This window comes from Pezoporus flaviventris, unplaced genomic scaffold, assembly GCF_033815535.1.
Source record: "Pezoporus flaviventris isolate CSIRO_AGI_PZ_B2104156 unplaced genomic scaffold, CSIRO_AGI_Pfla_v1 ptg000007l, whole genome shotgun sequence".
Lineage (NCBI taxonomy): Eukaryota > Metazoa > Chordata > Aves > Psittaciformes > Psittacidae > Pezoporus > Pezoporus flaviventris.
In genome coordinates, this window is record NW_026892555.1 from 96,199,290 (window position 1) to 96,316,826 (window position 117,537).

The 117,537-nt window shown below is 39.0% G+C and overlaps 1 protein-coding gene and 1 long non-coding RNA gene across 3 annotated transcripts; one reads left to right on the forward strand and one right to left on the reverse strand.

The window, feature by feature from the left end:
• The first annotated feature begins 708 nt into the window (after window positions 1-708).
• On the forward strand, window positions 709-104,834 carry CTDP1 (CTD phosphatase subunit 1). 2 transcript variants are annotated; one of them, XM_061449622.1, is made up of 13 exons: window positions 709-1,142; window positions 16,052-16,135; window positions 19,537-19,630; window positions 21,005-21,133; window positions 22,460-22,610; window positions 28,889-28,979; window positions 30,145-30,311; window positions 31,140-32,225; window positions 39,651-39,792; window positions 41,884-42,114; window positions 47,966-48,128; window positions 72,249-72,427; window positions 103,787-104,834. In XM_061449622.1, the coding sequence occupies exons 1-13, from the start codon at window positions 817-819 to the stop codon at window positions 103,926-103,928; spliced, it is 2,985 nt and encodes a 994-aa protein (XP_061305606.1). In that variant the 5' UTR covers window positions 709-816; the 3' UTR covers window positions 103,929-104,834. The 2 variants fall into 2 exon arrangements, with proteins under 2 accessions (XP_061305606.1, XP_061305607.1); XM_061449623.1 differs by lacking the exon at window positions 709-1,142 and adding an exon at window positions 13,832-13,964.
• A 4,240-nt stretch (window positions 104,835-109,074) lies between these two features.
• Window positions 109,075-111,368, reverse strand: LOC133266439 (uncharacterized). The gene is made up of 3 exons (XR_009742411.1): window positions 111,097-111,368; window positions 110,367-111,063; window positions 109,075-109,515 (listed from the first exon to the last, which is right to left on the reverse strand). It is a non-coding gene; the product is annotated as an uncharacterized LOC133266439 (long non-coding RNA).
• Between the last annotated feature and the right edge of the window lie 6,169 nt (window positions 111,369-117,537).

Sequence of the window (117,537 nt, forward strand, 5' to 3'; positions counted from 1 at the left end):
TTCTCCAGGTTGAACAGTCCCAATTCTCTTAGCCCATTTTCGTATATGGAGATAAGCAAGGACAACCCGGTTAGGCTTTGCACGCGTAGGAGTTGGTGTGCTGGGAGCTGCCCGCCTCTGAGCTCAGGTCTGCCGGCCACCCTCTGCTCCTTCTCCCTGCCCGCCCAACGCATCGTGGTGCGGAACCCAGGCACAGGCCTGAGGCCGCGGCCCCGGGTGGGGGAGGCTGTCCCTAGGCCACACAGGGGCGCTCCCATTCTCCGCCTCCCGTTCCTCTCCGGGGCAAGAGCGGAAGTTAGGCCGGAGGTTAGAGCCGAGAGCAGCGAACAGCAACACACAGCTACCACAAGGCTCCGCAGGGGCCGGACCTCAGAGCGCAGCCGCCGCCCGAGCCGCGCCGCACCTTTCCCGCTCCCAGGGTTACGAGGGAGAACTACAGCTCCCAGCGTACCCCGCGCGGCCCGCCCTTCCGGCCGGCCTCTCCCGTGCGCCACGGTGTTTCAGTGAGCGGATCCGGAAACGAGTTTCCAATATGGGAAGCTCACTCCTCCTGTCCCCATCCCCGCCGGGCTAGCTGCCTGCGCTGTACCTTTAAGACCGGCCGGACAGCCGGTGCCCGGCGCCTGCGCAGAGAGGCCGTGACCTCGCCGCCTGTCGGCGCTGCTGGTGGCTATTGGGGCGCTCCTGTGTCCCGTCCCCCCCCCCCCCCCCCCCAGTCCCCCCTGCGACGGCGCCAGACTCCGGCCCCGCAGCCGGGCCAGCGGCAGCGGGCGTCGCCATAGCGACACCACCCCCCCCCTCCCTTCGGCCGGAACGATGGAGGTGACGGCGGACAGGGGCGATGGGCCCTCTGTGGAGGGCTCGGCCGGGATGATCGCGGAGATCCGGGCGCCGGGCCCGCGGCCACTGCGGCTGCTGGAGTGGAAGGTGTCGGTGGGGGCGGCAGTGCAGATCGGGTCGGTACTGGCGCTATGCGCCCCGCTGCCGCCCGCCCCGCGTCCCGCCACCGCCGCCCCGCCGCCTGCCGCCAGCGGCGCCAGCACCCGGCCGCAGCGGGCCGGCCCCGAGCGCAAGCTGAAGGCGGAGCGGCCCGGCGTGGTGAGGGAGCTGTGTGTGCGGCCCGGACAGGTCATCGCGCCCGGGTGAGTGCGGGGCGACGGCGGCAGAGGGGAAAGGCGGCTGGCCCTGGCGGCGGTGGCGGCTAGCAGCACGGGGAGCCTGGCCCAGGACGCGGGTTTCGCGCTGCTGCTCTAGGGGACGGGCCGGTCCTTCAGGTCCGCTTCCACTTCACGGCGCTAGTGTGGATTGTAAACCCGTGCCCGCACTGCTCTATGTTTCGGCCATATAATTGCTGGCAGGGAAAGGCTCTTCCTAGGAAGCTCTGCATAGGGTAACGTGCGGGAAGCAGGCTTGCGAGGAGGAGGATGCCGGAGAGGTGCAGGAGATCGTGCTGTAGTCCCTTGTTTCAGAGCCGAGTCATTCGCTATGAGAGCTGAGCATGCCCTCGCGTGCTTCGGGGCACTGCCCTTATGGGGCAGAACTAAGGGGAAATGCTTTTTTGGGTTGGGCACTTCGCTGTTAGCTTGATGCAGAACTCAGGTAGCAAAGGGATCATTTCTTGTCCCATAGGAGGAACTTTAATGGAAATTAGCGCTGCAGCTAATTTTTTAAAATTACTAGAAATCGTACATATACTGTTGGAAGCCTAAATGCTTTTAATACTGTAGATGTTCTAATGCGTAAGGCTTCACAAATGTAAACAAAAAGGTGTAATTTGAACTTTCAGGAGAGCAAGGGATTAAATGGGTGAGATTTTCCATAGTTTAAAAGTGGTTTTGACTTGGTAAGACTGGGTGTTTGCCGACTTTTAAAGTCTTACATGGCTAATAGATAGGGCCTCTCAGATTTCTAGGTTAAATTGGAGTAATAGCTTGCTACCCTGTACTTCAAGCAGATTGTTTCTCAACAGGAAACCATTGAAACTCTCGACTTCCTCTGTTTTATGACAGCAAGTTATTTTCTTTTATTGCAGTTCTTGATTTTTGGGTGGGTGCTGCCAGACCTAAACTTTCTTGATTGAAAATCATCAGTATATACAAAACATCTGTGTATGGGGGTGCTCTCAAAGGTTTAGGAGAAAATTAGTAATATAAGGTGCTACAGAACAGGTAAAAGCTGTGTTTTGCTACCCAGAGCATTATTCTTTCTGAGTAAGACTGTGGCTTTCCTTTTGTGCTACATCAGCATGCTGCTGTTGCATCTGGTGCAACATGGCCAATCTTTTAATATCAGATTTAGAACAAAGGCACAAGAAATGCTAGGTCAGACTAAAATTTTAGAATACTATATGCATGGTGAAATTAACCTTGATAGTGCTGAGCAGAAGAGGAGATAAAGTTCTGGTGTTGTTGTCTCATTATGTCAGCTAAGCACTTAGGAGGAAAACCAAAACAATATCTTAAATGGTAAATGCAAACAATTTAAAATATGCTGGGTATGATATAGCAGTGTTTTAGGCTTAGCCTTGCTCAGTGTAAATTTAGGACTCGAATGTGCAATTTTTATACAATGCTTTTATTGGATTTGACTAGTCTTAATTCACTTGATTATAATTGGCACATCCTGGCTTTGAGACAATTAGAGAATAAATACTGTTTTTTTGCTGTTGTTCTTGGCTTCTAACCCATTTGTATCTTAGACCACTAAAAGTTAGTTCTTAAGTTATTGACTACTGCTGGATATTATGTTTCTGGAATTCAGACTTTCCAGTGTATATTTTCTGTTGCATCCTGTAATGGTGTTTACTGGGTGAATGTAAAAGTTCAAGCAAAGAGGTAGAAGCATGATCTAAGGGTAGCAGAGCCAGTCACTTAAGGGTTTGTTTTGTTTGTATGAGCATGTAATCTCTTCCCTGTGGCTTCCCATTTTGTAGAATGGAAATAATAGCATTCCATAACTGATCAGCAATATCTAAATATATCTTAAGGTTGTGCAGTATTAAAGTACACAGGTGTGATTAAGATAGGTAACATATCTGGAGATGCTGAATAAATTCCAGATTTTTATTTTTTTTTTATTCAAACTATCCATGCTTCCTTCAAAAAAAAAAGTAGGTTTGGTCAGTTTAGCCCCAAATTCTCTATAAACCAAAGATACATGCAAATATTTCTCAGGCACTTAAACAGGAGAAATACTGTTTCCATTCCAAATGTATTTCCTTTCCACTAGAACTTGAGAACACAAGCTGATTAAACCTTTTTATTTGAGAATACATAATGTGACTGGCTAAGGTTTTTTCCTATGCCAATTTAGTCATTATTTCTGAAAATAATGACGTCTTTTAGCACAAGTTTTCCCCTTTTAAGAATTTTGAGCTTTTGGACATTTTTCTTTTATATCAGGCATGAAATGAAACCTACATTATGTGAAAGTAATTTTCCACATATGTAGCACTTAATTTTCTTGTCGTTTGATTATGCAGTTTTTGGCACTGACAGTAGTGTAAATGGTCCACAGGGGAGAGGGTGGTAGGGGTGGGGGTGACAGCCCAAGGCAGGCAGGAGGTGGCTTTTGCTTGGATTAGCAGAGGTAGGCTTGCATCAAATGTCAAACTAGGATTGAAGAGAGGAAGGTGTTTAACACTGTAAACATCAGGGATGACAGTAAGCAGTTAATTAAAGGTCTTTGTTGTTAATTAAGCATAATTTCTATGGGTGGCAGAAGGAACAAGCATCAAAAACTGCTGCACTGCTCTGTGTATTCTTAATGCCTGTTAACCATCAAGGTTAATCATTCTGAAGCTGCGACAGGTATGTCAGGATTCTGGGTTGAGTCAATGTTTTATTTTAGGGGAATATTAACATAAGCATTTCTAATGTGAAACAGTCATCCCTTGATGGAATATGCTACTGAGAATCTTTTCGTTGTTGTTGTTCACATTAGTAAAGTCTTCCAAAATACGTATTACCTGTACATTTAAACCACGTAACTTTGTATCTTATTATGTAGCTTCGGCAGTTAAAACTTGCATTCTTCAACAGAACATGAAGTATATGAAAGTTGTAATAAAAAATCTTGTTTAAACTTATCTGATTTCTAATGAAGCAAAACTTGTATTTATTCCTTGTATTTTGTGGAATATAGCAGGAAAAGGGTGGGAATGTGTTTTCTAAAACTAGACTTTTGTGTCATTACCTTTTTTTATCATAAACTTGATTGGATAACCAAAGGAAGATACATATTTTAAGATATATAATGTCACAGAGCCTCAGGGTCTAGTTTACCCCCCAAGATGAAGACACTTAACCCTGGACCTCAATACTTTTTGTCTTCCAGTCTTCAAGAGGAATAAAATGCTGATTAATTACTGTTTGTTTTGAAGTGATGACATTTGTAATAAACTACAGGAAAATCAACTTTCTGTTTCATTTAGACGCAAATGTTTTCATAATATCCTGTCAAATATTTAATGAGCTTTACTAGAGTCTAAGAAAAACCCCAAACCCTCATTGGCGAACAGGGTTGTTGAATAACAAATAACAATCACAGCTTAATACATCTCTCTCCTTTTAACCTTTAGATCAGTTCTTTTTTTTATCTTATTGTAAGTTTGGTATGCATCTTTCCAACCCTTTTCCTGTGTACCCTCCCCTGTCATACTACAGAAGCGTGATTTTAATGGGTCTGTCTTGTGTTCAGTCAAATTTGATATTGAAAAAGAGCCAAGTTATAAGAGAGGGTTTTCCCTCCTTCATTGCCTTCTTTTTCTCCTTTATTTCTCTGGCATCTAACAAGTTGGGAGCTTACACTATAGCTAATAGCACTGAACGGCAGAATACAAAGTCTCTTTTCTTTACATGACCATCTGTTTTTGCAAAACTTGTAGGAACTCCCTTACCTAAGAGAATCAATTAACTCTGTTAGGTTTGATTGGAAACAGGCATCATTCTTGGAAGCTGCCAGTTGTGTGGTTGTAGCAGCTTGTGTCTGTAGTTATTTTTGGTGTGGCTTCCTTAGGCCATGGCTTTTTGATTGCTTCAGGCTAATATGAGAGTTTGCTGGAAGAGATGCTCAAGCTTCTGTGTGCCTCTAGTTTACATTAAGGTGGGTGCTGGAAATCATTTAGCTAAAGATGCCTTGGTCTCTTGTCTTCTTCCTCCTTCCCCTAGGAAAAGTTTGAGGGAAGAGAGAGAAAAGACTTTTGCTTTGAATTGTCTTAGAAATTTTATCTTAAGAGGTTTATTTTTTTTCCTTTGAGAAGTCTTGGTAGTACAGCTTACATGTTGGAGCAAGTCCAGAGGAGGGCCATGAGGATGATCAGGGGGCTGGAGTGCCTCCCATATGAAGACAAGCTGAGAAAGTTGGGGCTGTTCAGCCTGGAAAAGAGAAGCCCGCATGGAGACCTCATAGCAGCCTTCCAATATGTGAAGGGGGCCTGGAGCTGTAGTGATAGGACAAGGAGTAATGGGTTTAAACTTAAACAGGGGAAGTTTAGGTTAGATATAACGAAGACTGTACTGTAAGGCTGGTGAGGTACTGGAATACGTTGCCCGAGGAAGTTGTAAATGCTCCATTCCTGGCAGCGTTGAAGGCCGGGTTGGATAGAGTCTTGGGTGACATGGCTTAGTGTGAGGTGTCCCCCCCGCCATGGCAGGGGGGGGTTGGAACTAGATGATCTCAAGGTCCTTTCCAGCCCTAACTGTTCTATGATTCTATGCCTGCCTGGACCTTTCTGATTTGATGACTGCATGTTTAGTGTTAACTCATGGGCTGACCCTAGCAGGGATGCCAGCCATTCAGATAGTCTAAGTCAGTCTTACCCAGTGGAAGACTCCCCTTAGGTAATTTGGTAACCCAACATCACTAAATAAAAATGAACTTAGGGTGATGATATTGCAAATTCTTAAATATTACTAGAAGTATATTAAAATATTTTCAGTTGGGACTTTCTAGCCTGAAGGCTTAGTAAAGTTACCAGCCTCTCATTTCGGGATCTCTTTTTGGGAATGTTAATAGATAATGCATTGCAAGTTGTCACTTTATAAAATATTTTTATGAATATCTGTTTTGTGTAATTAAAGGTTAATCTAAGGTCTTCTAGCACATGTGGATAGTTGAATTTGCAGCAGCTTCCTTTTTAAATATATAGGGAGTATATGTGACTTCCTGGAAAGAAAGGTAGTATTGTTTTACAGGTTACGGTTCAAGGATCTTGATTAAACATTTTGTCTAGGTTTTGTTTTGCTGAACCTAGACCTACGGAATTGGAAATCTTACCCTTAGACCGTAAGAGGCGGGATAGATCCTGTCACTAACAGGAGGGACTTGTCTGTCTTTGAAAGACTTTGGAAGACAGAAAAAGTTCTCCCCTTTTTTTTGTGTGTGGACAGGAAGGTGCTTCCACAAATAATGTATGCTGTGAAACTTGGGTGAGAATTTCTCATTGTGTTTTATAGAATCATGGAATTGGTTTGGATTGAGAAGGACCTTAAGGTCATCTAGTTCCAACCCCCCTGCCATGGGCAGGGACACATCACACTAGACCATGTCACCAGTGCTCAACAAATGTGTGTTTTCCCTCAGAATCTATATCCTGACCCCTAATGATGAAGTGCTGCTTATCTAAAAGAATGAACTATTGTTTCCAGTCAGTAGAAACTACTTCTGTTGCCCTCAGATGAGCCTGTTGAAAAGGAATTAGCCAGAGTGAAATACATACGCCATTTGTCAGAGCACACTTTTCTGACATTTTCCAAAACACTGGGGGGGGGGGGGGGGGGGGGGGGGCACATGAAGAGGAGCCTGTATCAATACCCATTTTCAAAACAAAAGTCAAAAGTTTTGTATTCATTCCAGTGCAATGGGATGGAAATTTTTCTTTAGTCATCTGATGGGACTGAAATTATTTTGATTTGGGGTAACTGGGCTGATGCTGGGTAATTTATATGAGATAGCATTAATCAGAACCACCTTGATCCAGGACCCTTTTATTTTGTGTGTTACTGTGGAAAAGATCACAGTAAACCACGTAGATTACAGTTTATACATCAGGTTTTTTTATAGTATCCCTTTTTTAAGGGAAGCATGGGATACACTAATAATAAATTGCCTTTCTACTATTTTTTTATTATTTTTAGAAAAACTGTAGAATAAGGCAGTGATTTAGACATTTAAAATGAATAGTGCCTGTATGTTTGTGTTGTGATTTGTAGTTTAAAAATTACATGTGAACTGCATAAATCCCCATTCACAGGAGAGATGGTTGAGCATTTCTAGCCAAGGCAGGCATCAGTAAACGAGAACTTAATTAACTTTCCAGGTAACTTCACAGCTATTTATAATACTACCTCTTTATATGCTGAGCATATAAAGCATTCTAATCTGTTGTGCTTTGGTTTTGGAATGTGTTTCTGGGCTCTCGTGATGCTGTTAGGTGTCCTGAGAGTGTATATTGTCATGTGGCTGTTGACAAATGTGAAGCTGCTGTTTCCTGGTTTGAACGCTGCTGCATAATGTATGACAGTCATGTTCCTAAGTGCTTTCAAGGGTGTTAAGAGTTACTACGTTTTCCTTCGTAAGTGTATTCGTTGGCTTAGCAACAACTCCAGAGGAAAATGTATACATAAGGAAGTGTCAAGATAAGTTTACCGCAATATCCAAAAGGAAAAGGAGGGGAAGAAGCTGTGAGACTTGAGGATTCTCAGAAATAACAAAGGGACCATGATTGCTCAAGTTCTAATGGAGAACATAATGAAATGTTTGGAGAAGGTGTAATGTTCTCTCTTAATAGATGGATCTTTCTAAGGCAGAGGAGGAAGGGTCACAAGATCCTCCCAGATTTCATATTCACAGTAAGAAGCAAAAAACGCCTATACCGCTTTGCTGCTACCTCTGTGTATGTCAGACTCTCTCAGTAATCATTCCTTTGGTGTTCTGGTTGTTTGGTGTTCGTCTGTAGACGTTTCTCTAGCTGTAGGCTTGCAGGTGCAGAAGGCAGATCAAATCTATTCAGGTAATCTTGCCTGGGGGTAGGAGGAATGCAATGGTAAATTGGTCTGAGATAAGGGGAAATTATGTGCCTTTTCCTGGAGAAGTGGGGCATTTGAGAAGGTATACACCTGAAAAGAACAAAAAGGAGTCAGAAACGGGATTACTTCAAGACTGTTGTCATCTGGCTTTGCAGCACTTCCGCTGTGACTACTGCTCTTTAGTAGCTGATGTGAAAGTTGAAGTGTGGTTTTAGAAAATTGCGGGTTTATGTTAATTGGCCTTCTGTAGATTAGAAGGATCTATTATCACCTCTCTGCCACTTCATCTTTTGCATAAATGCCAGTTAGGTTGGCAGTATTCATCATACATATGTATATTTATTCCATGGATAGATTTGGATGACTTGGATGTTTGATTTTGCTGTCAGATGACTTGCTGAACTAATGAACTCATCTTGAAGTACGTGTGCTAAAAGTTATACTTAGTGGTTTAGAAAATGGATCCTGGGATAACATAAGCTTTGTAAAAATATTTCATTTGAAAGCAGCAAGTAGATTTTTCTTAGGAGCTGTACCATGCCTCATTTTTCCCTTGCCAGCTTTTCTGTTTTGACTGGTCTCCTTTTTTTAAACCCATATTATTTATTGCTTTTACCCTGTGATTCTTATCCAAGCAGGTGCTGATGGCAGTGGATTCATGAGATACTAAGAGAGGGAAATCATAAAAAAATGAAACACCTTCTTTAGTGTAACAATGAAAATCCTGGGTATTTATATTAAAACCACAGCTATGGTTTTTAAATTTGGACATGTTCTTAAAGCTACTGTGTTTTAGCTATTTCAGAACATCTTTTATACCCTGCATAATTGTTACTTTTCTAAGATATGTGGTAGAAGGAAGCTGATGATGATGTGTTATGTTTCTAGCTGTAATTGGCATTAATCTACACTCGGTCATCATGGTTGCTTTGATGCTTGTGTGTAGAATTTGCAAATAGCCCTTAGAGATGCTGTCAGAAGTTTGACAGCCCATGGGACTTTTCCAGTCAAGTTTCTGTACTTGGTGTAAGGTTCTGATGTTAAGTGTAGTCAAGGGACATGCATTCACTTTGATTTTACTGTTACTGCTTCATGTGAGAGACATCTCTTCAGTTAAGAATATGTAACCCATGTATGAACACAAGGTATTTTCCAGTCTTTCTAGCATTAAGCTGTTATATACAGTGTCTCAGCTCTCAGAGTTGTGATGCAAGTATTTGGGAAGTGGTGTGTGACCGCTAATGCTGCGGTGTGAGACAGCTGGCAGTAGAAACGCAATTACATGAAACAGTAAAGTTAATAATTGACAGTAATGATGGGGGGGATCTGTCTGCAGAACTGCTGCTTCAGTGAGTTACTGAGATGTGACAGCCTATTCTGTTACTGTTAGAAGTTGCACTTAATAGTAAAGAAACAAGTTAGAAAGATGTGAGCTCTTAACTCTGTACTTCTAAATTAATTCTGTGTGAACTTTGAGAGTATTTTATGCAAAAGTATGGAGAAGTGCTTCTTTTTTTTTTTTTTTTTAAGGTACTTTTGAGTTCTCCTGAATAGATTTTAGCTAAAAAATGTTCTAAGCTATTCCAAATAGTACTTGAAAGACTTACTGGATTTTATGCGAAGAAGGCTGTGAAATCTCTTGGAGTTTGTTGGTTTTGGTTGGTTGGTTTGTTTGGGGTTTGTTGGTTTTTTTTGTACCTTTTTATTTTGCAGTATTAATTTCTAATATGTAAGAAGTTATCCATAGATGTGTGCATGGAGGGTTAGAAAGGGTTACCTCCTTCCTTCTAATGCCAAACTCTTCCAGAAAAAAAAGGAAATGCTTCTTAAAGACTTGCCAATCATGGAAGTAGACTTACTTCATGCTTAAGATATCTTTTGGATTATAAATAAAATCCAGAAACTCTGGGCCTAAGTTTTTCTTGGTGCTCATAACCTATGTCTAAACCTGAATGGATATCTTGCCTGGAAAGTAGAATAGAAAACCTGAAAAGTCATTTTTCTCTTCTAAAGTGTTTTGAAGTTCACTTTTTAACTCATAATTATGAACGGTTTGTTCTTAACAGGGAGGGGAAAAAAATAGCAATCTCAAGGCCCATGATTTTCTTATAGGCCTCTGGGACTCCCACGTATTTGAAATACAGACTTCTGCTTGCTTGTCCTTGAGGATAAATCAAGTGGCTTCTTTAAAGAACTGATGAGACAAGTTTCTTGCAGCATCTGGAAGAGGCTATGGGCCGTGTGTTGCCAGTAGGAGCAAGAGCCATGTGTGCTTGTCATCCTTGGTATTTTTAATCCATTATTCAAGGACTCTCTCTGCTTCTTCAAAGATAGTGATGAGGGTTAAATAAATACAACAGTTAAATATCTAAGGAATTACTTACATGGTGATTTCAAGGTGATTAAAGCTTTGAAAAATTCTTGTTACAGACTGGAGTCATACTTAACAGGGGCTGTGGCTTGATGTAGATTGGGCTTGAATGCTCTTTCTAGTGGTTGTAAATGGTTGTAAATGCTGCAGCCACATACCACAAAATGTTGTTCTAGTATAAGCTAGCAAAAATGTTGGTGTTTCACAAATTCGAGTAAATGAAATTGTAGAAGCAGGCTCTAAGTTGAATCAAACTTTATCTGTCTGCCATTGTAGTCTCATGACAGCTAAAATGTACTTTGTTCTCGTTCAGTTCCTTGATTCAGTAATAGTTGATGTTAATAACCATTGATGTGAGATGTGTTCATTTGGTAATTTCACCCCTTGATAATTTGCCAGTAACATTCCCTTCAGCATGCTGCAGGACCAGGGAGAGTGTTTGTTTACCTGTATGCCAGAATCTCATTTTGCTGCACTGAAACAGTTTCATATCTTCTAATGCTAATTGCAAGGTCGGATAGCATCAGATTTACCTGTATGCCAGAATCTCATTTTGCTGCACTGAAACAGTTTCATATCTTCTAATGCTAATTGCAAGGTCGGATAGCATCAGATTGAGGACAGTGGCTTTAAGTGATCACTGTAACAACTTGGGGTATGTGTCATCTGTCTTTACCCCTAACTGATTTGAGGAAACCCAGCAATCTCTTGGCTTTTGACAGATACCTATGGGATGCAAGTGAGTGCAGGGCAGTAGCTTTGTCTTGTAACTTTTGTCTATTTTCTCATTCACACATTTGGAAAATTGCACTGTATTTTCTATGCCAGTGCATGGTTCCTTGAAAAAGACTTTAATAAATAAAACTTAGGTCTTCATGGCAGGGAGATGTTCAAGCTAGCCTTGAACAGATAGGCAAGCTAGTTTTAGCCCTGTATGTAAAAACATTTACACTATTGATCTTTTCCCATCAGTCACCCTTGCTGGACTCTTCTATCGGCTGCTTTGATTCTAAACCTGACAGCAAACCTGGAAAGGGATGGTCAATTATTCTGCCTCCCAAGGTACTGCAGTAGTCCTTTTTGGAAATGCAAAAGGAGCAGGTTGGGCTTTCAGAGGGAGCTCTGGAGGGGATGGGGAGCAGTCCATTGCCATTCTTTGAGTGCAAGCCATTGGAGCAGTTGCCTCTGGAAGTGGAACCAAGCTGTAACAGAAGGCTGTGGTTAACTGAAGTTAGACTAGTTCTGAATAACAGAGATAACATGTTAACATGTTATGCTGGGTACCTTTAAGGTACAGGTCTTCCATGGTTTTCTTCAGTAGAGCTGTCTCATGGCCATTGTATCTGTGTGCTTCGGCTGGCCAATCCCTCACCCCTCCTCACCCCAACCATGATAAGCTAGTTTTTAAGAAGTTATTGTTTCTGTAACTCCTGCACTTGTTGCTGTCATTCTTTGTTGCAGGAAGTGTTGGGTCATGCTGAGGGGAGGAGAGGGGAGACAACAGGGGACCAAAACCCAAACAACCAAAACAACATGAAACCTGTAGGGTATTGCTTTTTGTTTGTAGCAAAGTCATTTCAGTGATTCAATTAACTGGTTGCTACAACTGAAGAGTAGCATAGATACGAGAGCTTTGTGCTGGCTTTCCCACTGCAATTAACCTACCAGGAACCACACCACGGCAGTGCTTGATACAGTTCCTGCATTTGGAGTCAGCACTAATGACCAGGCCTTCGAATTAGCACAGGCATTGACTTCCTCTGTTAATGAAAGCAAAATGTCTGTATTGAATTTCATGAAAGCTTTCCCATTTTATTTTCTTTCCCATGCTGCTGATTGAAAGCAGATATTGTTAAAAGACTTGTTTTAGAAACAGTCAAACTGTGGAAGTGCTGGGAGAACAGCAAAGGGCTTATGGTTGTCTGCATCCTGAGGCCATTATTAAATGTCTGTCCCTATCCATGATCATTGCAACAAAATCATTGGACCTAGTGTCTCTGTTTCTTATTTATAAGCACATCTGGAAAGAATGTGTATAAGATCCTAGAGTGGGTTTCTTTATTTATGTGTTCAAGTTTCATTTAAACCCCAATATATTTTCTTAACTTAAACTGTGTGAGCAGTTTGCTGTCCTCTTGCAGTCCTTTGGCTATGAGGGTGGATCCTGGTATGATCAACTCTTTTTACAGATACACCCCCCCCCCCCCCCGAAAAAAAATGTGCCTTTCACAGCTGTGTGACTCTTCCCCAGTGCCTGGCTTACTTGGCCTGTTGTGACAGTTTGTAAAACTGGGAAAAGAATTTGCATCTCTTGTGGGTGCTGGGGAGAAAAAGTAATATTGTTAATGCTGCCATCAGTAGAAAGTACTGTAATTCTTCAGATTTGGGGATATCTGTTTCTTCTCTCCAGAAATGGAAGTAGGGAGTGGCTCCGTTCTTTAAGCGGGTTTCACTTATGACCCAGAGAACAAGCAGAAACCTGAACCCCTATTTGTATATGCAGCCATTTAAAGATAGACATACACACTTTGATTCGGCTTGCTCTTGTCTGGTAATTGTCTTGGGTCTTGGCCAGTGTATTTTGAAAATCCCTTACTTCAACAGCAAAAGGAGTGTTTCCAGGTCTGAAATTCATGAAAGTAGTTTTACTTCATTTCCATGCCTGTTCTTCCAAGGTATATTTCTTTTATAGTAATTGAAGCATATATGCCATAACTTAACTGAGTAAAACATTAAAGCATGCTTAAGCCTTAGTAGAGTTCAGGCCTTCTTTCTGAAGCATTTAGTATGTGGGTTGTCTTGGCTTTTCCTTCTGAGAAGTCTGCTTAAGATCCTGAGAGTTGAACTTGGAATGTGACCAGCTTGGTTGTACAGTGATCAGAAGTTTGACAGTGCTCTAGAGGTCTTCCTCTGCCCTTTGGGTTAAGGGCATCTAAACATCAGTATAGAGAATGGTATGACAGAGCACTTGATATGCTGTATTATTTACCACCAGCAAGCATCATAAAATGGGTGTTATGGTCCTATTTAAACGTGCAGGGACAGAACTGATATTTAGCAGTGCTGTTTGGCATGTGATAAGGTAAAGAGGTGCTGTTCAGAAGCAACTTCAGAACTCTAGTTCTCTTGTAGGAATCTCTATTGAAATCAGAAGGATGAGATGATGTGTACCTACACATGAATGGAAATTCTTGCATGTCCTAATTTGAATCATACCTGAGCGAGCCCAGGAGTATACCAGCTCCTCCTACTGCATTCGTGGAATGTGAGGTTAACCTCGAATGCAACGTAGAGAATACCTGAAGGTATTTTGGCTTCTAAGCTGGCATCAAAAGACTTTTGTGCCAATTTAATTAGTTTTTGATAGTTCAGGAAAAAATTTGGTCGCTGTAAACTCTTACACACATTTCTGTAACTAATAATGTGAGTTTATTTTTTTTTTTTTTGGCCTTTTAGGTATCTGTAATTTTAGTTTCATACACTGAACACAGGTTGAAGATGAGCAGTTTTGACATGGTCCTTAGCATGAGTTGGTAGCCTAAAAAGGAGCTTAGTGATGAATCAAGGTAAAAGCAAGGCAGACATATTGCCTAAAGGGAGGGGAGAGAAGAAAAGTCAAGTGAAATAATACAAACATGGGGGGTGAGAGGAGAACTAAATAATCAAACAATGAAGTTCCAATAGCGATGGGCCACAGAACCAGCTTGTCTCTCATGCAGTTCCTGTACAAAACCAGGACTGGTGATTTATTATTTGTTTTCTGTGAAATACATACTGTGCTTAAAAGAAGGAGATCCAAAATGCTTACACAGAAAGAAGAGGTATCATTTCCAAGCAGATGATGACTGCTAGTGTGAAGGGAATAGATCTGTACTTTTGCAAGTTGCAATACTGGTAGTATGATGGCTTGTGAAGACTTTTCTTTAAATAAACCTGACCTGAATCTAGTTTTTATTTTCAAAAAGGGAAAAATCCTCAGCATGGGTATCTATCTAACTGCAGTTTTGTTAGTAGGGTTATCAGTCTTCTGGTCATTGAGAAACGGGAGACACACTGGAAGTAAGCAGATGCAGTGACATTTGGAAAGTGGATTTTCTTTTGGAATTCCCAAACGCTTAATAGCCAAATATACAAATGGAAGATTTGAGCATGCAAATCAGTTTACTCCCTGGTGCTGTCTGCTTATTGCAATACAGATTTGAAGCCAAAGAGCAAACATTGCAACCATGTTGTGAAGAGCCTGGATTATTTTATTTGTTTTTATTTAGCTGCTTGGCTTTTTATTTTTCTAAAATATTAGAGAGCTGATGCAGCTCATAGTCACAGAGTTTGAGAAATTTTGCAGTATTTCAGAATTTAGGAATATATGTGGAAATTATAGCCAAGCTATAGTCTCTCATAATGACTGTTCGAGTAATTTAGAGGAAATAAATGATGGTATTTTCAAGACTCAGAATTTCAAGAATGGAAGTTGAACAATGGAATGCTTCAGTTGGATCATTCAACTGAAAAGCAAACTTTGTTTTCTGAGCAGTTTTCAGAAGTAAACGTCACACGTACCTGCTGCACATCAAGGTCTAATTTCTGGTTTGTTTTAGCCATTGTGTGTAAGAAAGAATTAAAGTATCCTTTTGTCTGTCTTTATTTTAAAGTAACTGACAATCCAAGCCGTAAGGATTGGAAATTAAGATACTTTTGTGAAACAACTGAATCGATATATGTTTCTGCCATGACACAAAAAAGTAATAAACAAAGATGAAATCACTATAGATCTTGTCCCCCTGTGCTTGGCACTGGTGAGGTCACACCTTGGATACTGCGTGGGTCCCTCATTACAAGAAAGACATTGAGGTGCTGGAGTGTGTCCAAAGGGCCACAAAGCTAGTGTAGGGTCCAGAGAATAAGTCTTATGAGGGAACTGGGGTTGTTAAGTCTGGAGAAGACTCAGTGGGGACCATACTGCTGTTTACAGCTACTGAAAGGAGGTTATAGTGAGGTGGGGTCAGTCTCCCAACTAACAAGCAATAGGACAAGAGGTAGTGGCTTCAAGCTGCTCTAGGGGAGGTTTAGATTAGATATTAGGAAAAATTTCTTCATTGAAAGGGTTGTCAAGCACTGGAACAGGTGGCTCAGGGAAGTGGTGGAGTCACCATCCCTAGAGGTATTTAAAAGACATGTAGATGTGGTGCTTAGGGACATTGTTTAGTGGTGGGCTTGGTAGCGTTAAGTTTGCAGTTGGACTTGGTGATCTTGATGCCTTTTCCAACCTAAATGATTCTATGAATCTAAAGATTCCATATTTGATTTACATTACTGTGTAGCTCAGTAGCATATTAATGGGGAGTTTTATCTAATTGAATGTAAGCTGTTTCTTGAAAGACAGTGCTTGTTTTGTTAATATATTTAATTTCTTTGCTAAACTAAGGTTAGAAACTGACATTGATAAATGTTTCAGTGACTTTTAAAGGTGTGAAATTAAATAATTTGAATACTTAGTGTCTTTTTCCAAAAACCAGGGCAAAAGTATGTATCTGATGGGACTGGCACTCAAATAATAACCAGAAATTATTCTTTGAACTCTTTCAACATGAAATCATTAATCTGAGTGTGTGAAATCAGCCTGCAATAAGTGTAATGCCTACATCTTTTCCAGAGGTGTCTTGGTGAGACTGGAAGGATGCAGCCATCCTGTTGTTATGAAAGGCTTGTGTGCAGAATGTGGCCAGGACTTGACTCAGTAAGTATTTTCAGCTCTTTTTTTCAGCCTCTCCTAGCTTGTGATTAGAAATCCAAGCTCTTTGTTTTCTAATTTCATAGAATTGTAGAATGTTTGAGTTAGAAGGGACCATAAAGCCCCTCCAGTTCCACCCCCCTGCCATGGGCAGGAGCACATTCCACTAGAGCAGGTTGCTCAAAGCCCCATCCAACTTGGCCTTAAACACTGCCAGGGATGGCACATCCACAGCTTCTCTGGGCAACCTGTGCCAGGGCCTCACCACCCTCACAGGGAAGAGCTTCTTCCTCAGATCTAACCTAAATATCCCCTCTTTTGGTTTAAAGCCGTTCCCTCTTGTCCTTTCCCTACATGCCCTTGTAGAAAGGTCCCTCTCCAGATTTCTTCTAGGCCCCCTTTAGTTACTGGAAAGCTGCTACAAGGCTGCTGTGGTCTTTGCTTCTGTATTCTGAGTCTTAGTAGTTGTGAATCTTGAGGGTAGCTGAAGATGTAGATGCTAGTAGGGAGGAAAAAGGGTATTCAAACTGCCTAACGTAAGTAGGTGCTTAACATACAGAGTGCTCTTATAAGCAAAGTTGAGAGGGAGTTTCCTCTAAAAGTTAAATTTCAGCACAAAGCACTTCTCACATTTGATTAAAAAATCTATTGAGATTGGCTTATAAAATTGTTGATTAAAATTGAGTGGTCTGAATATATTAATTCTTGATCACATTATTAATAGTGTGATCATTTAATAAAGTGTATATCTTTACTGAAAAATTGCTGCTTGTAGGCAAGAATCTGTGTTCGTTTTGGATAAAACCAAGACATGAAGACAGAATAGGCAAGTTCTGTGCCACTGTTACAAATGTGTACCCTTTTTCCCCCCATATATGTCGCTGTAGTCACAGAGGCATTATTTAGAACTATACTTTTTAGTCATTACAGGGATTCATAACTAGAAGTATGGGTGAATAAGATGCCATGTGGATGCTTGAGTTACAATTCATGTTACAAATTTATGACTTAATAACTGCATGCTCTCTTTCTGTAGATGTTGTGGTGTAACTTGCTAACTTAGGTAGAAAATGCGAAGAGCATGCATACAGACTCATTCCCATCACAGTGTATTCTACTTTGCTTTTTATGTGCTCATAACTGAGGTTAAGAGTTGTAAGGCATGTCAGCAGTGACTTAAACCTGGGTATTCTACCTGTAGAGGTATAAATAGTTGTGAAGTAATAGTAGTTTCATCCATGTGATCTTACTTCATTTGTACTGTATCGTAATGAGAGCCAGCTTGTCTGCAGTGCTTCCAATGTAAGGCTTCAAAGCTGGTTTAGATTTTTTTTTTCTTTTTTTTTTTCAAATGTTCTCACATGAAACTAAAGGAATTTAAGCCTTAGGCCAAAAAGAAAGCAAATTCAAAAGATGGTTGTATAAACTCTGTCTTATTGCTAATACAGTCGGTAAAGAGAATTCTGCTTACACATATCAAATTACTAATTCAACAGCTTCTTTCCAGAGTGGGCTGTATAATAGACTGGATTTTAGAAATGAATGTTGTATGCTTATTTGAAGGAAATACTTTGGTTTCATTTTAATTCATAGTCATTATTAAGAACTATTTTGTGAACATTATCCGATAAACCAGCACAAGTGGACTAAATGTTGTGCAATATGTAACCCTGTTAGTGGTTTGGATATGACTTTTCATAAAAAGTTGACTGTTAAGACTGTTAAGTAGTATTTGGTAAAATAAGAAACCTAACTGAAAGTTAGGATAATAGCAAATAGGTTTTTGCCTGCCCTGAATGAATGCTTGTTTTGAGGTTTGAATACTATCACATGTAAATACTGCTATGCTGCTCTTTCATTAAAAATCTAGGTAAATTCAGGATATGCAGTGAAATCTGTTTTCTCAATTAATATTTGTCTACCTCAGCTATCTTCATTTTATACAAAGTAGCTTATACCTATGGAGGAATGTGTTAGGTCTGCTGAGCCTATGTCAGATGGCAGTTCAAAAGCATATGTATTAATTGCCTTCCTTGCCTGAAGTGAGTAAAGCCATTTCACTGCCAGCTTGTTGGGTGTTGTTTAGTGGTACATCCTTTCTGTTAACTAATTCTTATGCTTATTCAACAAATGGTCTGGAAACAGTTCATCTCTTTTAAAGGCTCATTTAAAATACCATTCATTGTTGCATATAAGAGATGTTCTGAACTCTGAAGTAAAGGATGTAACATGGTAGAATGTGCATGTAATCTTAGGACCAAAGGAAGTACCTGTCTTTTGTTTCTTGTGCTTCCAAGCCCTAAGGTACAGCAGAAGCATATCTGACTGTGATTGTGTCTGCTTCAACACAGCTAAGTAATATTTTTTTCCTCAGGTGCTTGCTTGTCATGAAGTGAAAACTGGGTGAAATTTAATTCTGGTTGTAGATCTGATATCAAATTTTGCCTTTTGTAGGACAGGTACTTGTGAGAATTAAGAGATGTGCATGTGACACACAGGACAAAACTTGTGTGATAGTATTTTTAATGTTGGTTAACCATAAATGTCTTTAAAATTAGGTACCACAGTTCCCAAGAAATTGATCTTTGTAAGCTGTAAACTAGTGATACTGATGATAGCAGTGGTGTTACTCGATAAGTTTTCAAGGAATTTCATACTTCTGTGTGTACACACACACTTTATCATAAATATATATACACACAAAAAAATGAGAATATATATACTGTATGTAATAATATTTCTCATTAAAATTAGAAATTACTATTCAGTCTATATATTAATATTAATGATATTTATCTGTATATACATGCATCTGTATGTGATTATATGAATACTAAGACTGTGTGTGGATAAAATTCACATAAAGTACAGGCACACACATGTAGTACTTCACTCTGTGCTAAAGGAAAAAGCATGTATGGGTATTTTTTGGATGTTTTTCTTGAGGCAGCATTCACGTGTAAGTAGCATAAAGAGTAATTTTGCCTGTCCTTTGCTTACATTTATTTTATAGTCTGACTTGGAGAAAAGTGGATAATTGCATGCTGAGAGATTGCAGAAAAAGAAAAAACATTTAAATTTGAGTGGTTGTTATACTTTGTAACTATTTTCTAATGCTAATCAGTACGTAGATGTCTGTTTCATCCTAGTGTCATTTTTAATGAAATAATTATATGGAAGCATAACTAATCATGATGATTTTTGAAAGGTTTTTATGGTGAACTGCTTTGATCTCTATCCATTTATCCATTTGGTTTAGTGACTTACATTAGCAAGAATTTGAAAGAAGAGTATATTAGTCAAAGTAGTTTTTTGGTGGAGACTAGTTTGATACTCCAGATTTTAGTGTTCATTTTTCACTAAGCTATTACTCTCTCTTTTGGTGCTTCTTTTCCCTGCATGATTAGGATACAAAACAAGAATGGAAAACAGAATGTGCCATTATCAACAGCAACTGTGTCTATGGTTCACAGTGTTCCAGAGCTGAAAGTTAGCTCTGAGGTAAGTATCATCATGCTTTCTTGATTCATACCTTTCACTATAGCTCTCCAGTTGAGAAGCTTCATTATCGGAATGTCTTCAATGTTCTGTATACTTCATACAGAAAGTTTGGCTTCCTTCTGAAGAGGAATTTGGTGTTAAGCATCAGTAGCTCAGGGGTTTTGTGTGTTTACCGTAATTCAGATCGGTTATTATCAGGTTTATAGTGTTCTTTTAGAGCTTTGCACTGAAAAGATGACACTTTTGTGACAGCAGCCTGAGAATTACTACTTTGATGTTTTTGTCTCTAAGAATGAGCAGTTTGTGGCAAGTTTTGTTTCCACTAGCTGAAAGGTGTTGGGAGCTGGCAGTGTGTTTAAAACAGCTTTACCCTTCACCTTGAAATTGGTCCCACTAGATACAGAAAAGCTAGTTTGTTACCAATGTACCTGCATGTTAAATATTTTTTTTAACTGTTCAATTCAGCTGAGTCATCAAAATATGCTTGTTCAACCCTCAGTTTCTTTAGAGGCAAAGACATGTTTATTTTGAAGATAAACATTCTATTTATCTTCTTTACCAGCTTGATTATTTTTTTTTCTAAACTCTTTGAAGAGCACCAATAAGAAGAAATGCGAAGATAGAAGCATTAGAAGTGTCCCCATCCAGAGGAGTGTTTCAAAGGGCAGTTTGCATTTGACCCCTGCTTCTTCATAACACTCCACTTAACTTTATCCACAGACAGCTAAACTTAAAAGCAGCTTACTATCAGACGTGGTTAAGGCAAACAGAGCTTCATGTGGTACTTCTAAGGTTTGGAAACATGCAGAAGCGGAGTAAACTTCAACTCAGATTTAACAGAGTATAAAGTCTTTGACAGCAGTGCCCACACGGAACTATGTAATCTAATTATGTATGTCTGAAAGTATTTATTCTTTAATCTTGAATTGTCATTTATTTTAATTTTTGTCATTAGCAGTTTAGTTTTATACTTAGCCTAGCGTTGTCAGCTGTAGTGTACCCAGTTGATACAAAATTGCAAGTTTTCAGACCAGCTGATAAACTTGTCCTTTGTGTACCCCAAAGCTATTACTGTTTCCTCTCAAGGCTCCTGGCCTTGAAGTAATTCAGTGGTTATTTATTAACCTTGAAAGTCCTTGAGTTTATCAATTTTAAGAGTTACTAGTGTCACAAAGATCTGACAGTAGACTATGGGAATTTATTTTTTTTTTTTCTGTGGAATAAATGCTGGCAAGGCTGCCATCACTACAGTTATGTTGAAGCATTGTTTCTAATGCAGTTAGTTTGTATGAGACCTTCTTAATTTTACAGTGCACAAAAGGCAATAAATCTAATTTATTTCTTCTAAGCTTAGTTATGAATGTTTTGTTACAGCAAGCTGAGCAGCTAGGAAGAGAAGATCAACAGCGACTACATCGAAATCGAAAACTGGTGCTCATGGTAGATTTGGATCAGACATTGATCCATACTACAGAGCAGCACTGCCAGCAAATGTCTAATAAGGTAAGTATTTGGTGTTAACTTTCAAACCAAAGTAACAACAGGAATATTTCTAACAGTATTTAAATGATGGTTTCATGATTAGGTAAAATTGTAGTTGAAGACTAACAGAAAATGAGAAATAAGTCCTCTGAAATGTATTCCTTTTTTCTGTGCATTTAAACTGACGGTATGTTTTCTTCCAAACTTTGAGAAGTTTCAGGTAGCTATTTTTAATGTCTGCTTTCCCTCCTCTGCAGTTCACAAGCTGAGTACTCAGTAATGAGACCTTTTTTTTTTCCCCTCCATGTCTGAGGTGGATATAGTGAATTACTGTTTGAAGTCCCTCTTTGGATAAGCCTGTGTGTTACTACATCTGTCATTCCTTGACTATGTCTAGAGATTTTTTTCTTTAATTTTGTTTTTCTGGGGTGAGAGACGAATTCAGGTGTTGCTATTTATATTTAATTCTTCCTGAAACATTCGTCATTGCACTGATGGGGACTATTGGCTTGTAACATTTCCAGCTTGGAAACTTAAAAAAAACTAAAATAATTTTAAAAAAGCATGTTAGAATGTATCTACAGTGTCTTGTAAAGGAGGATGCAAATTCAAACTTGTCATGCAAACTACAGCTGCATGATTGCTCTTTTTTTAACTCTTGGCATTTGCGCATGTCCAGTAAGTTCAACATGCATTAACTCCTGCTAGGAAAAAGCAAGCTGTAAATGTACTTTGTAATTGAGAGGAAAAGGGAGAGTGAATGTTCAGCTTAAAGATCGAAAGAACTTGTCTATTTGAAAGGCTTTGCCTTCATCTATATAAATAAATGGTTTAAACAAAAACATTTTTAAAAGATTGTGAGATTTTTATCTGGGATCTTTATCAGCAAAATTCCTTCCTGGTTTGCTATCTGATGGTGTATTTCCGTAGACATAATGCTTTTTCATCCAACAAAGTCTTTCTCTGAGCCCAGTATGTACTAAAACTAATCTGAGTGAAGTTCACTGAATGATATTGATTGGATTGGGATCCTGAACTTTCTGAGAAATTTCTCAGGTTGCTTTGTTCAGATTGGTTTGCCATAAGATTTGAATGGAAGCTACCTTGATCATAAACTTTTTCAAATGCAGGAAGGTACACTGGAAACTTTTGTGTTGGACTGGCTGGTACAGAGCAAAAACATGCTTTGGATTTTATTCATCCACATAGTCTTTGTGGCTAAAACTTGCTTTAGCCTAGTCAGACCAAATAAAAGTAGTGAAAGTGATGGAAGAGGGAATAGCACTTCTGGAATGCTGACGTTTTTGTTTGTTATCGTGATAATATGAAACATGCTTTTTCTTCTAGGGAATATTTCATTTCCAGTTAGGTCGAGGTGAGCCTATGTTGCATACTCGTTTGCGTCCTCATTGTAAGGAATTCCTGGAAAAAATTGCCAAGCTGTATGAATTACATGTTTTTACTTTTGGCAGCAGACTGTATGCACATACAATTGCAGGTGAGTAGCATGTTACACTTAACAATATTTACGCTATCAGGCTTTATATTTATATAGCTAGTTTTCTTTCTGTGGTTGTTTTCAGGTATTTGTTCTTTGTTTTGTGCAAAAAACACTTCCTAGATATTTCAGTAAACAGGTTTCTGGGTTCACTTACAAGGCAGTGGCTGTATGGCCTGTAATTTTAGAAATAATCCTTTTCTTCCTTTCAGACATGCTTTTTTTGCTTCCCTGATGGTTAGAGAATTAGACTGTGGCATGACAACTAGTGCCTTCCTATTTAATTAAGAAATCACGTTGATGGACTCTAAAAATGATCTGCAAATCACTTGTCTTAAGATCTAAAGTAATTCCATAAAAATCAACAACATGAAATTCTCTCTTCCTGTGGGGATCATACCCGCACGTACATTCACCCACATACACCCTGCTGTTCCCATTCACCAAAGGAAGTTTGGCTGCTAAAAATCTATTTACAGAAGTTCTGTTTGTGTTCTGGAGCTGAGATGTGCTTATTTGAGGAAAAACACAGATCTAGCAATATTTTCACATATTTTTCCTCAAGAACGTAGAATTGTTTTCTCCTAGTAACTGAAAACTTACATTTAAATTATAGCATTAGTAGTCTGTGGTGTGGGTCACTGAGTGAAATGCTTACCTCCTTCCAGCAACTGTAAAAGAAACCTACCCTCTTGTGAAAACATGAGTCAAATTCATGTTAGGAGGGTTACCCTGGGTTTAAACTGTAAAATTTGCTTTCAGTGCCTTGACAGAATAGCATTTTTTGTGTAGACTTTCCTGTATGAAGTCTGTCAGACTAAGACAGTATAACTCACATTGTTTTAGCTTGTGACTTTGTATGTCAGACTGTCCTGGCTGCTATTCTGTGTCTCCTAGCTTTTTTGTCTTTCATACCTGCTTTTTTTGTCAGGTTGCCCCAAGTGTGTTGAGCAATGCTATCCCAGTGATCCCACTTCTTGGCAAGAAAGGAACATTCCAGAGTAGTTAGCTAACTATCCTAGTTAGCACTAGAGCAGTTTAGAAAAGAATTGTGTAAGTAGAGAATTCTTCATGCTTGTTAAACAAGCCACAGAAGATGCTTATAATTACAGAAATCTCAAATCAGGAAGTGATACCTGCTTGTGGTCTCCAGCTGATTTTCCTTGAAAGTTCAGGAAGGCATATCCTGTCCTGCCCATCCAAGTGAACATTTCTACATTACTTACTATTTTTTGACCAAGAAGAAGAATCTTCTTAAAGCTTTGTCAGTCTCACTGTTGGATTATATGTTGTATACAGCTAATGCGTTAACACTTTTGTACCTTGCTTCCTCCTTGGTGTGGTTATTTCTTGTGTAGCAAAAGGGGAATGTTTTTTTTATATGCTAGGTCTAAGTAACTGGTAAAGGAAAGTAGGTGGGCAAGATTCCTTACTTGGATCTGTGTGCCAAAAATCTGCATGTGGCTTAAGGTTAGAAGGTGTATACCCAGTGATGTAAGGAAGACATATAGCAAATAAGCTTCAGAGCCAGGGAGAAGAGTGAGTCACAGATGTAGTTAACTCATGATATGTATGTGCTTCCCGACTGATTGGTCATCTCTCAATGTATGACTTGGTCATGTGCTTACTTTGAGCTAAAATTTTTATTACCCTGTAGTCCCTGTGCTGGCACAGGCTGGTACTTATAATGTGATAAGCCTATTTGTCAGCATCATACTTGCGCTGTTCCATCTGTTCCACAGAGGAAATAGCCGCCAAATGAGCAAACTAGGGTATTACTGCTTCCTGACATCCCCAGACTTTCAGATTTTTGCCTGAAACTGTCTGACTTCATTAAAAGTGTTCAAACTCCAAGTGGATAGTTTCAGCTGAAATATGTTGCTATGGAGAAATGGTCGATACAGCCTTTGGTCCATGTACTTGCCTGTGTAACCTAGATGCACGGAGAAATGTATAGCTAATACATACAGAGAACACTTGATGGCAGTATTGGTTAAATTATCTCTCACAGCTGTCAGTTTGATATTTTACTGTTATCCCTCTGTTATGTAAAGGAAGGACTTGTAATGAATCTTTTCTCATAAGGAAAAAGGGTTTTGTTGTTAGGTCCTCTATATGCATCCTAGATTTCTTTGTGAAATCAGGTTCTCCATATAGGACCTATAGGACTCTGTAGTTCTCCATTTCTTAGTGAAATCTAGACACTGAGCTGCTACTTGCATGTTCTGGAAGGCTTTTTCCTCATTTGCGAATAGATGACAGAGGTCCTTTTCTCTCATCCCAGCAGACTCAGCTGCTAAGTGGCATTACCTGCTATTTGTAAACACCATTTATATCTGCCTGAAGCAGTTTATCCTAAACCCTTTCTTAATTTGACATATTTGCAAAGTGGTATCTTGTAGTACGGTTATGAAGATGAATTTTACATTTTTATCTAGAGCCTCGTGTAGTATTTATCTTATAAATAATTACTTTGACCAATTGATATTTTTTTTTTCCCTACTCTGCATCAGAGAAGTCCAGTGTATTTAATACTGAATTTGGCTTAAATGGTGTTGTAAAAGTCAATGCAGCTGTGAATTTTGAGTTCAAAGGCCACTAGGCAAGGATAATGCAGTATGAAATCACTCCTAAGATTCCTAGTGGATTTTAGGAAGTAGAACTGATTTGAGGACATTCATACATATGGTTTATTACAGCAAGTGTATCAAGAAATAACTGACGAGAGTGTGTGTGTGTGTAATCACCAGTGTCTGAAGGTCTCTAATGCAACTGAAAGATTGACTGAACAGCTCTTTCCAGGTTCTAAAGTAGGACCTGAAGTAGAATTGGAGATGACTTTCAGTTTTAAATTTATTTTTAAAAGGACTTCTTCAAATTCATGTTGGATCCTACTGTTACATCACCCCACTGGGAATTGCTGTTTAACTCTGTAAGATCTGAGACTTCCCCAGTATAATTTATTTACTTTTGAACATTGCATCTTGTGATGTTGTTGGTCTTTTTTACTTAACCTTAGAAGTCTTACAAAGGTTTGCTTTTGTAACAGCCTACATAAGGTCAGGTAACACAGTTAGGTACGCTTGTATGTGCAAAGACCCAGTCTGAGATACTGGAAAACAAACTGGAGAGGAATAGTCTCTGGTAGGTGAGTCAACTGAATAGTCCCTCATAATATGGCTGTCAAAGGATAATGATAGTGACTTCAGTTTGTTCAAAAAACTGCTTAGAGGTGTACTTAGCACATTGTCTAATTCATGGAACTAAATGGAGACTCAGTTTTGATTTGAAACCACAAGTCTGTCTTCAATCATTTTGACTTCTTATAAAGGTTTTTTTTTAAACATGCTTACAAAATGAGAAATTCATCAACGTTTATCCTTTTGCTGGTATGTTACCTGCAAACTGATACTTCTCCATTAAAAAAAAATCTGTTAAGAAAATTTATTACTAACAATCAACAAACAGTGAAAAGTGACTGATCAGATTTCAAGGCATGGTGGTGGAAATGGGTAGAAATAAATAAATGAAACAAGAGTACATGTTGGGAACACTTTCACTGTTGCTGTATACTTAATGAGCATATTAAAAAACACAGATGTTCTTATCCCTCCAAAGTCATAGAAAATGACAACAAAATGCCCCCACAAAAAAACAGCATCATCAAAACAGGTGCCTTTTTTGGTGTATCTGTATGGAATTTTATTAAAGAAAAAGCCACCAGTGCTTTGGAAGGTATCATCGATTTGAAACCTGTGGCTTCATTATTAAAGGTTAATATCCGAACAGTGTGCTATGGTAAATTCTAAGTGTTTTAATATGTAGGTTGTGAAAATATTTTTATTTTGAAGGTAGTAGATTTTTTCATTATGTTTCCCAGTTCTTGTTACTGAAAGCAGCATAATAATGATTTTAATTTTTTAATAAAAGTTTAATCTTAGGCCTTACTTAGTTTTATCTTGGAGGTTATATCTGCATCTACTTATTTTTAATGTAAAGTTTTTATTTCTTCAGGTGTATGTTCTATTTGCAGTCATAAACAAATTAAAACTTAATGTTTTAAGTAACAGTATGTTATGTAGCCACTAGTTGTCTTGCTTGCTCTTGTATAGAGCAAAATCATAGAATAGTTTGGGCTGTAAGGGACCTTCAGAGGCCATCTAGGCCAATCCCCCTGCAATGAGCAGGGACATCTTCAACTAGATCAGATCCTCTGTTTCCAATGATATTCCAGTTATGTCTTCTGGTGTCACTGAATCGCTAAATAGGTTAGTGAATAGCCAATATAGCCTCTTCAAAATTTAAAGATGATATTAACATACTATTGAAGAAAATAAATTATGTATACTAAATGCAATGTTATCTGTCATTACCCTGCCATGTGAATACATCAGGGTTATGTCTGTTGTATTGATTCAGTTGGCCAGGCAACATCCAAGAGAAATCAAAGAGTTTAAGACATGGTCTTTAAATGACCAGTGCTGTTTTCCATATTGTTATTCAAGTAGCTTAGCTTTGAAAGACCCTTCTCTCTTAAGATGAGCTTTTATCTGTGTGGGTACATCTGTTGTGAGCTGTATCATAAGTGCAATTTTAGTGAATTATCAAGGAGGAAAAAAGTGTTTAAATTAGATCTTTACCAAGAATTATTGAAAAGTTCCAGAACATTATCTCGTCTCTAATACTTGGCAGTCAGGGTTTCTGTGCTTGGGCTTTCTTAGTTCAGCTTCACTTTCTTGCAGTTTTAGCTAGACAAGACTGCAAATGAAAGCCTCATTGTGGTTTTACCATCTAATAGTGCACATCTGTCCAATTTGATGTAGAGTGTTCCTGTGTATTCAGATAATAGAATACAGAAGAAGAGAATTTGGTTGGGGAGAGCAGCAACTTATATGACAGCTTATGTAGTTTGTCAAAATATCTGTATGTATGGCAATAAATCTTTGTAGCTAATTCTCTCAATTCATTATGCCTAGGTACTGCAAGGGTCTCACTACAGGGGATGATTCTACGAGTTTGCAGCAATTCTTAAGCATAGCCGGGTGAGTTAAGGTTGAACCTCTGTCCTTAACTCGAAATTTTCTTGCTTTTATGGGTTTTAAGTTACTCCAATTACACATTAACTACATAGAGGATCAACTTTTCAGTTGCTGATTTTTATTCGACTTTTTTATACTCTCTTTTTGAAGACCCAGCTTAAACATACTCATGAGAGCTGGACTTCTAAAAGGAGTTGACCATGTGTTCTGTGCAAATCTCAAAGCTCCTCCTTGAAAGAAAATTGAAGTTGGTCCTTAAAATCTATAGTCACTTTGAACTTTGGTTCTGGCTGTTAAGATGGCCACCATTTAAGGTAAAATAAAAAACCTTTAAAAAGTTGCCCCAGATAAGTATTGACTGCCCTGTATTACTCAGAAAATGAGAAGTTAATGCTAAATTTAACACAAATTCAGTAAACTGAGAAATTCAGGTTAGCATGTAAGATGTCAGTTTCTTTCTGAGCCATTATGTGACTGTGATCTGCTCATGAGGTTGAACTTCATTATTGGATGCTAGGTTCAGAAGCATGTGCATGTGTGTTTGTACACCCAAGTCACCATTTTCCTAAATAATGGCATTTTATTTTAAGATCAGATAGCACAGCTTCTTTTGGTTTGTTTTTGATTTCTTTTTTCCTGAGCGTAGTCAGAACAGTGACTGCAACTAGGTCTAAATATTTCGAGGAATCCCAGGATATATTCATTATGTGTAAATATATTTAAGTAGTTTTTAGAGGTACAACTTAAAACCTACAAATGCAAGAGCTCCGGCTGAAACTGTCCCTTAACTTGCCCATTGTGCTTAAGTATTGCAGCACATTGCCGACTCTTGTGAGACTTCTCCGCAGTCCCTAGGCATAATGAGCTAAGGCGAGCATTTAGCTTTAACGAATCACCTGTAGAGAGATAAATGTAAGTTGCAAGAGTCATGTGTATCTATCATCTGCTGTATCTCTTCCAGCCTGATTTATGTGGCTGTCACAAATTTAGTTCTTTTCATTTCAATTTTGGTGCTATGTTGAAGGAAAATGAGATGGGACTTGTAAAATTAATGCCATTGCATTAGTTACAAATACTTGATCCACTGTGCTTACCTTTTCCCCCATATAATACCTCATACCTTAAAACTGTCTGTTAGTTAAACTGCTGGTGCATAGATTAAAAATAACTGAATTATATAGAATGTAAGCAAGGAACAAACATCTTGAACATTAACTTCTTAATTTCTTCTTTCAAAAGGATTTTTGGACCCCGAAAAGAAGCTGTTTTCCCATCGAATATTATCAAGGGATGAATGTATTGATCCGTTTTCAAAAACTGGGAATCTTAGGTATGTATATGGGTCTTACACATTAAACAAAATAAGACAACAGAATATGCTAAATATAATAAAAATTACTCCCTCTGCACTTAACATGTTTATAGTCCTCCTTTATCTGCTTCTTAAATATCAACATGGTCTCCATAAAACCGAGATGTTGGGTATTGCAGCATTTAATCTAGTTATTGTGTTTTGTGGTAGTATAACAGTAAGAATGTGAAGCAATGGAATCATGTTTTCACTTACACTTTTCTTGTAATAACTTAACCTTGTTTCCATTTTATTATTCCAGGCTTCAGGCTTGTGGTCTTGTATGATGACTTGTATGTTGCATGGGGTTTTGGGTTGGTTTTTGGGGGTATTTTTTTTTTTTTTTTTTCAGTTAAACTAAAGTTCTCAGTTTGAGATTAATACTTATTTCGGTATCTAATATTCTGGCTTTCAAATCTGCTGTATATCTAGCAGCTTCTGTGGTCCAGCGTTTCTTGAAATTAGGCCATCTAGAGCCTTAAATTAATATTGTAGTCTAAATTCAGGTTCTGATGTTTTTCAGGGTATAAAATCAAGGGTGTGGTTTTTTTTTTCATGTAAGGCAAATATATTTAGGATTTTGTAAACCTAGATCAAAAATTATTCCCACCTGACCATAGCAAATGAGAAGTTTGGGTTTTTTTTGGTTGTAGGCTTTTTGTTTTGGTTTTTTTTGAGTTGGGTCATCCTCCCCCCCGCCCCGCTGTTTTCATATGCATGTGTGTATCAAGTGCTGTACCTCTTCCTCCTCAGTGATGTAAGTATTAGTACTTTTTGCTTCCATTGTTCTGGATTGAGTGAGTCAGCTCTTTGAAAAGCTGTTCATGTGTCTTTCCTATTTATATATAGTGTATTGACTATGTATGTCATTGGCTTTGGGGCTCTTTGTTGACCTAAACTGTAAGACTGGCTGAAACGTTGTAATGCAGAGGTTTGTTTCCTCCTGCTTCTAACCTCTGGAATAGAGATATAAAAACAGCTGTTTCTTTTATTTTTTTTTATTGACTTTAAATTAGCAGGTTGATACATATATCATGTCCTGCAAACTTGCTTGTAGCAAACCAGAATGTCAACAGAAACTGCTTTCATTGATAGTATTAATTTCTAAAATTAAATTAATTTTATAAACTGTTTCATCTTTTAGAGATCTCTTCCCATGTGGCGATTCAATGGTTTGCATCATTGATGATAGAGAGGATGTTTGGAAGTTTGCACCCAATTTGATAACTGTGAAGAAATACGTATACTTTCAGGGTATAGGAGATATTAATGCGCCTCCTGGACCAAGAGAAATTCAAATGAAGAAGAAAGGTAATTTATATAATTTTTAAACTACTTTCACAAGTTTTTCCAATTTTCAGATGTGTTTGATAGCTGTTGCAACCCTATATTATTGTAGTTGACTATTGTAGTTACTCCTGCAGCACAAGTGCAAGTAACTTAGTAAAACTGGACTGTTCTTGTTCATAGCTTTCCTTTTGATGGGTAACCACAGCAAAAGTGGAGTACTGGTAGATAACGTTTTGGCTGTTATGGCTGGAGTGCTGGTATGGCGATACAACGAATCATTCAAAAAAACAGAGAGGAAAGCAATTTCTCTCCTCTGTGTAAAATAAGGCACAGAGAAAAATAAATCTTTACTCCTCTCTGTAGGTTTCTTCTCTTCAGTCCCCTTTCCTGCCCCACTTTGGAGGAATAGTTAATAAACTCTGGTCTCAACATACTGCTGAGAATGAATATTTTGTTCCTACTTAACCTCCCTGCCTAAATCATGCTGCAGTAGTTTCATTGTCCTGAGGTGTAATCGTGAAACTCGCGCTAAAAAATAAATCCTTTCATGTTTGCATAGTTAACAAATAGTCACTGATGGCCTGTGTGATTTTTAAAGAAGAAAAAAGAGCTGCTTACACAGCGTCTTTAGAAAAGTAAAGTTTGTTAGGTTTGCCAGTTCTAGTTCTCTCTAGTAATCATTGACACGTAAAGTATCTTAACTTCTGAAAAGCCTGTCACTTGCTAACATAGTGATTGCATATGTAAATTGTGTGTTTAAGGAAAAAAAAATTCACTTCTGATTAAACTAAAAAAAAATAAAAAAAGAAAATATATACAGATTTTATTTCTTTCTTTCTTATGTTTTAGTAAACTACTCTACAAAACCAGAGGCATTGGATTCAGGAGTGACATCAGGAAAAGATGCTGAAGAAACAAAGAGTGTTATATGTGTAGAAGAGCAAAGCAATGGTCTCAAGAAAACTACAAAGGATGCTTGCACTGCAAATGGAGGTACTTCTGTAAGCAGTGAAACATTGGACTGGGATATGAACCCTCGTGATAAAGTCATTGCCCAGGATACCTTAAATGATAGCACTGATCAGAAAGTAGACAGTGAGATCACTCATGATTTGACAAATACAATAGAATCTCAGATTTCTTCAGAACAAGGTGACAGAACAGTGACAGAGAAGCAGCAAACCCAAGACAACACAACAAATGACTTGGACTTTGAACTGTCTAGTGACAGTGAAAGTGATGGTGGATTGGATACCAAAAAGTCATCCACTTCTGTATCAGATAGTGAGAATGAGGAAAAGAGAAGCTGGAAGAAATCCAAACAACCTTTGCAGGATGAAAATTTGCAGAAAGGGAGTTGCATTGATGTGAGTGAAAAAAAAGATGGTCTGGTGAACCATTCTGGGGATGCACAATCTCTGCCAAGTGAAAATATTCATGACAAAACTGATCTTGAAGCGCAAGAAGAAAGTGAACAGGAAAGTCTTTGTGATTTAGGAAATGGGTGTGCAGACAAGAAAGAAGCTGAAACAGAGTCTCAGAATAGTGAACAATCTGGAATTACAATGGGTGAGTCCTTAGATCAGAGTATGGAGGAAGAAGACGAGGAGGATGATACAGATGATGATGACCATTTAATATACCTTGAAGAGATCCTTGTGCGGGTTCACACTGATTATTACACAAAGTATGATAAATACCTGAAAAAAGAGATTGAGGAAATTCCAGATATCAGAAAAATAGTACCAGAACTGAAAAGTAAAGTGCTGGCAGATGTAACCATAATATTTAGCGGACTCTACCCAACAAACTTTCCCATTGAGAAAACACGGGAACACTATCATGCCACAGCACTTGGAGCTAAAATTGTGAAGAATCTAGTACTGAGTGCTGATGATCCTGACAAAGCAACACATCTCATTGCAGCAAGGACAGGTAAGCACATGAGACAAGTTTTCTATCAGCTTTTTTTCCTGTTTCAGCTCATTTATGCCTCGAGTTGTTTTTCTGTAGCCTACAGGCTTAAATATAACTGCGATTAGAATTTAAATTAAAGGAAAGGCTCTTCTTAAAAAAGGTTAGGAGCCTTTTTTTAAAAGGCATTTTGCTGCTTTTTGATCAAGTGTGGCTTTTAATTGTTAAAAAGAGGACCTGCTAAATAACCTCTGATGTAACATGTCTTATTTCTCAATTAAGAGTTGGTGGTACTGAATCTTTTGACTGTTAAAGATGTTGAATATAAACTTTAACATTCATTTCAGAGAAAAGTTTATTGTGGTCTTGCTATGAAGTTACAGCAATACTTGCTTTCTTGGTTTCTCAGATTTCAGCTGTCATGGTTTAGTTTCACTCTGTAAGAAATACAAACAAATTGTCTTGTGACTGGAATCTGGTGATAGCCTGTCACTGCTCCGCATGTAGCCTATATGTGCTTGTCATGGAGAGACAATATAATGTTTTTCCAATTTCAAATCTTAAAACACTTAACTTCAAAGCTCCTTTGTCTAACTTGCACTAGGTGGCTTCTGAATGCGGTTGTACAGAAGATGCAGCTGTTATGTGATGTTGTAAAATTGATAGAATAAATGTAAATGAGACCCTTCCAAACATAAACATTTCTCTGGATGAAAAATGTTGAATAATGTTATGCTAAGGTACATGGCATGTGATAATGAGAAGCAGTTGACACTTCTTTGGGTTTTTTTTTTGCTTGTTTTTAGAATGTACAGTTTGGGGGGGGTGGTATATACTTATATACATATGCACATTCTTGTGTTCTACTTTTATAAGCAAATTCTTCACTACCTGCACATTCTTAGTGAATCATCCACTAATGTAAATCTTAATATGGAAAAGTACTTTAGATTTAGATTGCATTATATTAATGTGCTTTTAAGGTATTTGAATTGAGTTTATTAATATATTTTAAGTTAACTTTGTGTTATTTAGAAAAATATATTGATGTCCGGATGGGTCATATTTTCCAGACTTTTTGTCAATTTAGACTCTTCTTCGAAATAGTAATGTAAAGTTGGTGTTGCACTTCATACTTAAAATATATTCAAATATTGCCTGCTAACTAAGACAAGAAATCACAAGAAGAGTACTATTCCTGAATTGCCGGGGTGAAAAACCTTTGTTGTCAGTATGCAGAAGCTGCCCCCTTCTTTTAGTAAGAAAAGAATTGCACTAATTCGGAAAGAGGAACGTGGCAGTCTTTTCTGCTGATGGAGCAAGACTGCTGTCATCTTTTCACCATCACTTAATAATTATTTCTGTAACACTGGCAGTGAAATAAGGGAAATTAGAGTGGGGAAAAAAAAAATTCTCCAATAAGCCTTTTTTTTTTTTTTTTTTTTGTAAGATTCTTGTGGATTGCTTGTGGATTTGTGATGGCTTTTTGTCTTTTTCAACTGAAGACTATTTTTCTCATGTCTGGTTAAATGGGGGTAGTCATGCTGCATCATCCTAATTTCATGAGGGAAACTGAAGTTTAATCAGATTTTTAAGGTTGCAGATTGTGTCTGGTCACAACCGGTTTCATGATAATTTAGCTGTCAATGTGATATTTATTTTTTTTTATACTGATTAGGGTGTGGGTAGGCAGCAAATTCTGTAAATCTGTATTACTGCTGATAAACTATAAATACTGCATCTGTTGCTCTGTGGCAAACATCTGAAGCACTGCTTGATGACTAGTTGTTGTCACACTTTTGTTTCCCACTTTGATTTTTATCCAGAATCAAATCCTTAGACCAAAGTTGTTCAGCTTTTTCTTTTTTCTCCTCTTAATGTGTTTTTGAAAAGGTCATTTTAAAATGTACCTGTCAGTTCAGTGTTTGTGGGTGATCCCACTAACTGCAGACTCTTCACTCAGACAACAAGCAACTTACATGTTTACTTTGCATTAGCTGGGCAGTAGTAAGTGACATATACTTAATCTGCAGCAGTAGGTACTGTTAGCTTTTGAATTTTTAAGACGGGAAGGATTTGTCAAGAAATAAGAAGGGAAGAAGTCATTGTGAAATGGAGTATCCCATAGGTCTTGGAGGGATGGGTTTTCCCTCTGCAAAGTGACCATGTGGTAGCTTGATGTATGGAATGAACAGCTAACAAATACCATTTTAGGTTGTATTTGCAGCATTCTTGCTAGCCTATTGCAGTAAATAGTTAGATTTCTTTTATTCTTGTCTGTTTCTCTGCAGGTAGGCAGCTTGTTTCTTTGCAGACACAGGTACTCTGAATTCTGAAAATAAATAAATCCTTTCTCTTGGATTAGTAGGATTTTTTTTACATTATTTAGGGAGGAAAATACTATCTACCTGAATTACTGTAAAGCAGTTGGATCTTTGTTTTGTTTAATCAGATTTTCATAAATCTGAGTGACTGAGAAAAGGCTGCTCTGTTGTCCTTTCAGCTTACCTATGGGCTGCATAACTCTTCAGTTTTTGAAACATCTGTGGTTTGCTTTAAGCAACAGTAAACTGCTCTGGATGATTTACTATAGCTGTGTACACACTTAACCAGTTACTACACTTTAAACCTTGTTATGTACCTTCCTGAACAGATGAAAGATACTGTAGTTGATTTTTGTATCGAATTTTTGCTAGTGGGGCAGCTAAAGGTGACCAAGTCACATAAAAATTATTCTAGTAGGAATGGAAATTTGTTAGTTTAAGCCCTGAATTTTTCTTTTCTTTTTCAAAAATATATTTACTTCTGTGTCTTTTCCTATACTTTGAAAACAATATGGAAATAACTTCCTTACTTTTGTCAACTTAACAAAACTTGACATAGGCTTAATATCTTTAAATATCAGGTTGCTTAAAATACCAGTTGTACTATGAACTATGGCTTCTTTTATTCATTCTCATCTACCAACTTAAAAATGCTTACTCTTTAGTCTCTGAGGCACAGAGAGAGCAGAAAGCCACCAGCTGAAGTCTTGTTAGCCTGTCCTATGACTTGGTGTGCCATCTTCACATCAAAGAGCTATGATGTGTCCACAGTCTTGCTCCGAAGAATATTTTCACGGGACATGTCTTTGGAGCAGTGCATAGCTGCTTTTGTTTGTTTGGTTTTTTGTTTGTTTTTAAAAAAAAAAACAACTTGGGCACTGACAGTATAAGCCTGTTGCTTTTGCTGGTAAAGCACAATGCGATGTTAAAGCTGAGCTCTAGACATAGCCTCCATACAGCACATCTGGCACAGTTTTGTTATCATTTAATTCTTGTAGGACAAAATACTGAAGTCTGTATAACTTCTCTTAGGTTAATGCTGGAGAAGAGCTTCAGGATATCATCACAAATCAAGATTTTATACGTAAAGATGGTCCGTATAGAAACTTTTTAATGAACAGATATTTCCAAGCAGTGTTTGGCAACCTGATTACAAACTGCTGTAAGGATATGTTGACTTTAGTCTGTTGGAATCGGGAGACAGTTTTGAGAGTGATTCTGGTGGTCACTCATATTGCCTACTTTAGTTCATCCTGGTGCAGCCTGGAGTACACACGGTGGGCTCCTCATGGGTGATACTGAATTAGAAGGCAGAGTCAGCTGAGCCCTCACAGGCATTTGGCCCATAGGTCTGGACAAAGCTAATCCAGAGCAAAACTCCCTGAAATGCACATGGGGTGGGTATTCTCCTCCAGCACCCTTTTGCCCTGCAGATCTCCACATTGGGCTGCGCTACTTGATATAATGAACGTACCCAAATACGCATATAACATTTCTTTTTAGTCTTTGTAAGTATACAGTTTGTCTCATTTATCTATGTTGCTGAAATGCCTAGTGTGCTCCAAACTTTGGATAAGACAAAATTAACTGTTGTAATGAAACTAAGTGTCTTGGGGAACAGCTCCTGGTGTTTATTGTTACGTGATTGATTTCAGTCACTTTTTGTAGTAGCAAATTGCCAAGATTAATAGGAAGCTTTTTTGTTGTTTTCAACCTTTTTCTTGCAAGTTCAAAAGTAGAACTGATGAGTGCCTTCCCCAGGTTTAAAAATAACCTTTCCCAAAATTACATATTTCAGGCTGTATCCATCAGAGGGTAGAGGTGATTAATTTGGACTCTAGCTGCTTCATGTGAAAAGGCTTGTGTGCCTTTTTAACTTTTTATAACAATTTTAGACTAAAATTTGATGTAGAGAAAGGTGATTAGAAAGGAATAATGGGGGGGGGGGGGGAAGCAGTGCAGAAAAATTGTTTGTTTCAAAGGGATTTTCAGCCTAATTGGATGATTCAGATGTTCCTAACTGTACCAAAGTATTTATTGCTTGGATGGATTAAAATCCTTTCTGCAGTTTCTTCTTCATAAGCATTCTTCCAAAAATTTACACTGAGGAAAGGGGGACTAGAAGGTAAGGATATTAAGTATTGCAGTACTGTTTCTCCTACCCAGTTAAATTTGGCGTTTCACCAAATCTAAGAACATCATATGTGTGAGATCTTGATGTGTGGCCTTCTTATGATGGGGCTATGGAGTTGCTGCATAAGGGAAGTGTGACAGACATCGTCTATGTGGACAAAGCATTTGACACTGTCCCACATGACATCCTTGTCTCTAAGATGGAGAGGCTCAGTGGATAAGGAATTGGCTGCAACTGAGAGTTCCAGTCAATGGCTTAATGGCTGGAGGGAAGGGATGCCACTCAGAGGAATCCTGACAGTCTCTAGAGGTGGGCCAGCGCAAACCTCATCAAGTTTGCACTTTACAAGGACAAGTGGAAGCTCCTGCAGCTGGGTCAGGGCAATCCCAAGCACAAATACCATGAGCAATGAGTGGATGTGGATGGAGAGCAGGCCTGAGGAAAAGGACTCAGAGTTATTGATTGCTGAGAAGCTTCGCATGGATTATCTTTAAGGTCCCTTCCAACTGTAACCGTTCTAGTGTATATCTGGTATGAAACAGATGTGCATGAATGCAGAATGTGTATATGCGTGGAATGGGCAGCAAGGTGAAGCACCTGATAAATCATCAATGCAGAAACATAATTTTTAAAAAATAGTTGAAGGAAGCCATCTCCTCACATAGCTTCCCAAATTTAATATGAGGTGAAGGTGCAGTTTTATGGTTTTGTTCAGGTTTCCTGATAAAGTCCAGAAGGAGCAACAATTTCTTTAGTTGTGTGAATGGATGTACTGCAGTGTCAGATGAGCTTTTCCTCAGGGTATTATAAGCACAGTCAGTCAGTCCAGTAGCACCACTATCTCTGGTTAACTGTTCTGTATGCTTACTAGTGAAATCACACCCTGTTATATGTTGTACTCAGTCAGCTCAAGAGTTATGTGCTGGACAGTATTGCTAGCCATATCTGATATTTGATTCACTATCTAACACAGGGTACAGGTGCCTAAACTTCTACTGGAGTTCTTGCTCTTCATGTCTTCCCCCACCCCCCCGAAACTCCTATGCTTATGAACCTGACTTCAGCATCCTTTTTATGACAGCTTTCTTCCTACCTCTTTGTTCTTATGTCATCTTTGCTTTTCTCCTTTATTCTCAAAAGAAACCATTTTGCAAGTTAAGTCTTTCACTTTTTTTAGTCCTTCCCCCCCCAAGATCTCTGAATCTGATCGTTGTTCAGAACCTTTGCTTTCTTCCCTCTGCAACATATCCTGTTTATAAATTAAACAGTTTTATACTGTTTCTAACTGCAGGTATTTCCACATTTCCTACTGAGGTAATATAAGTACTAATAATGCCTCCCATGGAAACTCCCTCTGGCACTGTAAGCTGGCCCATTTCCAGCAGCTGTTGTGTAAAAGTACTCTGGGTTGCTGATTATGTTTGTAACAGATTAATTGTAAAACACATTTCTTGTCAAAGGATGAATGATCTAGGTGCACTGACTTCCCTTAGTGTTTTGCTTTTTAGCCCGTTAAAACCTCTTGTACTGCAAAGGTGTGCTAGGATGATCACAGATGGGGCTGTTAAATTGTTTTTGTTGAGTTTTGTTCTTTTTTGGTTTTGTTCTTTCTTTGTGGCAGATTTTGAAATATGGCATTTCTAAACAATTTGTGGTCTGGAAAAAGGCTTTATCTTTAAACACTCTGTGTTTATCCTGGATTCTAAAATAAATGCCTTTTTTACTAGTGTGGAGAAAAGCTTTGCATTTACTGTACAGCTCTTATATCCTGAACTGTGGAATTGCTTGCATTTGATGCTGAAAATAGAAGAAATATATTTGTGCACAGAACACTATTTTTATGAATCTAAATGTAAGAAACATATATTTGTATCTAAAGTTACAGGAGTAGGACTACCTTTTCTCTATTTTGTTAGATTTGGGGAAAGAAAAGAGCAGGAAAACAGAAGCTTTCAGCACTTTGTGCAGAATTTATGGGCTTCAGTAGGAGTGAATAGTGTTTGAAGTTACATATACTTGCTTCACCTTCAGTTCTGCTCTTAATCTAGGGAAAAGGGCTAAGTTTTAATTGAACTTCTGCCTTTTCACGTTTTTAAACAAAAAATGTAGTACATTTAAAGTGTATTTAAATGTCTTTGCACCAAGACAGGATATGAACAAGTAATTGGGTTTAAACTGTAAATAAGATGAAATGCTATAGAGATGTGACAAAAGGGAAGAGTAATGACTTTCATTTCTAGCCTTGCCAGTATGTGTGTAAAAATCTGATGTGTGTGTCAAACCTAGATATATCAGGTCAGAATCCTTGGAGTTTTTCTCTATTGCATATATATTTAGTGATTTATTGGCAGATTATACAATTCTTTGTAGTCTCAAAGGTGTCCAGTCCCTCCATAGATCTCTTTGATAAATGCTGAAACAAGTACCACAATTGATGAAATTACTTTTTCCAATCAAATAAATACATTCTTGAAACATTTGGACAGTCAGCTGTTTCTGGGAACTGACTACACTTCAAGGTTAATTTTTGCCTTTATTTGCTTCTTTCTAGTTGCTATAAATCTTTGCCACGAAGCATCAAAAAGAGTAACTGAAGAGTTTCTCTCTTGTTCTGGCTTCTCCAGAGGGAATTTGAGGACACTTGTTACTTGCACACTACATTGTTGATAGTTTCATGTGGATTTTGTGCTAGCTGCCATGTTTTACTTCACTTCTGTTGTTCTACTTTCTGCCCAATACTGGCAAAAGGGGTTGGCTGTTAATTCTAGTGTACTTTGGTGCCAGTGCTTTGGGAAGTTGCAAATAGCTTCATCCAGCTTGAGACTGAGATTCTTGCATCTTATTTAGAGTCTCACTTTTATCACTTGTGATTGTTTTGTTGGACTGAGGAGGAGCAGTTGTTTGATCACAAAATATTCTTAAACCAGTGGGTACTTAAAACTATCTTCTGTGTTTCTGGGAACACTGTAATGTTATGTTTCGTAATAGGCACAGAAAAAGTACGGCAAGCTCAGGACTGCAAGGACCTACACGTTGTAAACCCCGATTGGCTGTGGAGCTGCTTGGAGCGCTGGGACAAGGTTGAGGAACAGCTCTTTCCCTTGAAGGATGATTACATGAAAACACACAGGTAAGTGGGAACTTTGGGGAGTAGGGCCCCTGAAAATAGTTTATTTATACAGTGATGCTCATTTGTTAATGTAGCTTTAAAATTGGTTTCTGATAAATTCACAGTGGTGTGCCGTGCCTAGAGATTTAATGAAAGAACCCTCCATTTTTATCCACTTCTGTGCTGCTAAAACGGAAGACCATTAAAGGATCAGGAGGCAGTTCAGCAGCTAGAAGAATCAGGAGAAACCTGTGATGCCAATAGTTTTTTTAACAGTTGTCCTTGTTAGCTATTTTCGGCTGGAGCAGTTGACCTTGTCAGTTTATCCACAAACTAACATAGGGGAAATGTACACATTTTCACAGCATGGTAATTTTGTAAAGTATGGCAATTTTTTTTCTGAGCGGTGACGTGGAAGGCAGTAACAGAAAAATACAATAGAAAAACCCAAGAGGGGCTGGAAGACATGAAGATAGAAGCAGAAACTAGAAGAAAGAAAATAATAATCAGTGCATTAGGATGATGGCAAATAGAAGGGACAGCCAAGAACTTGTCTGTTAACGCAGAGAAAGTCAGAAGGCTAGTAAGAACAGTCCCCTTCAGGAAAGTTCCATGGCTACAGTAACTCATGACAAGATACTGTAGAGCCAGCTTCTGCTTCTTGACTTGTTGCCTGGTTAGATAGACTGACATTAATATTAATAGTGTCTCGCAAGCCTAACAGAGGACCTTCCCTTCTATGTTCAGGCAGGAAGGGGAATAGCATATTGGACTTTCTGTATCAAATCAATACTGGTGTGGTTAACTGAGTAGGCTAGAGATTTGTGTTCTGCTTTGAAGACACTAGGCATTTGAGGCAGAATGTGCATGTAAGTCCTCATACATACTGAAGACACCAAAAGTAAAAACATCTGAAAGTGAGGTCACTTATGAAATAGGACACTAGATGGAGAGCCAGGATTCAAAAAACTTAGGAGTGCGAGGTAGCCTACTTGTGGCTCGATGAGGTTATTTTGTTTTTTAAAAGTGTTATCAGATCTTTTTTTTAAATCAAACTTTGAAATATTTGTGTGGTATGTTTGTCTCAGAGGCCAGGCACTTAAAGTTCTTAATACAAATCTAGGTAGTGACTTTATTAACCCAACACTGTGCAACTTATCTGGAAAAGATTTTTTTTCTCCCTAGTGGGGCTGCTTAAAATAGTAATTATGGGTCCAAAGCACTTCTGAACTAGGGAAGGGATGAACTCTAGGAAAATATTTGCATATAAAATGAGCTTAAGAATATTAAAAAAAAATCAAGTAAACTTGGAATTAGTTGACCGTAAGTATTGACTCTACAAGACAACTTCAGAAATGTCTGAGAGAGCGTATGGTAAAATCTCCAGTTCTGTAGCACTTCCAGTATTTGTCAAAATGTAATTGTATTTTTTAATATAGAATCAGTTTCATGGTGCATAATATGCTGGTTTGTTTGATATTTTTATTATTATTTTAATTTTTCAATTTACATCATTTTTGGTTTGCGGCACTTCATCATTGTAATTGGATAGTATGCCCTAATTGTGATTCCTGCAGACTGATCTCTAAATGTTCTTGCTGACACTTCTAAAATTATGTTTTAAAATGCAGCAGGGTGATCATAGGCGGCTTAGTATTTTAATAAATGAGTTTGGGTGACTTGCAAATTCATACTGTGTGTTTGTTTTCTCTTGGAGCAAATTTGGAGAGCAAATACAAAGGTCTGATACAATAGCAGGTTTTTCTCTGTGTGCAGATTATCATGATACTCTAGTTGTGCAGTTGTTACTATCGGGAAGCACTGTCAGTAACTTTATATGTTAAGACAACTTTTAAGACACAATTAATAATCTTTTAATCATGTGATTATGACATTGTCTGTCTTTGCATTTTTCTCTTTGTAAATTCAGTGAGACTTTAATGGGGTGGAGGAGAAGAAATGTTTCTTCAGGAATCTCCCAAACCTTTCCTTTCATCCCCCTCCCCCCTCGCTTTCTCCTTTAGGGAAAAAGAAATGCTTATTTTTTCACATTCTTGTTAGATAGCTCATTTAAATTTCTAAAACAATTTTTTTCTGAACTTCTTCCAACAGAGAGAATAGCCCTGCTACATTTCCTGATACACACAGCACATTTCAGACTGCTTTGTTTCACCCAACACCCATCCATCCAAAGTCTCAACCTGGTCCTGAAGTGCGGCTTTATGATCCCAACACTGGAAAGTTAATCAGGAAAGGTGCTCAGACCTGTGGCCAGCCAATGTACATCCAGTCTCCAGCTCCTCCCATCACCTTACCAGTCCATGGCGAATGCTCATCCTTCAGGTACCTAAAGCATAGCTAAAAGTCACTTCAACTATATTTTCAGATGTGTAGTAAATATAACTTGTGTTGTCTTTGCCTTCAATTGAATTGTCAACTTTCCTTTAGTTACTTTATTTGTTTCCTCAAAAGCCAAGGAAATGAGAGAAAGTGAAGGGTCAGCTGAAGTGAAATCAGGATACTAGAATTCCAGATGCCTTTTGTGCCTCACCGAAGAGCGTCTAGAAACCTCAAAACAAATAAATGCAGCATGTAATTTGTGCACTCTGAAGAATGTTAGAATAACTCATTTCTGAGGCAAGGCAGCCTAATGTTTTTTAATGAGTCTTAGAATACTGGATTGGGATTCTTTTTTTGTGTCTATATCTGATAGCATTTGGCTTTTGTTTATAAAATCTTCCTCTTCACCTAATTCCTTCAGGTGGGGCATCAGCTTTGTGTTTTGTTTCGAGAATTATCAGAGAGCGATGTAGCTGAGTGTTATTAAGTAAGGCCAAAAGACTCTACACTAGATCAAACTTGATCTAAGATCACTAAATCAAGACACAAAAGCAGGAGGAGGTGGCCTCCTTTCTGAAGTAGTACAGAGCATCTGGACTTTGTCAAAATTTGTGGGTTTGGTAAAGCAACAGTGACAACACTTGTCTCTTAAGGCTGCGTAAAATAATTTAAATTCATCCCTAGGTATCCACATAAAAGATCTAACTTTCTGGAATGCAAACAAGTTTAGCAAGTCTTGTTGACTCCAATGGTAAAGAAGTATCTAGTTGAAGGCAAAGCTTTTATATGTCTAAATGTGATCAAAATTCCTTTGTACAGTGTGATCAGAGTGTAGCAGTTGTTACAAAGCAGTATATAACAACTACAAAAATACAAAGCACAATTACAAATGTACTGTTTTCTACCTTTCTTCTCCCTCTCCCACCACTTTTGTAGTGTATCACTTGTAAAGGCTTTGTATATTAGTGTATCTTATGTTTCCACTCTTACTGTTGCTAAATTATTTCAAGCTATTTTTTTTTCAGTTGACATCTTTTTGTAGGCTTTTTTTTTTTTTTGCATTTCAGCTTCTTTGCTTCTGTCAACACAGATTTGGTTTTTGTCTCTCTTGTTTATGAAGACATGTTGTTTTCAGTTCCTTTTTAACTGTGTCTCTTAAAGTCTGTATTTTGCTTTACAACACGTTAAATAGACAGGAAGACCTTAAATAATCAAGATGCAGCATGTATCCAGAGAGGAGCTGAACAGCTTTTGATTTTGTTAGTTATGGTGGAAGGGCATTTGTCTAGAAATAGAGCTGGGAAGGTTGTATGTGTATATATGACACTTCTATGATGCTTCAATACAATGGTTTATGTTAATATTAATGTGTTACTCAACGCTTTAAAAAGAATAGGTTTTGATATGTGTTCTGCCTTTGTTAACAACTTATGTAGAGTTTTATCCACACTAAAGCCTTTCTTTTTCTTTTTTTTCTTTTTTATCACTTAAGCTGCTTTTCTTTACTGTAAATGCTCAGGGTTGAAATGCCTTAATCTAAGTGAATCCAATTACTTAGTGCTGCAACTTCACCCCATAACTGAGCAGCTGTAATAAGATATTAATATAAGATATATGCTGGGAAATAGTATTTTTATCATCATTTCGTGTTGATTCGGTTCTAGTGGTAACATTAGTGACCTGTAAACACTGATCTCTTAATTGGAGCATGTCTGTATTCATCGAAGTAGTTCTTCTGTCTCCAGTTAAGTTGGTGAGGAGTGTCTTGTCAAAGTCTAGGAGGAAAGAAGCAGCGATCAAATCCCACTTTCAGTAGTTTTAATGGATAGGAAGTATAGTGCAGGCAGAGCATGAGGGCTGTAGTAAGTAACAAAGCTGAATAGCAACAGCTTTGCTGTGCTTTGAGCAAGAACTGAGGCAGAAGTACTGTAATGTTGCCTTGCTTTGTCTTAATGCATAGATCAATTATATTAATTCAAAAAACCACACACAACAAACTTTTAGAAAAGAAGAACCTTCACATCCAATTTAAAAACTGATGTGATACTTGACTTTAGAGAAAATTACCTTAGTGCAGCAGTTTCTTGATAGAGAATAGATACAATATATTTTGTGTCCTGAGAGACTTCATGTGCTTATATGTTCACCCTCTTACAAAAGATGAGAGTATCTGTAACTAAGCATTGAATTTAAGCAAAGCTAGATAAAGCTGTTAACACGCACAGCTGTTCCTGTTGTGGGTGGATGTAATCAAAGCCTCCAATAATCTCCTTTGATAGTTTCTAAAAACTTCATCTGCTGCTGAATTACAGACAGCAGGCAAAAAAATTGCACTGCTGCAAGAGGAAACCCTTGGGGAGATGGTAGCTGCATGTGGCATAGCAATGATACTTGGTCTTGTACAGTAAGAACAGACAGCTTGTTGTGCTTAGAAGATAACCTCTTTCAAGACAGGTTATCGAAAAAGGCTTCAAGATGTCCGAGTACCATTTCCTAAGAACTACTTCAGTTTTCACTTTGTTTCAGGTTCAACATTTTAAGCTCCTTTCTGGAGTTCAACTTGAAACATAATTTAAAATAGGATATGATTAGTTTAAATATCTACATGCAATTTGTCACTAGCGAATTACAGATGGTTCAGTTAATTTTGTTGGCGTTCTGTGTGACAGGCATAGATCTTGCTATTGTGCCTCAGCTCTGTGAGGCTTGAACACTTGTTCTTTGTTCCATGCATGGCTGCTGCAGCTTGCATGTAAAGGTACCAAAGAGTTTGGGTTGTACAGGAAGGGAAGGGAATGCCGTGCTGCTCTGTGGCTGCTAGCAACCAGCAAGAGCTGTTCCCTATCTGAGAACAGGAAGGATTCCACTTTAAATGTAACCCGTGTGTCAGAGCTTTGACACACTGTATGTATCTCAACAGTTTGTATTTTCATATGAGAACAGTATTCTACAGGCATTACAGTAAGTGCTGAAGTTGTAACAAGGTGTGAGATGTGTAACGTAGTGTTGTCCAAAAAAAAAAAAGTTAAGAGTGGTACTCTGGTTTTAAATAATGCTAAGATGCATTAAATGTTTGGTTTGAAAAGATGTGTAAAGCAGAGTTTGGTGGCTGAAGCAATTCTTTAAGATTCATATAAATTAATCTCACATATAAAATTTGTTTCTTAATTTACATGCTCATTGTTACAACTTTTCCTATTTAATGTTCATAGTCTTTGTGAGAACAAAACTACGAAATACCAAATTGAAATAATGAATGGAATTTAAATATTTTTCACTATCATTTTCATTATAATACTGGTTTAGCTTTTGCCCTGATGTTGTCTCAATGAAAGTGTTAAGATGCTTCTTGCTTGCACAAATGTTGAACCCACCCTGTACATGCATGTCCTTGTGCGTGTAAGACCAGTAAGTGCCAACTAACCTGTGCAGGGATGAATATGGTGGGTTTTTTGAAAAAGTACTTACGAGTCTCACCTGATTAGAAATAAATGTAAATTCCTGCATTTGTATGTCTTTAAGTCTTTAAAGTTTAATCAACTTAACAAGCAGCTGAAAATGTAAAGCCAGAAAAATGTCTCTGATAAAATAAAAGTGTTTCTTGCAAAACTTCAAGAAGTCCTTGTTTTATATTGCTTTTTGGAATGATTTGGTGAGAAGTTCCCCATGTGTCATATCTTACAGCAGTTGGAAAAATACTGGAAAATATCTGACACAAGCCTTTAGAAACTAGTCATGCAGTTATTTTACAGTTAATACTTGTGTATAATGGATCTCAGATTTTATTCTGCAAAAGGAGTTCTTTGATGTGTCTTATGGTGATGTGTTCTTAAAAAAATAGCTAGATTTATTTCTAGCCTAAGAAAATCTGCTTGGCTGCCTGCTATGTGTAACTTATGTATAATTCTTGGCATGGTCAAGCTTGTTGTGTTTTTAATGCAGTTGTGTGAGGTGCTGGGACCATTTTGTAGTTCTGTGTTTTACTAAGGATGTGAATAGCATCACCACCTTTCTCTTGGTTAAAGGGCACCTTTTAAAAAGGTATAGAAATCATATTTTAAAAGAGCCTTTTGAAAAATATGGTGTTTTTTTTCCTCTTTCACCTATGAAAATTATTGTCTGAGAGCAGTTTAATAACAAAAGAAAACATTGTGGTCTTGTAGAGTAGAAGACATGGGGGGGGGGGTGGAGAAGGGAGGGAGGGAAAAACAACCAACGAAACCTTTACTGTGAAGTAAAACTACAGTTTGGTTAGTTCATTTCCATAACAACCAAATCATTGTTTTGGCTTCACAGGAAATTTCACTGTTCAGAAATAAATGAGACTGTGAAAGGGGCACATGTCTGCTGTGGCGCTGAGCTGATATGGGTCTTCTGCAGCAGATAATGCAGTGCTGGATAGCACAGCAATGACTTGGTTCTCTTTCCCCTACACCCCCGATTCAGAAAAATGAATTCACATCTCCTGCATCTATCCATGGGATCTGAGATGAGATGTGTATTTAGGAAATATGAACCCTCAAAATTAACTTGACAGCTTTCTGTGGCTTTCAGTTTTTATCCATTCTGGGATTGAAGTACTGATGTAGAAAAAAGTCTTGATATTTAAATAACCTTTTTTAAGAAGCTGTCAAGTTCATGAGAGGAGAAACGATTTTGTAAAACCTTAGCTATTACTGTATTTATGTAACTTGATGGCTTTCTTGGGTGGGGATGCTGATCTAAACCTATTTCTTGAAAATTCAGGCTTGACAAGAAGCAGCTGTCCTGTGCTGTTGCCACCACTGAGATAGCTTGATGGCATCTCACCTGGTAGTTAAAACTTGAAACAGTTTGTGATTTAAATCACAATCACTTTTATACTTCCTTGTGGTAACCGTTACACACATAATCATATGGCTAGTGTAAGTAATTTGTGACCTGTTAGCTTTATAACCTGAGATATTTGAATCCTGGGTGGTGTTGAGCTGCTGTAATATGTTCATGAAGGTTAATGTGACAGCCCAATATTCATAGTTAAACTTGTATTGTGTAGCAGTTTTAGTTTCTCCCAGTCTTTTGTAGTCGAGCAATATTCACAGAAAAAAATTTACCCCAAAAAACCATAGAAGTCTTCTTATGTTGTTCTAGATGTAGTCTACCTTTTTATTACTATTGTAAAGAAGTACCCATGAAATTATAATTATTTTATCAATTGTTATGAACATTCTGATATTCCTTTTTGTATCTGTGTTGTGTTTCAATACAATAACTAACAAGGTAATAAAAGGCAGACTAAAAGAAAATACTACCATATTTGGATACTCTGGCCAAAAAGAAATATGGTCTGCTTTGCATCTCATCCAGGCTTAGCATCTAGGAAATGTCTGAAGATTGAGGCTGCAGAAAGGGGCTTTTCAATTGCAAACTTTGTCTGTAAGGTTGAGAAGCAGAAAGGTATACTTTGCTGCTCAAGAACACAAGCATAACATAGATACGTTAGAATGTAAGAATTGTTTCCTGAATATGTGTCAAATGACAGATGAACTCCACTTGAGTACAAACCTTGAAATACTTTAAGGGCAATGCATTTGCAGCTACTGAAGCTCTTGCTTCAAGAAAGGTTTGATGGTTACTTACAAGAACAGTCGGAAGGCAGGATAGTATCTTGTCAAAGGTTAGAATAAGAACCTGAGCCATCAGACTGAAACTAAGAGCAATCATTGGGAGACTTCATCTTCTGTTGGTGAACACGGAACCCTATTAAGCAAAGACATGGATATTCAGCAGTCATAAGTTGTTTGTAGGATTTTATTTCTAGACAAGCTGTCAATCAAGTGAATCTTTCTCATGTGGGACCCCTGAAATTTTTCAGAGTTGTTCAGCCACATCAGCAGCAGATGTTTGAAGAAGACCTACCAACAAGTGAAAATGAAGAACAGCCTGGTCCATCTAAGCGAAAACGCCAGCCAAGTATGTCTGAGACAATGCCCCTCTACACCTTATGTAAAGAGGATTTAGAGAGTATGGATAAAGAGGTGAGCTTAACTAATTCTGACAGGTTTCTAACATAATTGCTAGTTATAACATGGTTGCTAGTTATGCATTACAGTTGAACTTACATTTAAATTATGCATGTATGTGAACTGACCTTGCATGCTACTACAGTAGCTTCAAATAAAAGCCACAGGAGAATAAGAGGTACAGTTCAGGCTAAAATGCAGTTACGTCCTGCAAACAAACTTGAATCAGGAATGGGAGTACTCTTGTATGTAAGAAGGCCTTTAAAGTAGAACTTCATTGAGGCGTAGCTTTGTCATGCAAAGCATGTTATCACGTTTGCTGTCTGCTTTGCTTTGTCAAATGTCACTTTAAACTTTTTTTTTTCTTTAAGTAAAGCTTCAAATCTGGACAAAATCAGTGTTGGCATGGGAGAAGAGAGGTCTGTGGATTTAATAGGCACAGGATGTAGAGAAGATCAGAGAGCCGAAGGGGAGCATGGGCCTCATTATCCATGGACATGTTAATTGCAGTGCTGTTAAATCAGCTGTCATAGTTCTGCAGGTGAAAGGAGCTTTCTGTTACAGAGCAAATTCTACTTTTTCACACAAAACATTATTTGAAATTCATTGTGAACCACTAGCAGCTGCTTATTTATTCACTTATCCTTGTGTGCTCTTTTTTCAAATGAGCACCTATATTACATAATATTAAATGATACACAGGGAAAAATACCTGTCTTTGTACACCATGTTGCATGAATTCATTTCATTGTGTTTGACTTTATTATGAAATCTAGTGACTCTGGAGTTTGAATTCATCTTTGAGCTTAGATCATTCACTGGGTTGGAGACAGGGGTGTGTAACTTGTCAGCTTCTGGCAGTAAGCTGGTTCTAGTCATAACAGGCCTCAAGAGTTATCTTGTTATCTTCAGAAAATACATTGAAAGTGTGAGAAGGAAACTGCACATTTCACCAAAGAAAGAGTTTATGTATACAGCATAGTGTAATTTTGAGATGTGCACTTGCTGGAGAGATCCTGGAAAGACTTTGAGCTGTTATTCCAGGGAAAAATCCAGTAACTTTCAATAACTACGATGAGCTACTCTGAATATCATATGAGTTGCAAGCTTTTAAATTTACCTGGTAACTGTCAGAGTCTACAGATTTGGAAGAAAAAGCAAAAGAAGTAAAAAGTAGTTTACTCACTTGATCTCAGACTTTCACGAGAAGTACTGTTTGTTCTTGTCATGATGTCAGTCCCTAAATCCATCTGTCTGTTCCTCCTGTTATCAGCGGTACTTAAAGCAACTTTGTCATTGTGGGTTGTTTTTATGTTTTTGTGTACTAACATTTTTCTAATGGCATGCTTTACGAAAACATTAATGAATTGCTGTTGCAGTGTGTGCACTGTGCGAAAAGAATATGTGCATGTCTTCCAGAATTACTGCATAAAATATTCATTGTTCTGTTTTTAAAGATAGTATTTACGGACCTTGTTAACAATCTGGCACTCTTAATTTTGTGATCTCTGTGCTGCTACAGTTAGACAAAAAAAAAAACAACCACCCAACTTACAAATATAAGCATCTTAAATTGCAATGGTTTGTTTTTAAATTATGCTTTTACTTAAGGTGCATATTATTTTTGGAAGCTAGACTATGTGAACTTCAGAACAAATGAAGCCCAAATTCCAGTGGATATTTTTTTGCATAGTTGACTTAGCGTTGGTTCCAGGAGTATGATTTGAGGTTATACTTGCTGCCAAGAGGTTTCCCTTCCACCAGTCTCTATTCCCACCTCTCTTTATTAAATTTACATTTCTCTGGTCCTTGGGCAGCTGAACTAGTAGGAACTCTTCACTTGGGTTTTTTTTGGGGGGTGTGGGAGGTATATTTTGGATTTGTTTGGTGGGGAGGTGGGGTGGAAGTTTCTGGTACTTCAGCTCACCAACATGGTTTGATCAAGCATCAAACATTAGCACTGAGACACAGAGGAAGCACAAAGGGCATGTATTGTGGAGGCTGAACTGAACATGGTAGTGCCAGTAGGTTATCTTCTGGGAATTGACTATAGAGACAGCCAAGAAAGACTGTTTTTGTCTAGTTTGGACTGCTAGCATAACCTTGGTAAAGGTAAAGGTAGTGTACTCATGTACAAGAAAGGTAAGTAGTAAAATGGGATTTGATGGTGTTGTAAGAGAGTACACTTACAAAATAGGGGGGGGGGGGCAACATGTAGTGATGTCCTGCTCCTATGAACGCTAGTGCCAAGATTGTTGGGGTCAGGAGAACACAGTCCAAGAATCACAAAATCATAGAATAGTTAGAGTTGGAAAGGCCCTTAAGATCATCTAGTTCCAACCCCTCCCCTAGGGTAGGGACACCTCACCCTAGAGGGTAAAAGCAAGTTACAGCGTGACTTCACTGCAGTGTAAGCCAACTGCTGTATTCCTGCCACTGAGCCACTGTTGATAATCATGCGACCATACAGCAAGCCACTTCAGGGAGCTGGCTTGGTCAGAAAAGATCACTTTCCATGTTAATCTTCATCATTACCAGCTTTCTGGAATAACTCGCCGTTGCTGCTGCATGAGTGCTAATGTTGGGAAAAGGCAAAAGACTGGGAGAGGTGCAATGAGCAGTGAAGGCAGAAATGCAGCCTTCTAGCTTTAAAACTGCAACATCAGTATTTTTTTCTGAATTCCCTGGCAAATTCAGATAAGGATTTTTGCTAGATCAAAAGAAGTCTTAATAGCTTTAGGCACTGGGTGTTTGGGTTATTTTTTGTGGGGTTTTCTTTTTCTCTTTTTTTTTATTTAATGAAATAGGAAATGCATGCACTTGTATATACTGTTTCTGTGGACATAAGCAGTAAGTAATTCCTTTGTGCTTAGCATCTAAAGGAAATCTTGCTTTTTCTTTTCAAAAATCTGTGAAGAGGCCACACAGCCCCAGGCAATACTGAATTTTAATGTAGTTTATACATGGGAGAGTTGTGTTATAAGAATCAAGATGGAAGCTAGTAAAGCGACTTTATTATTTATTCCCAAATAAATCTCTTTCCATCCTTAACCTATTTAAACTTCTCTTTGCTGCTTTTTCTAGTAAAAAAAGCAGAACCTGTTCCAGTATTCCATGGGGCAGAACTGCCATGGATAGGTGTGTTGCTAAAATTTGGTATTACATGTATGTTTATCTTTCGTTATTTTAGCCACAGTTGTGCTATGGATACCAAGTAAGTCAAAGGAAATGAATAGCATCCAAGTTTACTGAAGTTTAAGGTCACTTAGCCTTTTGTATTTTTTCAGTGCCAAAGATTTGGGAGACCAGGTTCAATGGTAGTTACTCTTCCCTCTGACATGAGAGACTCCCTTAAACTTTAGAAAGAAGAGTATTCAATACAAGAGTATTCAATGTGATAAGATTGCCATTCATTGGGCAATTGTCAAATTGGGTAAGTGCATAAGAAACAGATCTCTGGCTGGGCAATAGCTGAGAGAACATTTTCCCCTTTCTTTTGTGCCAGCTAAACACAGATGCTTTGCAACTGGTTGCTGTAGTTTACTGACAGAAAACCAGAAGGTGAAATCCAGGCTTCAGGTGACTATTCATTTCCAGAAAAAAGATTTGTTAGCTAAAAGAAGTTGTGCAAAGGAAGGTAATGTCATACAAATCATGTAGGCATACACCTGCCTTCCTATTCATAATTGATGATCTCAACACAGGATGATGTGTAGTTCTCCTTCCCAGGGGTTACTCATGGATCATCTTGCAAGGATCTTTTTTCAGAATTCATTGAGAACTGTTCCTGTAAACTTGTAGCATATTGATTCCTGTTTTCACTGAAACAATTATATGTTTAAAGAAGGCCAGCAAAAATGACCTGTGACCAGTATTTAATAAATTATGTTAGCCTTGCTGATTTAGAAATGTATCTGCTTTATTGAACTTATTGTTAATTCCTTTTTATTAAGGATGGCTTCCTTCTGAATGTGTATTCCTAAATGATATTTGGAGAGAAGCTTATGTAACTGGGCTAGTATCACGTACTGCACCTAGTCAGATTTATCTAACCTTTAGACTGTCATGTCCTATGTGCTATTAGGAAGCTGTGTTTGTTTTTATGTACTAATTGCTTCCTGATAGACTTGACTTTGCTTTTCTGTCAAACTTATTCTTTCTTTGTAGATCTTTTATAGGCCTAGAAGGCAATTTTTAGCCCCATACATTGTGCTAACTTCTTTTTAAAATGTTTAACTGAATCATCTTTATATAGTCTTAAAGATTTTTCCCTTTGTAATTAGTGCCCTTTCATAATTAAGTTGACATCCTTGTGTATGATAACTTGTGCCTGAGATAAGTAAGCAAGGTCAAGACTTTCATCTTCTATTCTTTTTGGCTACAAATTATTCTCTTGTCCCTTTAAGAGCTGTGGCTGGCAGTACAGTTCCTTTATTTTATTCTTTAGGTGCTGTCTAGCTTGCCAGTCTGTAAATTCCAGAAATCCGTAGAAAGATTCCAAGATACTCCCTTATTGAATGCAAGTGACACAGGAAAAACATGTGACCCTTCTGTGAACTGTGAGCTTGTGCTGAGCTGAAGATCCTGTTCTCTCTTGCTCATACCTAGACTGCTGCCATATCTGTGGTAAACTGGAATTAGAAGGCAGCCAATAGGTACTCATATCTGTTGCTGTCAGCACTTGAAGGACTGGTCTTAAGCAGGTACCTGATATGGACTTCACTTATGGGAAGTTCCAAAAGGAGCTTCCAGTAACGCAGTAAGATTTCAGAAAGGCTTGAGTAAGTTCAGCAAAGCAGAAAGACTTCTAATTGCATCTTGAAGTGCCTTCTCATCCAAGATGGCCTGGGATTACTAATGTTCTGGAACAGCTGTGCACATGTAGTCTACTGGTTAAATGTTTGTTATGCTTTTGTGTTTATTACCATGTTCTTGTCAGTGCAGTATCTGTATCTTGTCAAGTGTTGTCATCATCTGTGCCATCTAAGGTAAAATGTTTTGCTGGTTTAAATTCCTCTCAGTTTGGGACTTAAGAGGGGGGAAGAGAGGGAGGGAGTGAATCTGATAGCAGTCAGACCTCCAGCTTTCTCATCTCTCACTTCAGTTAGTGGAGCTGCAAAGATTCCTACCATCTGGTTGGATATGTACTTAGCAGCTGCAGAATGACCACATTGCAAAGGTATGTTCTGTGCATCAGTGCTTTTGAGTATACAGATTTTTTCTTGAGTGGGAATGGCCTAATGAACTACTTTTGCATCAAAATGATTCTGTTCGTTTGGTACATATTCTGTACATTGTTTTTCTTTCAACTTGGAATTTATATGCTTTATATAAAGACTGAAATGACAACATATTCTGCTCTTACATAAGGCCATTTTGTCACTCTGCATTTTGCTTTCATCTAGCAGATTTATGCCTTACTTTATTTTGTATTTTAAGTTAGTGGCTATACCATGCAGTGAATTAAGAGGCAGTGGTTTTCTCCTTCGATTTAGTGAAAGCTATTATCTCAGCAAGTGGTTAGGCTCTTGGTTAGTTTAAAAATACTAATTTAATGCATAAGATGTGGTATCTAGCACAAAATAATAGCTCCCTGGGGCACACTTGGGCACTGCATGGCACATTAACAGTTCTTTGAATTTCCACAACTGGGTTTCTTGTGCAGAATTTCTTGTGTGACAACTTACCATGTAGCCTGCCGTAAATTGTACAAATGCTGAATTTGGTCAACAGTCTTATAAATTGTAGCCTTTTTTGAAGTTAATGGCCTGTGCGTGCACTTACTGTTGTCAGCAATAGTCATCCAGGCACCTTTGCCCTTCGAAGTTATGAGGTTTGCTTTACAGTTATTAGACTGTTTGCAGTCAAGCTGAACTTTGAAAAGAAAACTTTTTGAGGTACCTGTTAGCGAAAGCATACGTACTGTGCTGTCTCTATTTCCTTACCTACAGCCCTCTTGTCAGCTTCCTACGCGTACTGGTTTCCACATCCCCTCTGGCCCTGTGCTCTCCTGCACAAAAGAGTAGGTAGCATTAAAGCTGGAAAAACTCCAATTTGTTATCCCTGTCAGCTTTACATTTTCACCATGGAGCACTTACTACCAAATGGCTTAATCCAGGTGTTGCTTGCTTTCTTTCACTTGGAGAACAGTTTTCTGGAAAGAAATGCCTGTGGTGCTAAGAATCAGGGTGCTTCTTCATGGAGCACTTGCTGTGGTGTGGTGCCTGGCCAGTGCAGCAAAGTAACAAAATGTTACTTTGTTTTGTAATAAGCATAGCTTAAAGTTGAATTAATTAAACATTAAACTACTCTAATATTAAGGGAAATATTTCACCCATATTTAATAAGAGTATTGAAGAAAACTGAATAAAGTTGTCCAGTGTAGAATTAGCCTCTCAGTACAGTGGGATGGGGAGAGGAAAGATGAGCACTTAAATGAAGCTGGGTATCAGTTGTTTGTTTCTGCCTTTCTTTGCTTTGCTTTCAAGAATTCATTTTCCACTAAAAAATGGGAACAGCTCTAAAAAGTATCAATGCATTCCTATTTATTTTAATTACAGAAAATATATATTAAAAAAAAATCAGTATTGGTTATGTTTAAACTGTGTATTTTCCTTCTCTCCCACCCCCTCCTTTTTTTTTTCCTGCTATTTTTTGTTAAGAGGGCATCATGGTCCAAGCTTGCCCATGCAGCTATTTTAAGTGTTTGGAAAGAGGATTTTTTTTATGTAATACCATGTTTTGCAAGGAAACAACTGATTACTAAAATAGGAAAAGGTTTTTCATCTAGTTTGATATTATCTCAAGTAAACAATCAGCTTTTGGACCGCTTCTGGTTTTCTATGCAGGTTATTTAGAAAGCATTATTGAAGTGCAATTTCCAGTGTACCTGGTCATCTTACTTTTATTTTAGATCTATTTTTATCAATTTAAATGCCATGAGGAAACATGGGAAATGTATTGAAACCTTTTGGCATTCAGAGATGGTACATCTTGCAGATAAAAATGGAAACTACCTATATATGTAAGGATTAGTTTGATGGCACTCATGACAGGTTGTTAATTAAAAGGTGATATTACTATATAGAATCTTGTGCAAAAATTAATGTGATCTTTCAGATTCTTGGCTGGTCAGGCTATTAGAAGAAAAGGAAACATATGAGAAAGACTGACTCACTTTTATTATGCACAGGCATTTTAACAGATAATTTAATCCTGAGATAAGTACAAATGGTTGTGCTGCAATAGATATTATTAATGGGCTGACTGAACGGTCATCAACTACAAGTAGCCTTGCTTACTTGAGAGCTGGCTTCTTTGAGGAATCTGACAAAACTTACAGTAATGAGATTGCCTTGACTGACTTTTGTCCAAATTTCTCTGTTTATTCTGTTGATAATCCTTCAAAGAATGTTTTGATTTACTTGTCAACAAAGATGCTTTTGCTGTCTTGCATGTTCTTTGTACTTTCCTGTTGTGATCAACAGTTGATTCAGTTTCTCTGCCGTTCTTCTGAAGGTGTTCTCAAAATTGTTTCATTGTAAGTAATCTTGGTATTTAGAAAAGAAGCTTCTTTTTACACATTGCTATCATTCTGCTAAGCAGAATGAGTAAAAAATTATGCAAATAAGATTAAATCTAAGCTCTGTGTTTGTTGTTGCAGATAAAGAAATCTTTGGATTTTATGCCTGGTAATGTAGAAAATGCGTTATTCTAATGTTATTCCATATGAAATGTAAAGTAGGTCTATGAAGCTTCCCCTTCTAGAATGTATGTACAAGATATAAGAAAAGTTACTCTGTATGAAAGAAGGCTTTTCCATACATTGTTCAGTTTTTGTAGTAACAATGATAATATGTATCTGCAGCCTTCTTTGCTTGGCCTTAGAAAAGAGAAGCTGTAAGCCTTTTTCACCTGTTTGCTTGCTCACTGAAAACAGGGCAAAACTTTTTTAAATAGAGTTCAATAACCTTATATAAACATACATGTCTACCTCCATATGCTAAATCAAAAGCTGTCAACACCAGTCAGCCACTGTTAAAAATGAGTTGTCTGAGCCATGTTAAACAAATTTGCAAGCTGATCCCTGACCTAATTCTGAGCAGCTGCATATAGGGCCTGCTTGAGCTTCATCACAAGTCTTAACATATTCTTACATTTAAATTCAAGCTGATATTCTCCATGAGTGGTATTTAAAAGTATCTGCTCAAGTCCTGGTCTGTCTGAGCTGTTTCTTCATAACTTTTGTTGTTGCTGTTGTTCTTATCAAGGTGTCCTGATACTTGTATTTCAACACAAAAATAAATATAGCTATGCAATATAGCATAATATATGTTAAGTGCAATGGAGAATCTTTACTAACCCATAACACTAGTCTGCTAGAAGTCTTGTGTTTGGAATTCAGGTGGTACAAAAATGCAAGTCTATTTTAGTGACATAAAGGCCAGGTTATTTCTAAATCAGCACTGAATGACGTTTTGTGCCATTACTCTCTAGCTATCCTTGATCAGCTATCATAAGGTGACTTATTTTTAAATTTAAGTTTTGTGTAATTTCAGTGGGTCACTTCTAAGACGTCTTTGAGATAAAATATCTCGGCTTTGGTAGTCTTCATTGTTGTGAGGTGCCAGCTTCGGAGATAGTGGCACTGCGTATGGCCACTCAGCTCTGCCTTTCTGCAATAGTCTTGCAGCTGCAAGTGTTGAGCTCCCCTGTCAGCCTTATCAGAATATTTCCATTCCATGGGCAACTTCAACAGAGATAATGAAAAGCTGCAGAACAAGAGCCCCTTACTGATGTAAAAAATTCCCTGCTGCAGTGCAGTCAGAAAATTAATAATTAACCAAATGGTCATGTTGCTACCACTTTTTCATGTCTACACTAATGCTATTAATTTGGGATTTTAAAAGAACGCCAGTGTTACTCTGTACTGTTACAGGTTTTGTATACGAGTTTGCACCTCCTCTTTGCGTATAACAAACATGATGATGCTGCTTTCTTGGAGATGAACACAGACAGCTGCCTATCTCACATATTTTAGTGCTCCAACGTCAAACTTGCTTCACCAAAGAGGTATTGAGAACTGGATATAGCTGGCATATCATGACACCGAGGTCATATCAGAACCTTAATGTTGAGCTTGACCACTCTAGATGCAGGGGTTACTTTTCACTGGTTTGGATTGTGGTTTGGGGGTTTTGTTTTTTTGGTTGTTTGGTGGTTTTTTGTTTGGGGGGGTGGGGTGGGGGGGTGTAGTTTTGGGGTTTTGTTTTTTTGTTTTTCTTTGGGTTTTTTGTTTGGTTTTTTGTTTGTTTTTTCTTTTCTGCCTTGATTACTCTGTGCCTAATTTTGGCTATTGAGTGGGGATAGCTGTGCAGGACACTTCCACATACACAGTACTCATATTTCTTTACCACTTCATTTAAAAGCTGCATGTTTGATCGTACAGAGTCTGTTTGCAGTCCCATTGCTCAGTTCAAGACTGACCTGTTTTCACTGTCATCTTTAAGTTTCTAGTAAAGCCAATTCAGAAAGTTTTTCCAAATATTCATTATGTGAGGTGGCTTTGTTAGCTTGAGCACACTGATAAATGTCTCTTGGCCCTTGTGATAATGAGACCAAGCTAATCAGGCTTACTGAAGTTCATTGGTCACCAGGCAATGCTTCACAAAGCCGGTTGATGTCTGGCAATGCTAATGCTAAACTAAGGTTAAAATTAGTAAGTTGTGGCAGATCTAAGCTGGCTGTGCTTATAGCTAGTCTGGATCAGGGTGGGTTTACTAGCTTGTTCACAGATGTGTGAAGAAGTCTGTACTGGATGCAGTGTATTTGTGTTTTACATAGCGGTGGTTTTGATCTAGTAAGTTGTACTGTATCGCAGTATGCAATTGTTCCTTTGCAGCTGTGATACCTGCAGAAAACCTGCACTTGCAGATAAATGCAAGCAGGTTTTTGCCTGTCTTGTTTTCACCTTAGGATTTTCAGTTTCATTTGGTAGACTGTGACTTACGAAGAGCTTCATATGATGCTGAACAAGAAGTTCAGCAACCAGCTGTTGAAATGGGAAAAAACTTCTTTCTCTGAAATACAGGTCTGTAGTGGTGAATGTTTGTTTAGTCTCTCTAAGTGAAAGGTATGCTTTCAGTTAACCTGGGGATGGTAAAAGTTAGTGCTGTGCAAATAGAGTTGTTAACTGGCAACAAGGATTCATTGTGATAAAGCTTTGAAACAATTGAGAGGTAAAAAATATGGTCTGTTGTGTGCATATTGTGTGTACAAGGAACTTCTATGCTTGTATGTATCTTCTAAGGATTATTTGGGTTCTCTTCTCTATTGGAGTAAAGCCTGTAGTTGCCTTTGAGGATGACTTGAAAGAGAATATGTAGGTTATGGCTTGGTACATTTTTCATAAAAGCTGAGGTTTTCTGTTTAGAAATGCTTGCTGTAAAAACCTGTAACTATATATATACACACATACATATGTGAAAAGGATTATTATAAATCTCTTCCAGCAGTTCAGCAGGTGTTAACCGATAAAATAGTGAGCATATGGAGAGAAACATCCTCATTTTAAAACCAGTTGGACAGACAGCAAGTTGGATTGGTGGGGGAAACCTGCTTTTACCTGTTCAAAGCTGTGTGTCAAGAAACGTTGTATCAACTGGGCAAGAGCCAGAGTGAGTTCTAGCAGTAGATTATACTTCATCCTAGTCTTTGTTATCTATAAATCTGATTGCTTTTTAGGTCTGGGCAATCAGTATCTTACCCTCTACAAAAGGCTCATGAAAGTAAATACCATAATTGATGTGTTCAATGCCTGTTCATTTTTGGTTTGTGTCTCGCAAGAGGAGATGCTTTCAAGAAGGCATTCAAACATATTTTGATTATCAAAAGTTGTTGCAAAATGAAGCTGACGTCCAAAGAAAACGCGCTCTGAGGGAATGATTGGAAGCAATAAAAGTATATGAAGTGTTTTATTTTATGCAAAGTTATTTGTACCCAAATTTCTATTCTGTTTTTATAACATGATAGAAAACCAGATTAGGAACTCAGAAATTACATAATCCCATAATACTAATGCACTGATATTCTGCTACCCTCAGCACTTCATTAGCATCTTGTTACAGATGTCTCCCCGTAGCAGTGAAATGTGTCAGAAAAGATCACTCAGAGCCTAGGCACTGTGCCCTCTCAAACTGCCATGTGTCATTTTTACTAGTATGTTGGGATTTCTAACTTAATATGTCAGTGGTATTTTGTGATAGTATTTAAACACCTTTTGCAAGTGGGTTTTTTTGGTGTTTTTTTTGTTGTTGTTTGTTTGGTTTTTTTGGGGGGGTGTTGTTGGTTTGTTGGTTTTGGTTGGTTTTTTTTTTTAGCAAATTAGTAGCCAGACTGACAGTTCTTAGGACACTTGCATAATTGTAAAGTAAAGCTACTTCTTGCTGCGTATCAGCAATATATACTTTGTTTAAAATGGAAAGCACGGCTTTGAGAACAAGAAGTATCATGATGAAGTTTTGTTTTAAAACAAGGGTAATCAGCACTATGGTAACTCTTAGAACTTTTTAACCTATTGCTATAAAGGCTTACAAGGTGGAACCTGTACTGATAGATGTTTGCAGCAGGCTGAAATCCTGACTGAAGTGACCAGCTGTGTTACTTTTTTTGTTTAACAGGTATAGATATTTCTAGTCTTTCCTGTGCCTTTTTGTTAGCTAGGGATTGATGGTAGTCTTTGTTCATTTTGCACACCTGAAAGATTTTCTATGGATTAATTTATTAAAGAAGGTCTGTTTGTATAAGAACTTGCTCCTTTCCCTTCCCTTTATGAGTTTGTGTACATTAGTATTCTATCTGTACAGCATCAACAGATTCTCTAGGTTTTCCAATCTCCAGATATTTAGATAATGCTTATTTCTACAGAAAGAATGTAACAGAATTTGAGTACAGCAGACTATTTATTATATGTGGATTCGCGCGTTAGCTTATTCATTTAAGATGGCGGTTTGCCTTAGGTGAAATCAGGACACTTAGTAAAATGTGGCACTTAAACTTACATCTTGAGTTTCTGTTCTGTTGCAGGATTTGGGGATTTCTTTTGTAAGACTTGCAAGCATGAAAAAACCTGAAAGATACCCCAGTGACACAAATTTTACTATCTGTAAGAGAATCTGATGCTAGTGCCAGTAAGCAGTAATAGTAGGTTTAGTTCATTAGTTTATGAAATTCTGTATTGGCCATGAAAGAGCAGATGATAATACCTTTGGCAATACTTTTAACGTAACTTTCCTAAGTCATTGGTCTGTTTCATGTTGCAGGCATCCATTATTCAGATTGTGGCTGCACATACCATAGAGATGCTTAAGTGTATTCCCAGCAGTTTGTTCCTGCTGTCATATGCTGTTGTGGGATGGGTGCTTGTGTAGGCATAAAATGAAGTGGGATGGGGAACCCAGGTTAAAAAGTTAGTTAAAAGCATTTAGTCTGTTGCTGTTACAGAGATGTTGCATTTCGAGCAGTGACACCTTTGTTGCATGTAGATCGATCAAACCTTGTAGTTAAATTTAAGCCTATCACTTATTTGCTGAAGGTATAGTCGCTCCTATTTCTGCTTGATGCTAGGTACTGTTATGCAGTGAAGGGAAAAAAGCTTAGGCTAAATCTAACTAAATTCCTTTTCCCTTTTGGTGCTTGTTTTTTGTCCTGTAACTTCAGTGTTCTTATTGTGGTTTTCTGAGAAGCAGTAAATTAGAAGTTTTGAATTTGTGAAAATAAAGACAAACTCCAGCTTTCACCCATTTTTTTTTTTTTATTCCTTTTAGTTCATAGTCTTGATCTTTTTATTTCCATTGTCATTAAAGTATCAGCTCTCGGAGATCAGAAATGAATGTTTTGTTAAGTTTAATGGTTGATTGTCTGTCCTAATCAAAAAAAATTCGTGCAGTACTGAAACACGGTCCTGCTTAGAAACCCCCGAAGATCCAGACTAGTGTTTTTCCTTTAAAGAGAGGCAGACCCTTCCCAAAGGTGGGCAGGGACAGGTCAGGAAGCAAGGCACAAATTGCAACATAGGTTATTTTGGCTGCATGTGGGGAAAAACCTTTTCATCTTCTGGCTAATTAAATTTCAGAACAGATTTCCCAGAGTGGTCATGGATTTCCCTATTTGGAGATACTGAGAGCTTCTGGACAAAGGTCTGAGTAACTTGATACAGCTGGAGTGGCTACAACCAGGGAGCTGGACCAGGAGACCTTCAGAAGTCCCTTCCAATTTAAATTATTCTGTATTTACAGACTAACAAACTCTTGGATGTTCAGTCAGGTCATGGAATGTGTTTTGTTTTGTTTTTAACCAGGTGAAGTAGGAAAAGCAAGAGTAACATTCTGCTTAATGAAAATGCTGAACAGTCAGATGGTTTCTGTTTCCTGCAAGCTTGCACGTATTGAGCATGTTTACTAGTCAAATCCTGTGATTTTTCAGAGGGAAACCAGTACTGAAGAATAGCCAGTTCAAGACTGACTATATAAATGTGTACCGTTTTTTTCTGACCAGCTTTGGTTTCACCAACTGTTTCAGCAGAACTCCTTTTAATTTAAATGTAGTGATCCAAAACATGAAAGTCAATCTCCAAATGAATGATACATGAAATAAATCTCATAAAAGCTTCTAAGGTTTGGTTCTATTCCTTCAACAGTTTACAGCAATATTTTTTTTAATCTATCAAAGTAGATATAATAGCACTGCCAGACTTGATATTCTAATGTGAAGCATGTCTTTATCCAAAACAAGATGGTACAAAGAGCTTTCAGTGTATGGAGATTTAAACAGAGGAAAAAAATACATTTTATTTTTTTAATAGTGGACAAAACTTACCTCACCTGGAGTATTGTGTACAGTTCTGTTGTCCTCAGCATAAAAAGGACATGGAACTGTTGGAACAAGTCCAGAGAAGGGCCAAGAGGATGATCAGGGGACTGGAGCACCTCCCATATGAAGACAGGCTGAGGAAGTTGGGGCTGTTCAGCCTGGAGAAGGCTGCGTGGAGACCTCATAGCAGCCTTCCAGTATCTGAAGGGGGCCTGTAAGTACGCTGGGGAGGGACTCTTCATTAGGGACTGTAGTGATAGGACAAGGGGTAATGGGTTAAAACTTAAACAGGGGTAGTTTAGATTGGATGTAAGGAAGAAATTCTTTCCTGTTAGGGTGGTGAGGCACTGGAATGGGTTGTCCAAGGAAGTTGTGGATGCTCCATCCCTAGCAGTGTTCAAGGCCAGGTTGGACAGATCCTTGGGTGACATGGTTTAGTGTGAGGTGTCCCTGCCCATGTCAGGGGGGTTGGAACTAGATGATCTAAAGGTCCTTTCCAACCCTAACCATTCTGTGATTCTATAATTCTGATTTTAGATTCACCACCTGTTCCAAAGAGCCAATGGTAATTGTGAAAGAGAACAGGAAAATCTGCATTTGAAGTGCTTTGCGATGAAGGGGTGTTGAAGCATGTGCCTGAATGCATTATGTGACTCTAAAAATCAAGTTAGGAATTTGAAAGGAGAAAATGCTCTAATGACAAGGAAAGAAAATAGATTAAACAGAATGTGAAAGGCAAGTTCTTCTGAGGTTACTCGAAAGAATTGGGACTGAGTTATATCACACGTTCTCCCTTATATTTCATGTACTAAGGGTTGACTTCAGACAGTTTAACCTTCCAGTGGCATCTTTGTAGGAGAAAATGTTTTGTTTCAAAATGACTTAAATTTAGCCCAAATCTCTTAATACAGACTTTGTGTGTTGTGGGAAAGTTCAGTTGTTCACAAGCATTATATCATAATGTCACCCCTAAAGCAAGTCATGAGTGGTAAGGTCTTGCTCTTCAGATGATTGTTCCTAAACATTTAAGTGGTAAAAATATACATAAAAAGCTATTCATGTCATTGAGGCCAAAAAAACTAAATGAAAATTTTCATGCAGAGAGGAAAAAAATAAAAGTTAAAATTATTAGATTTTCCGTATTAGAAAAAGTTTTCCTGAGGTCAAACTAAGTGGATTATTTTCTGTCCAGTAAAAAAAAATGGCCTTATGCTGCAGCCCATAGCTGCTTATCAATATGAAAGTTAAAAGAAATTGATATTGTTAGTTCATTTCAGCCAGACTTAATAATGGACTCAGAGACAGAAGAAGTGTGGAAACTGGCTCAATATGGGGCTTATCTTCTATTTAAGGTCTTTCAGCTGAGCTATTAAAGTGCTGCAGAGTACATCCAAATAGTATTGTCAGTGAGGTTTCAACTGATCACTCCTAACATGCCTTCTGCTGTCACCCAGCTAAGCTTGAAGAGGAGGAAAGCGCCTTACTCAACTCTGTCTTGCCACATCTGCATTTGTTTAATGGTATTTAGCTGTTAATGACTGGATATAGCATGGGAAATAAGCAGGAGGAGTTGGAAACCTGTGTTAAGTCAGGAGATTATGATCTGGTGGCAATTACAGAGACGTGGTGGGACAGCTCACATGACTGGAATATAGTCATGGAAGGCTATGTCCTTTTCAGGAAAGACAGGCCAGCCAGGCGGGGTGGTGGGGTTGCTCTTTATGTGCGGGAGGAACTACAGTGCGCCGAGTTCTGTCCAGGGACAGATGATGAGCGAGTTGAGAGTCTGTGGGTGAGAATTAAGGGGCAGGCTGGCAGGGGGGATACTGTTGTAGGTGTCTGTTACAGACCACCGGATCAGGGTGAGGAAGTTGACGAGGCCTTCTACAGGCAGCTGAGAGCGGCCTCACAGTCACAGGCCGTGGTCGTCGTGGGGGATTTTAACTTCCCTGATGTTTGCTGGAAGGACCACTCGGCAACCCAGCCGCAGTCCAGGAGGTTCCTCCAGTGTATGAATGATAGCTTCCTCCTGCAAATGGTGGATGAGCCGACCAGGAGAGGAGCGCTGCTGGATCTCATCCTCACTAACAAGGAGGATCTGGTCGAAGCAGTAAGGGTTGAGGGCTGCCTTGGTTGCAGCGACCACGAGATGGTGGAGTTCAGGATCTTGTGTGGCAGGACTAGTAGAATACCAAGTAGAATTGCAACCCTGGACTTTAGCAGGGCAAACTTTGGCCTTTTCAAGCAATTGCTAGGGGAAATCCCATGGGCAGGGCTGCTTGAAGGTAAAGGGGCCCAAGATAGTTGGTTGACATTCAAGGACTGCTTTTTCCGTGCTCAAGATCGGAGCATCCCGACACGTAGGAAGTCAAGGAAGAGGGCCAAGAGACCTGCGTGGCTAAATAGGGAATTGCTGGGTATGCTCAAGTGGAAGAGGAGAGTTTACAGGTCATGGAAGGAGGGGCTGGCCACTTGGGAGGAATATAAGGCTGCTGCTAGAGGATGTAGGAAGGCAGCTAGGAGGACTAAGGCATCCTTAGAATTAAACCTGGCAAGAAGGGTCAAGGACAGCAAAAAGAGCTTTTTTAAATACATGGCAGACAAAACTAACACCAGAGGCAATGTAGGCCCACTGATGAACGGGATGGGTGCCCTGGTGACAGAAGATACAGAGATGGCAGAGTTACTGAATGCCTTCTTTGTCTCTGTCTACTCTGCTGCGGGCAGTCCTGAAGAGCCCTGTACCCCTGAGACCTTAGATGAAGTCAGGTCGACGGAGCGGTTTGCCTTAGTCGATGAGGAATGGGTTAGAGACCAGTTGAGCAATCTGGACATCGATAAATCCATGGGTCCAGATGGGATGCACCCGCGGGTGCTGAGGGAACTGGCGGAAGTCATTGCTAGACCACTCTCCATCATCTTTACCAAGTCTTGGGAAACGGGAGAGGTGCCTGAGGACTGGAGGAAAGCAAATGTCACTCCAGTCTTCAAAAAGGGCAAGAAGGAGGACCCGGGTAACTACAGACCGGTCAGCCTCACCTCCATCCCTGGGAAAGTGATGGAACACCTTATCCTTGGTACCATCTTAAGGCATATCAAGGATAAGAAGGTTATGAGGGGCAGTCAACATGGCTTCACCAGGGGGAAATCATGTTTGACCAATCTCTTAGCCGTTTATGAGGAAATAACACGGTGGATGGATGATGGCAGAGCGGTGGATGTGGTCTACCTTGACTTCAGCAAAGCATTTGACACAGTCTCCCACAGCATCCTCACGGCTAAAATGAGGAAGTGTGGACTGGATGATCAGGTAGTGAGGTGGACTGTGAACTGGCTGAAGGAGAGAAGCCAGAGAGTTGTAGTCTATGGGGCTGAGTCTAGTTGGAGGCCTGTAACTAGTGGAGTGCCTCAAGGGTCAGTACTGGGACCAGTATTATTTAATATATTCATCAATGATTTAGATGAGGGAATTGAGTGTACTATCAGCAAGTTTGCTGATGACACTAAGCTGGGAGGAGTGGCTGATACGCCAGAAGGCTGTGCTGCCATCCAGCGAGACCTGGATAGGCTGGAGAGTTGGGCAGGGAGTAACTTGATGAAATATAACAAGAGAAAGTGTAGAGTCCTGCATCTGGGCAGGAACAACCCCAGGTTCCAGTATAGGTTGGGGAACGACCTGTTAGAGAGCAGTGTAGGGGAGAGGGACCTGGGGGTCCTAGTGGACAACAGGATGACCATGAGCCAACACTGTGCCCTTGTGGCTAAGAAGGCCAATGGCATCCTGGGGTGTATTAGAAGGGCGGTGGTTAGTAGGTCGAGAGAGGTCCTCCTTCCCCTCTACTCTGCCCTGGTGAGACCGCATCTGGAGTATTGTGTCCAGTTCTGGGCCCCTCAGTTCAAGAAGGATAGGGAGCTGCTGGAGAGAGTCCAGCGCAGGGCAACAAGGATGATTAAGGGAGTGGAACATCTCCCTTATGGGGAAAGACTGAGGGAGCTGGGTCTCTATAGTTTGGAGAAGAGGAGACTGAGGGGTGACCTTATCAGTGTCTATAAATATATAAAGGGGGAGTGTCACGAGGACGGAGCCAGGCTCTACTCAGTGGCAAACAATGATAGGACAAGGGGTAATGGGTACAAACTGGAACACAAGAGGTTCCACTTAAACTTGAGAAGAAACTTCTTCTCAGTGAGGGTGACGGAACACTGGAACAGGCTGCCCAGGGAGGTTGTGGAGTCTCCTTCCCTGGAGACATTCAAAACCCGCCTGGACGCATTCCTGTGTAACATTATCTAGGTGTTCCTGCTCCGGCAGGGGGATTGGACTAGATGATCTTTCGAGGTCCCTTCCAATCTCTAACATACTGTGATACTGTGATACTGTGATATGATTTGAGGAGCTTTAGGAAAGAGGGGACATGCATTTGTGAATGTGCTGTAATAACAATTTGTCAGGCAATTGTATGGCATGTCAGTGTCAGCAACTAGACAGCCTTGCTTGAACCTCTTGAAGAGCTCCCTATTTTAAAAGAGTTCTCATTCTTATTTTCTTTGAGTGTGGTACTTTGCCAGTGAAATATTCTCAGTGATCCATATTGCCATGTGAATGTGTATCTTGCTTGAGTGTTCAGAAGCATTGCTTCCAAACTGCATTAACCTTTCAGCTGGCATTGAATCTTCCAGGGCTGCATCACTGTGGTCTATTGTGTGACCTCTTATAAGCTGAGTTAATGGAATATAACTAACTGCACCTTCTTTTACAGTTATTAGTACTACATTAATTGCTTCTAACTACTTAATAATGTGGAGTTAGTAAACTTTTTACAGTAATATTTCCATTTCCTTTGCTACTGACAGAACAGTTTTGTTTTCATACATCTGTGTTGGAAGTTTGGAAAGTTCAGTGCACAATCCCAGGAAGATGGAGGCACCGTTCTCACTTACTAGATTTTCAATCTAATATTACCATTCACTGCTAATTTCACAGACTCAGAAGTGCTTTCTAATTTGTAATTTTCAATGTTGCTTTTCCCATCTACTCTTTCTTTGGCTTCTCTTTTTTCTGAAGTGTTAAAGTTCCTGAAATAGCCTGCTGATTTCTGTTAACATTTCATGTAAAATAAGCTCTGCTGATCTACTGAAAAGCAGAAGGGAATGTTGGAAGTGGAAGCAGGGATAAAGATTATAGGATCAAATGGACAATTATGGGAGATTGTAAAAGCAAGCTCTCTGTCCTCTATGGAAACTTCTCATATTCTACAAACAGCATGACACTGGTTCTGCTGGAGAAACCATGATTTACATGGCAAAGCAACTTTTGGCAGTGTTCCTAATGCAGTGCAAAACAATTAGGATGTTAGCAGCATTTGGAAGGTGCCTGCATTTCAGGGACAGCTTTCTAATGCAGATAGGGCTTAAGATACTTAAGTCATTGAAGACTGTCGTATGTTTTCTGCTTGTTTATACACTTGATAATATTTAAAATACATGCAGTATATTTACAGCCTTCATCAGTTTACATTATATAGTTTTGAAGTAACCTGAAGTAACCAAAACACTATCAAAAAGCTAAAAAACTTCTTTTTCAATACCAGTAATGAATCTTCATGTAAGTCATGCAAGTGTGTAGGAGATCAGTCCCAAAATATGCTTTGGTAAAAAGAGAAAATGTCAAGCAAAACCAGCCCCAAACACTGAACTGTTCTGGTTCTTAGGAACAGTTGGGAGCACACTGGGATTTTGAGATGTATTTAAGTATATTCAAAAAAGGTGTGGGGTGCTTTTCACAATTAATTTTTCAAGATGAGCAGCCTATTACGTTTCAAGTAGTTGTACACATACAGTTTGATATAAGTGTTGAAAGATTTCTGCACTGATTGTTTACAGTTTCGGAATATCATCCTGACCAGAAGCACAGGGAGTCAGACTTACCTACCTGGAAGAACACTAAAATAAATACAGTGCAGATAAAGCTAGGGAAATTTGATTTGACAGGTGAAATATTTATTGACCTTTTTTAGTCTGGTATTTATTTTCAGAGCATGCAATTAGTTTACCCACTAACTAGATGGAGTTGATGGTGTGCTAGCTTTTATGTTTAATAACTACTTAGAGGGCATCATGGTGCCAAACATGGCAGCATTTTAAAGTATTTCTAAAAAGTATGCTGAGATAATATCATGTTTCAGAGAGAGATACCTCCAATTACTGGTGTACTTGGACATCTTAGAATCATAGAATAGTTAGGGTTGGAAAGGACCTTAAGATCATCTAGTTCCAACCCCCCTGACATGGGCAGGGACACCTCACAATAAGCCATGTCACACAAAGCTCTGTCCAACCTGGCCTTGAACACGACCAGGGATGGAGCATTCACAACTTCCCTTGGCAACCCATTCCAGTGCCTCACCACCCTAACAGTAGAGAACTTCTTCCTTTATATCCAGTCTAAACTTCCCCTGTTTTTCTTAACCCGTTACCCCTTGTCCTATTACTACAGACCCTAATGAATAGTTCCCAATACCTGGGAACACTAGACTGAAAATCTCATTGCTCTTTGGTCTTTGTCTGCATGAGTGTATGCTGTGTTCCTTCTAAATAAGAAATAAAATAGCATTGTCAGCTGAGGATGTTTTCTGGCTTTTATAATCAGGTGTTTAAAAGAATTGTCAGACTTTTCGTTCTCTTGCTAAATGGAACAACTTGGCATCTGCAAAGGATGAATCATTCTTTTTCAATGTTAATCATTCTTGATGTGTTATAAAACTCTTTCAAGTATTTTAAAGATAGCTGCTATGGTAGTGTTCAAGGAGTAAACATCCCCTCACTGTATCTTATCACTAAGATTTTGGCATTTTCTTCTGAAATGTTGTGTTCCATTTGTATTAATCATATAAAATCTAATGTTACAAGCAGAAGCTGTAGTTGGTACAGCAGTGGCCTTGGTCTGAATCAGATTGAAAGTTTCCTCTGTTCTTTAAATTTTTTTATTTCTTTAAAGTTAGTGATTTGACTAGATAGGTAGTTGCTGCTTAAATATTAATGCACTTTTTTTTTTTACTTATTTGTTGAAGAGAAGGGCTTAAATCTCAATGCCTCAATAAAAATGTTGTTCGGTTTTCCATTTCATTTGAGAAATCTGACAGATGAAAGTGGGTAATCTTTATATTTTTCAGCACAATTTGCAATAGTTTTAGTCAAGTTAGGTAAAAATCTGTATTTTGGTGCCTGTCTAGTTAAAGTGATTTGTAAGGACCATCCCGCATTAATTTGCTTTATATGTAATGGTTTTTAAAATTTGCTGCATATTTGTATGACTTGTAGGTATACTTTAAATACCCTTCCACAGAATTGGGGCATGTATGTGTGCAGCTAATTGAGTAATTCTGATGTTAAATGGCATTCCAGACCTCAAAAGAGTAATGTCATCTTTATGCAGAATGAAAGAAAAAGACATGGCAATAACTAGGCTGCTAGTCTGTCAAAACTGTTCACACAAAGTAGATTTTAAAACACTAAAAGTTCAGTTTTTGAGGCGTCTGTAATACTGAATGTCTATCAATCTAACTTTGTCCTTTAAAAATGCTAACATATTTTGTAATGAAAGCATAGTTTTAAACATATGACTATCTGGAAAAGTGTTGCTTTTGGAGTGAAGGAATGTAATTTTAAATATAAGACTTGCTGGAAAGGTGTTGTTAGAGTTGTAGATTTGTGCTTCCATTTGACTGTCAATTGGTGGCTATGTTGGCTACAGTAAGTATCTTCTAATAAAGCTATACAGGCTTAAGGTTTCCTGCCATCCCATCCCAGACTATCAAACACTTGAGACTTTATATGTATTCTATACACACCAAAAAAATCCCTACCCTGTGTACTTTCTGCACTTTCACCAGGTTCACTATTGGCTTATTTCTATCAGTCTTATCAGTCTTTTCCAACCCTGGATTGTATGCCGTGATTCTTATTTTCCATGCATATGACAACTTCTCATCATGGAAAAAGTATTTTTGGACTAATATAGTTTGACTTGACAGCAGTTCCTGCAGTTTCTACTTGAAACTATCATCTGTGTTTAGACGGACCAAGCTGGTATGTGGTTCCTTTTTTGTTATGGTTTCTTTACAGCTTTCATAGTGAAAGAGCTGAAATATTATCACTATTTCAGGTAGTAAAAATGTACCAAGACAAGGGCCAATGGAAAGACAACTTAAATTGTACATCTAAGAAGCCTGCAAGTTATTTATCACTTTGTACAGAAGTCATTCCATTCAAGGATAAAACTGGATTTTTAAATTTTTTTCAGTTTTAAAGCTTGAGTTGTGGAACTCTGAAACAATTACATATTTAAAGAAATTGCTTTCCACAAGTCTACTTTGTAACAAAATGTCCTTGCTTTCCCTTACACTGAAAAGTCTCCTCAAAACTATTATTTTAGGTTGTTTTGAAGTACTACTTACCTTTTTTTCTTTTCCCATTATTATTCCTTCTGCATCATTTCTCTTTTGCAATAATACAGATTGGCAGAATCCTCAGTGCAAAGCAGCACAAGATAAGAAAAATTATTTGCTACTACCCTCAAACAGGAATAGCTGAGTGAGGCTTATAGTAAGGTAATAAATACTCCAAATGCATCTGTTTAGCAGAAGACTGAAGACAAATGCCAGATACTTCATCCTTCTGAAGTCAACAGAGAGTGGTAGGAGTCATCAGTGTGCTTGGTGACATCGCCCTATGGAGCACCTTCATCATCTTGGGTCATACGTCTTTTCTCTGCTTTTCTCACCTTTTATCCTACCTGCTGGGTGTAGGACATTAGAAAAAGAAATTAAATAGGTCTTTATCTGTTACCAAACTTCTGTATTTTCTATTTCTTCTCCCTCCTTGCTTGCAAACTCTCTCTTGAGTTCCCTTTCTCTGAAAAAGCTATTGTGTTTATCATATTTCCAGTAGAGTCCTAGCGGGATATAGATCTTTTCTATAGATGCATTTGGTTGATAAACAGATGGCATCTTTGACTTTCCTTCAGTGCACATAAAGGTACACAGAGAAATTAGAAGTGTATTTATGAAGGATCAGGTATCAGTGATTTTCTTACAGCTTTCTTCTAGCTTTTGGGATTGTCAATTTAAATCCGTGGATAAGCAGTATAAAATCTTTTGATCCATGTTTGTATACAGAGCTTTACTTCTTAATAAAGCAGGTGTGGCATTAGTGAGAACAGAGTATTTGGAAAGCATGTTTTAACTTATGGTGAAATAAGCTCCTTTAGGAAAAAAAAATCTTAAATATCGGGAGAGAATACATATGCAGCTTCTTTTTATGTCCTCTGCCATTCACAAAAATGGAGAGACTGTGGGATCTTCACCTGTGTGTTCTCATGTTCTCATCTTTTTCTGAAGGTTGAATGCTGACTCAAAGAGAATATAACCTTTTGAAGCTCAGCAGGGTAACTCATGAGTATGATTTGCTTTTAATGGTGGTTCCAGACCTGTCAGAGCAAATTAAGATGTTCTTAGAGGAGTATCAAATCCCATGCTAACTTTCATGAACAAAGGTCAAACAATTATTTAATTAAATGTGTAAACATTTTGATAGATTTGCCTATATTAAAGTTAGCATAAGCAGAAAATCTGGTGAGAATAGGGTTCTGTACGTTCCATTCCTTTTCATAGTGTATTATTTAGGAATACATTTCTTTACAGGTATTTCTTGATACATAACACTTTAAATATAAGAATACTTACTAGCAAGATATTTTAAGATGCCTTGTCCAACTGAATCTGTATGTTATAGTAGTATAAAATATGTATAGTGTATGTTATGCATTACAATAGTATAAACAATCTATTGCTATTTCCCATGCTGGGGAATGGTTAGACTTGATGATCTTAAAGGTTTTTTCCTACCTCGTTGGTTCTGTGATTCTGCGATTCCTTTAATTTCATAAGACAGCACTTTTATCATACACAGTTTCTTGCTTACAGCTGTTTCTGCTTGTATAATAAAGTGCAAACACCTTCAAATGTGACTGTATCATGTATGTGAGAGCATTTATATCTTTCTTAACCTAAACATAGGCTAAATGTATTTAATTTGAATGGAATGTTTTAGAGATGTTACAGAAACTACATTGAAGACAAAGGGTTTAATTTGAATTTTCAAAGAGGTGGTTAAGGGAAATTAAAATATATTATTAGTGATTATTTCAGAGCATTTTGATACAGAATAATCTGTTAGAGGGTACACTGACTCTCTGCTCTTTGGCAGGTGGATGACATCTTAGGAGAAGGCAGCGATGAAAGTGATAGTGAAAAAAAAAAGCCAGAAAAGAAAGGTGAAAAGCCTCAGATTAGTTCAACAGAAACTCTAGGAATGAAAACGGATCAGAGACCTGGATCATCGTCATCGTCATCAAGTGAAAGAAGCTTAACATGCAGTGTACCCAGGTATGAGTTTTTCAAACGGAAAAAGAAGCGTTAACGATGTTTCAGTGTGTGTGTGTGCACTCTTCAGCATGGGTTTGACAATGAAATATTTGTGTCCTTCTTAACCTCTGCATGTTGGTAACTGGTTTATTTTGGGGTGGTTTGTAACTCTGAAATTGTCATGCTTACTTGCCCCTGTAGTGGTTTGGGATTGATTTAAAGAAATGATCACAGTAAAGGTGTGTTGACAACTAGGATATTGCCTGTTTTGAAAGAACTGTAGATCACTGATCTGTGTTTATTTTAAAGAAGCATTGATCCTGAGTTAGATAGAGGACAATGTCCTCTGCAGTGTTACTTTAAGTAAAACAAAGCATGTTTTGGAAAGCTATGCTTTTTTTCATCTTGGGTTTGTTTTTTTTTTTGAGATACTTTTATATGTGCCATTCATCAAAATCAGGTTGTTGAGATCATTGTCTGCTTAGAAAGTAATTTAAATTTGCTGGTCTCTTCTGCATAAATTATTTTAGTATTCCAGCATTTACTGTTGAATGATGACTATCAAGTAATTTGCTAGTAAACTAGGACTTGATAAAATAAGTACTTATTTTAAATATGTTAAGGAATGGTTCTCAGTCTGCAGCCGCTTAATGTTTAAGTCCAACAATGTTTAGAGAACAACATAAGATGAAGATTATAGCACTTTTAATTTAGAACTGTTGTAATATCATCATCCTGTACCACAAAGTGCTAAAAATTGCAAACATGACTCAAATGTGAATTGTAGTTTCTTTCTGCTCTCATAAAGGATTCTGTTTTCAGTCATAAGAATTTAAGCTCTAATATTTTTCTTTCAATGGAGAATAATATAAGTAGTAGGACTTAAGTGGCTTATTTACATTTACATTATTTTAATTTTTATGAGCTTTGGTTTAGTGCACAAAGAATGTATGAGAAAAAATGCAAAAACCACCACAGAATATGATATATAAATATTCACAAGGAGATTCTGATTGGGGTAGTAATGTTGCTGTGTGTCAGGAGTTTACTGGAGGAAGAACTACATGGAAAGCTTGCACAGGCCTTTTAGTTTATCATGGGTATTTATCTTCAGAAAAATGCCAGTCTAAAAGGTATGAGACTTTGTCTCAAATAGTAGAAGAGAAATTCCCTCCTAAATGAAGTTTGGAAGAGGAAAGACAAGCCAGTAATGAATATTTTTAGAATACCATTTGAAGTAGCAAGGCATAGTGGTGGCATGTCACTGATAATTCATTCTAATACTGTGATATTTTTGTGTGTGTATAGAAAATGCACCAAATTCTGACAAAGAAAAGACAAAAGGAATAATTGTAAGGAATGTTGCTTAGGGCTATTGCTCCATACTATTTCCTGTGTATGGTTTACAAAGAGAACGTACATTTGTAATTAATATTTTGCTCTGTATAGGAAAATTCATAAATAAGTTTGGGAGTACTTACACACTCAGAAGCTATGTAGAAGTAATAGTGTTACTGCTAGAATAAAGGCTTTGAGCAGCAGCTGAACTAACTTTTCTATTTTTGGCCTTTCTGCTTCGTAAAAGTTTCCCTGTCAGTCTGTTAAATTGCATCCAGGCTTGAACCTGAATGGAGTGCTGAAAAATACTCAAAAAGTGCTGGTAAAGGTGCTGACCCAGTGTCTGCTAGGCAGGAAATTCTCCTTGATAGAAAGGAGCCTCTGCCTGTCATCTTAATGCCATTTTAAGTTTGAAGTTTTAAATTTATGTTTTCCTGGTCAGTCAGTGTCGTATGTGCTAAACAGATATTGTACCAAAGGTTCAGTGTAAAAACAGTCACTAAATAGCGGGGTTAAAATCTCCAGGAATTTGGTCTACTTCAACACAAATACTAACTACAGTCTCTGCGGGCCACATTTCTGAAAGCTAAGTGCTATACAAGCATGTACATCCCAACAAGACCTTGAAGTATCTGTTCTGAAAATTGGATTCTTGAAGTGCTAGGAGTGTAACACAGATGAAGTTATATTTGATAGTTTTCAGTTATTTCTGCTCTGTCGTATAACATGAACTCACAAATTAACACGAATACCATCACCTCTTGCCACATTAAGAAAGCAGAGGCTTTGTCTTCTAAAGGTCAGTCCCAGTTATTCAGTATGTAAATCCACCATGGACTAGCTGTTTAAATCGTTATTTTGTAACTTGTTATGATCACCTTTATGTCCGTATTTTAGTTATTAAACTTTCCAGAAAACAAAAATGAACAAGAGAAAGGCAGTCTAAATATGATCCAGTACTCTGTTGTTACGGCTCAGCAGAGATGAGGTCTGCAGAGACTAGGTTTCTGTTAAGCAGTGCTAGGAAGGAAAGTGGCAAATATGAAACAGGTTGATGCAGTGTTTAATGAAGTCTTCAAGTGGATTCTTTTTAGTCCCAAAAAGTTACAGCTAAAAAGAATGGTGGTTACTTGAAATATGCTCATAAACAGACACTTCTGTCTGTATTTATTATTAAGGTTAGACTTCACATACATCGGACAGGTGTGATCATGTATTCACTGAGGACCTGTATGGGTTTTTCATTTGATTTTCATAGGTTTTGTTCAGGTTCCCAGTGCACTTTGTTGTTTGTGGGGCTATTTTTAAATAAGCTTATTTCTGAATGCTCTTAATTCACAGTGCCAAGGCCAGCGCTTTTAGTGTTTAGTTCTGGTCTTGATAATTTCAACTTGTGTAAATCTGATGTAAGGGCTAATGGCTGCTCTGCTGAGAATTTCTTTCCTTTGGAACGGAATTTCAGTACTTGTGTTAAAACATGTCTTTCAGTGTAAGAAGGAAGTATTCTCCTCTGAATTACTAGTGAGAAGAAATCTAATAACTAGAAGTGATACCTATTAGCAAAAGCTTTTGCTTGCAGGATTCAAGTTTCCTTCTCAAAAGTATAGCTCAGTGAAATATTTTGTGTGGCAAAATTTCTTACTGATAATTTCTGCATCAGTCCTGAGCAGATCATATTTTTGACTGATGGAGAAATCACAGTTTTAAGAACAAATGGGTAAATTGCAAAAGATATCTTTATGCTTGGAGTTCAGCATAATTTCAGAACATCTGAAATACCTTCTACTTTTGTACATTCCCATGGTGAGTTTCTGTTATATATATATATATCTATCTTACTAAATTCAGGAAAAGAAGCACTACAAGTTACGTTGCTACAGAGTACTGTTGATCTGAAGTCTTTCAGAGAGCCTCCAGTCTTTGAAACTCTACATTAATAGATCTTTGAACTCTGAACTAAAGCACATTAATTTACTTATTTTGGGCTGTCTGATCAGAAAGAGTCTGCATAGTAAAGCTGTCCTTTGAGTTCTTCAGGTTTTTTCTGACTATTCTGTATTGTTTTAAAAATAAGAATAGTGGTTTAATTTAAAGTACAGCTGTATTACAGGATTCATGATATACGGTAAAACTTCAGCAATATATAGAAAAGGCTTGCTAGTTCATATCAAGGAAGACTGAGCTCAGAATCTCAGAAATCTCTCCATTGTCTTTTCTGTAGCCATTTTTAATAGACTTTTAAAAGGAGCACTAATATTTCAATCCTTTTAAGTGTTTTCTCTTCTTTAAAATATAATAGCACTTCAACAGGCACTCTGCTAGAAGACAGAAGTTATAGTTTTGCTTTCTTTCTCACTGTCAGAAAAGACTGCTGCAAACTCGTGTGCAAAATTTTGTTGCTGACACCTTTTATCCTAATTGAAACAGTATATTCACTGTCACTATAGCTTTCTTCCAGTTCCCAGTATTGAGACACTCTGATTTGAGAATCTTGGGACCTAAGTTCTTACAGCTCAGTGCTTCCCATGCTGTCAGCCTTGCATTTGTTATTCACACTGATCTGGAATTTTTTAAAAAACAATTTCAGTGACAACCTATTCAAAACATATTAAGGAACTAACTGGCTGTCATGGTTTAACAGCAGCTGGCAAGTAAGTACCATGCAGCCACTTACTTCACTCTCACCACCCCCAGTAGTTGTGTTTCCCCCCACTCCCTGCAAACACACATAGTGTGATGGGGAGGAGAATGAGAATAAAGGTAAAACCCATGGGTTGAGATAAGAACAGATTAATAATAAAATAATAATAATGATGAAGAGGAAAATAAGGGGGAGGTGAGGAGAGAGAGGACCTAACAGTGATGCACAGTACAATTGCTCACCACCCACTGACCAATACCCAGCCCAACCCAAGCAGTGGGTCCCTTCCAGGTGACTCCCCACAAGTTTATATACTGGGCATGATGTGTTGTGGTATTGAATACCCCTTTGGCTAGTTTGGGTCAGGTGTCCTATCTCTGGTCCCTCCTGGCCTCACCGGGAGAGCATGAGAGAGCATGAGAGACAGTCAGGATAGGTGCTACTGAGCAACACTAAAACATCAGTGTGTTATCAGCATTATTAGCATTGTTCTCAGCCTAAAGCCAGGACACAGCACTGAGCCAGCTACTAGGAAAAGAATTAACTATCCCAGCTGAAACCAGGATACTGGTATATGTTCAAAGTCTTGTTGAAGGTACCTTTAACAGCCAACAGCACATCTCAAATATGGCTGCTAAAATAATTGTAGAAATTCAAGTATTTTGTCCAAGAATGGTGCTCCTCTGTTTTCTTATCCAGGCAACTCTTTGCATTGTTTCACAAGTAAAGTCTTAGTGTTATTACACTGTATAGTATTCCAGAATTCCCCTCTAAATGATGCAAGTATACTGTTGCTTTGATCTTTACAAAGCTGAAGATCTACGCTTGGAAATATTGGTGTTTTAAAGTCATCTTTTCGTGCCTGCTGGATCACTTGCTGCATCTACAGAGCTTACTTAGCATAGAATGTGGCTTGGGTTGGAAAGGATCTGAAGATCATATAGTTCCAACCTCACTGCCATAGGCAGGGATACCTCACCCTAGACCCTGTCACCCAAGGCTCTGTCCAACCTGGCCTTGGACACTGACAGAGATGAAGCATTTACCACTTCTTTGGGTGACTCATTCCAGTGTCTCACCACCCTCACAGTAAAAAACTTCTTCCTTACATCTAATCTAACCTTCCTCTGTTTAAGTTTAAACCCATTACCTCCTGTCCTATTACTACAGTCCCTGATGAAGAGTCCCTCTCCAGCATCCTTGTAGGCCTCCTTCAGATACTGAAAGGCTGCTGTGAGGTCTCCATGCAGCCTTCTGTTCGCCAGGCTAAACAGCCCAACTTTCTCAGCCTGTGTTCATGCTCCAGCCCCCTGATCATCCTCGTGGCTCTCCTCTGGACTTGTTCCTACAGTTCCATGTCCTTTTTATGTTGAGGACACCAGAACTGTACACAGTACTCCAACTGGGGTCTCACAAGAGCAGCGTGTAAAGGGGCAGGATCACCTCCTTTGACCTGCTGGTCACGCTTCTTTTGATGCAGCCCCTGGAAATTCCTGTTCTTATGGTGAAGCAAGCAAAGGAAACTCAGTATAGGTAATGCAGTGGCTCTAATTTTATAGATTGTTACACTTTGGAAATTTCAAGTGGTTGGGAAAAGTTTGTTCCATAGAACAGCCAACATTTGGCTCTGTAATTTTATTACTATGGGTAATCTGATTTCTTACAAATTCAGTCTAATCCAACATTCTAAATTCAACATCTGGGAGAAGAAAGCATGCTTCAGGTAATAAGAGAATGTGGTTAATACTTGTTTTATAGAAGAGAAAATTCTGATTCAGATTTTCTCAAGGTCACCACAAGGTTTCTTGGGCTTAAAACTTAGCTGATATGGGTAGGTCAACATGTGAACTATCTAGCATGTTTCAAGTCTGTACAGTACTCTTGTGGAAAGTTTTAAGTGGCTATTCAGGAGTGGTATTTTGAGACATTAAGAACTGAAACTTCCACCGACTTCCTTTTCCCCATGCTGTCAACCGAATTCAACTTTCAAAATGGAAATTTTTTAATCTGTTTTCTGGTGGTACAATTTTTTCCTGATATAATGATAGTTCTCATAGTTACAACAAGGTAAGGAGTGTATTTAAATGACTGACTTCCCTTGCATTTCTAATGGTTTGGAAGTAAACAGCCTCTTTTCTTAGAGTACACATGAGCAATTAAAAAAATTACTGCAGGTTCAGTTAGTTTTTTTCCAGAAGCAATGGTGAAACACTCCAGACTGAAATCCAGGATCAGCTTCCAAAGACAAACACTTCTGTTGGCAGCACATCTTGCTGTTTTCATATGAGCCGGCTGTTCTGCAGAATTTTAATGTTACTTCTGTTTGGAAGTGATTTCAATGAAGACTCTAAGAAGGAAGAGGGCTCTGGGCGTGCAAAGCATAGTTTGCTTCTGTAGTTAAATACAATTATTGAATGAGTGTCCTCTGTAAACATTAAAGAGAAGTTTCCATTTAGGAATGTTTTTACTTGAAAGCTCTTGTTATCCAAAATTTCTGCATGGGGGGGGGGGGGGGGGGGGGAATGATACCGAGCCAATAACAGCTTTTTGAAGCCATTTTAATGAAATAAATTTTTCCCTCTAAAAATGACTTTTCTTTTTCTTGAGTTTGGTTGGTTGTGTTTTTCAGATGTTTCTAGTAGCAAGTGTTCTATCCTCAGTTGAAGCAACAACTCGCTATTTGACAGCTAGAAAATTTAAATCCTGGTTCCAGAGGGTTGAATCAATGGAAACAAAACAAAGAATGCCGGAAGACATTTCTCTTCATCAGGGACTGTGGTGATAGCACAAGGACTAATGGGTTAAAACTTAAGTAGGAGAGATTGAGGTTGCATATAAGGAAGAAGTTGTTTGCTGTGAGGGTGGTGAAGCCCCTGAAACAGGTTGCCCAAGGAAGTTGTGAATGCTCCATCCCTGGCAGTGTTCAAGGCCAGGTTGGACAGAGACTTGGATGACAATGTTTAGTGTGAGGTGTCCCTGCTCATGGCATGGGGGTTGGAACTTGATGATCTTAAGGTGCTTTCCAACCTAAACTGTTCAACTATTTATAGATTACATGAAATAAAAAAAAATTTAAAAAAACACACAGGAAATGTTTGATCACTGATATGATGGGATTTTTTCGTAGCACAGAAATACTTTTGAGTTTATGTATACATTTTCTCGTAAAGAAAGCTTGATACTGACGTATCTATACTGTCTCTATTTCCCTCTTCTCCCCACTTACACTGTTTGACAAATGTGTTGGAATCGGAGTATATTCTCAGAATATTTCTAATTACCTTTATTTAGGATTGTAATGAAATAGTTATGGATATACAACTAACTGCTGATGTTTGTGCTGTTGTCTTCACACGACTAGAATATATTTTTAGAAGAGGTGAGCAGCAAAGAGTTACTACATACTTATTAAACTGCAGCCTGGTAAAGATTATTTTTCAGGTGGGGCAAATATCTGAACTATTTATCCAACCCAAACTTTCTGCTGTTGTACCAACTAGAAATCACACTGCTGTAGCACTTACAAGCTTCTTAAATTCAAAGTTCTTCTGGACTTACTTAGCTTAAAAGGGCTAAAAATGAAACTTGGCGGAACAGAGGCTTTGACAGGTGATAATTTATGATAGAAGGCGTTTGTCTTTGCACATATGGTCTTCAGGTAAACATTTTGATAGGTGGGATTGGTAGCATTAATTTGCCTGACACTTCCCTCTTGCATAACTCCATTTTACTGGCTTGTAGCTTTGCCAGACAAATTTCTAGAGCTAAAATACTCTCAGACTTGCTCTGTGCTTCACACTGCATTGCTTTTGGAAAAACTAAGTAAAAAAAAAATTCAGCCATTTAAGATGGGGGGATAAGGGAGAACACACTAGCTTTCCAGTATTGGAAAGAAAACCTGTCTGTGGCTTGGCAGCCCTCGATTTTTGGAGTGCTGGATCTCAGGTGACAGGGTCTTTATTTTCAAGGATGCAACTTCAGACCCTCTTGAAAATTGTCCGAATATGCAAAGTTCCAGGTATGGGTGTTTCTCCAAGCAGTTTGTTAGGCACGTTAGCCTATGCTTATTCACATGTTACGTGATTAATAAAGTATTTTATACCAAGTATTTCCTGCTGGAAAAGCTTAAAGTACTGTAATCGAGAATACTTATGATTCTAAAGGTAAAGACATATCCTAAAACACAGGAGTCCTTCAGCTCTAATCTTTGTCTGATTCAGTTAGGGTCTGATTAGTGACCATTTTCAAAGGTTTATTACAGTTGCTTTAGGCAACTTAAATGCATCCAATCAACATTTAACCACATTTTTTAAGTAGCAAGAACTTTATTTCTTTTGATAGTTGATAGTTTTGTTTTAAATGTACTGCTAAAGTTGATTCTCAGCTTTTTATCTTTTATGTGTGTCTCACATTTCCCGGTAAATCTGACCTCTCCAAACTTACTCCAGTCATTCTATGCCTTCTCTCTCTGCGGAGAAAAATAATCTGGGGAGATATTTAGTTTTACCAATTTTGAGTGTCTGCGCCTAGTAAGATAAATCTCACCCTGTCATACTTTTCTCTGTCTTAAGGCACAGAAATTTGGGTTTGAGACCAAACTGTGCAAAGGAAAGCTATACTTGCAAAATGTAGTTGTAGCCTGTGTTTTTTTTCCTTTTGAGTAGCTTTTGTTTCATGAAAAGTAAATTTGATTGAAGTGAAATACTTTCCAAGCTCTTAAGTGATTCCTTCCCTGTAGAAATCTCTATTGTAAAGCTTCTGTATATACTGGTAGGTTATTCTTCCATTGAATTTCGTTCTTGGGCTTCGACGAGGTTTGTCTCACTCAGTGAAGAGGGTTAATGGTATAAAAAAATCCCACTAACTTCTTAGGTCTCTGTGCCCTCCCTCCTTGTCAGACAGTATTCAGCCACTGGCTATTTTTAGAGTATTGTTCACTTCTGCTTACAGTCTGCTTTTGTTCTGGAGCCTTTCTCTTACCTGGGCAGAAGTACTGCTTTCTTTTGAAGGAGTACAAGGAACATACAGATCTGATAAAAGTCAGCGAGGGATTCTCTCTTTATGTCTACATTTCAGGTGACTTAGGGAACTAAACACGTATTTCTCTGCCTGGTTTATAGACACACACACACCCCTTCCATGAAAATGTTGAAGGACTTTATGGCTTTACATTCACATTATTTTTCTATTTGAAAAATATACATGCTAAGAAATTCAGAAGTTTTCTGACTTGGCCAAAATAGATGCATACACAAATTACTTTGAAAATACCTTTTTGATAAAGGTTTAAGGTGTTAAAGCTACATGCTATTTCAAAGCTACTTTGCTGAATGTCTGAAGATTTAGAGAAGTCACAGGATGGGTTGGATTGGAAGGGACCTTACAGACCATCCAGTTCCAACTCCCTGCCATAGGCAGGGACACCTTCCACTAGACCAAGTTGCTCCAAGCCCCGTCCAACCTGGCCTTGAACACTGCCAGGGATAGGGTAGCCACAGCTTCTCTGGGCAACCTGTGCCAGTGCCTCACCACCCTCACAGGGAAGAATTTTTTCACTTTAATGTTGACTCATGTAGCTTTTTTGTACACAATACTTGAAATAATAGTATTTGCAAAATAGCAAAAATATTCTACTCATTTACTGTGATTCAGTTACGTCTTGTAGCTAACTTGTTAACTTGTTTTTTCTTTTTGGGTTGAAAAAGGTATGTGTTAGTTTTATTGGTGTCATTGGTGTGCCAGTAGCAAGTGAAGGTGCAGAGGAGTGGGTTTGTACACCGTTGTAAACCCAAAGGTGGACAGAAAGATGCTGAAAGTTATTAGTAGGTAAAATGTGATCTAAGGAACATAAATATTGTGTGGTGCTATTTTCAACATGCTATATTTGATAGTATAAAAAAAAAAATCAGGCTTGTCTGACTCAATTGATTGTTTAAGGAATATTACATTTCTATTTAAAAAAGAAGGGAGGGAGCGAATGACCTTAAAATAATTAATTTCCATAATTAATGAAAGAGTGTCTAGGAGATCTGCCACAAGAGGGTAACAGCATTAGAAAGGAAAGTTGGCACTCAACATTTCTTTTTAGGAAGACTTAATGCACTGATCTAATACAACTAAAAAAAACCTCAAAATTATCATCTCAGTGAAAAATATTTTTCCTCTTCATTTGCTATTATCTGCTATCTGATTGAGGGAGCTGCTCCCCAGGGTGATATTTGAGATAACGCCATACCAATTTACTTGGGTTTTAAGGAGAAGTTATCTTTCTATTATATCTTAAACCTTCAGAGCTGGTTTGTGTGCCCTTCACTTTTAGCTTTTGTGTTCAGTTTTCTGCTGCTGCTGTGGTGTAAAAAAGATTTTCTTCTATTCCTAATTTGAAGGAATTAAGCTTTATGATTTCAGGTAGAAAAATTCATGTGGACAAGTCTGAAAACTCATAAAATATAGTTGGAACTACTCTAGCTGTTCAGGAAATTAAATTAGACAAGGTATGAAATAAACGCATATATTATTTCTCCCAAATTTCTTCAAAAAATAAGTCATAGAAGAAACTATAGCACATGAGGTCATAAATGTTTGAAAGAAGTTGTGAGAAATGAAAAACCTGCTTAAGTGAGTCCAGAGAAGGACCACAGAGATGGTCTGAGGGCTGCAGCACCTCTCCTGTGAAGAAAGGCTGAGAGAGTTGGGCTTGTTCAGTGTGGAGAAGGCTCTGGGGGGACCTTAAAGCAGCTTTCAGGGCCTAAAAGGGCTGACAAGAAAGCTGGAGGGGGGCTTTTGACAAGGGCAGGTAGGGACAGGACAAGGGGAACGGCTTTAAACTGACAGAGGGGAGATTGAGATGAGATCTGAGGAAGAAGTTCTTCCCTGTGAGGATGGTGAGGCCCTGGCACAGGTTGCCCAGAGAAGCTGTGGCTGCCCCATCCCTGGCAGTGTTCAAGGCCAGGTTGGATGGGGCTTGGAGCAACCTGGTCTAGTGAAAGGTGTCCCTGCCCATGGCAGGGAGTTGGAACTGGATGGGCTTTAAGGTCCCTTCCAACATAAGTCATTTTGTGATTCTATAAGAAGCAGTCTCTGTATGTAGTAGGTACCAAGATATCATCAGACAAGCAGAGAGTACTTAGAGGTTGTGTCTATGTTAGTGTTTTAGCCAACTTCAGGAGGGTGCCTTTGAAGTAATGCTTTGGTGTGCATCCCAGAGGGGTCTAGAGGTCAATCTAAGCTTGCCTCCTGTGCTCCAGCCACTAATACACCTTCAATTTACAGGATGAGCTTAGAGCTCATCCGAAGTAAAACTCTATTTCTGTCTTTAACACGCTGTATGGATCATGTGCATGAATGCCAAATGTATTTTCACGGTACATACAGTGTCAACAGGGCAACTGTAAATAAGTCATCTGAAAAATTGTTAAATTTTTTGTATACTTCCAGGGTTGCTTTCCTTTTCTTTATCACTATTGATGGTCTCTTGTATCTAGACAGTGACTGTAATTTTGTATTATTTTTTCTCGATTGTTTAAATGTTGGGACATTGCATTACACTGTTTTATTTTAAACTTTCAAGTGGTAAATTGCTTAAACCACAAGAGTGGCACCGATGCATGGCAAAATCAGCTACATAACCAAATGAATGCATGGCTTAGTTTTTTATAAAAGCACTCAATTAAGTAGATGAGACATTCATATCTTCAAGCTTGTAAATGAATTTAATGGTCTAGATTTTCAAGCTGTTACTAAAAATATACCTACTATGACTTCAGTTAAGTTGGAGATTAAATTACGATTGTGTTTCCAGCTGCTGATTAGTCTTGTTGGTACACAGCGTGCATGTGGATGTCGAGAAAAATACTTGAGAAAATAAACCTGAATATCAGTAAGTTGGGGAAAGAAGTGGTTGCAGTTTATGCTGGGGGGGGGGTATTCCCCTGAGACGTTTTCTCTGCAGTTTTACAGTTGGCTTTACTCCTATAATGTTTTCTGGAAGAATCTACTATCATCCAATTATGCTGAAAAAATACTTATATTAGAGTGCCTTCTCTTGGCTATGTGTATGAATTGTATTTACAATTGTCAGGAAGACTTAAAGGTAAAAAGCTGCAATAATTAAAAGATAGCTTTCCCATAAACCAGGTTCTTCTTTAAGATGCTTTCCAAGGAAAGCAAGCGCCAGAATTTTGATGTACTCAGCAGAAAATAGAAATCAAATTCCTGTTGTCTGTTAGATGGGCTTCTAAGCAGGTGATAGCATTGCTCCAGATAAGGAGTATCTGTCACAAAAAGTAGACTTATAGTGATTTTTTTTGTACTTTTGAACTGGCAGAAGATCCTAAAATTTGGGTAAAGCATGAAAATGGACATGACTCTGAGATGGCAAAGAAATTGAGAATCAGTACTTTGCTCATTTATTCAAATAAATGTCTTGCACTCTACTTGTTACCAGACATCATTTGTATCAGAAACCAGCCAAGCTTTGTCTTGAGATGAGAAAAAAAGACTACTATAACATGGCATGTTCCTATAGTTATGCTTTTATTTTGAAGTTTAATTTTGGACAAAACAGTTGTCTGTAATGTGTGCAAACATGTTTTCATACACACTCAGGGAAGAAGCTAACAGGCAGTTTGTACTATTTTCAGCTCTAGATATGTGAGCTGCTGCTGCATTGAGAAAATCAGAAAGCTCGATGTGTACCGATTCATTTATTCACTTTGTAGAGTCATAGTCATGAATTACCATAATCTCAGTGTTTTCAGTGGTTGGGTGTTCTCGCTTGAAATTGTGTTTTATTCACAGAAACGTAGGCACAAAACTTAGATATTTGCTGGAGAACTCCAAATGAACAAAGGGAATGTTTCACTTGGAAAGCAAGCTCCTTGGATTCTACAGGATTTTGTTTTGGAAATCTTGAGTAGCTCCTGAGAAAAGTTTTTTGTTTGCAGAACTTTGCGAGGAACCCCCCTCCCAAATTCAGAATGAGGACAGATAAGTCTCTGTAACCTTTTCCAGCCACTGGAAGCCATTTGTGTTTTCCAGGGTTTTTTTCATGGTCTTCTGGTATCATGAATTGTCAGGTGAGAAGGGAATAAGATTTTAAGCAGGTTTGCAAAGATCTGTTAATGTCTTGTCTTTATAATGTATAGCCCAGGTCTGTTTAGCTGTGGTCCTTTTTTTCTGTGAGAACTGATGCATGCCTGTAAAACGCTAGAGACTGTGGGATGATTGATTACAAATGGCATATCCACATCTGGGAAGTATGTAATGGATGGTTTTGAGGGGTAGAGGATTTGAGTCAGTAGAGGATGAAAATGATGGAGAAAGTAGATATTGTTACAGTAAGTCACCTAGCTATCTGCTCATCTCTGTGCTGTTGTGGTGCAGGCAGGACCAGCATGCTTTTTTGCAAAAGACTTGGGATATTTCCAAAAGATTTGTCCTTTTGGTGGAGGACAGGGAGAACAGGCAAGGGCAAGGGAATACCAGAAGCGAGTGTTGTCTCCTCGAAGTCTGCTGGCTGGGTGTCAAGGTCCTCAGCACTGCAAGCATCTCCCATAACAGGGGAGTTGAAATGATTCTGTTATCTCTGCAGGTCTAACCTAGCATTTATTCAGCATCAGGCCCTTCACTTGATCATAAAGTTTCTGATGTTTCATGACTGAGAAGCATCCAATACTTATGTGTAAGACAGGAGTTCTCCAAAGGGATAGAGGGGCAAGGTAGTAGTGCTGCATCTCTAAGGATGAAGCCTCAACAACCTCTCTGGATAACCTGCTTAGTCACTATCACAGCAAGAAAGTGTTTCCTGATGTTAGGATGGCACATCCTGTGTTTCAGCTTGTGCCTTTTGCCTCTTGTCCAGTCACTGGGCACCACTGAAAAGAGCCTAGCTCCATCTTCACTACTCTATCCCTTCAGGAATTTGTACATATTGAGAGCCATACCACACCTCAGCTGAAGCTGAGGTAGTACGTTATGAATTCAGGTCTAACTCCTCCAGCTGGGCAGCCATTTTTTGGATAGCTAATAAACCCCCCAGAACTGAGGTGGCTCCATGCAGTACAAGTAAGGCGTTTCCAGAGCGCTATCTGTGTGAAGGGTTTGGTTTTGAGGTTGGATTTTTTTCCCTTTATTCCACTGTTGTTTTCACCCATCAGAGAACATTCTCTGGAGCTGCACTACAGAAATCTTAGGTCTTGCACTGCCCTGGCTTCTGTCACTGGATCTAAATATTGCTTGATGTCTCTTGTACTGTGCCCCCACTGCACCTTTTAATACCTGTTTTACTTTTCTATTGCCAAAGGTAGCCCAGCTTATCCTCTGATTCTGATCTTTGTATATATTGTTGAAAGGAAGGGGAGGGAAGTGGCCCTCAGTACATGGAGTATGACCGTCCCTGTTTTGTTTAGCTGTAAATCTAAGGAGTATTGCAGTCAAATATGTTCTTTAGGGGGATAGTTTTCTGTAAAAATATTTGATCAATAGCAGCCAGTTATTAAAAGCTGTTCCAAATAAAAATACTTTTCTCTAGATACTATTGACATACTGTATTAAATTATGGAAGAAAGGAGGGGAAATGGCATGTTCTCCTCAGTAAAAAGGCTTGTGTTCCAAAAGAGGTCAACAACAGAGACACAAACACTTGCAAGCCTTGAAAATTTTCCTTTACCAATTAAAATTTATTTGATATTTGATGTCACCTTCTGCAGACTTTTTGCATTGCTAGAATTTTAATGCTAAAAAAAAAACCTCAAATCTGTACCAACTCCTGTGTTTATGAAGTTCTCCTTCCAGCTCCTCATATGATTTAACCTTCTTCACTGTTCTTAAAGGAATATATATATATGAGCTTTAAGCTGATGCTTTATTTCCAGAAGCTGAAGGCACAAGTATTATTTGTAAGATGAATAGTAGAGCGTAATGCCTATGACATCCATACTGCTTATCAAGGAAAACACAGCAAAATCGAATCTTGCAGACAACAGAGAGGAAAATATGCCCTTGTAAATCAAAATCGTGTACTTTGGGTATAAAGCACCACATACCTTGCATGCCAAAGTCATCACTGGAGTTTCTTCCTGCTGTGGTGCGCCCATTCTGTGAGTGATATGGCCCTTTTGGTGATAATGGGATGACTGCATCTTCTGTTAGATATGCCTTTCAGTGACTCCCAAGCTGGAGGAAGAGAAGTTTCTGAATGATTCTCTTAATGTCTTGAGAGTTCAAATGCAGTAGTGCCCATCTTAGATATTCTTTGTCAGTCTTGTTAGTAGTATTTTAAAGCCTTGTAATTGGTCAGACTTTCTGTTATCTGAAGCCACTGTTCTAGATGAAAATGCTATAGCATCTTCCTAAAAAAAAAAAAAATTGAATGACTAATTCCCATGGGCTGGCTGAGGCTTTTATACTCCCAGTTATTCTTGATCCCTTCAGTGTCATCCATGAAAGGACAAGGGGAGATTCAGGCTGGATGTGAGGAAAAAACTTTTTACAGTGAGGGTGGTAAAATACTGGAACAGGTTGCCCAGGGAGGTGGTAGATCCTCTGTCCCTGGAGACATTTAAGGCCAGTCTGGCTGGAGCTCTGGGCAACCTGACCTAGTTGAAGATGTCCCTGCTCATTGCAGGGGCGTTGGACTGGGTGACCTTTAAAGTTCGTTCCAACCCAAACTATTATGTGATTCTATGATTTGTCATCTTCTGTATTTCCTTAGGCTTCAGAAAGTTGTCACCTGTTTCGACTACATGAGAAGTAGTTTTAAGATTTTTGAAAGGGGTGGAAAATTGGTAAACTCTTCCCAAAACCCAGGTATGAGTTCTGAGGGATAAACCTGGGTCTAATGGAAGAATCTGTGCTGCTCAACAGAGGCAGCTCTGAAGTTTTGCTCTGAAGCCCCGTCAGTGAATTTTGTAGGAAATTGTGTGTTCTTATTAAAATATATTTCATATGCTTTTCTGGAAGGTAATCTATATTCTATGTGTGTCTTGTCTATGCTTAAGAAGAAATTGATGAATAGATTTAAGAAAGGTGTGTTGCAAGATTAAGCAAGATTTGTGATTGCAGTTTCATTTGGAAAGCATGCATTACGTTAGTTTTCTTCTAGCATGATTCTTGGTGGTGATATTTTTCTTATATGTGGTAAATTAAGAAATTAAATAACAGTGTTGACAGCCATTAACCTTAGGTTTCTTTACAGCTTGTATTATAAATTTATAGTAAGATTCTGTGAGGGAAATAAAAACTGTAAGGAATTCTTCATGGTTTCCTTATTGTCCTGGATTTATGACTGCTACTGCTAAACCCAGGACACTTATGAACTAGTTAGGGAAGATTACCTTTTCCTATTGCAAATTTGTGCCTATGAAGTATTATAAATCATGTTTCAGATGGAGGTACTTAGCATGTGTTTGACAAATGGGAGAAATGTGTAGAATTCACTAATCTTCAAAAGCAAAGTAGCAAAAAGAACACTGGTTACTAGAGAGGAAGCTATATGGAGAGCTACACATCAATTCAAAAGATACTTTTTTTTTTTTTTCCCCCTTAAAGTATCTCAGGTTTTTCCAACCCCAGTTTTCAGGGAAGAAATACAATGTTTATAAATGAAAATAGGAAGACAACATCACAGGTGTAAAGGTCTAACTCATGCAGAGCTAGATGCTACTCATATTCGTACATTTATTTTCTCCTTCACATAAGTGTACTTTTAATCCTATGGAAAGCAGGAAACTGTCTTAAGTATACCTAGAAATTATGTTACCCAAGGAATAGTGGAAATGGTGCATGTGCATGACTAGCCTCTAACATGTCACTATGCTGCAATGCAGGAGAAGGATGTAAGCACACAGTTAACTAGTTCTTAGAGTCATACAAACCTTAGAATGGCATAGTTATTTTCTCAACTCCTCTTTTGTTTTTAAAAGTAAATAAATAATCTTTTTAGCCTTGCTGTTATGTTACATGCATAATAGTAACCTAAGAATAAAGGCATGGAAAACATGCAGTATTTAAAGTACTAGGCTAGCTCTGAAAGTACTTCAGTATAAACGAGGATGAAAAGCAGCTGCTTTTGCCATCAACATTTTGCAGTAACAAAGTTTTGGAGGAGACTAAAGATTCTGACAAATCGGTTGTTGTAGGTAGAAATTTAGGGCAAGTAACAAGCTTCATCATAGTCTTCTGGCATAAGTTACTGCTCCATAGTGAAAATTATTGCATGGAATATAGATTACTCCAGAGCTGGTCTTTAACGCCTGACACTCAAACTTCTGATTTTGAAACCTCAAGTTCAACAAAGATGTATTTAAATTGGACTTTTGTATCGGAAAAACATGGAAAAATCTTTACTAAACTTTTCAAACATAATTCTCTGAAATACTAATTTTCCAGTTACTACAGTAGGCTTACAATTCATGTCAAAATGGAGAAACATTTTTTATTTTTATAGGTATCTGTATCTCTATATCTCTTCTTGCTGTATTTTTGCATGAAATTCTATGGGTGTCTTTTTTTTTCAGTCTGTTTGTCAGAGATGTATCCTGAATTTTTCTTTCTCCTTGATGAAATAGCTTTTCTGTGTCAAAATCACTAATGTGCAAAGGAGAATGAGATTTCACTGCACAGAGGGATAATGAAATATTCAACTGGTTTCATCCCCATTTACAGCAAAATCAAAGCTCTCAAAATTACTGGAAGATTAGTAAAGTAAAAACAGGTCTAACTTAAGTCTGTTGGATGTTCAGAGATGCATAAACCTGTAGGGAAGCAAGCATATGCTTACTCAATTGTTGAAAAGGAAGGTCCTTATTCTAAGAATCTGGGCACATGTATGTCGTTGATACATGTAGCACAAACGATAGATGCAAAGTCTGCTTCAGAAGAAATCACAGAAGGACACTGTTCACTTCATAGGTGTTGCTTATAGATTCTGAAATACTTTGAGCTGCTAACTGATGAGTTATTGCAAAGGCCTAATACAATATCTGTTTATTAGAGGAACATGTGTTTTGGAAAGCCTCAGATCATTAACTGTGTAAGGAAAAAAATGTCACAGGAGAGCACAGCAAGAATGTAAACTTTCACACTTTTAGACTACTACCTAGAGCTAAAATTAAGCAAGGTGCCTGTTCACATTTAGATCACGAGACTGAAATGGTCTTGTGTTTCTCTGTTTCCTACAAGGAGTAAGTGCACAGCTTGTGCCTGTTTGCTGGAAGTGTCAAGATGCTAAGTTTCCATTGCAGCTTGTTTTGCCCTTTTTTTGCCAACCGTGCTTTTTTTTTTTCCTTCTAAAATAGAGATTCTTATCCTCATAGAGGCTTTTAGGAAATGAGCTGTACAGTCTAAATGTCCTGTGGCCGAACCAAGCAAACCTTGGTGCAGAATTAATGCAGAAAGCAGCTGGCTTCATTATACTGCAGACTGCCCCAGAGCCTAAGTTAACCTGAAGGCAGCTCTCTCTTAAGAAAGCTACACTTTAGTGGAGCTGAGCCATTCCTACAGTCATAAATGATCAATGGCACTTTTCCTAAGAGAGCTGGCTCTTCTGTAGCATGCAGGCTTAATGCTTACTTGCTCTCCAGAGGCTGCTTGTGGTCTGTTCGCTGGAGTAGCAAAGTGGAGCACATGTGAGTGTGCTGCTGACTGTTGTTAAAAGGTCCTTATAAGTATTATCACTAATATGTGAGGTGGGTTTTTTTTGTAAATCTTACATGGCAGGTGCCATAGTTGAAGTTCAAGGAAGCTTACTGGGATTTGGTGGTTTCCTCTGGGGTGGTGGCTCTCTTGTACGTGTTCCTAAACAACTTGACTAAATCGTTTCTCAGCAACATTCATATCTACGAAACATTAGGGTGGGGGTTTTTTGGGGGGAGGGTTTGTTTTTTTTTGTTTTGGGTTTTTCTTTCCAAAGTCACTCTCCATACGGAAATGATGTTGCTTTTTTCCCAAGTTTCTTTAGCATTTTGTAGTATAAGTGAGGTAATCTGCACTTTAACTATCAACTAAATCTAATAAACTTTACATTAAGAATAACAAGTTGTTATAGTTCTAGAAATACTTTTTTTTTTTCATTGTTCACTAAATAGCTGAACAGTGGTACTTTGAACTTGTGTGAGGTATTTTAACATGATTCTGTGGTATCTTTGCATATCCCTCCACAATATGGAGGATTCAAATCATTACAAATTGTTATAAGGCATGTAAACTGCTAAGATTGCTTTTCTCACAATGTGGTAGTTTACAATACCTGTGTCTGTGTTAGACCACATCAGATGGGAAGTTTGAAAATGCTTTGAAATACAGTCTGATTAGGGTGAGCATCTGCCTTCAGCTTCTTTCACTGCTTGATGTGAAAATACCTAGAAGCTATTTAGACGCAATATTATCCAGTCCCAGGTGTGTCTGTGTGTGCAGTTGATGTAACTGGAATTGCACATGATATTGAAATTATACCTATCAATGAACATAGTAATTATGCAGTTGAGATCAGGAAGAGAAATGTCTTTGAAAAAGGGAAAAATAACATGAACTTCTCTTACACTGTTTTCAGTAACAGATTTGAAATTAAAATTAAAAATTAAGCTGTCAATACCATTTTTTCTTAATGAGTTTTTCTGCATCAGTACTTTGTGTCTTAACCATGTAAGTCTACATGATGCTTAAGTTCTAACAGTTCTCATACTTTGGGCGAAGGTTAGAGAGGCAATTAAATGTCTGTGTGTTACTAGAATTAGGAAAGTTCTGGTAAAATATATCTTTATTTTCTCTATGTACTTTAACACTAAATAGGCTTCACTTGCACTTTCCATAGGACATGCTGGTATCTGCAAAATGAACTAACTGAATGCTACTTTTTTTTCTAGATTATACAGGAGAAAAAGTTTGGAACTTTAATGTAGGGCAACAGTCATTTTTTACCTTGTTTTCCTTATCTCCTGAAATGTGTAAATGCTAAGATATATACAGGAATTGCTGTTATTCTTACATTCCTCTTTTCTAATTCTGTAATGATTTAGTGAATCTGTGTATAAGTTAGAGTTCTGGGTGAAGTAATGAAACAGATTTCTCAGTAATGTGTCAATATATTTGAAGTCTGTCTGCAGTCATTGTCTTTTATCACTGCAGAGCCATTAACTAATAGCTTCCATCCCAGGACAATGGAGTGAGTAGAGCCTGAGGGAAAATAATTTGCTATAATAAATCTGCAGAAGCATCAGTCTACAACAACTGGATTTCATAGAAGCAGACTATAGAAACCAAGTATTTGTTACTATAATTTGTGAAAGAATAAGGCTGGAAAGTAATGAGTAGCAGTCACGTAATCAGAGGGAGAGAAAAGAGATGTGCTTTCTAGCAGAGAATGCTTGTTTAACTATGAGACCAGCTGAAGAAGAAAATGCAAAGCCTTAAAAAACAACACTTCAGTTTGGTAAAGAGTCCTTGTACAGCACGGAGGATCTTGGCACCCTTCAAGGACCCCATCTTTAAGCCTAAGGAGTGATCTAGATTAGTGAGAGGAAGAAATTACCTGAACCTGTTTGTCTTTTTGTTTAGCTCTGATTTCTTGTGCTTCTGCAATAAAGATGAGTTCGTCTTGGAATCAAGAACAAGTGTTTTGTTTGCTTTAATTAGTATATCACTGTTAAGTGAACTGTAAAATTAGTAGTGCTGAGGTCAGAGTTGGATGAGAGTATACATGAGCTACAGGGTCAGAAGACCCCTGGGCAAGTCCTAGGAGTCTAAAGCAGAGGTACCCGAGATGAAAAAGGAGGAGAACCAGTGCTAACAAGATCCCAGCCGAACCCAAACCCAGGGAGATGGGAGCTGGCTGTTGCTCCCATCTGAGGAGCTGCCAAACAAGGAGAACTCTTGATATGTAATGCCTTGAGATTGCTGGCTGTGGGGCTGTTCAAAGCAACTGATAGGAGTGCAGTGTTTTCAGAACAGCTCACAAAGGGCAGTTATCTTGCTCTGTAGCCCAGCTGAGAGAGGTGTTTTTTGTGTGAAACATTATATTTAGATATGAAACATTATATTTAGGTATTACCTAGATACAAAAAATGCCAAGAGTACATTATCTTATCTTGCTCTGTAGCCCAGCTGAGAGAGGTGGTTTTTGTGTGAAACATTATATTTAGATATGAAACATTATATTTAGGTATTACCTAGATCCAAAAAATGCCAAGAGTACAATTTAAGTTTTGAGAAATTAAGACTGAAGGAAACTAGGGTAATAGGAAACGAGTTGGAAGTTCTTGACTTGATCTCCTTAAGGGCCACCTTGTAGAATCAGCAGCTCCAGCTTGGCTTTTGTGATTGCCAGAGTGCCAGACTTAGAAACCTGAGTGGATTTTGAAAACCTAAGTTTTAGTGTTCACTCACAAGAGGAGGAGTAGGAAAAGTATTTCACTGTGTCTTTGAGTTCAGAGCACCTGTGCCACACACAGAGGACAGTTCCTTCCTCTGATGAGATCTAGAGATAAGAAACTCTTAAGTGTCAGATTGTTTTGGAGTTGTTCCTGTTTCTCCAAAGGAGCGATTAACAGTATCAGGCTCCAGTATCCTGCTCCCACTCGCGTAAGTGGTACAGTTCCCCCAGCACTGGATGAATATTTAAGAACTTATTACCGCCACTACCCCATTTCAGTAGTCCATGTTGGTTTGGTTCCATCTGTGTCTTTGAAGGAATAGAGACAGGGAAGGAAGATACAAAGTAGAAGTTCAGGGTGAGGAAAACTAGTAACATGGTGCTTCAGTTTACATACCAGTGGGAAAGCTGCCTTAAAGACTGATGAATAGCCTAGGGTTGGCCCTCAGGTAATTTAGGCAGCTTTTTTTCCTTTAGTCAGGCTGAATGCATCAGTGCAATTTATAACTACTAAACAATTCATGCTTTTCCTTAATAAGATATATGGATATCTAAATATCTCTTGAGAGTAAGAAAATCAAGAACTACATTAGCAACTGTTAGCGAAGGTTTTTAATCCTTCATTCTGTGCCACTACTGAGACCTAGGATGTTAACAGGAATGCTATAAGGCAGTTTTGTTCTGATCAGGAAAAATAGCTGATATATTACAACAACTAGTTTCCCTAATGAATTCTGAAAGTATTTAAATTTCACATAACAGCTAATGTGCATTAATCTTGACCCCTTGCAAGTCTGTAATGGCGGCTAAACAGCAGCGTATTTCAAAACTAAATGGCCTGCTTGAAGCATATGCCAAGATGCTGGTAGAAGAGGAGCAGTGCTACTTCTTAATGGTGGGGGGAGGTATAACAGGAGTTAAAATGGGTAGATCTTCCCATTTGTGAGTAGTTTGTAAATCGTTAGAGCTCCTACTGGGTCTTTCCCCCTAGGGAAAAACAAGATGAGGTTTTGTGGAAAACTTGAACTTACTTCAGAAGTCTGTTGTATCAACCTGATTGTGGAGAATTGTCCCTGTATTGTTATCAGCCAAGCATGGGAAAACCAGAATATGGATGTTTTCATTTCCTCACTCCACAGTAGATGCTGCAGCAGCAAAAGTGTTCTTTGTGGTGTGGCTCAAGCATATTGTCACCCTGGTGTGCAGAAGGGGTCCCTGTTCTCTAAAGGGAACACCTCTGATTCAGAGCCTCATTATGCTGTTTCTCAGACTACCACTGTGGCTTGAGTGTGCCTTTAGCTATCCCTGGAAGTACTTACTGGAAAACTAAATTGAATATATTACAGTATTTATTTTGCCAGTTACAGTGATATAATCCATCAGACAAACCAGATCATGTTAAATGCTCATACAAAATATATTCCTACTTGGCAGAGGACCTGAAGAGCTTGTAGGCACAATCAACAAATATAAGAGACGGATCTCTCAGCTGATGTTGCTGTTCACTTCAGACTGCTGTGTCTGGAATAGTAATACCTGAAAATCTGACAAGAAGGTTTTCAGTATTTAAGGTATTAACGAGGGTGGGTAAACCACACCTGAGCTTGGGGGACTAGACTGCCTGCAAAGTCCTGGTATGGAGGGGCCAGGCTTCCTTCTGCCATGGCTGCACACATGCACTATCCCTTCCAACGAGGGTAACCTGGTTGTGCAAGCTAGAAAAGAGCAGGGAATATATCTAAGTCCCTGCTTCAGACAGTTCAGCTGTGGAGAAAGCCTGCAAAGTGATTTTATTCCAGAGGTCATGCAGGAGGAAGTGTGTGGTGTTTCTTCCAGTCAGACCCCTACCTAGCATGTCGGACCTTGCTCCTGTCCCTGCACCAGTGTGGCTATCTCATTCTCAGCAACTAGAAAGAGAACAGTTTGTTGCAGTCTTAATTTTTGTTAAATGTTTGAAGCACTAGGACTCTCAGTAGTCATTTGGGGCCCTGAGAAACACATTTTCACATGTATCTCTTGTGTGAATCCAAATATCTACGTAACTTGAGAGTCATACTTTATATGAGCCCATGGCTGGTACCACTACATGTTCCTAGCAGTAGCACAGTATCACCCACGCCCTCACAATAGCTATGATGCCCCAACACCTGCATAATAAGGTAATACTCATTAAAAGAGGACTAGAAAGACAGTGGGCAGCTTCCTTTGCTAGAGGATTTACGTGGTTTACCACACGGTTAGGCAGGCAGCAGAGCCAATAAACCAAGTACTCACTTGGTTAAATCCAAGTTAAATCGTAGAATCCTAGAATGATTTGGGTTGGAAAGGACCTTAGAGATGACCTAGTTCCAGCCCCTTGCTGTGGTGAGGAACACTTTCCAGTATACCAGGTTGCTCAAAGGCCCATCCAACCTGGCCTTGTTTGGGAATGTTTTTTTTGTGGCAGGAGATAGTATATTTCATGAAAGAATATACCTGCATGGAAAGAATATTCATATTTTACCTGCTTGAAGAACAACATTTTAAAGGGATTTTAAGTCTTTTCTTGTGCTCCTGTGGAGATGGAGTGTTATCCATACAGAGTTGGTAATGTATTTTGTGTTATTTCTGATATTTTATGATGAAACAGAGATGTTCTTAGTTAACATTCTTGTGAGGAAAGCCATTATTCAGTGAATGAACATCCTAGCAGGATGTTGGGTTTAGCTATTTGAATTTTAATCTCAAAAATTCATTGAAAACAATGACTAATAGAAGAGTTAGTGAAATCAGAGTTAAAAGCTTCGACAAAATCATCTTAGCTTTCAAAGTAATTCAGTGACATATTTATTAACGTACATATTAAGATAATCTGTATCTAATTTAAAAGTCACCACATAAGTAAGAGAATACAAATTCCTACTTCCAGCCTCCTTGCTTAGCACAGTCAGCATGTTATGAGCTAAATTGTATCTTTAGTCATTAAGATGCCCAATGACGCATCTTGAACGTTCTCAGCGTTTGAGTGATGGTGGCGAAACTGACCAGGATGACAGAGTAGGTGAATTTCAAATATTACTTTGCAGCACTGGGTCTTTAAACCATAGCTGTACTCTACTATGGTGGCACTGGGGTACTGCCACCTGGGAGAAAAATGAAGGTAGTTTGACTTTCCTCAGAGAAATCAGATGCTGTTTCTTTTCCAACTCCTTATTTTGATGTAATTTATAGTTTTCTAAATTGCCTATCTTACGTTTTTGCCAGCTTTGGACATTAATTTTATTCTTGCGTTCCTCCATTTTTAAAGCAATAGCTTGTATTTAGATCTCTAGTGAGAACATTATTCTTCATCGCTGAGAATACGCAGTGCTTCCTATAACAGAATTTAATGTGACTGGTACCATTTTCAAAAGACTTTTTTCAAACCAAATCCAGGTAGAATTGCTTTACTGTAGCCATTAGGCACTGGTGAAGGAAGTCTTGAAGCTTCCTTAGCTCACTGCTGATCCTTGATATCTCCTATTATGACCTCGCAGAGCTACCCAGAATCTCTACAGAACTATAAATCTATACCATCTGACATCTGTTGTCAGAATGGGTAATATTTGTAAACTAGAAGAAGCTGGAGAGAGAACTCAGTTCAAACAAAAGAAGCTTGGTATAGCTTTAAAAATACTGGTATGTTGATGGACATGTATTTTTTGTCTGAATATTGGCTTGTTCCCGTGTTGGGAGGTTATTCAAAGGCAGTCATTTAGAAAGGGGATGAGATTGTTCAGGAAAGGTAAATAGATCTGGTGTCTCTGTTTACAATAAGATTAAGAGATGATATGCCTCTGTGCGTTTTCCATTATGCGAGTGCCAGGTTAACAGTCTGGCATTCTACATAGTGAAAAGGATGTTTAATTTTCTGCTGTCTTCTACAAGTCCTTTATTACATGATCTAAAACTACAACTGTCACATTTGCCTTTTGAAGAAATAGTCAATGTTGCATGTTGTAAATGTCTTATTATAACAACTACTGGGATTATTTTTAAGCAACTTAAAGTTAATAAAATAACAAGTAATAGTTTAGACGCATAGTTTGTTTGTCTGATTTAAGTATATGAGCAAAATTGTAGATTCAACTTTTCAGTTTTACATTATCCGGTTTATTTGTTCTCTGTACCTAATTAGTTCAATGCAGAGAAAATTAGTTCAGTGTGCAGGCTTTTGTTTTAAAGCTTTATTGCTACACTGTTTTTTAAATATTCCAAGCAAATGTTTAATTGTTATGACATAACCATTTTCAATGAGTTGGAGTGGTTTGTTTTTTTTTGTTGCTAAACTTCCCTGTTGGTCTAAATGCCAGGAAAACACAGACTTGCCAAATGGATGATTTTAGCAGAATCTACAAAATACCACTTTTGACACAATAGAGTGATTTCTGAATTTATTTTAAAATTTATATTCCTTCCTGACTTTAAAAACTTTCTTTCAACTTAGGTATATGTTGAGTGCTTGCTTCAGAGAACTATAAAGCTGTTGTCAAAATAGTTTTGCAAGTTGCCAGTATAGTTTCTCACCATCAGAATAGTGTGCAGGTTTGCTACCTCTTAAAGCAAGGCACTGAAGCTGTACAGAATTTAATTAGATCTCACTTTAGCATTGTGTTAGTTAAAATACATTTTGGAGCTGTCAGTTGGAGTTGGTAGATTTCTGCAGAGATGTTATGGTGAAGAGCATTAAAAGCATGCTGCTCATCCAACTGCAGGGTCTCTTTCTGCACGCCATGGCTGTGCAGTAAACATTCTCTTTGCATTTTTCTGCATGTTAGATTTCTGGATCATCCTGTAATCCCGCAGACAACCTTGGATGAGTTCTTGAGGAAGTATGTGAGGTGGCTGGCATTTGTTCCTGCTACACTAAATATTGTCCTGTTTGTCATAGCACGAGTGTAAAGTAAAAGCTCAGACTGCAGCTTGCCAATATGGGGCTACAGTGTATTGCTCTTAAGGCTGTGTGCTTGGCAGTGTGCTATGCCAGGGAGGACAGAAAATTCAGTGTTACTGCACAGATGTTTGAGACAAATTGCCAGAGGGTAGACACCTGAGATTTACAAGCTTGCAATGGACAATTGCTCACTGTTGTATCAAACGTACATGAAAGATATTGTCATGTATCCTTTGCTAAGAAACTGCATAACTTGGAACATCTCCCTGAAAATTGAATCATTTTGTCTGCCCTATGTAATGTATTAATGCTCGCAACACTTATTTAAGTCTGTGTGTTCGCAGGTCTCGCATCCTTTAACCTTGTTAGTCAAGTACTGGGCTGGCATCTTTAAAATTGGTTGAGGAATAGTTTTCCTGCTTTACTGGCCCTAATTCATAATAACTGAAGCGTATTTCCACAGAAGTAGTTCATCTAAATAAATTGTTCTCAGTCAGATTCCAGTGCAAGGAAGTCAAATTCTTGTTGCATTACCAAACTCAGAATCAGCCTTTCTCCATTATGGAAGGAATTTACAGAAAGCTGTGGGCCAGGTGTGTGTGGAAATTGGGACAGACCTTCCATGTCAGACTTCAGAGGTGTGCCTGGGGCCGCGTAGGGATTCTCATAGGGTTGTAATGCTGTTGGAAGGCAGCAAGCTGTTTCAAAATCCCCTTTTCAAACCATTGCCTTCCAGAGTGCTTGCGGCTGCTATTTGAGTATTCTCATTAGAGAGTAACTTGACTGTATTTGGTACGAAATTTAAGTCCTGATTTATGATGTAAGCTGATTTCTTATAAAAGACTAAACACATTTAGTCTGCAGACTCTACTTCATTACTGTACCAATTTTAGGAGCTATTGAAAAAAAATCAGGTCAGTTTGCAATAATTTTGGAGTTTACTCCTTAACGGAATAGGGATGGCGATTGTGGGTATGTGGAGTTTAAAGTATGCATGAACATTTATTTACAAAATTGCTATAGTTTTGTTTTTCAAGTTAAAGTTTGGAAAAGATTTAGGTTTGCTTTATTTAAAACAAGGGTTATGTTGCCCTTTGTTTATTAGATGTTTCTATTTTAATGTAGCACTGTATTTCTTAGAAGGGTGCCATTGGGATGCAAAACAGACCAGAGACAATCTGCTTTTCAATTAATAGGAAAAAAATGGAGTTTCCAACATCATTTATTTTCAGCTAACTATAAATCAAGGCCTTAAGATAATAGAAGCAACTAATACTGGACTTCTTTTTAAACTGATTTGTTCCCTATGGCTCTTTCAGTGAACTAGATTTGAATTCAAATTATAAGAATGAAGTTTTCATTCAACCTTTAGTTATATTTGCAATTATATTTTAGTGGCAGATCAAGAGCTAAACAGATTTTATTCTCAGTTTTTCCTGTGCTATTTTTCACATGTATACACTGTGGTCTATTGCAAGTTTGTAATGTCTTCTCTTCCTGTCTCTTTATTTGGAGTACCTCTAAGTATATTTCACATTAACACTCTGTAGATTAAATTTTCCTAAAAATAACTTTTATACGTGTAGAACTGCAATTGGGTTTTTTTTACTATCACGTTGAATTCAACGTGTAGTTTAGTCAAATATCATAATAATTCATGTAAATACATGTTTTTTAAAAATGTAGTTATATTTTTAAAAGATTTCTCCATCACATGAACTGGTAGGCCTCCTAGTATTGGGTATTACAAAGGAAGAATATTAATGCAGTGGCAAACCTGAATTGTAAAAGTTTTTTCTCAGAGTCGTCAGATACTTGAAGTTCTAAACTCAGTCTTTTGCCAAGTTTAATTGTTCATTTGTGAGGTTAAAGATATTCAGTTGTTACCCATATGTTTGGGTTTTAATAGCAGTCAAGCAAAATTCCTTTTAAAAAACGCAAATCAGGCTAATGGAAGCCTGCAACATATTGCTGAGTCATTTTCTGTAAATATTAAGGTAGAATCCTGTATGTGCTTACCTTTTACACTCGAAAGTGTTATGCACTATGGCTCTCAAACTGGAAATGACAAAGAGTGGACACAAAATAATGAGGAAAATACACATTTCAAGTTGTCTGTTAATAGATATGCTGTCATGGGTATATACTGCTTTTCTCTGAAGACAGAAATTATTAGTGAAATGTTAATCTCTCTTTTCTGAATTTCCAAAGAAAAAGTGCAGCACTATGTTAATGTTTTTCTCCATACTTCTGTCAGGGTTAGCTTTCCATCAGATTTCATAATACTCGTTGAAATGTTTTTGGAATAGCTACAAAGTTGCAGCTTACAGTACACAAATAGTGAAAGGTGTTTATATCTTAATAAGAACAATATTCACATTCCCAAGAGACTTTTTGTGTCTTCTAGCAGAAGACTAATAGTTAGCTGTGTTTTCCTTTTCGGTTTTGATGGGTTTTTTCTTCCTCATGAGTGAGGAAGTTTTCATAGGTAGATTGAATAGAGCTGTCATTCTAGCCTTGATGAAAGAACAAGAATTGACAAAATAGATGACATTCAGTCTTTTGCATTTCCAAAGGTACTGTTTAATACAATTGAATGAGGGATGAAAATACATCAGGACTGTCCCTTAAAGTTTTCTGGAAGGTTTTTTTGTAGGCTGGTGCTCCATTCTTTAATTAACTAGTTATTCTGACTATTTCAGGTCCTTGTATTTTTTTGTTGATTGTTCCCACTGAAATATAGTTGCTATTGAGTAGATTTAAACTTTAAAAGTGGCTTTGTTGCATAAATTAGGAATTTTCTGGTCTTTGCCTTCATTATCTTGTAAATGAAACTGTTCCTTACTTTTAAGAAATTATCAGCTAGCAGTGAGGTACTGTTTCTCCACAGACCTTTTTTCAGTGGGATCTTTGCTGTTGATTTAGGTCCCGGCAAGGTCATGGTATCTGGGCTGGTTCTAAAAACCTGCTTGTCCTGCCATGTTCTTTAATCATTATCTGCAGTTGTATGTGATTCATATGTGTAAATTATAACTGTCAGACTGTCAATTTTATTTTTTCAGTTGGTAGATACGTCAGTTTCAATAGATGCAATGTTACAAACTGATGAATACAAATGTTTTCAGCCGTGAGCATTGTGCTATAGATGCCCTCCTTGTCTGTCCTTATTTCTCAGCAGTACATGTATACTACTTAGCTACTACTTGTTAAATATGCACAACTTTTCTTTTGCTGAGTAAGGGTCTTTCAACTTTCTTTAATTCCCAATTAGCTTTTCTCTAGCTAATAGCCTCATTAATGCCTAAAACAGTGCTGTATCTCTGAAGGCTGAAATCATCATGAAGTGAAACATCATGCATGTGTATAGCTTTTAGTGGAAGTGTGCCAGGATTTCTTCCAACTGGGCATTTTTAGTCTTGAGTGTTTCCTTCCCCGAATTGCATGCTAATGTAGGCTGCTAGGAAATCGGCGTTATGCCTGAGAAACTGCTTTTGATTGTTTATTAGGCTGCATTTAGTGCCATGTAACTCCCTCAGCAGGCCACATTTGAGTTCCAATAGCAAAATACTCAGGAAATGCGTTCATCTCATCCCATTACTCCTTGTTAGGGATTTAGACCCCAGATTGAATCCCAGGGCTTCAGCCTTACCTCCTGGAGTGTTACATCTACCACCCTATACGGAACGCAAAAGCCCACCTAACGTATTGTGAGGCAGCACTAAGCAGCAGCAGCAGTATATCTTTTCGTCCCACTGGTGCAGCAGAAAGGAAAACAATGGAATACAGTACTGCTTGCTTCCCATTTTGATTCGGTCTCCAGTCCTGACTTTGCACCCCACCTTGTCCATCTCCCTGAAAAGCTGAGATAGAAGAGGGTCAGGTGTCACTGAAGCAACCAACAAATCAAGCAGTCAATTAATATTTCTGGGAAAATGGCAGTAAGAATGTCTGTATAAATAAAAATAGCTTTGTATTTCAATGTTGCTTACAGGCTCTCAAGTTTGACTATTTTTTTTTACTTATTTCTTTCGGATATACTTAGTTCAAGTCAGTATTTATAGCAAAGGTCTTTCTTACTATATGCTACTTCTCTTCACTCTCAGAAGTTAAATGGAACCATTGTTAAGTTACTACTTTTTGCTACAAGATAAAAGATCAGTTCATTAATTTTTCATAGTAGCAAATAGATGCATCCTCTTCTTAATGAAACCCCACGTACCAATGAAAAGGACAGTTACTTAAGAGATACCCCCTTTGCATGTATTTTTCTGCTTGAAATTTGATCAAATGATCAGGGAAAGATTTTGAAGGTGTTTCTACAACTCATTATGAATTCTGTGCAATGCAAAGTCTCAACTTTATTTTTGTCTCGGAAGTACATGTCTGATATAAAATTCCCTTTTGGCAAGGAAAAGAGATTTTAGCATTCCACAAATCCAGATTCTTTTCCTTATGGCTATGTCCCAGTTGAAGCATTAGATTTTCCTTGGAGATCTTTCACAACCAGGAGCATGATTCTTTCAGCAGGGTATGGTGCACATGAGCTTCCTGTTGAAACTGGTTAATACTCTGGAGATGCTAAGAAATGTGTTGTGCAACCACACATGTGGCTGTAATCCAAATGTGTTGTAATCCAAAGAGACATAAAATGGGAAGAATGAGACCCCTGTGTTTGGAAACATGAAAGTATAAATCTGGTGTAGTGAGATTTGGTTAATCATTTTGGTTTTATTTTTATAAAAGAGCAGGAACTTGACTATTTCAGAATTGTATTTTGATAATCTCTTGTTCACACGATGGATTTCTTTGTTCTTTTGGGATGCAAGAGGAAAATTAATCAATTCATTATTTTCAGCCTTAAACTTTGTTTTCAGTCTTTGTTCAGAAGAATGGAAGAAACAAAATTAACAGTACTGTGTTCTTTGCACCTACAGCTGACAGTAAATAAAAGCAATGTAAAAAATCATGTGTGAACTAGCTACTGTTTGTTCATTTAAAAGCAAATGCTGTACTTTTTATCTTGACCTGAAAAAAAGTCGAGTCCTTTAATACCATTTTTTTTTTCATGTCATACAACGAGATAGCTCAATTCATGGATGTCATCTCTGTCTACCATTCCAGGGGTCACAAGCGCAAACTGGAAGAAGATGATGCTGCCAGTGAATCCAGTAAAGAATCCAGCAATGAAGATGAGGAAGGAAGCAGTTCTGAAGCAGATGAAATGGCAGCAGCACTCGAAGCTGAATTGAATGACTTCATGTGATATTCATGCAGAAGATGGAATCTGTAATTATATTTTACTTCTCATAAATGGATCGGACTTCAGATGAGTCTCTTACGTCAGTACTCAGTGTTTTTCCAAAATGTGTATGTATATTTTGCAAAGCAGCACAAGAGGTGACATATTATTTTACAAAATCAGAAATAGATGTTTTTAAGGTGTTTTATTAAAGGAAAATATACTTTTTTAAACAAAAAAAGTATTAAATGGGACTTGGTGTGCTATGCCAAAGACATGTTAGGAGCTCTGCAAAACCTTCATATACAGGACAGTGGTACAAAGATTCATGATTAAACATACAACAGCTTTTCAAGAGTATTCCAGTCTGCAGTTTATGGGTAATGGTCTTCAAAAATAAAAAGGAAGGAGGAGATAAAGGAGTTGAAATTGTCTGGGTAGTTCAGCAGGAACCTGATGAACTGGTCATCCTTTTCCACAAATAAATGCTATCAAGTGTAAAGGATTTTTAAAATAAAAAAAAAAAAAAAGAACAATTTATATTTGTATAGAAACAGGTAATGTGATATGCAAGCTTGGTGAACTCTGCACTTGACCCCATCTGTCATTTGCTTCAAGGAGAATACATAATGATCAAAACTCATGTTTTCAAGTTACTTTGTGGAATAGTTGGGTTCTTTAGAGACATCATTTAGATTTTTAACTTTTCTTCTCTGTAACCAGAAATTTAGCACAGCATACTGTGTGATCCTGTATTGCCATAACAAACATTCACCCATTTGTGTTGTCTTGGAAAGAACGAGTGCTACTTCAGTCTAGGTAGGATTTAATTTCTTTGACAAGAGATCTGATGTAAAGTTTTTGTATATTCTATTTCATATTTGACCCACAAAACAGATTTTCTTTCATTTAATAAAAATTCATTTTGTATGCTTTGTTTCCCTTTCCTGTTCATTTTCTTCCATCAAATACAACTCATCTTTCCATAGTAGCTTTTTTTTACTCTGATGAAAATAATGAAAAACATTGAAGGCAAGAGCAAATTCATAGATCCTGGCAAGTAACTGAGACAGAGAATAGAAACACTGGCTCAGAAGATTCCCTTTTTTTTGGTACATGAACTCTTACATTCTGACATATTCTCGGGTCTCTTTGACTGGCCTCTGAAGGTATTGTAAGAAGTACTGCCCTGATATTGAATTTCTGAGTCTAGAGCCATGGTTTATTCCCAACTGCTAGCAACTGGAGAGATAAATCCTTTTAAAACTTAAAACACATTTGCAAAAGAAGACTCATAAATTCAGACATCGTGGTTAAAAGGAAGTACTTTCTGGTGCAGAAGTACTTAATTTTGCCACTTGGTGATAAAACGGAGAGAATATTTGAATAGAATCTCAGCCAGTTTTCAAAAAAGAGCCTAGTTTTCAAAGCTTCATAATGGCAATAAAAGGAAGGCTGAGAAAATAGGAGAATCTTTTCAGGTTAATATGGCTTTTCCACTTCAGAATGCAACGTCAGCATCCACAAGACACAAATAGTTTTTTCTGTGGAAAAATGTTAAACTTCTTGGACTTTTACACAGGTACCCTATAGCTGAAGTCTACAGTGACCTGCCTGCTGTAGCTGTCCATGAAAACGATCAGGATGTCTCTGAGTGAGTTGCATTGTGTAACTGAAGAAAAAGACTAATGCTTGTAAAAGGGGAAGTCAAAATACTTTTTTCAGCAACTTAAATGCAGCCTTCCCGGCTATCAGAGATGACTTCTTGCGATTAAATATTAAATATGTTATGGGTACCTTTTGTGTCTTCTTAAATTAAGCCCAGTTGAAATAATTTGAAATAATATCAACTTTTTGGATTGCTGTGATGCTGCAAATGACTTCACAGGTTTCAGCAGAGGCTTGTTCCGATTGATGATCTCTTCCAGTCATGCAGCTCTGTGGCAGCAATCAAACTCTGAATGTAAACACAGCCAGCAAGCAAACCTGAGGAGGTTGCTGTTAGCTCAGCAATGTGGCGCCTTGGTTCAAGCTGCTTGTTGGATGCCATGTCCCTGGCATGGCAGCTGTCTCACAGTGCTCGTGGAGTGATTTCATACACATAACATCGGACAAGCTTTTTAGTGTGAAAGGCTGTATCCTCTTCCCAGTTTTCTTTTATGGCTGATGCTTTTGATTCAACTGGTGGGGTGTGTGTGTGTCTGGGAAGAGCCCTGAAAGCAATCAGTACTTCACTAAACCAAATATCATCCAAACTCTGTGTAAACACAGAGCAAGAGCTCTCCACCAGACTGCAAGCTGCATCTATCTAGGGGTCCATTGCCAGTGAAGACTCATCTGCCTCTATGGGAGCTGCAAAACCTGCAATTGGTACTGCAGACAGAAGCCCCAGGATCAGGCAGCATGCTGACAGGGTTAAAGCCAAACAGTTCTCTAACAACCAGAATGACACTGAAAATTCTTAACTTTGACACTGATTACTCAGATATCTCTTAACAACTCCTGCTCTTAAATCCTAACAGTGGGGGGACCTAGTATGGGGTGGGGGTTCAGAGGCATCAATCCATTGCTCAGTGCCAGAGCGATCCAGAAATCTGCTTTCTGTCTAGAAGTAGGCTCCTACTCATTCAGGTGGCTGAATGTAGTAAACTGGTCCCCAGCCTCTCTCTGCACCGGCAAGGTGGAGACATGGAAACTGAAAATTTGATAGATGGTAAGTTAAATGCCTTGGCTAACCTGCCAGCAAGAAGTGTTTTGATGTATGAAGTTATCACTCACTCCCACTTTTTTTAAGATGCAGGAACATCCTAGAAAAGGCAGAAAATGTGTTTTGTGAAATGGCTTTTAACTCCTTATTAAATAACCCGCATCTCTTGACTAGTTGTTTTATCCTACCTTCTTGACCTACTTCCGTAGGTTAGATAGCTAGCAAGGGTGTGCTGCCAGGAAGGGCTCTCTTAAAGCAGAATCAAAGACCGGATTCCCGCTGAGACTGTTGAACTTGGGCAGTGCCGGTTTCTGAAGATGTACTAGGCATGGGAATGAGCAGAGAAGGGGCATAAAGTGAACCATGTTTCATTAAGCTTTCTGAGCATGTACTATCACTGCTGTTCAGGAAAGACAGCTCCTAAGGTCTGACTGTGGTTTAAGAGCAGTCATTTCAATTTGAAGACCAGCAGCTTTACGTCTTCTATCTCAACTTGCCCTCAGCAGTTCTTAACAGAATGGGAATACATCACAGCTCTTTGTAGGGGGTGCAGCGGGACCCATGACAGAAGCAAAAATCATCAGGTAGTGACTAAGCTTTTCTCTTTGTGTATGTGCTGGGGAGGGCTGAAGACAGGGGAACTGTGTCACTTAGTGCTGAGATGGAGTGAAAAACTCCAAGCGTGCAAATGCTTTCACTGTTGGGTTATGTGCATATGTGGAGTGGGCCCTCGCGTCTTCTCAGTGTTAGATAGTAACATCCATTGCGGAGGATGGAAAGCCTCAAGTTTCCTTCTTGGCACTACTGCTTGCAGAATAGGTTACTGTCTTACAAGCGTGAAAATCCACGCACACAAACCTGGAGCTGTACCTTAATGTTTCTCAGCTCTGACTAATTTTACTACAGTAAAGATTGCAGTAGATGACAAGTTGGAGAATGGATATATAGTGGTCCTCTTAACAAAGTGGATTTCTTCATGTAGCATGAGAAGTTTCCCATAAATTATTAAATCAGGCTTTGCCAAAAGGAAAACATTTGTGAATAATTTTTAATTAAAAACTGAAAGTGCACATAAATCCTAAGTTCTTAAAACCTTTTTTTAAGTAGAAATGTTCCCTGGTATCCTTTTCCTTGTTGAATTCAAGTTTATGTACACTCTGTGGGTCACTCCACACCTCATCTTGGCTTGTCTCCTTCTGTTCTTCAGTGAACCCTAGCCATCGCGTGCCCAATTCCATCACCATCACTGTGTTTATTCAGTAGGTCCCAGTTCTCACTACCTGCACACAAGTGGGTTGTAATTTTTTTTTTCCTATCCAACTAATGCAGCCTTCTGTTGTCACTTCAGAAGTGTTTGAAGCCCAGCACCTGGCACAACCCCGTCTTCCCTCCCTCTCTGAGGAACAGGAGGCAGCAGGATCTGATCCCTCCAGGCAGCATCACCTACCATGGGCTGGTTTGCTGCAGCTGCATACCCAAGGCTCTTCAAGACCAGGTTGGATGTGTCTCTGAGCAACCTGATCTAGCTGAGAAGTGCATATTTTTGCCATACCTGTGGGATGAAAAGCTATGTTAACAGCTTGCTATGTGCTGCTCTCTTCCCCTGACCACAGTGAATCTGTGAGTCACTGTGTCTTGCCAGGGCACTGGGAAGGGGAGTGGAGCCAGACCTTCCTCCTGAATCACCACTGCTCTTCTCCTAAGTCAAACTCTCGCCAGAGTTGGCAGACAGTAACTATTGCAAAGCCATATAGGTTTAACAGGTGATGATAAAACGTCCATCCTTCTCTAGATTTGCTGTGGGACATGAGTAATGCAGAATTTTCTTCTCTGCCCCTTCCACATCTGCCACAAGAAGTCTTGAAAAAGCAAATCACGGGAACCATAAGGGAGAGAAACCCTGGTCAAGCACTCTCAAAAGGGCTGCATCCTCCTCCCTTCCACTTCTCTACAGGAGACCAACACCTCTTAATCCCTAAGAATGTTTGCCTGCCTTGCCTGTCAGATTTTGGCTGTTGTTGTTGCTCTTTTACAACAGTCAAGCTGTTCTCACCAAAGCACAACCTACCATTGCTATTGACCAACTGTCAACAGCAAAGCCCATAGGCAACAGCCTCCTCCTCATCATGCTGCCTTCAGACCAAGCGTGATGAGGAGGTGCTTTTTGGCAGGGAGTACAGCAGGAAGACAGAAAAGCTTTTTGTCTTTTCAGACCCACCACTATGGATATGTATGACCCTTTCAGGACACAAGTATTAAATGTGTCACTTACTGCCAATATAAAGGGTCCTTGAGAAGTTCTGTTTTAATTAAGTGGATGTGTTTGGTCCTTGGAGAGCTCAACATGTACTTGCGTGAATAAATGTTTTAATAATTCAACTTGGTTTCTCCTAATCTCATAGCTGCATCCCACAGGAAAGCTTTCTTTTCGTTGACACTGAATACAAAATGAAGAACGCTCCATTTAATTTCTTTATTTTTTACTTTCTGTCCTTGTATCGAAGTTTTCAGCCAGCCTCTGAGACCACAGGGCAGCCCCACTGCAGGACCAACACACACAGCAGCCTTGTGCCAACTCCACAGGATCCAGCCATCAGCTGGCATCCTCCTTGGTCCTAACTCCAGGGCCTGCCCAAGGAAGCAGTGCCACCTCTGAGCGCATCTCAGAGCAATAGCCGTGTGTCTTCCGGTATCCATCTGCTTCACTGACCATCACCTTTCCCTCACAGGGGGAAATTGCATTTCAGCTTGCCTGCATGAAACACATCTTCCCCCGCAGGTGGCTCCTCCTGTGAGTAATTCAAACCACTTTTCAGCACTTTTTGGATTTGCACTGTGCTTTAAATCTCTTCCTTTTTAAAATGCAGAAAGCAGCTAAGGAGCTGAAAGCAGGCCCCAGGTGGGCTGTGGGACAGAAAAGAAAAGAAACTCAACAGCCTAAAAGTTGTGATTTGCCAGAATAACTCATCTCTCGTGACAGAGTCTCTGCTTGGTGTGTGTTTAAGATGAACATACAGATCAGGCGTTTCTCCAGCTCACAGTACAATCTACGATTCCTGATGGGCCTGAGATGTGCATTGGATTTAGCACTGCAGTTTTATGATGCGGGTGTTACCCTGTAAGGTTGTGACCTGAAACAGCCTGTCTGCGCAAACGGTGTTTCATTGGTGAAATATGGAACACACACCCACTCCTACATGCCGTCGGTACCCACACACGTCATGCCACTCATGTTGTCGCGGTGCTTTTAGGGTCAAGAGAGGAGAAGAAATCTGGCACTAACAGATTGAATCTGGTGATTAAAGATTGGACACTGAGTCCTTACATGAGAGGGTCATTGGTCTACAAGGGGAAGAAGGGTGATAAAACAGCAGTTCATCAGGTTTAAATTGTCCTCTATAGCATGTGCCTAGGGCACCTTGCAGCTCAGTGGGACTGTAACAGCCACCCAACATCTATTACTGTCCTTGTAGCTTGAACCTGAAGTGTCCTGAAGTGCACAGGCCATGAAGCAGGGGCTCCTCATTTGCTTCATTACAAGGAAGGTAGCTCTGCTCATCTGCGTGCCCTCCGCAGGCCAGTGGGTGCAAACTGTTGCATGAAAGGGGTTAATTTTGGCTACAGCCTTAAGTAACTTTTATTTTAATTGACTGCACTTGACATCCCTGAGGCCAAGGCACTAACAGGCACAGTGGAAGTGCTAAGGAATAAGTCCCTGAGTAATTTGTGGTTTATCCCCAGCTTATATCATTTACCTCATTTTGGTACTGCCTGCAGCCTTCAGCTGCTCTTTGTTTGCTTAGAGTTAATAGATTTATGCCTCAGTGCCACGTCCCTCTCTCAGCTAAACTAACTCTGCGTAGGCACACAAAATAACTTCCCCGTGTCCTCTGCTGGTGGGTTAGAGCGGAGACAACCTGAGCACTCCGTAACTGGGATACGGCAGCTGCAGCAACCCCTGGTCACAGTGCTTTGGTGGGATGCAGCACATGCCGTGACACGAGTGACAACACAGAAGCAGTAGTACTGCTTTCAAAGAGCAAACACCAAAAATGCTGCCTATGCAGGAGAGAGCTGGGTTGCAGCTGAACTATACCTCAGCTACCTTGGGCTGCAACTACCCTGGAGCAACCCTGGAGCAGAGATGTGCAAACAGCCCCTGTGCTCTGGGCTCTGTCAGGGTTTGAGTGAAGGCAGGTTGTCGCTGTCAGTATGAACTGCATGCTTCATCACCCTGCACCCTCATCTGGAATCCAGGTCTTGGTATTAGTAGCACAAAATGCGTTGCTGTTTTTAGATCCCACCCATTGCTTGTTGTCTTTGTGCATGCCCCTAGTGCTGCAAAGGGCTGCAGAACACCACTGGGATCCCAAAGGGGCAGCTCCTGCCTGGTGGAAACTGCCATTACTCCCTTGATGTGAACCCTGAAGCCCACCAAGAGCTTGTGGTGCTCTCTGGCATCACAGAGGTGCTCTCTGGCATCACAGAGGTGCTCTCTGGCATCTCTAAAGGCTGTCAAGGACCACTTTCTGAATGACAAATATGATTAAGAACCAATTCATGATCCTCCTCTGGGTCATTGTGGAAGCATGTGGTATTTGGAAACCTGGAGAGCACAAAGGAGAAAATGCCTTCATTGCTTAGAGTTTCCTGATGTGATATTGAAGGCTCAGTGCTTGTAGCTCTTGTGTTACGACGTTTGCTTGGCGTTCTTGGAAGATATTTAGCTAATCAGTATAATTTAATACATTTGTATGTGTAAATATAGCTGCACAACTCCTACAATATGCTTTTGCTACAAAGCTGGCAGTTACCAACCCTCTTTCCATTTAAAACTGTGGTTTCTGGACTTTGCTAACTGCACGGATTTCAGTTTGCTGGGGAAATCTGCACTTTAAGAAAATGTGATTTTTTTTCATACTTCTTCAGGTCGTGAAGCAAAGTTTGAAAGTGTGTCTTGGCTGCACTATTGGAAAGCACAGCACCAGTGAGCATTCCTGGTGGGTTTTAAGCTAAGCTCAGGGCTTTGTGAGGGTTTACGTACAATTCTGAATGTGAGGGGCTATGAATAATAACAGTGGGATTGAGGCAACGGGTGTAAACAATGTGAGATCTTCCCACTGGGTTGAAATCAAACTTCTTCCAAGTCTTTTGTAAAATTTTGACACAGCTCAAAGAAATGTTTTCTGAGCAGCGCGTGGGCTGCAATATTGGGAACGGGTTCTTCCAGTGTTAACGAGCAAGCATCCTGCCTCAGAAATTATATCCAAGCATTTTCAGAGCAGGGTATCTTATAAATATATTCTTTATGTTCTGATATGTGAGGTGGGCCACTGGAGGATGCATCTGTTTTCCAGCAGAGATGATCCGAACAATATGGTTTGAAGAGAGGAGTTTGAGCTCAAAAATAAAGCCTCACTATGGAGTATCCTACAAAGCAAGAAAGCCAGACACTGATTCAGAGATATCTGGGACAAGACGCATGCAAACCACCCCAGATACTAATGACTTCACTGTAGTAGCATGACTATGAGTCAAAACTTACAAGCATCCTTCATGTTTCAGACCGGTTTTGTCCCCATAAAGACAACCTGACATGCAGGCATCGAGTGAAATTTGTCTAGGGCTATTAGCTGAATTTTTGCTTGCTGTTCACTATCCACTACTCAGGTATTTTGGAACAAATGTTTTAAAATATTTTCAATATCCCATCTTGAAATTGTCAATATGCAGTTCTTCATCGCTGCTTTCAAGAGCTGGGCTTGTTCAGCCTGGAGGAGGGCTCTGGGAAGTCCTTATAGCAGCCTTCCAGTACCTAAAGGGGCCTACAAGAAAGATGGGGCCAAACTTTTTAGCAGGGCCTGTTGCAACAGGACAAGGGGTAATTGTTTTAAACTAAAAGAGGGGAGAGTCAGACTAGATTTAACAAATAAACTTTTTATAATGAGGATGGTGAGATGCTGGCACAGGTTGGCCAGAGAGGTGGCAGATGTTCCATCCCGGGAAACATCCAAGGTCAGGTCGGACAGGGCTCTGAGCAACATGGTCTAGTTGAAGATGTCCTTGCTCATTGCAGGGGGGTTGGGCTAAATTCTATTCTATGATTCTGCGAAATCTATCAAGGCCCTGAAGCCGAGCTGCGGCACCAAGTTGATTTGAAGCCTGAATTTTGAAAATATAAAAATAGGCTTTTAGCAGCCTGCCTGACAGAGGCAGAGATGTTGTGTGGGCAAACTGTTCCAGAAGATGGCTGTGCAATGGTTATTAAGAGCTGCACTTCCATAATAACAGTACTGGGAGGTTTCCTTAGTAAAGAATGATAAGCAAGTTCCGACTTCTTCCTCACTGAGACCTGGAGGCAGCACTGTGTTTGGTTAGCTCTGGTGCATTATCCTCTAATAGCTAAGCAATATATTTCACTTGAAGGATGAATAATAGAATGTTTTCTCTCCCCACACCTCCCCACCACCACTTTACTTTCCGAATAGCATCTTCCATTGTTGGTTATTGTCATTATAAACTAATTTCCCCAACCACTGCTTTAACAATCATTTCCTGACTTCTAGGCATTAAGCAAAGATTGCCGCAGCATAAGTGGGTTAATTTAGAGACTGACTTTGAACAGCATAATTGATTTGAATTTTATTCTGTTTTCTCTAGCCACTTCTCTCACTAAAAATCACAACGTGGCAAGATCTGTGGGCACAGGCATGGGCTCAAGTCTTCTGTAGGCAAAGTCCTTGTGGATGGGAGCCCTCCCCTTTCTGTGTGTGTACCTTCAACCATGCACTATGCACATGGAGGTAATCCTTCCAGGGAGGGATCCCCACTGGGCTTTATGCCCCTTCCTTTCGCCACCCTTTGCAGGGCTTCTGGTGGCGCAGAAATCATGAACTGACTCACTTCTCAGCCATCACTGCAGGGGTTGGATATTACAACTGTTAGTGTTCATGATGGGAGGAAGGCCAGAGAGCTGAAAATAAACATGCTAGTATTTAACTGCTGATAAATACCACCATGTGTCTGTGTGACTTGCAAGCTGTGGGACCAAGGTGACAACTGACCCAGGGCAGCAGCCCACACAGCTCTGACATCCATCATGCTGCCTGAAGAGTTTTGTTCTCTGGCACTGTGACATTGGGCATGGGTACTGCTACACCTAGGAGGCTGCCTGCCTGCCTCTCTGTCCCCACAAGGAGCCTGCTTCAGGGATGCTCTGCAAAGGCTCGGCCCTAACATCACAGTGGCATTTCCAGACATTTAGCTGTGTTACTCCAGTACCCAGCACAGGAAATGTTGCATTTTGCCATGATTTTTAACTGGGTTTTGATTCCCGTTGTCTCCAAGACACAGGTGTGGAGCAGGGAATGCCTTTCAGACACTGCTGCAGGACCTGCGGGTGCCTCGTCCCATTAGGTTTCTGAAGCACATGCTCACCAGGAATCCCCGAAACAAGCTTCCTAGTTCACTCCCAAAGCTGTCTTTTTCTGCGTACATAGAATCATAGAATAGTTAGGGTTGGAAAGGACCTTAAGATCATCTAGTTCCAACCCCCATGCCATGGGCAGGGACACCTCACACTAAACCATGTCACCCAAGGCTCTGTCCAACCTGGCCTTGAACACCACCAGGGATGGAGCATTCACAACTTCCCTGGGCAACCCATTCCAGTGCCTCACCACCCTTACAGTAAAGAATTTCCTGCTTATACTCAATCTAAACTTCCCCTGTTTAAGTTTGAACCCGTTACCCCTTGCCCTATCACTATAGTCTGCTCTTGAGTTTTGTTAGCATATTCACTGTTGTTAAAGAACAAAAAGCTTTGGAATTTTAATTACAATGTGGAATACAGGCTGAGGTTACAAGAAAGCTGGAGAGGACTTTTGACAAGGGCGGGTAGGGGCAGGACAAGGGGAATGGCTTTAAACTGACAGAGGGGAGATTGAGATGAGATCTGAGGAAGAAGTTCTTCCCTGTGAGGGTGGTGAGGCCCTGGCACAGGTTGCCCAGAGAAGCTGTGGCTGCCCCATCCCTGGCAGTGTTCAAGGCCAGGTTGGACAGGCCTTTGAACAACCTGATGTAGTGGAAGGTGCTCCTGCCCATGGCAGGGGGCTGGAACTGGATGAGCTTTAAGGTCCCTTCCAACCCAAACCAGTCTGGGATTTTTCGAAAAATAATGAAAATACCAGCTGAGCAGCATGGCTGCAGCCCATCCTCCTACATAGCTCTGAGCTCCTAGTGCCATTTCAGCTCCTCTCAGCTGACTGCAAAGGTTTGCAAAGGTGCTCAGCATGTGCCCTTCCTGCTGTGAGAAGGGGTTGTCTGGGACATTCGGGCACTAGTTACCTCAAACACAGACCTGCTCAGTGCTAGTTAGGGTCCTAGCATGAGACACTCAGGCTCATAAATATTAGCTGGCATGACTTTCACACAATGGACCTTTTGAATTCCCACCAAGCCCAACGCTGCCATCCCACTAATTTCAGCAAAGCCAGGATGTCCCTGCCATGTCTTTGGATAGTTAAACACCAGCACTTGCAGTCTGACAAGCTTTGCACCCACCACAAGAAGCTGACAGCTTGCAAGAGATTCTGTCCCAGCCTTGGTCCTGGTCCTGGCAGCATTCACATTGCAGCTCTGGGTGCTGCTTGTACAACAAAGTGCAGTGGTGGCAAGCATGAGCTGCACCAAAGCCATAACACTGCTGTGGGATTACCTGCACCAGCAGACATGTACTCACAAACCTACGCACACTCACAGACATCCTTCTATGTGCTTGGCTTTCATATTCACGCATGGCAGTGTGCTGCTGTGATTGCAGAGAAGGAAAGGAATGGGATACAGCTGTGTCACCACTTCCCACCCTAGTGCCAAGAAATAGCAGCACTAGAAAAGCTGTTGGTACTTAGGGCTTCACACCCTTGTCCTTCCTACTTATTTGACAAAAGAGAATAATGTTGCCCAACATAATGCTATAAAATCTGGGCCTCCCAGCAACCTGGAGCCCCATTTCTAAAGACATCACAGACACTAAGGATGGAGACAAGTCATCCCCATCACCCAGCGATGCAGTGCATTCCCTTGAAAAGTCAGCTGCTCTTCAGCTGTCAGCTCCTGCTGCAGTCACCAGCCTCAGGGTGCATGCACCCTGCCTGCCCTGCTGCCTGCACATGCCACAAGACAGAAAAACACTTGCCCTTTTGCTTTTCCATATGAAACTGCAATTTTCCATACCACCTCCAATTGCAGGTGGAGTTCACGTCCACATGAACACTAGGATCCTTGCAGACATGTCCATAAAAGCATGTTTGCTACAAGGCACATAATAGTTTTACCCACTCCTCCTACTCAGTATTCTCTTGTAATAAATTCCTTAATGGTTTGTTGAGTTAGTGGAAAGAATCCAAAATAACAACATTAGCCATTTCCTTAATGTTTTGCCGGAGTAGGCACCAGCAAACTGATGTCCAGGAAACTTTTCTTCCTGATACCTGAATGACAGCTTATAGGGGTCAGCCTTGCCAGCTTTTGCTAACCTTGCTGCTTGTATTCCTCAAGAATGTCACAGCCACAAATACTTCAGTCTTTTGTGGCTCTTCATCTCTCAGGCTTTGGTAGGAGATGCACCTCTATGGCTGCCTTTAATCACTTGCCTTTTGGGTTTTGCTCCCAGCTTTACAGCTTCTCCCTGGTAACATAAAGCCAAGAAGAGAAAGGGGGACTCCAGAAGTAATACTGCTGGGCTCATACAGCACCCCTACCATAACTCCTCTTCAATGTGGCTCAGCCACATTTGTGCCAGCCATTTGCCACTGCAGAGCTGGAAAGGGGTTGATGTAAATCACTTGAGAAGATGCTTCTCTTTCCCTTGCTGAATAAGTTGTTGTTTCAAGCATCCAGCCTAACCTCAGCTCTTGTGTTTTAGAATCTCCCTATGTAGCAGACCTGCTGCAGCACTGCCCTCCAGGTGGCCCTGCTGACATCCAAGCCCTGCATTGCATTGGGCCACATCTCAACTGTGTGTGGCATCACCTCAGCTGGGCACAGGCACCTAACAGTAGGTCAAGTGGCTTGTAGCCATCACAGTGCCTTTCCCAGTGCCTGGAAAACTTTATTCTTCTCCAGTGTACTCCTCTCCAGTCTCCACTCTCCCAGTTAGTCATACTCCCCTTCTCACATGCACGCCCTTTCCATGCAGATATTACAATTATGCAGGATGTAACGCATTGGAAGATTTCTTTTCCCTCCTCCACAAATATCTAAACTTATCCCTAACTACCTACCTAATCTGTCTATCAGATCCAAATGTCCCCAGCATTTGGGGGTGTTTGGGCTTGGGATTCTGATTCAGGCTTCTCTACAGAAAACATTGAAAGGTCACTGTATTTTACTTCATCCAGCAAATGAAGCTGAAAGCCGTTCAGTGCTACTATATGAATATACTGCCTAAAACCAATATCTACCTGCAAACAGTGTGACTAATTTGGGTCTGAAAGAGTTTTGTGTAAGTATTGTTTTACTTTTAATGTTCTCTTTACTTTCCATCACTTCTTTAAATCCCACCGAAAGCAAACTTTCTCGCAAATTGATGTCTTGCTATTTTCACTCAATGATTTTGACTCTCTAATGGCGGCAGGGGAATATGCCAGTAGATTAAACTGTCCAATCAATTGCCCTCCTGCCTGTATTATGTGCGTTATTTCCCACCGTACATGTTCAGCATTGCACTCTATGATCATTAACACAGTGGGTGCTGTTAGACAATGAAAGCCAGCAGCATGCTAATAAAAGGTTTAATGAATAACATGATATCCTTACCAACAGCTACAGAAAAGTTGGTTCAGGGAAACAGGAACTGTGTGTTGGGGCACATTGTACATGAAATAGGGTTATTTGTGCTAATAAGCGAATACTCCTTTATCACAA

Coding starts and splice junctions, on each gene's coding strand:
- CTDP1 (XM_061449622.1), top strand. CDS start 817: ATGGAGGTGACGGCGGACAGGGGCGATGGGCCCTCTGTGGAGGGCTCG. Junction 21,134..22,459: donor GCCAGCAAATGTCTAATAAG/GTAAGTATTTGG, acceptor TTTTTCTTCTAG/GGAATATTTCATTTCCAGTT. Junction 42,115..47,965: donor GGCGAATGCTCATCCTTCAG/GTACCTAAAGCA, acceptor GAAATTTTTCAG/AGTTGTTCAGCCACATCAGC.